The sequence below is a fragment of the Silene latifolia genome, chromosome 1, assembly GCF_048544455.1.
Source record: "Silene latifolia isolate original U9 population chromosome 1, ASM4854445v1, whole genome shotgun sequence".
Taxonomy (NCBI): Eukaryota; Viridiplantae; Streptophyta; class Magnoliopsida; order Caryophyllales; family Caryophyllaceae; genus Silene; species Silene latifolia.
Window position 1 is genome coordinate 196367650 of NC_133526.1, and position 143819 is coordinate 196511468.

A 143819-nucleotide genomic window follows, 5' to 3' on the forward strand; every position below is an offset into this window, starting at 1 on the left:
TCTTGTTGATTTTGTGCTTGAACTTTGGTGATTCCTTTGCTTAATTCGTTGCTTTTGTTTGCTAATCAATCAAGGTATGAATATCTATCCTATTTTGATGTTTTTAATTACTTAGAAGCATGTAGGATGTTGAAAGTTGTTGGAAAAACCGATTTATGTGGGCTAAATCTTGCTTATAATTGTTGTAATATGATCTAATTGCTTCAATTTATTGGTTATTGTTGTTAATAATGCAAAAATTGAATCAAATTAGGGGTTTATATGACTCGAATTTTCTAGGGTTTGAGATTTTGAATTGAGTTTTGGTTATCTTTTGTATGTAAAAGGATGAAAGTTGGGTAATATATGTTATACATATCATGTTTAGAGTTGACTTTGATGATTTTCCCTCAAAAATTTTACCTTAAAATTTCGTCTTAAAAGTGCCCCAAACTGAAATTCGTCTTACATTATGGTGAAATTTGTTTATTGGTAAAGCTATTTTGAAGGCTGATTTTTTTCAAAATGAGTAGTTGTGATGTAAATGAATGCCATAATTGTTAAAATTTTAACAGTTGTAGAGACCGTCTAATGATTAGAATTGAGAGTTATACTTGTAATTTTGGATTTTTGGTGGAAGTGTGTGCTTAGTTGCTCTTTTCTATGATTGTACATGAGTGACTTACATGTTTTTGAGTATATGTGGATGTAGGTTTAAGTCATATGTTGACATAGATGCCGAGACCAACCGTGGGAACCCGACAGAGCAAGAGGGGGAGGGCTTCTGAGCCCAAGGTAGGAGAGAGGAGTGGACCTACGGTCCCAGCGGTACCGGAGTACCCGTTTGTAGTCTTTGTGGATTTCACCCAAAGGGATAGATTTGTGGCCTTGCAGAACCGTAAGATGAGACCTACCCACTGTATAGACACGACTCTTTTGACTGAGTTGGGAGTTGAGACCGACGTTAGGCACATCTTTGAGACCCTGGGGATGACTGGGTTATATCACCTCTGTAATCACTCTTATGCTTTCTTGACCCTTGAGTTTATGAGTTCGTTTAAATACGATGCGGTGGAACAAACTGTGGAGTTCCGCTTTATGAACACAAGCTTTATTCTGACCATGGATTTGTTCGCTACTCACCTTGGCCTTGCTAAACCCGCCAAGGGAGCTCTTCGGGATATACCAGCTAAGTGTGGGGTTAGTAGTCTCATGCCTTGTCTTACCGGTAAATCAGCTCCTACTTCGAGTAACATGTTGATTAACGATGTCCAACATGTCACTTTGAAGATTTTCCTTCGTGCCTTGTCTTGTCTGCTCTATGAGAGAAAGGATGTGAGTAAGTTAAACTCACATGAGTTGATGCTGCTGATGGCGTACCTTAACCCCGCCCGGTCTCAGAGAGTGACCTTTAGTGCCCTTGTTATAGTGTGTGCTAGTTTAGCGCTCATGGCTTCTTCCGACACCCGTTTTCTTAGTTGTGGGGCTATTGCCACTCGGTTGGCAGAGAGGCTGACTACCTTTGAGGCCTCCTCGGCCTACACTCCTTTGACCACTAGGGTACCCACCTTGGACCGCGACTATTTCCTCGACTAGAAATGGTTGAGAACTTTGGAGGGTGGTGGGTTAGCGTGGAGAGTGTGGGGTACGAGTTGGATGCGGATACCAGCTCCTGAGCACCTTCCCGCTACAGAGCCTTTACCAGCGGCAGTGGTGTCTGCCAATTCTGACAAGGAGGAGGAGGAGGAGCGTTCGGCGGGGCAGACATACCTCATTGACCCGGAGATCCTACGGGTGATGCCCGAGCCGAGGAAGGAGGAGAATGTGAGACCTGAGGATGCCCAGCCTAGAGTGGGGAGGGGACCACGCCGAGTGAAGGAGAGGATGGTCGAGACTCAGCCAGTGCAGCCGGAGCAGCCAGTGCCGCCGCAGTACCAGTTTCCTGGTTACCCTTCTTTCTATAGCCCAGAGATGCGTGAGAGCTACCTTACAGAGAGAGTGTCTTCCACCTTGACACTCCAGAACCCGCACAAGATGGCTTATGTACAGGGTATTGGGACCACGGGACCTCGGCCGGTTTGGTGGAGAGGTGTCGGGGACGACAGTGGGGTCTTCCACTCTTATGGTGTGGATAGGTCTACTTGGAGAGAGCCTCAGTCGTACCCCTATGGTTGTTTGGCCCCTTGGCGCATGGGAGCAGATGCTGGAGTTGGTGGTAAGGCGGGTCATGACGCCGCGGGAGCAGGCACTTCTGGTGGTGGCGGTGATGATGATGCGGTGATGGACGAGCAACGGGAGGAGTGATGATACTCCATTTTCTTCTTTTTATGTTTCATAGTCTATGGTGGATATTATTCCGTTTTCGGTTGATACTTTTGGATTTTGGTTTGTATGGTTGGCCATAAGGCCGTACTTTGAATATTGTTAGACTCGTTATGCAGGATTTTAGGGTCGGGAGAGCATCCCGACTCGTGATTATATGATTGCTTAGCTTACATTTGGCATTGGAGGATATTGGACATGTTGGCTACTCGATCGAGTGCCCCCCCCTCCCACCACTCGATCGAGTAACTACAGGTATGGCAGTAGTGGAGTATTATGATCTCAGTCTACTCGATCGAGTAGCTGATGTGCTCAATCGAGTAGAGCCAGCTCGATCGAGTGCCTGACCAACTCGATCGAGTGTCACTGTTACAGGAACATTTCGAGTTTACAATTGTTTGAATCATCATATTTTTTTATGCTTATATATTAATCTTTGTTGTTGGTGTTTAGTAACATTGTTTAGCTTCACCGTCGATTTTGTAATTGTGTGTGGTCGTCTTATGAGTATAGTTTTCAATTTTATGCGGTATATGTGAGTTGGAATGATAAAACAAATTGTTGAGGGACCATATTGTGCGGTGGTATTGTTCAAGTTGATAATCGTATATATACCTTAACTATGTCATGTGAGTCATGTTTAGTTAATGTCAAGGAAGTATTGCTGTTATCATGAGTCGGATATGGATCTGGGTCAACTCACACAGTCTCGGTGGTATTTGTATTACCTTGTAGTCTATATGCAGTCGAGTTGGATAAACCGAATACTATGTTTGTAATGATGTCGCTTGTTCGGTTAGGTCGTATAACAAATAATTGATGGATTTGCTGCCAGTTTGTAATAATATATCCTGCGATCACTACAAAAAAAAGTTGTTATAGCTACAGCCAAAATCTGTTGCAAATACAATAGATTCCGTCGCTAAATGGGTCTTTGCGACGGAAAATGCGACTACTTCATGTAGTTGCACAATTTTGTAGCAAATCCTGTTACTTTGCGATGGAAATTTCGTAGCAAACACTTAGTCTCAATTGTTTTATGTTTGTAGGAGTTGTAATCATGTAATGTCAAAGAGTAGGTTGTATTAGTGTGAATCAATGTTGTTTTGTGGTTTATGAGTAATGTCAAGATATATCATCTGTATCGGTTTGAGGGCCAGGGAAGTTGCTTGACGGTGAACTTCGGGGATGAAGTTTCCGTTTAAGAGGGGAAGAGTAATGTCGCAAGAGAAAAATGATGTAACTATAACAATTTTACAGTATTTTTTGTGGTATTTTAAAATACGTGAATGATTGTCTGAATGGTTTTATATGATTCTTTGGATAGCTTCATAGTGGTTATGGTACAATTGGGTAAGAATTTACAATTGTGGAATGAAATAGCATGTTGTATACTTCATTTCGGTAGTTATTCGTTATGATGACTTGAGAATTCAATGTTGTTAGCAAGATTGTGTTGTGCGGTTAAAGTAATCGAGTAAAATGAAACATGTGTGGTATAAATCAGGAACATGTGTTGCTGAGTGTGATAGACCGTGGTGTTGTATGTTTTGTAAGTGGTAATTGTTGGCCGGTGATGAATGAAAGTATTGTCTTATGGTTGTGTTGATGCATGTTTGAATAATATGATGTGGTAGTATAAGTGATAGTTGAGTTGGTAGTCGTTATGGTTGGTATGCGTTCAGTAACTCAAAAAGGAAGTTAGTGATTCGTTGAGGATTGTGTGTGTGTCGTGTGTTAAGGTGGATGATGATGATGATGTTTGATGGACATACGTAATGGGATAATATTTCTAAACAGTTTTGTTGACATGTGTCGGGTAAACGGTGGTGTCAACCTTGGTTCTTTGTCGTGACGTTCGGGAGAGGATGAGTCGAACTTCGGGGACGAAGTTCTTTTTAAGGAGGGAAGACTATAATACCCGTCCTTTTAGGGACCCGTTGGCTGACGTTGACCGACCTTAGTGACATGTCTTGGCCTTTGGAAAACCTTACGAGCGATGCCTTGTGACACGGTAGGCTTTTGGAGTGTGGTACTCGATCTAGTCGAGGTCACTCGATCGAGTAGCTTGGAGGCTCGATCGATTAGGGGCCACTCGATCGAGTAAGTTAGTTACTCGATCGAGTAGTGTCTTTACAGCGATGAGTTATATATCGTGTTTCGTATAACCGCAAATCATTTTCGCCTCTTTCCTCTAAACCTAGATGTCGCCTCTCCTTCTTTCCTTCATCATAGTTCCTTCCTTGGAGGCCCTTGAGGATGCTTATGTTATGGGGATAGGTTGCTTGAGTCGGGTAGCGGTCTTGACGCCGGATAAGACCAACTCCTAATAAAATCTGAAATTTTATCTTTGAAAAATAAGAGACACGTGAAGAGATTTTGAAAGATAAAAAGGGCTTCAAGTTTTACGAATTGTGGCAACAATCCACGCAGCTGTTTACTAATGAAAGCAACAGTCGTCTTGACTGTTTCTATTACTCTAAGATACTCTACTTTCTCACTTGTACATTAGATGACGCTAAGACTTAATACAATGGGATGAATAACAACTTCAACACTTCTTAATCCATGCTTGATTTAATCATTAATCCTGAAAAGGTAAACTAAGATAGCACAAATCAAATGGCCATGTCATCATCAATCATAAGGAACCCAACATTTTTGAATAATTATAAATCTTTGTTGAATTTTTTTTTAAAACTTGATGTAGTTTAATATTTATTAGAGTTTGGAAGACAACAAATAAGAATAAATTATAGTGACTAATCTTTATTTTTCTATTCACATGTTACATATCCATAGAAGGGTAGGTGAATGATTTTAAAACTTAAAATGGTATAATTAAGGGGGTGTTTGGTTCAATAGCATGGAATGAAATGGATTGAAATATGAATTCATAGGTATGAGATTCTAAATCCATTCCCTCATAAACTTGTTTGGTTCATCTTAAAATTGTAGAAGAGAGAAATGAAGTTTGATAGTTGATACCAAGGGGGGAAATTGGGTATGAGATTCTAGAGAGTTGGAATGAAGTTAGAATCCATTGGGTATCTAATTCCATTCCAAAAGACTTCAACCAAACATTGGAATGGAGCAAATCCATTCCAATCCATTCTAAGAGAGCCAACCAAACACTCCCTAAGAACTTTGATAATTACATGAATGTAAGTGTCATTAAAAAGAGACGATGAAAAGTCTAAAATTATTAAGAGACTATACATTATGAGATTTATTAAAGTTTAAAAATACAAAAAATAGGGGCAAATTATACCATGCACTCAGGACGCAGTATGGTGCATGGTACTTTCTCATTCTTAATTTTTTCTTATTTATTTATTATAAGATATGAAGTGTTTATTATTAAATTATTACATATATGTGATGTAATATGTTATTTTAAGTAAGCTTAAAAGATAGTATTGATTTAAGAGTAAATTAAAAATTACTCCCTCTCAAAATCCAGTTTTTTTAAATTACTTTCTTAGATAATTTTTTTCTAAAATTACTCCCTTAAAATGCACTTTTATCAAAAATTGCTTCAAAATACCAACTTAAGTTACTTATTCTGTCATTTTATGAACTTATTTCATTTGTGTCTTAACCAATTTATATTTTGAAACGTATAACAATGGAGAATAAGTTCAAAAACATACGTAATAAGTCACCTAATTGGAGTTTTGAAGCAATTTTTGATAAAAGTGCATATTAAGGGAGTAATTTTAGGAAAAATTATATAAGAGAGTAATCTTAGAAAACGGGATTTTAAAAGCAAGTAAATTTAACTTTTCAAAATATATACTTTTTCCTTCAAAAATATATATATGATACTATAAATTTTTTATTTTCCTCTTGAAGAATTTCTTTGTAAATATTTTTTTTTTAACAATGAAGAGGCCAAAAGCATCAATTGAATAACATAAGGGTCTATTTAATGTCTTCTAACTTTTTCCATGAGAATTAAACCTGTTTATGACCTATAGCACTAAAACTTGGGAGAGACGGTCTCTCACTAAGTTATTGAGAGACCAATCTTTCGTACCCTTTTATTTGTATTTCATACCCTTTTTATTGTTGATGGTGGCATAGTAATTTCCTACCTATTTACATAATAAATGTACCAATTTTATCATTAATCAGAATTTGTACCTATTTTATTACCTTTAGTACCACTTTTTCTTAAAATTGTACAATAGTCTCTCAATAAAGCTTATTAAGAGACCGTCTCTCAGGAGACCTACTGGACCTATAGTTATAGTTTGAAAATAATTTTACTCGAGACTTTCTTATTAATGATAAAAGTAAAAAAAATAAAGAAAATAGATAACGTCAATGATTCACCCAAAAAATAACTAAAAGTAATTAATCTTACATATTTTGCAAATTTAAGAAATTCGGTCTTCTTGTAATTGTGTTCATCTTATTATTAATATTAATATTATTATTATTATTATTATTATTATTATTATTACTATTATAAGAAGAAGAAGAATATTATTAATAAATTAAGCTAGATTTACAAAAAAAAAAAATATAATATTACATAATTATTTCGATTTGATTTAATACCTATATTATATATTTATATAAATATATACTCCCTCCATTCAACTCCACTTTACATGTATTCCTTTTTCGTCCATTCAACTCCACTTTACATGTTTCCTTTTTAGGCCAAGAAAATGACCATGTTATCCTTATTCACACTTCATATTTACAAAAAATGACATCTATACCCCACACTAATCCACCATAAAACCCCACATTTATATTTTTTTAACATTTTTAACCCCACCATTCTCTTTCCCTATGTACTTTTTATAGTTTTTTTAATCCGTCCCTTAATATTCGTGCAAAAAACATACTTGCGAAGTGGAGTTGAACGGAGGGAGTAAGATAAGTATCTTAAAATTGCATGGTAGTCTGGATTTATTACTTTTCGAGGTTTCCACGAGCAGTCCTCTTTCTCGTCCCAATTGTCAGGCTGTTCAGAGTTTAAATCCAACCCAATGCAACTTTTTAGTTCTTTCTTCTAATATACGGAGTATTAAGCATAACTGATAAGCATTTGATCAGATGGCAGAAAGTTGGAGAGCAAAAAAGTTAGCTGTTTTTCATTTGGGTCTGGAATTTCACGTGGAATCGAATCATAACCCTGTACACATGATTATGTTATTTCTTGAACAATATTACATTCTGCAATTTCAGAATAGTTGACAGTTACAATGAGTTATGAGCAAACTGAACACTCCATAGCTCAGATTCGATGTCATTTGAATCATCAATATATTCGTTTTCTTCCCAGTTAGCAGGCTAAAGTTCAAGAAAAAGCGCAATTAACTTCGAAAATTTAAACGCCATTATTCATAATAATTCATAATAACTGAAGTGGTGAACTGATCGAGCATGAACTGTGAGTGCTTATAACATAACTTGGTCACCTAGAAACGGCCTTACTACGACTTCAGTGTACTTTCGACCCTTTACCTCATCCTAAGCGAAAGACAGAGAGGCATTGTGGTAAAACTCCAGTTACCTACTAATACTCTAAGAGGGGGTCGGCTGACATGAATCATCCTTTAGAACTGTTTATGGGTGAAAGTACACCTCCAAATGCGAAATAATAGAAAATGAAAAGTGAAAAAACGAAAGGGTAATAAGCCCATAATCGTGTTACAATTTCTTCTCCTACATGCATCCTTACATAATCGTGTTACAATTTCTTCTCCTCGTTTAACAATTGACATGACTCCGTCTACTCCTAAAAACATCATAAATGATAATGATCAATTGAATTCCAACTTCATATTGTATTTGTATTCCTAATCCTATTCTAACAACAATTGGGCCTAAGCGAATGCATCATCGAGAGTGCAACATGTATTATTCCAACTTCATATTGAGTTCGTATTCCTATTCCTAGTCCAACCAATAATTTTGTATTGTGTCCTACTCCTAGTAGTAGTATAAAAAGCTTGTGTATTAATGTTTGAACGTAGTGTCTATATATAGTGCTCATTGTTTTGATTATTACATATATCATATCAACTCTTCACTCCAAAAAAGAAAAAAAACTCTTCAATATCAACTCTTCAATTCAATATCAACGTAACAACTCTTCACTCATTCAAAAAAAAAAAAAAAAAAAAACTCTTCAGATATCAACGCCATGTTTAATTTTCGTAATATTGTTCTCATCGTTCTTGGGTTTCTATCTAGTTTTCTTATTATTACGACTCAATCTAGGGAATATCATCATCTCCCACTAGGTCCGTACATGAGCGGACCCGAGTCTGTGGCCTTCGATTGTAAAGGTCACGGTCCTTATGTGGGTATATCGGATGGCCGTGTTATAAAGTGGGAAGGTCGCACAAAAGGGTGGACGGAATTCGCTGTAACTAGCCCACATAGGTATGTTTCTTCAATCCTATAATTTTATGTACCTGGCTTGTATGAATAACTTTGAATTTCACCTTTAATATGAATTAACGGATAAATGAAGGTTACTAATCATATAATTATTTGTTCTCGTTGGATATTTTTAGCATATAACCAACCATTTTTCGAGAGATTGAGCGTTTGCTAAATTTTTGTAGGCCAAGATTCTGCGATGGACATGATAATCCAGCAAATGAGCAATATTGTGGAAGGCCCTTGGGATTAAAGTTTGATATGAGAACCTGCGAGCTCTATATAGCCGATTCAAGCATGGGTTTGATGAAAGTGGGTAGTAGGGGCGGTGTCGCTACGTCAGTTTCTACGGGTGTTGACGGAGTTCCATTTCGATTTTTAAATGCATTGGATATCGACTCCGACTCCGGTGTTATTTACTTCACTGATACTAGTACCAAGTATCATCGATGGTAATTGCTCCATATCTCAACTTTTTTTTTTACTCAAATTAATTACCCTATAATAATTTGTCGCAGGTAAATTCATGACATAAATAACGTTGACTAAATGAAGATTTATGATGCCATGTTTATTTGATGTATTACAATATCGATATATGTATGTCAAATAGTTTAATTTAATCATAATCCTAACTAAATTACCATATTAGCATTAAAATTATTTATCATGGCGAATTTTCTTTGTAGTAAAAGAAACCCAACTTATATACGGTATATAATTGTGTTTTAGGGAATATGTACGAGCGATGAGGAGTTTCGATCACACAGGACGATTGCTGAAGTATGATCCAAGGACTAAAGGTGTCAGCGTGTTGATGGATGGTTTGGCGTTTGCAAATGGAGTTGCCTTAAGCGAAAAGAAAGACTTTGTCCTCATCGCCGAAACAACTGCATCTCAAATACGAAGACTTTGGCTCGCTGGGCCAAAAGCCGGAACTTCTGAGATTTTTGTAAAACTTAACGGCAGGCCTGATAATATTAATCGAAACAAGAAAGGTGAATTTTGGGTAGCCCAGAATCCCTCCAAGCCTGTTAAGTTGAACCAATTTGGAGAAATTATAGAAAGTCTAGCTACACCAATGATTGTCGATGCAAGCGACGTTCTCGAATTTCGTAATAGCATATGGATCGGATCTGTTATTCAACGTTATCTTCATTATAGTTTGTAGTATTTGGTATTTAAGGTCCATTTGATAAATATATTTTGTATACATTTGCATAAACGTTTTAATTTTGAATAAACCGTTATTAGTTTTCTTTGCTCTTTAACCGTTGTAGCAATGATAAACAATAGTCATATAATCATGGACAATCGGCATGCATAGTCGGACAGTGAGCTAGTGGCTCATATCGAATGCTTTTGGGGGGAGGCAGGTGTGACGGAGTTTAGTGTATTCCATTAACTTGATCGCAACTCGCACAATAACATACATATTCGGCCGCCGTCTCTTATAACATCTCTTTCTTCTAAACGGGTTGTAAATGCCTAGCTGCCTTTCTGTCCATGTTTTCGATTCCCATGCAGACAGAAGAGGCACATATGTTTATAAACTCAACGACTCCTTCAAATTTGTAGTAGAGATCATTTATTAAGACACTAAGCTAATGATATTGGTAATAGTGGAAGTTCCAGTATTCGAGCAGCCAACCTCCCAACCATAAGGAGGCATTTTTGTTACATATATATTCTATATGGCTTGTTTAATGATAGTTTAAACTTATAGTAACAAAGTTACTAAATGTTATACTCCCTTTATTTCATTAAAATTATATAAGGGACAGAGGCGAGCATATTCGAACCTGGAATTCATTGTCCACTATACATCATCCATCATAACCATTAAAATAAGATATTCTCGGTATATTTTTCAAATCATGTAAAGAGAATTTTAAAATACGTAAATACTTTGGGAAATGAGAGTGGCATATTCATACTTCATATCACACAGTTAAAAGCCGCCAAATTCCAACTTAGATTCAACATTTGGCCCATAGCCCAAAACATCGACATCAAAATCATATGCCTCAAACTCATCTATTTCTTTCTTGAGCTTAAAAACCAGAACAGTCGACTTAGAATCGACAAAAATTCCCAATAGCTATCATTCATATCCCTCGCTTGTGCCATAATACAAAATCCTCCTTTTCTTTCAATCATTTATTTACCTTTAACTAAAATATCCTTCACAAAAAGAAAAAAAAAAAGATCGGAATGGAGGGAGTATGTATCGGATATATACTTCGGGTACTAAGTTCAATCACCTTGATACAGCACAGCGCACACCCGGAAAAATGAACAATGAACAATACTCAGAAGAGATAACACGTCAAAAGTCCCAGAATGAGTCCCAGAGAGCTTTATAAGCGTAACAATCATCATCTGTAAAGGCATGTTCTCATGCAACATGCAATGTATCTGATCCAGCTGCAAACAATATACCAGATCGTAAAAAAAAGGCCATAACTACGACAGCCACAACCAACAGCAACAAAATGAAGGGCATTAAAGCAAGTAGTTTAGACAATGGATAAGGGAATAATAACAATAATTCTAGCTAATCAAACAGCAAGATGAACAAGTAGCAACGGCCATATCCTTTGTTTACGAGGATAGGCTTTTCCGAATATCATCCATAAGAGAAAGTATTTTCTAATTCACACGAAAGACGTCATCCTGAGCTCCATTTCCTTTGTGCAACACTAAGCTCTCCGAATACATTTCTAGCTCTACATATTTCGTCATAGATTTTCCACATTCCTGCACCTGGCCACTAGCAATGTGATAAGATTTCTTCCCAATAATCAAACAGCTGCCGTCATCATTCTGGTAATAGAATGCCTTGGGAGTACATGTGGTCCTTGAATAGCAAAAGTGGAGGGAAAGGGAGGGGAGGGAGAAGGAGAGAAGAGAAAGGGATGGAAGGGAAGGGGAGGGAGAATGGAGGAGGTCATTTTCCCTCCAAATCTTGCCTTTGTTGGAGAGGAAATAATTTGGCTTGGAGGGGGGAAGTGGAGGGATTCATTTTCCCTCCTCTCAAAATCCCTCCACCTCCATTTTGCTAACCAAACAAAGGATTTATCATCCCTTCCTTTCCCTCCCCTCACTTTCCCTCCAAATCCTCCTATCCAAACAGACCCTAAAGCACGAGCTCTTGATATTGAGGCCATTATTTCGAACAGTCCATCGTTGATCAATCACTGAGTGTATAAACCGCAAAAAAACATATCTATAGGCTGAGTACCCGGAGTTTCATCAAACGTGATAGCGAGGATTTTATATTCCTTAGTCGAAGGAGCGAATCCAAACACAAAAGCAGTCCTACCATGCAAATGGGAAGGAATTGGGGCAAGGAGGAATTAACAATGATTTTCTAATACTAGGGTTCCACAATATCATTTCTTGCTTTTATCAACAAATTCCACGTTAAAATTAACCCATTTATACTCAACCCATTACAAATCCCTCGAGAATTGTCATTTCCTGAACTCATTAGATTGTGACCGGTTTTCCTGAAAGTATCAGCTCTACAAAGTGTCATCAAACATCATGTAACTAAACAAAATCAGCGCCATCAATTATAGAGCACCAAGGTTTACAGACAGACCTGAATTGTAACAGGGTTTTACTCGGCATTCTTGCCAAAATCAGAGACCATCGAACAAAAGAAGACTAAAATAAACCCTAATTACTTCGCAAAAAAGTAATTAAACAAAGACATTGAACAAAATCAGTGAAGACTATGAATTACAATCATTACCTAAACCCTAAATTAACCTAAAAATTTATGAACACGTGTACAAAGAATAAATTACGAGGCAGGGTACACGAACTGTTTTATTTGTTTAGATATTTTTTTCATTTTATATTAGTTTTATTTGTTTTAAATACATGTGTTTAATAAATTTACCTATTTATAGGTCGGGTGACAGAGTGGGCGGGTCTTGACCTTAAATGTGCAGGTTCTTAGCGGTTGGGTCGTTTTCGGGTTCGGGTTGAAAAAGCGGGTCCTTTTTGAGTATTTTCGTGCGAGTTTCGGTTAGTTTTTCGAGTCGGGTCAGGTCATACACATGAACACATCTAGTCATTGGACATTCAATACTTGAATTATGTGACACCATTTCACATTATGATAATGCGAAGTAAAAGGAAAAGGATACAGTAATATGGAATTAAAAAATGACTACAAAGTATGTTACATGTCTTGCAATAAGCTTCTAGTGAATTCGTGATAATGAGTATGCATTATGTTACATTTACATGTCACTACAAGCTTATTATCGTGATACCAGCTTATTTACGAATTAGTTAATGGTTCATAAAATCGTGTTATTGTAGTAGCGGAATTAGTGGTGATACTTATTTTTGAGCAATTCTTACATCTTAGAACACATCAAAAGTCCCAGAATGACTTTAGTCATATATACCAAGAAGGAAAGAGCTTTATAATCAGTAACAGTCATCATTTATACAGGCATGTCATCAGAAATGAGGAATGAGCAGACAGAAACCAAGAACATTTACAACTCATATATCAACAGTTAACTTGTGATGCAACTGCAAACATGATGACCGTGACTCTTTGATCATCGTCAAAATGAGAGATCAATAATCATGACGAACCTATATGAAAACGGAGGAAAGAAAGAAAACGTACCTTTGCATACATGCACGGGCAGCTAAGCGGTTGTTTCTTTGTAGATCGATAATCATTGATTGTAAGTTGTTACTCCCAATGATACTCATGCGCGATTAGAAGTATCCAACAAAGTGTCCAACACGGATCATATGCGGGGTAATATGAAGAGGAAAAGCAACATAAGTTACTCCTATCAAACTGAAGTGATTCAAATCTACATGAATAATTTGAAGAGGTAGAGAAAAAAGCTCGAACCATTTTCGATAGAAGGATCTTATCAGAAACTTCTGAAATTCCGAGTTCATCATAACACAATGCAACAAGTGCCCATGTGGTACTTAAGATAACATCAGATTACAAGATGGCAGAAATAACAAGGGAGAAACCATATAGTGCATCATAAACAAATTATGCCAACAAAAGATGAAATTCCAATTAGAATAGCTTAGAAAGCAAAAAAGTTAATTCGACGGAGTACAAATGATAAGTCACTTCCAGAATGCAGAAACTATGCTCTAGCCAAGTTCGAGACTAAACAGTCCGATAGAAGAACCTGGGCCAATGAATCTTCCAAAAGGGCTAGTAGTTGCTGACTGCAATCATACACACGTCTATACATAAAATCAGCCATTATTTACGGTCATATACTTCTAGCATGAACCAGATAAAAAAAAAAAAGGCCATATCTAGCAGAGCCACGACCACAGCAGCAAAATGAAGGACAATAAAGCAAGTAGTTTAAACAATAGGCCGGTAAAGACTAAGGAACAATAGTATTAGAGAATATGATAATATATTTTCTAATTCCCAGGAAAGACGTCATCCTGAGCTCCATATCCTTTGTGCAACACTAAGCTCTCTGAGTACGTTTCTAGATGTACAAATTTCCTCATAGATTTTCCACGCTCCAGCACCTGGCCACTAGCAATGTGATAAGACCCCTTCCCAACCATCAAACAGCCGCCATGATCACTCTCGTAATAGAATGGCTTGGAGTACGTGATGGCCATGAATAAATCAAATCCATCACGAGTTGAAGTTCTAGAATGCCATAGAGTCCACACCCTCTTTCCAGCGTCGTGTTCAAGCACCCATATATTGGTATATACTTTAGATATACAAAAAAATGCAACCGATTCCCCAAGAATAAACAGAAACCTCTTTGTATCAAGTTTGCCGCCGGAGAAATATGGAAGCTTCAAAAAGGTGAACTTTTCCGAATCAAAGTCAAGGGAAATAAGATAGTTTTTATAATCCCCGTAAAATTTATTTCCTGTACAGTGTACCACCCCTTGAAAGAAAACAGTATTTGACGGACAACAATATGCCCAAAATATATCCCGAAAGCACGAGCGCTCGATATTGAAGCCATTTTTTCTGACAGCCGTCCATCGTTGATCACTGAGTCTATAAACCGCAATAAACATATCCTTTGGATGGGTATGATCAAATGCGAGAGCGATAATTTTATGCTCCTTGGTCGAAGGGGCAAATCCAAACACAAATGCAGTCCTACAATTATGGTTGGAAGGGGAATAAAGTGGGCAAGAGGGAATTAGCAATGATTTTCTAATACTAGGGTTCCACAATCTCAATTCTTTATTTTCATCAACATTTGTACACATTAAAAGTAACCCATTACAACACCCTGAAGAACTGTAATTTTTAAAGCTCGGTAAATTGTGACTGGTTTTCCTGAAAGTATCGGCTCTACGAACTGTCACCAAACATCCTTTTTGACTACTCAATCCCAGACTCTCAAAGGCTAGGAATAATTTATTCCTAGTATTGTTATTCATGTTGCAGAGTTGAAGATGCAAGTGAACAAAATCAGCGTCATCGATTATAGAGCACCAAGGTTTACAGACGGACCTGAATCGTAACAGGGTTTTACTCGGCATTCTTGCCAAAATCAGATACCATATTTCTATGGGTAAGTACTTGATTGATGTCTTCGTCTTCTTTTTGCTCATCATCTTCAAATCTTTAAGCCAATCTCCTTTAAATGCAAAAAAAACAACTTTTAATGAGTTTAAATTCGACAATTTAGGGATTTCAATTGTACGAATTAGGATTCTTAATTTATCGTACAAAAGAAGACTACAAGAAACCCTAATTACTTATCAAAAACGTAATTAAACAAAGACATTGAACAAATCAGTGAATACTGAGTATGAATTATGAACATCACCTAAACCCTAAATTAACCAAAAAATTCATGAACATGTGCGATTATGAAAAATTAAACAAAAATGTGTTAAATAGTACAGAGATATTGACCTGTTTATAGTCGCAGCAAAGAATTTGAAGAGGAATGGCGCGAATTGAAGGCGAATGATGAAATTGTTGAAGATGAATAAGCTCAGTAAAAAATTGAGAGGTAAAGGTGAAAAATGAAGGATAGATAAAAGTCGTTGGTTGATTTGTTGAAGGGCCGGACCGACGGATTATGAGTTCGGTCTATTGGGTCGGATTAGGATGAGAAATTGGCAGATTAAACGCATGTTTATGTTTATTGTTTACACTTTATAGAGTTTGGGTTGGATGGTAAAAGTGGAGGGAAAGGGAGGGAAAGACACCTGGTAAATGGGTTAATTGGGTTAGATTTAGCTCGGGCCTGACATTTCGGGTTTCTTAACTTTTCGGGTTGGGTTGGGTCATTTCGGGTTATGGATCTGTTTCGGGTTTGTTGGTCGTATCTGTTTCGGGTCAAGTGGATCGAGTCATTTTTGGAGTTAGTGAATAAGAGAAAAAAGGCATTTTAAGTCTTTTTGAGTCAATTAAAGTTATGTTTTGTCGTGTCATTTTCGGGTTAGGTGGTTTCAGATCGGGTCACTTTGGGTCGGGTCTGTTACGGGTCCATGAAAAGCACGGTTCGGGTCGGGTCGGGTCAATTCAGGTGTCATTTGGGTGCGGCAGTTCGGGTCAATTTCAGGTCTCGAGTAAGTCTTTTCGGATGACTTTGTCAGGTCTAAAGGAAGGGGAGAGGGAATGAGATGTTAATGTTTGGATACAATTTCCATTCAAAGTTGTTGCAAATAATCGTAGCCTATTCTAAAAGATTGTGGATTTGTGGTTATTGGCAAATAACCGAAACCGAATACATGAAAGCAAATAAAAGATAACGGTTATCGTAAAGAACAGTAGCCTTTAATATGAAAAATTTCTGATTAAAAAAAGGTAAACCACTTAAGAGTAAGTGCAAACGAATGTCATATTGTCATGTCATTATTGGACAGTAGCCTTTAATATTGCACGGGTGTAAAACTAGTTTGATATACTAACTAGTATAAATCCCGCGCACACGCGGTTTTTTAGATAGGGACATTAGAGAATTTAACAATTATCTAATTATATTTAACTTATTCTAACTCCATTTGAAATTTAAGTATAGAATAAAACTTAATATTAGTAATGTTTTATATTAAGAGATAGAAAAAAGAAGGTTCAACACCGTTACCGTATATACAATTGCTGAAACTATTTTGTGTGTATCTGTGTTGTAATAAATATACTTATGTATATATTAAATCAAAAAAATTAAAAAAATAACCAAAAATTTAAATGTTCACGTTGTATACAGTAGAAATAGATAGTATTAAATTAAAGTGTAAAAACAATTATTCGCAATTTTTTCGTTTTAGAAGTAAAACAACATATGAATGCTCTTATATTGTAGTAGGTTAGTTATTGTATGTAATTAATCAGTACTAGTTTTTGAACCCGTGCCCGCACGGGCGATCCTCAAAATTGCATTATAAATAATGCTTATATTATAATTGTAATTTTCAAAGTATATATATAAAATAACTCATTTACGTGCCATTAATCGAGTCTAATCAAAGAACTATTTGTATATCTAACATCATATGAAAAAATATTACTTATATAATAATTGAACTGAATCGGCCTGAATTGAAATGAAATTAACTTAACTTCTAAAAAAAGAAATTAATTCCAAAAGAACAGGGCCTAACGGATCATTACACCCCTTCTAATTCCTTAAACCTACATACTTTAACAGTCGACTCCTCAGGGACCCAAATCCGATTCTGTTCTCTTCCAACTTTCTCAACATACCCTATAATTCCCTAACAATGACCGACCAATGTTCAACACCAACGCGACTGTGACCCACCATTGACCATCCAATAATAACCCATCCACCACCTACCAGTCACCTATCACGACTCTCGACCCACCTCACTACTCATCACGTATAACTTCCATAAGTCCACAACTTGACACTCTAAAGTTGACCTAATCCGAGAGATAACTCAACATTAACTTAAAATATCACGACATATACAAAGAGTCAAGTCGATAAAGACCAAAATAAACCAACCTAATGAATAACACTTATAAAATAAAATTAACTAACCCAATAACTTCCATGAATAATGACCGTAAGTTCATAACTCATCTCAAACTGGTAAAATATTCGGAAAAAATCAATTGGATAATGATTTGATGAGTCACACCAAGCAAACCCATCCCAAACCCGATAAATTATCATAATGATGCGGCCAAGAAATGAATTTGATAATAACCCGCGATAATGAAATGTCTCAACTAAAATCCAACCCGGCAAATATATAAATGACTCGACCTAACCCAAACTCGATCTACGAATTAACCCGACTAACCCAACCCTAGACATGGTCAGGATCGTTATGATTCGAAACGACGCCATCTGACCAGACCCGACCACCTCTATGTAACACATAAAAAAATGTGATGTCATAACATGGTAAACTGTTACTCGTACAACATAGTTACTTACTCCGTACTTGCTTAGATGAATTGCACACGTTAATCTGTGATGGTGTCTTTAATAATGGCACACAAATCTATCAAATTTATCATTTGTTTTACTCATATCTTCCAACTGACTTCCTTCTCATTTCCCATCGGTTCTCACAGTTATGGCCAAAAGGACATCAATTAAGAATCCGAACTAATAATAATTTAACTGAAATCTGTCTGTTCTTGGTATATAGGTTAGTAAAGGAATGCAATTCTTTCACACTAATTGAATGAATAATAGATTATCACGTTAGAATAAAATGACACCCCTCTATTTTGGTCATTTGTTTACCTATTTTATTTTGGCGTGTCCATTGTCCAAGATAATTGATTACCTTTTTTATTTTATGAATGTCTTTGATTTGTAATTTGATATTCTACACTCAATTTGATTCACTTGTCACTCAATAACTGCTCCATTCCTTTCTCCTTGGTCTTTGTGCCAAAATCAAAGGTAAACAAACGACCGAAACGGAGGGTGTATTTTGCTATGTTTTACCATGTCCATTTTCTCGCAATATTAAATTATGTAACAACAATTTGAATAATGGAGAGAAGACATACAAAACGGAGGAAGAGCACATAACTCCAACTAATTGTCGAATCACTTCTTATGCATATATATATATATATATATATATATATATCAAATTATTATTTGGGACTTTGCCCCCTTCTTTTGTTAGTAGGTTATGTACTATGGACTTTGTTTCGGCCATTGAGCCGCTTCACCCCGACCCGCCCCCTTGATGTATTTCTCTTGAACTTGACTTTTATTTAATCTAAGTTCTTTCGTTCCAAAAAAAAAAAAAAAATTATTATTAAATCATTTTCTTACAAATATAATATTGAAGTAGATTATAACATTAGTTAATTCGAGTGTTACAAATGACAATCAAATAGGATAAGACGACTAATGTACTTGTATACGTACTGACTGAAGATGGTAGATCTGCAGAAATCGAAGAAAACAAATGTAAATATTCTGTGATAAATAGAAAACTACATTGTCACTTACGGAGTATAACACAGTATGAACACAAATTTATGTATACGTCAGTTTTACGCATGAATTGATCATAAATCAGATCTTTTATTAACCACTTTTACTTATTAATACGGTTGTGTTTAAACCTGTTTTACAACTATATCATGTTAAATCAGCTTGCATGATTACATATGACTAACTCCATAAATAAATATCTAAAATGTTATGATGATGTTATATTTGTATATTGAACATATCTAAAAACTCACAAAAGAATATCATAGTTGTGTCTCAAATCTCAATCTATCTTACTATATTGGGAAGTTTTTTATGGATAAATTGTGTCGTTTGACGGGGACGTATGAAGTATTTAGTTTAAGTATTTAGAAAAACCGTAAGTACTAACTTAGATCAAAGTTTGTTTTGAGTGGATTTTCTGTCCCATTATATTTTCTTTTGTAACACATCATTAGTTTAATAGAAAATGTAATACAAAAATGGAACAAATGATCTTAACTCTAATATGGTTGTGTTTAATCAATCAATTGATTAAAATAATAAATGATTATGATTAAATATTAGTCCCTCCGTTCCAATCAATACGTTACACTTGCTTGATTTCTCCCTCACAAATTAAGGCAAGTGTATACTATTTGCTTGATTTCTCCCTCATAAGTTAAGGCAAGTGTAAAATATTCACTGGATTATAAGGAATATATTATTAAAATAATCCTTCAATATTTATGTGATATTCAATTATCGTATTCCCAAGTACACAATTAATAATTGTAAGCTTATTCACATCATCATTTTTAGGTGTCCTGCTTTCGAAAAGAAGGATAACTTCTCTCATTTCACTGTGATTTATCACACTGCCATTGTTTTTGTTCGCAAAGTTATCTAAAATAAGCCGATGTTTGTGAAATCTTCCAAAAATAACTCATTTTTATTGTGTGTTATCATAAAAATAACCTAACTATTATAACCATCTCAAGCAAATATCCGCGGTCGGAGTCGTCGAAGTCATAATAAAAAAATATCTATGAAACGAAGTTTTGCAACTGAACTAATCTCTTACAACGTCTAGATGAACGAAACAAAGTATAAATAAGAATTACAAAGAATCAATGGTCCAACTTTGATGAATGAATATGGGTTATAAATTTTACCCATATCTCAAATTTTCAGTGTGGGGGCGTTTAGATAATTAGGAATTTCACATCATTAATGAAACCATTTACAAAAATATACATTCAATTTGGTATAAGAAATAAATTAACTTGTATCCAAATTAACAATGGAAATGAAATTTGGCTCTATTTGGCCGCTAAATCAATACATATCTGCAATCTTCAAAGTTGATAATGTGTGAATAATTTAGCTCCAAAGCTTCTTTGTGATGACCAATGCTAGGGTTTGAATCCGCCTTACAACAACATTAGTGTAAAACCGTCTTACACAAGACTAACTCTTTGAAAAATATTATTTATTTTTAGTACTATTATTCAAAATAAATAAAATACATGTCATTTCGATTGGGTATAAATAAAAACTGTCATGATAATAATATTATTCAAAATGAATAAAATGCAAGTCAAATAATTTACCAATTTTCATTGTCCCACCATTTCGACTGAGTATATTGAATTCCTCCCTGCTCTACATGGTCATAATTAATCACTGTTATTATTAGAGATTAAAGGATCGTGATCCACATCAATTACGAATCAACTACATATAAAATTACAATATAATAGAAAGAAATGAAAAAGTAAGCAAAGTAAAGACTAAAAAAAACAATGAAGTTCTCCTCATTGTCGGCATACTCTGTGTCGAAAAATCACACACTATATAATTTACCAGGACTCTCTTTTCAACAGAGAGGGGAGATCACGATGCAGCAATGTGATGGCCGAAGGTAGCTGTTGGAGGTAACTATATGAATGAGGTGGGCAATTTCGGATACATATCAAATGTTTTTCATCGTAATAAAGATATAAAAACTTTAAAAGGAAAACCTAATTGATGTGTTGCTGTGATATCAAATTTAAGAGAAAACGAAATCAATATAAACGATAATGGTAGAACCGTAGAAGATAACATAAAATATTTGTTTCCAAAATGATCCCCACATTGGCTTCATACGTTCCTTTTCTGATGCAATCTCCACAAATTGCATTTTCATGAAAGGAAAATTTAAATTGCGTAAATCTCGGCATATATTTTGTGGTTGTTCAATCATGCATTTTTCCTAATATTTTATTTTAATTATGGATTTTTTGTAACTGATAAGATCATTAAATATGAAGCATTTTCCTATATTTACACGTGGCATTTTTTAAGAAAATGACACGTGGCAACATATGAAGCAGATGGTTTCTGCTTTAATATAATATATGATTGGACTATTGGCCCAATTGTAGATAAGATATAATGAAGCCCAAATATAGAATATTCATTTAGGCGAAAAAATATTAAAGCTTTCTTATTCTTTTAGTTTAGTGGGGATGAACAATTTTATATATAAAACCGTTTTATATAATAATTTCCGATTATTATTGGACTGATTTTATCACACTAAGAGACGGACTTCCAAAGTCCAAAGTCCAAACCATTTGGATTTTGGACTATCCACGTATCCACGATTCTCGTTAATACGCACTCGTCTCGTCACGACTGCAAGCACGACTGTCAAATGAAATTCAAATACTTTTAAAAACCTAAGACAGTTGTCCTCTGCACTTCATTTTCAGTCTTCTCATTTCAAAACCTCTCCCTTTCCATCCACAATTCGCCAAAACACAAGGTAAAATCATCATCTAATTCTACAATTCAGTATTCCCTGCATTTCATTCATTTGTTTACGTGTTTTAATCCAAGGCAAACAAATGATTGAGACGTATGGAGGAAGTAATTATTAACGTGTTTGTTTTATATTTTTTACTTATTTTACGCCCTAATTGTAGTAGCATAGGCGCATATCAATGTGATTATCGTGTTTATTTAAATTAGATGTTGTGATAATTGCGGGATGAGAGGGAGTCGGATGTACATAGCTTTACACTCGTGTTAGTAAATCACAAAGAGGCTATTTCCGAAAGATGATTATTTAACATTGTGTATTGTTGCAATATTACAAATGTGTGTCCAAAAATGGCGCGCCTCTTTTGCACGAAGCGCGGACTTTGTCTCGGTGATGTATTGGGAAATAGAATATTAGATGGAGTCATATGGTATGATATCGTGATAGGATTGTAAATATTACGATAATACTCAATTTGTCCCGATCATTTGTTTGTTTGATTATCCGTTACATTCATTGTGAGGAGTCATTTAATCAAAGGTAGACAAATGATTGAAATGTAGGTAGTACTCCCTCTGTCCCGGTCATTTGTTGTCCTTTTCCATTTTTGGGTGTCTCAGTCAGTTGTTGTCCTTTCTATTTTAAAAATAAATTTGATGAGTAATTTGATAATTTACACTCAATTGATTCCACTTGTCATTTAGTAATTGGCCCCCCGCCCCTTTTCTTGGTCTTTGTGCCAAAACAAATGGACAACAATTGACCGGGACGGATGAAGTATATTAATCCGTATTATGAATAAGATAAGAAGGTAGGAGATATATGAATATTATGTGCCTCCTTTCTCTGTAGTTGCTGGTATGAGTAGAGTTTACTGTCGCGTATGTGAGCGTGCAGACTTTAAATTTTGTCATTTATACAGTTTATACAGGTCTGAAATTTTTATTTAGGAATGACGAACACAGAAGTGAAGAAAGTGGAGAGTGGGCTCAGGAGAAGTGAGCGTACGCGAATTAGCCAAGTATCTTACAATGAAAAAGTAATGCAGTCGACGCCTGCAAAGAGGCCAAAGATCAAACAGAAACACTCAACAGGGTTGCCTGTAGTTTCCAAGGAGATGGCTAAGAGCCTTCTTGGAGAGTCCGTAGAGATGGCTAAGAGCCATCTTGGGGAGTCATCCACAGTTTCCAAGGAGATGGATAGGAGTCTTCTTGAGAAGTCCACAGTTTCCGTGGATATGGTTAAGAGCCTTTCCCAGGAGTCTACGGAGGAAGGAGCTGGTTCAATGGGGATAGGGAATCAGCCACCTGAAGTTGATGTCGGGGTTTCTTCGGAGAAGAGTGATCATTTGAAGGTGAAGGAGACTCTTAGAGCATTTAACAATTACTATTTGCATTGCATCCAGGTATGGTATTATAACTGATCTTGATGTTGATATATTTACCGAGTTAAAATCCAATATTGCTTGACAAACTTTGTTACTTCTTGGTGATGGTGGCGGTTGTAGGAGGAAGAGAAGAGATGCAAAAAAACGGCAGAAGAGAAAAAGGTGTTGTTCTTGCTTGAAGAATATGCGAGTTATTTTTTCTAACATTTAGTTTTAATATGGTTTATGCATTCCACAGAAGTCCGGAGAACCTATTAAATCGTCTTTTAGCCGTCCGGACTTAAAGGCTGCGACAAAGGTAATGTGAATTTAATTTAACAACAATATGATCAGCTATTTAATTACTTTATTTGTTATTTTTTACATACAAACAAGGGAAGAATTAACTTTTTAGTATTGCAGATGCGTGATGCCAACAAAATTCTGTATCGTGAAAAACAGATCGGTTCCATTCCTGGTACGATTGTGTTCTGTAGTACAATCAGTGTCTCGTGAAATAGATGGGTGCTAATGCAATAACCTTAATTCTTGCAGGTGTTGATGTCGGGCACCAATTTTTCTCTAGAGCTGAAATGGTGGCCGTAGGTTTTCATAGCCATTGGCTGAGTGGTATTGACACCATAGGCGAGGGGCGTATCAAAGAGGTAAATAATCATCTTTCTTGGCTACTGTTCTCTTGGATTGTGATGACTTTAGTTTTGATGTGATCATTAGCTCTCGATCTTGTGAATTCAGGACAATTTTGATCCAACTATTTGCAGATGTACATAAATTTATTTTGCTCAAATTCGTGGCAGTCGTGTCACCAGAGCTTTATTTGATGATCTTAATAGTTATATAAGACGATCCATGAGAATTTGTTTACTAACTCGTTTTGTGCAGGACTACAGAAAATATAAACTACTTCCACTCGCTGTGTCCATAGTAATGTCTGGGCAATATGAAGATGACCTTGATAACTCGGAAGATGTTATCTATACGGGTCAAGGGGGGAACGACTTAAACGGTAACAAGAAGCAGGTTGCTGATCAGAAAATGACAGGGGGTAATTTAGCCCTTAAGGTCGGTCTGTCTTTGGATTTGATATGATAGCAATTCTGTGAATAATTAGAAATTATCATTACATCATTTACATGTAACATTTTGGCATAGTTATATGATTCCAATTTCCATGTACAAATATCTTTTATGCAGAATAGTATGTTGCAAGGTCTGCCTGTTCGATTAATCAGAGGTCATCCCTCAAAAAGCTCTTATGTGGGAAAAGTCTACACATATGATGGCCTCTATAAGGTACACCTTGTTTAAAACTCTCTGCAATTTACATTTATATGATGGCCTCTATAAGGTACACGTTGTTATTGTTAGATTCTTGTTTTAAATTATGGCGTTGGTTGGTTTGTGCGAAGTTGAAGCTGTTCTGAATGTTTGTATGATTATGATTTGCTTTTCTTTTGATAAGGTAACGCCTTCTTTAGTTGCAAGTCCATTGTTCACACTGCTATTTCCATATGACGAGGCAGTTTTTTATTATCCTGGGTTCGTGTTATTTGTTGGCCATCAATTACTATTAATGTGTGCTCACAGAGTTTTAACTTTTAAATTCATTATTATATGTTTTGAACAGGTAGACAAGTACTGGGCAGATAAAGGTCTCGCGGGATTCACTGTTTACAAGTTCAGTTTGAAACGGCTTGGGGGACAGCCAGAGTTGACAACTACACAGGTTTGTTTGTTCTCTTCATTCTTCGTATGCATTTATTGTAGCAGCTGTAGGGCTTCCGGAGTCCTGGCTATTGTCAGTGAAGTGGTCAGATGGTAGTTGGTACTGCCTAACCCGTGTGTAGAAACAGATCAAGAGTATTTTTGTTCTCTTCATGATAAAAAAAATTGTGCCGAAAATTGCATGAAATGACTGTTTATTCACAATATAAAATGTGCAATGCTATTGCTTCCGTCCACATTCCAAAAGGCTCTAGCCGCAGATTATTGTTACAGAAAGTTAATTTGGATAACGCGGGTTTGTTCCTTAACCTGTTCTTAATGGATTTGACAGGTTCAATTCATCAGAGGCCGGGTTCCAGATACTATTGCTAATCTGCGAGGGTAAGCGTTACTTAGATTAATACAGTTTGTGTCAGCTTATTTTATGAAACAATTAATATGTTTATTTTTATTTGTTTGTGGCTTAAAGACTAGTCTGTAAGGATATCTCTGGGGGCCTGGAGAAGATTCCCATTCCAGCAACAAATGAATTCGATGATTCACCTGTACCAACCACAGGTATATTGCACTATCTAGTTGTGTTTATATTATGCTATTTTTTACGCAATAGCTGAATTGACTGTTTTTACTTTTTTTTTTTTTTTACTTTCTTTTGCCATCATATCATTAGGCTTCGAGTACTGCAAATCATTAGGCTTCGAGTACTGCAAATCTATTAAAGTTTCTGGCAATCTGAAGATCCCTGCTCCAAAAGCTGGCTGTCATTGTGTGGGAGGTTGCGTGGATCCGAAAGTTTGTGCTTGTGCTAAGCTGAATGGTTCTGACTTTCCATATGTTAAGCGAGATGGTGGCAGGTGGGTGCATGAACCGGTTAGTGACCTTTAATATTACTTGATTTAGCTATTAGCTCTCAACTATTGTCTGCTTGCTTTTCAGACTCGTAGAAGCAAAGGATGTAGTTTTCGAGTGTGGCCCAAACTGTGGTTGTGGACCTGCTTGTGTTAATCGTACTTCCCAACAGGGATTAAGATTCCGCTTTGAGGTTATGTATTTGACCAATCAATATTGACTTCATTAGCTATATATGATTTGTTGCTGATGAACATATTGTTAAAATTTTACTTAGGTTTTCCGTACACTGCACAAGGGTTGGGGTGTGAGATCTTGGGATTACATCCCAGCCGGTTCACCAATATGCGAATACATTGGAGTTTTGAAAAGATCAGATGAGGCAAACAGTGTATTGGATAATATGTTCATCTTCGACATTGATTGCCTGCAGACTATAAAGGGTCTCGAGGGCAGAGAGGTATTGGTTAATCAATGTTCATAAGCACTCTATAGATTTCTTTCAAATCCTTGCAAGCTTAGCGAAGCTGATGTATTTGTGTTAACAGAGAAGGTTAAGAGATGTGTCTATTCCTTCTGAAGTTTTATCGGACAAGGTTGAAGATGGTACAGCGGAATTTTGCATCGATGCTGTATCGACTGGAAATTTTGCTAGGTTCATAAACCACAGTTGTGAGCCAAACCTGTTCATCCAATGTATTCTGAGCTCTCATCATGACCTTAATTTAGCGAGGGTGATGCTTTTCGCTGCAGATAATATTCCCCCACTACAGGTGAGTTCAAGAATATCATTATTGCCTGTCTTTGGATTTTTTTTGGTCTTAGCCTGTATTTTTTAAGGCGTCATAATAATCTGATGGATTTTGAAACTGTCTAATGTAGTCGGAGCCAATTGTAGAAACGGACTTTCATTATGAGTTAGATCGAAACAACCATTTTATGTTGTAGTAGAATGTAAACCAGTATTTTTGCACTAAATGAGTAGGTGGTTGTACTGTACTTGCAGGAGCTATCCTATGACTATGGATATGCACTTGACAGTGTTATCGGACCCGATGGCAAGATTAAGCAAATGGCTTGTTATTGTGGTGCTGCTGGCTGCAGGAAGAGGCTCTTTTAACTTCTTTTTTGTAGGATCCATTCAATACAGTTACTTGTAGTATAGAGTTAGAGCCAATTGAAATGTGAATAGTCGAGTGAATGAGTACAATAGTTGTTACGAGCGCAGCTGAGATGAGAGCTAGCCAATTTGGTGATCAATGATCTTAAATATGTGATAGTTATATAACAATGTTTACGCAGCCAATGTAGTGTATGATGTCAAATTTTTCGCAAATGGCAGCCTCTGTGCATTTTGCTTAGGAACTGTTGTTTGGCGACTCCACATGAAATTTTTTGTTTCGATGCTGAATCTGTTATGCTATTTCCGTGTTCTCTTTCTGTTTGGATTGTAACCCTTTGTGATTGGGGTTGCTTATACTTTCAAAGGATTCAGAACCACACTTATTTCTCGTCTGTGAGAGCAATGGGATGCAAAGGTGAATGCAGAAATCTTGTTCCGAGTTTCTGATGTCTTGATTCCGAATACAATACTTGTGCTGTCCAGTAACACAGCCAATACTACTACAGGCCTGCAGCATCAAAGCTGGTGAAACTGAACTGCTACATGGTTTTCAATTCTGTAAACTAACAGTCACTTGTATATCCATCCAATTGAATGTGTATAGATCAATGAGCTTAGAAAATGCAATCTGGCATCTGACTCGACACATCCGGTTGTTAGATAAGTGTCTGAAAGATAGCACTGTGTAGCGCCGAAGATAAAAAAAAAAAAAAAAAGGATAAAGAAAGAACCGGGATGGAGGAGTATCGGATATATACACAGCGCAAAATCCGAAAAAATAAATCCATAAGAGTAAGTATATAAAATTTGATATTGTTTACGAAATCAGAATATTCGGTCATTTACCAGATTGGAAAAGGCCACATCTAGCAGAGACCGTTACAATCAACAACAGCAAAATTAAGGACCTTAAAGCAAGTAGAGTTAAGAGCCAAAGGCTTTTCCAAATATTATTCATATTTTCTAATTCACGGGAAAGACGTCAGTCATCCTGAGCTCCATATCCTTTGTGCAACAATAAGCTCTCTGAATACGTTTCTAGTTGTACATATTTCCTCATAGATTTTCCACGTTCCTGCACCTGGCCACTAGCAATGTTATAAGACTTCTTCCCAACTATCAAACAGCCGCCATGATCACTCTCGTAATAGAATGGCTTGGTGTACGTCGTTTTGGCCATGAATAAATCAAATCCATCGCAAGTTGAAGGTTTGGAAAGCCATTGAGTCCATACCCTCTTTCCAACGTCGTGTTCAAGCACCCATATTTTCGTATATTCTTCAGATATACAAAAAAATGCTACCGATTCCCTAAGAATAAACAGAAACTAATACGGTTAGGCCCGTAGTTATGTTCGTATATTGTTATGGGCTTGGCTATAAGCCAACCCTAGTTTCGTATGTTCTCGTAAGTTGTATAAATACACGTTTATGATTAATGAGAAGGCAAGAATTGTTTCCGTATCTAATTGATATCTTAGCATGGTATCAGGGAACCCTAAATTACAAAAATAAAGATCATAAAATCACAACATCCAGCCGCCATGGGCGACGGAAAAGGAGAAACGTCGGCAAAGATCGACCCTTCTTCTCCATATTACATTGGTAATCATGACAAACCCGGTGAGTTTATTACTACCTCTCGTCTCAAACTTAATAATTTTGATGAATGGGTCCATGATGTTCGTATTGCTCTAAAAGCACGCCGTAAGTACGTTTTTGTTGATGGTACCATCAATGAACCCGCCGCACCCTGTACGACCGCGGATTGGGAGACCATACACTCCATGCTAGTCTCGTGGCTTACGAATATCATCGATTCAGAGGTAAAGAACCTTCTTCCTAAATTTGAGAATGCTAAGTTATTATGGGATGCCATCCATGAACGATTTAATATTGTTGATGGACCACGTATTCAACACATTAAGAGTGCCTTGCGTGATTGTACGCAATCTGAGTCGATGTCGGTTGCGGTGTATTATGGCAAGCTAAGTCAGTTATGGGACGAATTGGATAAATATGAACCAATTATTACTTGTAAGTGTGATGGTGGTGCTGTAGGGAAAAAGCATATGGAACGCAGGGAATCAGACCGACTACATCAATTTTTACTCGGCCTGCTACCTGGTCCGTATGGCACTCTCCGCTCTGTTCTCCTCTCTCAGACTCCTCTTCCGACTGTCACTCGTGCTTTTCATCTTATCAGTCAGGAAGAGCATGTCAGGGGGACTGATAAGACAGAAAAAGAAAAAGTGGTGGCTCCTGAGGTCGCAACCTTTGCTGTTCGTCCTCCGTTGCGGCCTGGCATATCTTGTCGGCGTCCTTCCTCTGAATTATCACGCACTGAACGTCAACAATTAGTGTGTAATAATTGTAATCGGAAGGGACATGACCGTAGTATGTGCTTTGATCTTATGGAAGAATTACCCGACTGGTGGTATGAGCTTAAGGGCGTTAAACCACCTGGCCGTGGAGGGTCTACTCGTGGCGGGCACTCTAACCGAGGCAGAGGAGGTGGGAAAAGTGGAACGTCTGGTGGCATGAAGACTGAAACCAGCCACGCAGTTGCTACTTCATCAGGTGAAGGAGACTCGTCCAAACCTCCGGTTACCGTGTATGGCACACCCACTCACACCTTCTCTGGTAAGTGGCTAATCGATACGGGTTGCTCGCATCATGTGACAGGTTTATTAGAAAATTTGGTCGATGTTCGTACTATATCCAGCCGTGTGGTTGGTTTGCCGGATGGAACGCAGGTTCACGCTTCTCAAGTGGGTCGAATTCGGCTTACTCCAACCATCTCCCTTGACCCTGTTCTTTATGTACCTCAGTTGCGTTGTAATTTAATTTCCGCCTCACAATTAAGTGACGCACTTGATTGTGAATTTGTGACTAATTCCAATATATGTCTTATTCAGGACCGATGTACGAGAACGGTGATTGGCAAGGGTGACAGGCTGGATGGACTATACTACTTACGACATGAACCACGCATAATCACAAGTACTATAGGAGTTGTTTCAAGTATTTCTTTATGGCATAAGCGGTTGGGTCACCCTTCCGAGAAAATAGTAAAATTACTTCCGTTTGTTAATCATAGCAAGGACAATTTACCAAAACCGTGTGAGGTTTGTCATCGTGCAAAACATGTTCGTAATACATTTCCATTAAGTAATAATAAAAGTGGTTCCATGTTTGAGCTTGTGCATTGTGATCTTTGGGGTCCGTATGATCCCCCGTCTGCAAGTCATGCCCGTTATTTTCTTACTATTGTGGACGATTTTTCTAGAGGTGTATGGATATATCTCTTGACTAATAAAACTGAAGTTTATGACAAATTTTTGAATTTCCTCGCTATGATCCGTCGTCAATTCTCATCCGAAGTAAAAATTGTCCGGAGTGATAATGGCACCGAATTTCATTGTTTACAACCTTATTTTGCCAAAAATGGTATTATCTTCCATAGTTCTTGCGTGGGCACTCCCCAGCAGAACGGTCGCGTAGAGCGTAAACATCAACATCTCCTCAATGTGGCTCGAGCTCTTCGTTTTCAGGCCGGTTTACCTATTAAATTTTGGGGTGAATGTGCCCTTGCGGCAGCCTATCTTATTAACCGAACACCTTCTGTCCTTTTAGGAGGAAAGACCCCATACGAGGCTATCTTCGGCTCGCCCCCACCGTATGATCATCTGCGTATTTTTGGGTCCTTATGTTATGCCCATAATCAACGTGCGAAGGGGGACAAATTTGCTAGTCGAAGTCGAAAGTGTGTTTTTTTGGGATACCCAGCAGGAAAGAAAGGATGGTACTTATATGACATGGACCGTCTTGAATTTTTTGTGTCTCGTGATGTTATTTTCTACGAAGATAAGTTTCCATTTCTTGAGGACACACCCACCAGTGGCAGTGAGGTGCCTGACATAAATTTTGACAGTGATGATGGTGTCACTAGTCATCATGACATGCCACCTGCATCATCGCTGGACCCACCTATAGTCACACCTATAGTGGAGGCGATTGAGCAGCCTCCGGCAGACGGAAATGGACATGTTCAGGAGATTGAGCAGCCTAGTGACGATAACGGAAATGGTCAGGAGGCCGAAGTGAGTGGTGATTCCACTAGTACGGCTGAACAACGCCCCATGGGACGTGGTCATCGAGATAAAATACCGTCAACATCTCTGCGTGATTATGTCGTTGGTCAAACTATTCGTGGTAGTGGTCCATCCAAAGCATTTCATGTCACTTCGTCATCACCGGTCTCAGGTAAACCTTACCCTCTTGTAAATTATGTTAATTGTGAAAAATTTACATTAGAATATCGTACTTTTCTAGCTGCTCTCATGGCCCATAAAGAGCCCACCTCGTTTCACGAAGCGGTAAAAGATGTTGGATGGCGTAAGGCCATGGATGCAGAGATGAAAGCTCTTGACGATAATGGGACGTGGACTTTGGAGCCTCTTCCTCCTGGAAAACGAGCACTCGGAAGCAAATGGCTATATAAAATAAAGTACAAATCTGATTCATCGATTGAACGACTTAAGGCACGGCTCGTCGTTTTTGGTAATCATCAAACGGAAGGCATAGATTATGCAGAAACATTTGCTCCCGTTGCTAAAATGACCACTGTACGTACTTTTCTTTCCATAGCAGCCTCCAAAAATTGGCTTCTTCATCAGATGGATGTCCATAATGCCTTTCTGCATGGAGATCTGGATGAGGAAGTTTATATGAAGCTGCCCCCTGGTTTTCAGTCCAATGTCCCAGGTATGGTTTGTCGGTTGCGAAAGTCTTTGTATGGACTTAAACAGGCCCCTCGTTGTTGGTTTGCTAAGTTAGGTGATGCATTAAAAAAATATGGGTTTGTCCAAAGCCAGTCTGACTATTCCTTGTTCACGTACACTCGAGGTAACATCCAAGTTAATACCCTTGTCTATGTTGATGATTTAATTATCTCCTCCAATGATTCCGCTGCATTAAGTACCTTCAAAGACTATCTGCATTCCTGTTTTCATATGAAAGACTTGGGTCCACTTAAGTATTTCCTCGGGTTGGAAGTAGCGCGAAATGATACTGGTATTTTTCTGTGTCAACGGAAATATACCCTGGATATTGTGTCTGAAACTGGTCTGTTGGGATGTAAGCCGTGCGCTACTCCACTTGAACAAAATCACTAGGTCGTAATGATAGTAAGCCTCTTGAGAAGGCCGAGCCCTATAGGCGATTGGTTGGTCGCCTGGTGTACCTTGCTGTGACCCGACCTGATCTGACATATACCGTACATATTTTATCACAATATATGCATGCTCCGCGACAAATCCATTGGGAAGCAGCCCTCCGTACTGTTCGTTACTTGAAAGGAACCCCAGGACAGGGTATTCATCTTCGCTCTGATTCGGATTTATCTCTTACAGGATGGTGTGATTCCGATTGGGCAGCATGCCCAACTACGCGACGATCTCTCACTGGCTGGCTCGTTTTTCTTGGTTCTTCTCCTATATCCTGGAAAACCAAGAAACAACATACCGTATCACTCTCGTCTGCTGAGGCCGAATATCGTTCTCTTGCTGCGATTACTTGTGAGCTTAAATGGTTGAAAGGATTATTGCTTTGTTTAGGCGTGGCTCACCCGAAAGCAGTACCGTTATATTGTGATAGCCAATCTGCCTTGCACATTGCTCATAACCCCGTGTTTCATGAGCGTACCAAGCACATTGAAATTGATTTGCACTTTGTCCGAGATGCTATTAAAGATGGCCTTATTGCTCCCTCGCACGTCTCTACTGTTCAACAATTGGCTGATATTCTCACCAAGTCCCTTGGTGCCTCTCGTCTTCGATTCTTAAATGACAAGTTGGGCATTCTTAATCCGTATGCTCCAACTTGAGGGGGGGTAATACGGTTAGGCCCGTAGTTATGTTCGTATATTGTTATGGGCTTGGCTATAAGCCAACCCTAGTTTCGTATGTTCTCGTAAGTTGTATAAATACACGTTTATGATTAATGAGAAGGCAAGAATTGTTTCCGTATCTAATTGATATCTTAGCAGAAACCTCTTTGTATCAAATATGCCACCAGAGAAATATGGAAGCTCCAAAAAGGTGAACTTTTCCAAATCAAAGTCAAGCGAAATAAGATAGTCTTTATTATCCTTGTATAAATCACTTCCTATACAGTGTACCGTCCCTTGAAAGAAAACAGTATTTGACGGATAAAAATATGACCAAAATATACCCCCAAACAACGAGGGCTCGACATTGAAACCATTTTTTCTGACAGTCCATCGTTGATCACTGAGTGTATAAACCGCAAAAAACATATCTTTTGGGTGAGTACCCTTAGTTTTATCAAGTGTGAGAGCGAGAATTTTATGCTCCTTAGTCGAAGGGGCGAATCCAAACACAAATGCAGTCGTACTTTTATGGCACAAATGGGAAGGAATTGGGTAAGGGGGAATTAGCAATGATTTTCTAATACTAGGGTTCCACAATCTCAATTCTTTCTTTCCATCAACATATATCCACATTAAAAGTAACCCATTACAACTCACTGAAGAATCGTAATAGTCTGAACTCGTTAAATTGTGACCAGTTTTCCTGAAAGTATCAGCTCTACGAATTGTGATTGAACATTTTTTTCCACCACCTTCAAAGGCTACGAATAATTTTTTCTTAGTATTGTTATTCATGTTGGAGAGTTGAAGATGTAAGTGAACAAAATTAGGGTCATCGATTATAGAGCACCAAGGTTTACAGACGGACCTGAATCGTAACAGGGTTTTACTCGGCATCATTGCCAAAATCAGAGTCCATATTTCTATGGGTAAATACTTGAATGAAGTTTTCGTCTTCTTTTTGCTCATCGTCTTCGTATCTTTAGGCCACTCCCAATGCAAGTAATTGATTCCAAGAGACCTGGACTATAACCTAAACACGGACGTGTAAATAAAGATTAATACGGAGTAATTGAATCAATTAATGACTTGAATATTATTGATTTTTTTTTTTGGTGTTGACCAGGAGTATCCCCTACCGACAACTGGGGCAATCTCCTTCGGGATACTGAAGGCAATTTAATGGGTTGACCCCTCCCAAGTTTGATTTTTTCATACTTGAATATTATTGATGACAAAGGTTACTTATAGCAATTACACGAAGAGAATTATTGAAAAATAATCTACCTATAATTTAGGTCAGAGATACGACAGAATATAGAAATTAGGACTAATAATATCTAAATCTAAATCTTATTCTAATCGGTATTGCTTTTTCACATACGCCTTTTACTCTTTCACATACGTAATTTACAAGGTTACCCTTGTCATTTCTTCATCCTTTTCCCCAATCAATTATTTTTCTCCCTTCCCTAATCCCCCTTCACCATTAAATCACCCCCACCCATCTCCATTAACCACCACACACCTCCATTAACCACCATCTCGCCGGCCGCACTCCCCACTCCCCGCCACTCCGGCCGACACCAGTCCCTGCTCCGACCTCGGCCAGCCACCCCTGCACCGGTCTCCCCTCCCCTGCACTCCCTTTCCCGGCAGTCCCCCTCCCCTGCAACTCCGCCTCCCCCGCCCTCACTCTCCCCCGCAACACCCCACCCCTGCAACTCCGACCACCGCCCTACCATGACCGGCCATTCTGACCTGACAACCTCCTTCCCCAGCCCACCCCTCCCCCGCACTCCCCCTCCCCCGCACTGCCCTTCACTGCTCCGACCACCGCCTGCACCATACTCCTGCTCTGACCGCCGTCGTCCACCATACCCCTGCTCCGAACACCACAATCCATCAAACAGATCACTATGCCTTCCACCACCAACATAATTGATTATAAACCCAATTTTAGGTCAAAATAATTAATAAGAAATAAACAACTTTAAATAATTGCTAAACAAATTAGTATTACTTCATTAATCGAAGAATTTGAAGAATTGTAATCCATTGTTCAAGTTTTAGAAGAATTAGGTTTTAATTTTAGGGAGAATGGTATATAAAAAACCTAGTTTGTTTAGATTTAGGAAAAGGGTAGAGTATGGAAATTTTATGAAAAAAAGTATGTGAAAGAGTAAAAGGTGTATGTGAAAGAGCAACACCCATTCTAATAGTATCAAAATTTTACCATATTGTGAATCATAATAAGAGAGTAATCCCCCTACTACTTAGAGAATAAAAATTCTCTTAGTTTTCCTCCAAAAAGCATCTAGCTAAATAAGTTAATAAATAAAATTTTCTTTCATTACTTTATTATCTTTTAAATGAATATATTCTTATAAATAAACTCTAATTTCTTAAATAAATTAATAATTATGATTTTTTCATTAAAACAATATTAAATTGATATTAAATTATAAAGTATAAGTTGCTAAATTTTTCAGTGATGCAATAATTATTACCGTAGAGAATAACTTGACACATGCTTACTATTAGCTTCGTGACAAAAAACATTCACTAAAAAAAATTCACATTTTAAATAAATTTTTTTATTAGTTTTCCATTTCAATTTTTTTTTTGTTTCATATCAAAATACATTGGTGTGAACTGATAAATATTAATGGGTGCAAATTTTAAAAGTATAAATCCTCCTATATACTAAGAGAATACAACTTCTCTAAATTTTTCCCTCCAAAGTGCTCAAACTTATATATGGAAACAAATTAAATTTTCATTTATTAAACTAATTTTCCATTTAAAATAATCTATGCATAAAAATTGTATCTCCTATTATTAATTTCGTGATGAAAAAAGATTTTTTAAAATTTTTTGATGTAGTTAAAATATTTTCATAAAAAACACAATCCATGGAATTATTCAATTCTTTTGATTAATTTTAATATTAGTTATTTTTTTATAAAATTTCGCGAGATATAAATCTAAAATCTATAACTAATAATACACTAAAATTTAAAAGACCTATATATACCGCGCATTTGGGCGGGATCTACACTAGTATTATATTACTCTGTATTATACTACGATCAAGTATTGTAAAAATCGAGTCCAAGCACGTGGTTGAGCGCCCTTGAAACTAAAGCTCAAACTCGGCTCATATAATATTTTACGAGCCCAAACTTTGTTTGAATACATTTTTGTCAAGCTGTATTTCAATTATTTTAAGTAAACTCTAAGTTAAAAATTCGAAATCAAACTAGTATTTTAATTACATTTATCTTTAAAATAATATAATTTGTGAGTTAAATATAAATTAAAATATTATTGATATATAAATTAATTAAGTTACACTAATAAAAAAGAATGGGCTCAAACGAATCTCTGAGTCGAGTCGAGCCTTAGTGTGCTTAGTTCAGGTCAGTCTATTTTAGATTGGCTAGAGCCCGAGCATGCGCTCAATTTGACCGATTTCAAGCCTATCTTATTTTAATGTAGTGTATGAAGTCAATTTGTGCAAATGACACTCGAGGGAGAAGAAGGAACATACATCGGATGTACTATCTCAGATTTATTTATTTGTTTTTGAGCATATGTGTATTTTTCCGTGCTTATGACCTCAAACTTTACTTATTTTTGAGCATCTGTGTATTTAGGCTCTGTTTGACAAAACTACCTGAAAATGTAGCTGAAACCTGAAAAGGTAACTGATAAGGTAGCTGAAAATTAGGAGCTGAAAAGGTAACTGATTATATAAAAATGTGTTTGGCAAACTAGCTGAAAAGGTAGCTGATTTTGGTAAAATGACGTAAAAGGATATGAAAATTATTTAATATTATAGAATAAAGGGGTAAAAAATGGAAAATAAGTCATTTTAGGTACCTGATTTCTCAAATGCTACCTGAGGTAGCATTTCCTTTCAGGTACCTTATTTGACCACATAAGTTACTTGCCAAACACTTACAAAAAAATCAGGTAGCTGAAATTTTGGTCAAATAAGCTACTTTGGTCAAATAAGCTACTTGGAGTGTCGTGCCAAACGAAGCCTTATTCTGGGTTTATTATAACTTATAGGTTATATTTTAATTTTTTTTTTTCCGTTAAAACTCAAATTTAACTATAGACTTATAATATTTTTGAGTTTGAGTTTAATGTTTAAGTAAATGAACTAAGAAACATCCTAACGCACAATGCAATGTATCTGATTCAGCTGCAAACTTTCTAACATAACTTGTTCATCGTGAAAATCGGAGAAACGTGGACTAAAGGAGTTTATAAGAGATCAATAATCAGGACGAGCCTATATGAAAACAGAAGAAAGAAAAAAAAAGTGCACTCGCAGCCAATTAGTGGTCGTTTCTTTGTGGATCGAAGAATGAGTAATCTTGAGGTAGTAAAATTTTATGGACTATTGTGGTCAATTACCCATATGATACTCATACGCGGTTGAAGTATCGAACATTATTGTGTTTCCAACAAAGTGTCAAGTGTCCAACAGAGATACGCAGGGTAAAAGTAACATAGGTTACTCCTACCAGCAAACTCGAGTGATTCAAATCTCATACATAACGTCTGTAAATAAAATTTGACATTGTTTATCATCTCTCTGAATTGAAATGTTAAAGAGGCATAGGACCAGTGTTCCGTAGCACAAAAAATCGAGATAAAAATCATAATATACCTCAAACAGCCTAAGTTGGACATTATTAGACAATCCGATAAACTTTATTTGTGCAATAACACTAAGCTCTCCAAATACGTTTCTAGTCGTATATCACTCCTCATAGATTTTCCACGCTCCTTCACCTGGCCACTAGCAATGCAATAACAATTCTTCCCAATAATCAAACAACCACCATAATCACTACTGTCGTAATAGAATACCCTGGAATACGGGTTCGCCCTCATGAATAAATCATGTCCATCACGAGTTGAACCTCCTGAAAACCATAGACTCCACCACACCTTGTTTCCACCGTCGTCATGTTCAAGCACCCATATTCTGGTATATTTTTGAGAAATACTTAAAACTGCTAACGATTCCCCAAGAATAAATAGAAACATCCTTGTATAACTTTTGTCGTCGGAGGAATCTGGAAGCTCCAAAAAGGTGAACTTTTCCGAATCAAAGTCAAGAGAAACAAGATACTTTTTATTATCCCCGTATAAATTATATGCCATAGAGTGTACCGCCCCTTGACAGAAAATAGTATCTGACCGACGTGAAATTGACCAAAATATATGCTCAAAGCACGATCTCTCGACATTGAAGCCATTATTTCTAACTGACCATCGTTGATCACTGAGTGTATAAACCGCAAAAAACATATCTTTTGGCTGAGTATTCGGGTTTTCATCAAATGTGATAGCGAGGATTTTATGCTCCTTAGTCGACGGAGCGAATCCAAACACAAATTCAGTCTTATTATGCAAATGGGAAGGAATTGGGCAGGGAGGAATTAGCAATGTTTTTCTAATACTAGGGTTCCACAATCTCAATTTTTTCTTATTATCAATAATTTGCCACATTAAAATTAATCCATTACAACTCAACCCATTAACACTCTTTGGAAAATCGTCAGTTCCTGATGAACTCATTAAATTGTGACCGGTTTTCTTGAGATTATCAGCTCTACGAATTGTCATCAAATTTCCTTTTCGACAGGTCCATCTCGCAATATCAAAGGCTACAAATAATTTATTTTTAGTATTGTTATTCATGTTGGAGAGTGGGAGATGCAAGTAAACAAAATCGGGGTCATCAATAATAGAGCACCAAGGTTTACAGACGGACCTAAATCTTAACAGGGTTTTACCCGGCATTCTTGCCAAAATCAGAGTCCATATTTCTAAGGGTAAGTACTTGATTGAAGTTTTCGTCTTCTTTTTGCTCATCATCTCCATATCCTTAGGCCACTCCCGATACAAGTAACTTATTCCAAGAAGATACCTTGTTATTAATTAAAAGGATTTGTGTCTTCCCTTGTTCAAGTAGAAATACCTAAACACAAACACGTACGTGTATAAAATTTATAATTGAATGAATTAATGACTTGAATATTAATTGTGACAAAGTTTGCTTATATCGCAATTACAACAAGATAATTATTGGAAAATAATCTACCTAATATAGATGAGAGATACGACAGAATATAGAAACTATGGCTAATAATATAATATCTAAAGGTAATATCCAAATCTATATCTTATTCTAATATAAAATATTGCCATATTGTAAAACATAGAATAATATTATATAATATTATATTCCTTGTATTATACTACAATCAATCAATATTATTAAAATCGAGTCTAAGTCTATGGTTGAGCGCCCTTGAAACTTAAAGCTCAAACTCGGCTCATATAATATTTTACGAGCCCAAGCTTTGTTTGAATACATTTTTTTCGAGCGTTATTTCAATTATTATAACGTAAATTTTAAGTCAAAAATTCAAAATCAAACTAGTATTTTAATTAAATTTATCTTTAAAATAATATAATTTGTGAGTTAAATATTATTGATATATAACTTTATCAATTTACACTAATAAAAAAAAACGGGCTCATACGAATTAATTTATCAGTCGAGTCTTAGTGTGCGCGGCTCAGGTCGGTCTATTTCAGATTGGCTCGCGCCCGAGCATGCGCTTGATTTGACCGATTTCAAGCCTATCTTATTCTGATAACCTGTCGAGCGCTTAGCTTTACAGTCCTAATCGAAATTTAAAGTTTTTGACGATAATTTTGAAAAAAAAAAAACATTTGGACATTTGGTCATAATAATCTTATGACACATAACAATCTTACAGATTATCGTTCAATGCGTTATAAGTTGTTACTAATATAGACGAAATTAGATCACGACATTAATTTTTTCGCGCTATAATTAGTTTTGAGTGCAATTTGCTCATGTTTAATTTGATGACTGCATATGTGGAGTAATAATTATACGAAGTAAAATTTAGGATTCATTCAGTACAGTTTATTGTTATAGAGAACAAGAGCCAATTGTGAATGAAAATAAAGTTCGAAAATTTCAACTGAAAACAATACGACGATGAGATAACATGTAGCAACGGTCATATCCGAGAAAAAAGATTGTACGTACTACATCATACTTAATGACTTTTTGAATTTTTGTGTATTTTTTTCGAGTACTATAGAGTTTATAAATTACATTTTAGTTCTATGATGTCAAAAATCAAATTTTTTTGAGCTTATATATAATTTTGTTGAGTTATAATGTAACTTTTTGAGATTAAAGTTGAAGTAAATAAACTCAAAAACTTTATAATAAAACTCAAAAATTTACGAGCAAAGGCTTCCAAAAATCATCCATAAGAGATACAAGTAGTATTTCTAATTCACAAGCAAGACGGCATCATCATCCTAAGCGGTGTATCATTTGTGCAACACTAAGCTCTCACAATACGTTTCTAGTTCCTGCACCTGGCCACTAGCGATGTGATAAGACTTCTTCCCAACAATCACACAACCGCCATCATCACTCTCGAAATAGAATGCCTTGGAGTGGTTGCGGTCCTTGAACAAATCATATCCATCAAGACTTGAACGTCCTGAAAATCATAGAGTCCACACCGTCTTTCCACCGTCGAGTAATTCAAGCAACCATATCCTGGCATATTCTGTAGAAATGCTGAAAACTGCTAAGGATTCCCCAAGAATAAACAGAAACCTCTTTGTATTACAACTTTTCTCGTATGGAAGCTCCCAAAAGGTGAACTTTTCCAAATCAAAGTCCAGCGAAATAAGATATAGTCTTTCTTATCCTTGTATAAATCATTTCCTATAGAATGTATTTCCCCTTGAAAGAAAACTTTATTTGACGAATAACAATATGACCAAAATATACTCCCAAAGCACGTCAAGGGAGCGAATCCAAACACAAATGCAACACTATTGTAGAAACGAGAAGGAATTGGGCAACGAGGAATTAGCAATGATTTTCTAATACTAGGGTTCCACAATCTCAATTCTTGCTTTGTCTCAACATACGTCACCATTAAAAGTAACCCATTACAACTCCCTGAAAAACCCTAAATTTTAAAACTCGTTAAATTGTGACCGGTTTTCCTGAAAGTATCAGCTCTATGAATTTCCATTGAACGCCTTTTCCCACCGTTATAGGCTACGAATAATTTATTCTTAGTATTGTTATTCATGTTGCAGAGTTGAAGATGCGAGTGAACAAAATCAGGGTCATCGATTATAGAGCACCAAGGTTTACAGACAGGCCTGAATCGTAACAGGGTTTTACCCGGCATCCTTGACAAAATCAGAGTCCATATTTCTATGGGTAAGTACTTGAATGAAGTTTTCGTCTTCTTTTTGCTCATCATCTTCATATCTTTAAGCCGTGAGATTAGGGTTATTATCAACTACGCCCATTGATCAAGTATTGTAAGCTTCGATTCCAAGCCCAAGTTTTTTCGAGCATTATTTTAATATAATATTAATTTTTAAAATAAAGGCGAAATTAAAATTACTATTTTAATTTAATTTTTCTTTAAAATGATATAATATGAGCTCGAAATTAATGATAAATTTACATTAATTAAAAAGAATGAACTCAAACGAATTTTCAAGTCGAGCATACTATCCTACAACCAGTTGTATATTAGCATTGTACAACCAATATATATCTAACTGAGTTTTTGTATAATTTTTGTGAGCTTTGTTAAAGTTTATTTTTTTTTATGCATGAATAGATGAATTCAGAAACTTTATAATATAGCTCAGAGTCTTTAAAACAAAACTCGGAAACTTTAATACAAAGCTCAGATTTTACATCGTACAACTGGTGTACAACTGGTTGTATAATCTATTAACTGAGTTTGCTCGAGATTAGCTCGGTCTGTTTCAGATTGGCTCGAGTCCAAGATTGCACTTAATTTGACCGATTTCAATCCTACCTCATTGTGATAACCTATCCAGCGGCTCATTTCATTTACAGCTCTAATCAAAATTTAAATACTTGAATTATGTGAGACCATTTCACATTATAAAATGCGAGACATCATATATATATATGGAGAAATATTTTGACTACTCATCGCCCGGTCCACGGTCCATTCGATTTGGTCCAGGACTAAGAACCGTTACTATTCATCGTCATACAAGAATGAATAGTGCAAGCTTAGTAATAAAAAAAAGTTATTTCCGAAATGCAGAAACTATGTTCTGCCTAAGTTAGACTTTAGACAATTCGTCGATAAACATTATTTGTGCAATAACACTAAGCTCTCCAAATACGTTTCCAGTCGTACATCACTCCCCATAGATTTTGCACGCTCCTTAACCATGCCACTAGCAATGTGATAAAAACTCTTCCCAATAAGCAAACAGCCGCCATAATCATCACTCTCGTAATAGAATGCCCTCGAATGCTGGTTCCCATTGAATAACTCACGTCCATCACGAGTTGAAGATCTTGAAAACCGTAGAGTCCACACCCTCTTTCCACCTTCATGTTCAAGCACCCATATTTTGGTATATTTATGAGAAATACTGAAAACTGCTAACGATTCCCCAAGAATAAATAGAAACCGACTTGTATAACTTTTGTCGTCCGAGGAGGAATCTGGAAGCTCCAAAAAGGTAAACTTTTCCAAATCAAAGTCGAGAGAAATAAGATAGTTTTTATTATTTCTGTAATCATTTCCTATAGAGTGTACCGCCCCTTGAAAGAAAACATTATTTGACGAATTATAATATGACCAACATATAAGTTCCAAGCACGATCTCTCGACATTGATGAGGCCATTATTTCGGACAGTCCATTGTTGATCACTGAGTGTATAAACCGCAAAAAACATGTCTTTTGGCTGAGTATTCGGGTTTTCATCAAATGTGATAGCGAGGATTTTATGCTCCTTAGTCGACGGAGCGAATCCAAACACAAATTCAGTCCTATGATGCAAATTAGAAGGAATTGGGCAAGGAGGAATTAGCAATGATTTTCTAATACTAGGGTTCCACAATCTCAATTTTTTTGGTTTATTATCAATAAGTTGCCACATTAAAATTAATCCATTACAACTCAACCCAATATCATGACTCTGTGGAAAATCGTCAGTTCCTGATGAACTCATTAAATTGTGACCAGTTTTCCTGAGATTATCAGCTCTACGAATTGTCATCAAATCTCCTCCTTTTCGACGACGACCCCATCTCGCAATATCAAAGGCTACGAATAATTTATTTTTAGAATTGTTATTCATGTTGCTGAGTTGAAGATGCAAGTAAATAAAATCACCGTCATCGATGACAGAGCACCAAGGTTTACATACGCACCTGAATCGTAACAGGGTTTTACTCGGCATTCTTGCCAAAATCTGAGTCCATATTTCTAGAGGTAAGTACTTGATTGAAGTTGTCCTCTTCTTTTTGTTCACCATCTCTATAGTAAAACTGAATGGAGATAACAATTAATAAGAACAAGAATTTATTGTAACACTCCAAATTGTTTTGTTTGTTAAAAACTGTTACAAGCTCCTCCCTATTTATAATAACGAAGTAGACTGATCTAAAGACTCCTACAAAAATAATAAACTACTTAGGAAATAACAGCTGCTATTTAAAATTAGGAAACAAAGTTATCCTAAATAAATTAGGAAATATTACACCAACCCGACTTAGGTAAATAGGATAATCCTATTTGTATATATATATATATATATATATATATATATATATATTATTATTATTATTATTATGACACATAATTTGAGGCAAAATTACGGAACTTTTTTCCAAAATAGGCATTTTCCACAAATTAATTATCAAAATGGGTCGACTTTCAAATTTATTACCGCAAATTGGTCCAAGTAGGATCGGATTTATCGAACCTAGGCTTAGGAGGCAAATCGTCAGCCCGCTTGGCGACTTGTTTTGTTGTATAATCCAGAAATCACCTTCCACTTCCCAACTTAAAAAAAGAAAAAAAAAAAACTTCTAGAAATCGCCAGCTCACATGGCAATTTTATAGTTGGATCAAATTTTGCAAAGCTTTGGGTACAGTCGCTGACCGACTTGGCGACTTGGATCCGAGCCTAGCTTCGGTGATAACGTGAACCCATTTTGGGTAATAAATTTGAAAGTCGACCCATTTTGATAATTAATTTGTGAAAAATGCCCATTTTGAAAAAAAGTCCAAAATTACGTGAGATTTCAATTAGTATATAATTTACAAATTGTTTTTCGCACTTACATGCGTTATAAGTTGTTTACTAATATAGACGAAATTAGATCACAACATTTAAAAAAAAAATCTATTGAAATAGTTTTGAGTGCAATTCATTCCCGCCATTATTAGTTTTGAGTGCAATTTGTTCATTGTCGTGGAGAATTAGAGCCAATTGAATGCGAATAGTTGAGTGACTGAGTACATTTTCGGTTTAATTAGTGGTCGTAGAGCGAGAGTTAGTTGTTACGAGCATGTGTGTGTCGACGTTAATGATCCCTCACTAGTGTTTGACACTCTTGCTTGCATTCTTGTCCGACTCAAAGTAGTACCGGACCGTGAGACTATGTAGCTTATTTATAGTGATGGAAACTTATTCTAACAAGATCATGTCATGTGCTTACACTGATTTAAACAGCAAGACTGGTTTATGAATGTACAAGTCTCCTTACCTTGATACTCATAATTAAATGTTAATACGGAGAATGAGGCACGATTTATGAAGACTCATTGGTTAAACATCTGTCCGCCTTCCAATCTGACCACTGCCCTATACTCGTATCCCCGAATGGTTTCGCACCTGTTCATGCCATTAGGAAACCGTTTAAATTTCAGGCCTGTTGGATGGCTCACGAAAACTTCACTGATTTTGTCGAAAGTAACTGGCCGGTTCATGGACTCTTTCCAACCCGTCTTAATATCCTCTCTACAAAACTACAAGGTTGGAATGAAGAAGTTTTTGGTAATATTTTCAAGATGAAAAAGAAGTTAATGGCACGTATTAGTGGCTGTCAACGGGAGCTCGCTTTGGGACGGAAACGCAATTTAATTATACTTGAGGCCAAATTACGTAAAGAATTGGATGATGTGTTAGAAAGGGAAGAAATCCTTTGGTACCAAAATCCAGAGTGGAATTTATTAAAGATGAGATCGAAATACATCTTTTTTCCATGTTAGCACCTTAATAAGAAGATGGCATAATAAGATTACTTCCCTAAAAGATGACAACGGGTCTTGGGTTGAAGATAGTGAAGATGTTAAAGACTTAGTTGTAAATTATTTCAAAAATCTATACACTGATGACACACCGCCTGATGATATGGATTGTATTCCGTACGATCTCTTTCAAGAATTTAACTCAGTGGATTGGGAATGGCTTTCAAAACCATTCACTATAGCGGAAATCGAACGAGTTATAAATAACATGGGTCCTTTGAAAGCTCCCGGCCCAGATGGATTCCAAGCATTATTTTACCAGAAACACTGGGCTCTTGTGGCGGACTCTTTATGCTCGATGGTCCTCAAGGCACTCGAGGGTAAGGGCTTTCCCGAAGGATTAAATGACACGAACATTGTTCTAATCCCGAAGGTAGACTCTCCGGAAACCGTGTCCCAATTTAGACCTATAAGTCTCTGTAATGTGGCATACAAAATCATCAGTAAGACCATCGCTAACCGGGTAAAAAAGGTGCTCCCTTTCCGTATCTCCGAGACCCAAAGTGGGTTTGTCCCAGGGCGGCAGATCACTGACAACATTGTAGTCTTTCAAGAGGCAATACATTCCATGCGTACGAAAAAAGGACGTAAGGGCTTCATGGCGATTAAAATAGATCTCGAAAAAGCTTATGATCGTCTCAAGTGGGATTTCATACAAGCCACTTTGAACGACATGTGCTTCCCCGGGCTGCTCATCGATGTCATTATGGAGTGCGTTCGTACCCCGAGAATGCAAGTCCTATGGAACGGTGAACCAACTGCTCAATTTAGACCATCTCGAGGAGTCCGTCAAGGTGATCCACTTTCATCTTATTTATTCGTTATGTGCCTTGAAAAATTACAACAATTAATTGATCAAGAAGTCCGTAACAACAACTGGAACCCTTTCTCGGTTTGCCGTAATGGTCCGGGTATTACGAACCTGTTCTTTGCAGACGATATGGTCTTATTTGGTGAAGCATCTGTTGCTCAAGCCCTAGTTATCAAACATATTCTTGATGCCTTTTGTTTAGCTTCTGGCGAAAAAGTAAGTCACTCCAAATCTCGTGTCTTCTTTTCGCAAAATACAGACATTGCAATCCGAGTGGATATATGTCGAGCTCTGCATATGGAAGAAACAAATGACCTTGGGACCTATCTTGGTATGCCCACCATTAATGGTAGAGTAACTAGACACACTTTCGCCCATCTTGAGGAGAAGATCAATAAACGTCTTACTGGTTGGGCGACAAAACGGCTATCTCTTGCGGGAAGGGCCACTTTAGTTCAATCCACTTTGAGTACGATCGCTAATTATAGTATGCAGTCCGCAAAAATCCCGAGAACTGTATGTGACTCTATTGATAAAAAATCTAGGAGATTTTTATGGGGCGGTAACGAAGATAAAAGAACGATTCATTTAATTGCATGGGAGACTATCCAACGCCCAAAATCTCACGGAGGCCTAGGCATCACTTCGGCCCGTCAAGCTAACGCCGCATTCCTAACCAAACTTGGTTGGAGAGTCCTTTCTGAACCCGACAGCTTGTGGTCACGGGTCATTCGCTCAAAGTATTGCCATGGTCGCTGTGATCTAGATATTTTCCAACCTAAGCGAAACATGTCTAATGTATGGGCCGGTATTACCTCACAATCGTAAAACATTGTGATGGGATCAGCCACGGCGGTGGGTAACGGAAGACGAACTCTTTTCTGGGACCATCCCTGGGTCGATGGACTTGTCTATCGGATGTGGCTATCTCTACAATTCCTGACGATATACTCGGAGCAACGGTAGCCGAGATGTGAAGTGAACAATCTGGTTGGAAGTGGGATCTTTTTTCAGATATTGTACCTCAAATTTATCTATAAAAAAAATAGCCTCCATTTCCCTCATTTCAGACCCGGAACTTGAGGATACATTTTATTGGAATGGTACAAGTTCAGGGAAATTTTCGATCAAGTCGGCTCTAGGATTCCTCCGTGGACACGACCTCTCTAACAATTCCGAAGCTCCCATTTGGAGGATTATCTGGCGCTTACCTATCCAACAAAGGGTTAAAATGTTCTTATGGCTTGCAGCCCATGGAAGGTTGATGGTTAATGTGAATCGAGTTCGTCGGAATCTTAGTGACGATTCTATTTGTCCTCGCTGTGAGACCAATGAAGAAACAGAGGAGCATCTTCTTAGGTCTTGTCCGGTTTCTAAACACATATGGAGCCTTCTAGGTATCTGTTCCTCTCATACCCCTTTTTATAATGTCCCTTTTTCGGATTGGCTAGTCAAGAATGCCGGGAATGATGCTGCAATTTCCGTCACCGATTGGCCGATTCATTTTACTATTACCTGTTAGTGGATATGGCGATGGAGAAACAACATTGTGTTTGGCCGAGCAAATGAAAACCCAACCAATCCTAGGGATTTTCTTATCAGACAGTTCGAAGTAACGAAGCTAGCGTTTGATAAGTTCGACATCTTCGTTCCCACAGTAGGTCTAGCTAGTAAGGAGATCTTTGTTCGTTGGCTACCACCACCGCATGGGTGGCTCCAATTAAACACGGATGACGCCTCAAAGGGAAATCCAGGGATGGCAGGAGGTGGTGGCATCTTTCGAGACGAAACGGGTAATTTCCAACACGCATTTTATTTCTCATGTGGTTTTTGCACCTCCATGAAAGCAGAGCTCTTAGCTCTACTGAAGGGTTTGGAATGGGCGCGAGAGTTGAGAATCACCAAGCTTATTGTTCACATGGACAATAAGCCTTGTATTAAGCTTGTATTGGAGGATCAATTGGTGAGCAATGGCCTTAAATTTATAGTGATGCGATGCAAAGAACTTATAGCCGCTACTTCTTGGACAGTCAGACTTGAGCATTGCTATCGAGAGGCGAATAGAGCCAGTGATTGGCTCGCAAATCAAGGCATCAACTCCAGCACTTCGGGCACATACCTAGACTCTCCATCTAATGCTCTACGTTCTATCCTACGGGAGGACATTTTTGGGGTCGCTTTTCCCCGTGTAATAGTTTCTAGTTAGTTTCGGGGTTCGCCCCTCTTTAGCACCAAAAAAAATGTTAATACGGAGTGGAGTATCAACACATTTGGTCCCAATAAACTAACACGGAGTCGTACATGGAAAGAGAAAAGGATAGCACAAAGAACGACCTTTCGTCTTGGTGTTTGAATACGTGTTGTTGATCTCCGTCTTTGTAGTGTCTTTGTTGTGTCTGTGTATTTCTGTGTGGGACTCTACTCGCTGTAGGTCTCTGGGTTTATCCTATTTATTAATAAAAAAAAAAAGGGTTTTTCTACATGGTGACCCTGAACTTTTACAAATCACACATGGTAACCCTGTAAAATAGAAAAAGTTTTTGGTAACCCTGAACTCCCTTAATTGTAATTACCGTGACCATTAACTTTAATTCCGTCAAAATTAGGCGTTAAGTGGCCAACGTGGACAATGACATGGCAAGTTTGGGCTGAGGTGGATCTTATTTGGCTGACTTTTTGTTGACTTACCATTTCCCTCCAATTTCCTCACATTTTCCCTCCTAATCCCCCTTTATTTAATAGCTTTCTCCCTTATTTCTTCACTTACCCTTGATTTCTTCTTCTTCCTGCTTCTTCCTTTTTCCTGCTTCTTCTCTTTTTCTTATACCTCCCTTTTTTCTTCTTTCTTTTAATAAAACCAACCTAATTTATGTCTTCCTCAAATTGGAAAAACGAGCCAATAGAAGGGATGGACTTTGTTAACCAACGTTGCTATCAATGTCGGAAAAATGCGGTCATCAAAATCTCTGGGACTGCGAAAAACCCTAGAAAAGCATATTTTACCTGTGAACATTGCAATATATTTGTTAGTTGGTTAACTAACAATCATGTGATTTTTAACAAAGGGGGATATTTGAAGAACAATTTCGAGGATGATGATGTTTCAAGTGGTATTGTTCAAGGGAGAAATGAAGATATTCAACACTTGAAGAACGATTTAGTCAAATTAGCAAATGTAATGATGTTTTATGTTAAGTTGATTGCTTTTATGTTTATGGTTCTTGTAATAGCTTTCATCATTAAATTGTAATTGGTTTTCTGGGCTACACTTCTAAACTTGTAATTTTCTGGGTTGCAAATGTAAGGAATGCAAATTTGGGAATGAAAGAAAGATTTGTTGCACTTCTAATTTTCTGATTCATGACAAAAAAGGATTACAACTTATAGTTCAAGTGCAAATTGACATAGTCTTGGGAGTTTAGTCTAAACCTAGCACCAAAAGGGAGAGTAATTGTATTACAAGGTCATAAATGACCATACATAACAGCAAAACAAGTCATTTTGATCATTAAATCACAACTTCTTCAAAAAATTAGCCTCCCTTTTTTTCTGCAAATCGTATCCATCATCATTTTGATGTTGATGGCAACTTCCTTTTCCTCCCTCTTCTCGTGGTCCTTGAGTAGTTGAAGCCTGGCTACCCATTATTAATGCCTCCAAATGGTTCAAAGAAGTGGCATTGATCCTTGATGATGATGTCTGACCTTGATTGTTAGGTGTAGGATTGACAGAAGTAGAAGCTTGGGTACCCATTATTAATGCCTCCAACTGATTCAATGAAGTGGCATTGGGATTGTTTGATGCCTGACCTTGCCTTGAAGTTTTTGATGATGATGATTGACCTTGCCTTGAAGTCTTTGTGACTTTGTGACTGACCTTGCCTTGAAGTTGGCTTTTTTCCTTTGCAGTGTAGCCCCCTTTACAAGTTTTGGAGTTGTGTCCCATGCATCCACATTTTCTACAAGTGATGACTATGGATCTTTTCCCTTTTCTCTGCTCACCTGGCTCCCTTCTCCTGTTTCTTGATGGTCTACCAATGGCCCTTTTAAGTGGTGGGGGTTCTAATGTAGGCACATCAAAGGTTGGCCATTGAGCTGAGTCTGCAATTGGGTGGATATTCATGGCATATGCTTCTCTGTACTTCCTCACACTGAACCAGTCACTAACATAATCAGCAGGCTCCTTACCAGCTTGTAGTATAGCCTTAATAGCATGCTTACAAGGGATTCCACTGATTTGCCAGGCTCCACAAACACAGGTACGAAGGTTCAGATTGACTGGCAGATAGGAACCACCATCACGCACTTCAAACTCACCATTTCCAGATGAAAATGCAGTACAAAATCTTGAATTCTTCATCAGTACTTTAAGCCTGTTGATAATGTTGGGACATATCCCATCATCTGGCCAAGTATCAGCTGCTGCTGCTCTAGATGCATTCCTAACCATTGACATTCTTCTAATACCTATCAGAATATGTAATACCTATCAGAATATATAATAACATTCTTCTAATACCTGTCAGAATATATAATAACCATCTCAAATGTTTAAGTTATACATATCTTACCTTCAAGAAGACTCAGAGCTGGATTGCATCTGTGGACTCCAAGAGTTGCATTAAAACTCTCTACAAAGTTGCTTGTGTTATCTTCACAAGAGAGCCTAGGGTCAAACATATATTTAGCCCATGCTTCTTTATCACCTAGATCCAAGAACCACCTTGCAGCACCCAAACCACCATGTTGAACTACACTTTCAAGAGCCTTCTTGAACATAATTTCACTGGTAGCATTTACCACTTTCCAAAACAGGCCATGCATCAGTAACCCAGGGTGGTCTTGTTTAAAGTTCTTGCACAAGTGCCTGCAGCAAAACCTCCTGTATGCCTCAGGCCATACAGATTCTAAGGCGGGTTCAACACCCTGTCATCACAAGAACAGCCATGAGTAAGCAGACAAGAATGAATATGAATTTAAGAATTCAAAAATAAAGTGAAATTAATACACAAGTACTGACATACCTTTTGCCTATCTGAAATTATGGTCCGGTTATCCCTTCCAGAATCTTTCAGTATATGCTTGAGTTGCAAAAAGAAGTTGGACCAACTTTCTTTATTCTCAGAGTCAACAATGGCAACAGCAACAGGAAAAATCTCATTGTTTCCATCAATGCCAACTGCTGACAACAACACCCCTCCATAATTCCCTTTCAAGTGAGCACCATCTACTCCAATTAGACTCCTACAACCTCTGATTAACCCAGTAACTTGAGCATGAAATGCAATGAAGCATGACTTGAATTGAAGAACACCCTCCTCATTAACAGCTCCAGATGCCAATGCAACACTACCAGGATTGGTAAGCTTGATCATTTCACAATATTGACAAAGTAGTCTATATGAGTCATCATGCCCACCATTAATCTCTTTCAATGCAATATCTTTCATCTTGTATAAGGATGAGTTAGGCATTTGCAGTCCATACCTCTTCATCAACAAGTCATTGCATGAATGGGCAGTGATTGCAGGGTTAGCTCTTATGTCTTCCATCAATTTCTTTGCCACCCATTTACAATTTGCCATTGGATTGCTGTTTCTGACACCATCACAGCCATGCTCAGGATCTTTTATTGTCCTGATTGCCCATGTTTGCCCATCATTCAGAACACTTGCATGTATTCTCCATCCACAGTTTGCAGTAGCACAATTTGCTTTATACCTATTACATTCAGCTTTCACCACAACCAAATTAAACCCTTCTTGGACACAGTAGTCTCTTAAAACATCCTTGAAATGGTCCTTGTCCATGAATATTTGCCAAGGTTTCAATCTAATTGCCCCAAACACTTTGTTTTCATATAACTCACCATTTTTAAACAGTTTTGCATTGTATCCTCCACCCTCCTCATCTAGCCATCCTTCTTCCTCATATGGGTTATAGTCATCATCAATAAACTCCAAGGTGGATATTACAACATTGTCCTCTTTCTAAAGGTCAGACAAACCCTGTTCATCATCAATCTCATCATCAACCTCATTCTCAGCAGATGGATTATAGGACCCATCACTATCTTCTGCATCAGAATCACAAATCACTACATTCCTCAAACCCCTTGACCTAGAACCCCTTGTCACTCTTGAATTACTCTCTTGAGTCTCAACAGGAGATGCCTTAGCATTAGGGATATATACCCCTTTCCTCACAGCTGTTGTTCTAGGGATTTTAAACTTTGAAATCTTAGATGAAGTAGCTTCAACAGTTGGAGGTGGTTTAAACCTGGGAGATGTCCTCCTATTAGTAGTGGCTAGGGATGTCACAATAGCTGAAGCATGCTCATTTCGTTGAACAGATCCCACAATAGGTGAAATAGGTGAAGTGGGTTGGTGACTTGCCTTGTATTCAACCTAACACTTCTTCTTGGTGAAGTAATGTGCAGTAGCATTGGACAATGGAATACACAGCTCAACCTCTTCTATTGTTTGAATAGGTTCAACAAACACAAACATTTTTTAATTTATCGAGTTCGATAATGAAGTTCGGGGACAGGTTTAGGAATAGGCTTCAACACACTTCTCTTACAAGGTATTTTTTCCCTTGATGTCCCCTGTTTTTTCTTCTCTAAAGTTACCTCAACCTCATCAACATTGTCCTTTTTCCTATAAGACCTAACTTGTCTAGCCATAAGAAGAACATGACAAGGTTTTTCCTCACACCCAATCCATATATCAATTATTTTCTTCCCCTCTAACCTCGAACATTTGCATAAGATCGGTGTCATCCCTTAACCACACCGATCTCATTTTATAGGAATATGCCAATGAAGGGTTTGTAGGCCATTCAAACTTTTCTGCTTCCACCTCATCGAACATGTCGTTATAAACATCAATAAGCAAGACCGTATCAGTATCTTCAACTAACACCTCAACAAAATTAGCCCTAAAATGCATTTTCAAGACTATATTCTCCATACTGCATTCAAAATTCAACATTTACAAAGTTTAAGTTCAAAAAACATCATCAAAAACATAATCTGACCAAAAATAGCAAATAATCTAAGATATGAATTTAAAAGATTGGAACTTTGCTAAATTAAAGCATAATTAAACACAAAAAAAACATCAAAACCCAAAATTTAAACCAAAAAAATAGGACAAACAACTTACCTTTAATCGCAGATGATGAAAGATGGAATCTTGGATTGAATGCTTCTTGATAATGACGGATGAATTACAATTTTTTTTATCGCAGAAACCCTAATTTTTTTTTGTCTGATGAATTGGGAATTCAAAATAAACAGAGTGAAAGTGTGGGGGAGGGGGAACTGAAGGGTTTGATCAGTTAAAAGGAGTTTTTTTTTTTTTTAAATAATATATTTCTTAGGTGTAATAGTCAAATAGCCAAATAAGATCCACCTCAGCCCAAACTTGCCATGTCATTGTCCACGTTGGCCACTTAACGCCTAATTTTGACGGAATTAAAGTTAATGGTCACGGTAATTACAATTAAGGGAGTTCAGGGTTACCAAAAACTTTTTCTATTTTACAGGGTTACCATGTGTGATTTGTAAAAGTTCAGGGTCACCATGTAGAAAAACCCAAAAAAAAATGAGCGCGCTTAGATCAACTAGTAAGTGTTCTACTCTGTAATATTCAACTTTAGCCAAAAATCAGGTGGTACTTTTATGTATGGAGTATTCATTCAAGTTAATGATTATTTTCGCACAAGTTAAAAACTGTCAAATTCCAGCTTAGCAAGGCTTTATCATCTCTCTGCAATGTTAACAAAACATCGAGATAAAAATCATATCCCTCATGACCCTCAAACTTTCCTGAGCTTAAAAACCATAACATTCGACTTAGATTCGACAAACGTAACCAATAACACATTTTACCTTTGCAAATTGTGAAACATAATACGGGCAGTATTTTCTACTCCCTCTGTCCCGGTCATTTGTTGTCTTTTTCCATTTTGGGGTGTCTCAGTCATTTGTTGTCCTTTCTATTTTAAGAATGAATTTGATGAGTAATTTGATCATTCACACCCAATTTATTCCACTTGTCATTTAATAATTGGCCCTCTCCCCCTTTCCTTGGTCTTTGTGCCAAAATCAAAGGACAACAAATGACCGGGACGGAGGGAGTAATTCACAAGAGATACGGGTAGTCTTTCTTATCCTTGTATAAATCATTTTTTATAGAATGTATCGCCCATTGAAAGAAAACTTTATTTGACCAATAATAACAATATGACCAAAATATAGCCCCAAAGCACAAGCGCTCCACATTTAAGTTATTTTTTCTGATACTCCATTGTTGATCACTGAATGTATAAACCGCAGAAAACATATGTTTTGGTGGAGTATCTAGAGTTTGATCAGATGCGACCGCGAGAATTTTATAGGCCTTAGTCGAAGGAGCGAATCCAAACACAAATGCTACCCTATTGTAGAAATGGGAAGGAGTTGGGCAACGAGGAATTAGCAATGATTTTACGAGCGCCCTTGAAACTTAAAGCTCAAACTCGGCTTATATAATATTTTACGAGCCCAAGCTTTATTTGAAAACATTTTTTTTCGAGCGTCTTTGGTATTCAATATTTTGCTTAAATAGTATTTGTTGTTTGGTTACATTTGGAGCAAGAACTAAAATTTCTAAGCTTTGAATAAGTAACTCATACTCCAAACGGTAAAGGTGCCCATAAATCACTATAATTAGTATTTCTTATTAGTAGTGGCAGAGCCAGAATTATAACTTCGGCGCAAGCGCCACTCCTTCTTGCTTACCCCTAACGTGAGCACAACATCAAAAGTGTTAACTATGAAAGCCATAATTCTTTATGTATAAGTGTGTCGGTGCAAAGCGTCTTGTTTGTGACCGACTAATTCCGTCACAAGCTGAAGACCTCTCACAAAAAGAGAGGGGATAAGGTGGGACACCCCTATGTGCTTCTCCACTCACCTCTCATGGATATTTTGTGAGAGAAAATGGTATCCGTCACAAGTTTATGACAAACATCGTCGTCTTCCATAAGATTTTGTGGTGTCGGTGTGTTTTTCTCCAGTATTTCAATGTACGTAAGCGGTAAATGGCAAAGAGGTTAAAAACTTATCCACGTACACCAATGTGTATGACACTATGACCTACCTGTATGTCGAACAAGTTGATACATTATTTTACTTTAATTATTACCGTCTTTATCGAGCTTTACGTACTTTATTTCTCATGAATGTATTGGTTTTTTCTTCTCTTTTGCTAGTTGGCATCATTGCATTTTGCATGGATATTCGATTTTCGTTTGTCATCTTTCATTCCTTTTTTTCTTAATAATGGTGGCACCGCTGCACTCCGTATGGCTATCTTAGAGTACTAAGCAAAGTCTCCTTTAAAACGGTAGTATCTGTTTTAAGTTTAAAACAGATGAATTGGAGATGAATTGGTCTCTGATGGATTGAAGAATAATGTGATTTTAGCTAGAGGCGGTCAAATACGAATAAGATTGGAGATGGATTGGACTCATTTCAGATATCAATTAGTTTTATTGTAGACGGAAATATCCGTCTAATGATGTAGACGGGTCAAATATGTCACTATTTTCATAATAAGACAACTCCCATTATCCCAACTTTTGTTTATCTTATTATAAAAAGTGGTGGCATATATATTTGACTCGTCTACAACTTTAGACGGTACTGTATGTCTAAAGGGAGATTTTGTGTTCAGATATAGTGGATTAACATGACCACATTCCCAATTGAATGTCGCATTCCCGTGCGCAATAGCGAAAAATTCTCATTTCAGACGAACTATTTCATGTGACCATTTAAACTTGTTCACATTTTTATGATAAAATATTACCATTTAAATAGATTACATTAGTAGTAAATGGGCATATATGACTCGTTTAAAACCTTCAAAAACGGAAATGACCGTCTAAACTTTGAAGGAAGACCAGTTGTTTTTACAGTTAGTTTTGTTGAAAACGGGTCGGAGCAAGTGACGGGTAATGTCACTCACAAAACGGATAGGGGGACAAGGTGGGGGCACCCCCATGTGCTTCAATCTCTCCTCTATTTGGGTCATTTGTGAAAGAGAATGGTATCCGTCGCTCCAAAGTGACGAATGAGATTTTGTGTGTTGTTTTTAAGGCATCAACGACATTTTCTTTGGGTGCAGTGTGTCTCTTTAGTCGCGTCTAGCAGCATGATTCACATTTCGAAGACCACTGTTCACTCTGAACTATGGAAATTAAACAGATGCTCCTATTATTTAACTTGCCACTTGATTTATTTCTTGGAACTTCGGACGTCTAAGACACATTGGAATTTTATATGATTGCATTATTCTCTCCTCTCTTTCATTTGGGTGCACAGATTATTGTTGAAAACGGATATGTTTTTCTTAAATAATAAACGAGTTAAAAAAATAGATGAAACAAAAAATAAAATATCTAGAATTAATAAACACTTACCCAATCTATCTTTGAGATACTCCCTCTGTTTTTCTATATATGACTTTCTCATATTTCAAGACACACACTTCTCTCTTCAATATCCCTCAAATTATATGGTTAAATATAGTGATATGTATACTCATATGAAAGAGTTTTTCATAAGTAATTTAATGGTTTAATTTTTATAATTTTTTATCAAATATTTTTGTGTAAATATTAAAGTCAAAGACTCACCTCAAAAAAGCAAAATGTCATATATTAAAAAGTGGAGGGAGTAGTATCTAATTCATTTTAGATATATAATGGATATAACCATCTCAAGGAAACGCTATTATTAAGCTCACCTTCTATACAAGTGCCTAATCTTATTTCCTAAAACACGTTTGCAAGTTACTCGTATAAGTAACTTGTAGCCTTCATTTTGTCGTGTCGTTCTTTCTTAGATTCCATTTTGATTAACCACACACTTTTACGTGTATTTCAAAGAGCTTATACACATTTCCTGCCATCTTTCAACGTTATCTCTATTTACTGATCACATGACACCAAAACTATAAAGCTTACTCTAATAAAGTCTGCAACATATTCAAGTGTACCAGCCACACGAAACCCTACCAAGGGGTAATTCCGTCTTTTTCATACATTTATTTGATTTAAGGCAGTGGCGGGGTCAGGATTCTCAATTAACAGCCCTTAAATGTTTTAACGGGAGCGAACAAGTAATGTCATAAGGAATTTCGAAAATATTAACCAAAATGTTCGTATTTTTCATTTTCCAATCGGGAAGAGCGGCATTAGCATCCTTGTTAGCCTCTTCTAAATTCACTACTGCAATTACCAAACCACCCTTTCGTACCATAGAAAAAGTAACCATATGTTAAAAATGCTAATTTATTTAATAATAAAATAATGTCACTATCTCATGATTTATATAAAATGGTTACTCTATCATAAAATGATCACTTATTCTATCGTCACACCAAATAGCTATCGTGCATAGTATAATTTATGTATTTGCAACAGATAATCTCCCTTATGACAAGTCACAAATTAGACCATTTTACATCAAAAGTAACAATTCACAAACTCTTATTTTAAATGGTCACATTTTATTATAAAAATATCACATTCCTCCAATTTGTGAATTTACCATCTTTTTTTACCCCTTGAAATTTACTACTCTTCCTATAAATACCATCCTACCACCACTCTCCCAAACACACCCACACACAAAATGGCAAACATGTCTCTTCTAACACTCCTTTACATACTACCCTTCCTCACTTTAACTCAAGCTCAAAGTGAGCTAATCCTAACCATAGTAAACAACTGCCCCTTCACAATCTGGCCAGCAATCCAACCCAACTCCGGTTCCATAGTCCTCGAAAAAGGCGGTTTTGCTCTCTCAACCCTAACCCACCGCTCATTCCGAGCCCCCAACACCCACTGGTCCGGTCGTATCTGGGCCCGAACCGACTGCACTTACTCGACCGGCCAATTCAAATGCGCTACCGGCGATTGCGGGGGTCGCCTCGAGTGTCATGGACTCGGAGGCGCTACCCCCGCAACTTTAGCCCAGTTCTCGCTCCACCACGGTCAAAAGGACCAATCTTCTTACGAAGTTAGTCTCGTTGACGGGTTTAACCTCCCTATGACCGTTACCCCACACGAGGGTAAAGGTCTTTGCCCGGTTGTCGGGTGTAAGCCTAATTTACTACAGAACTGCCCCGAACCGTTGAAGTTTCGGGGCAATGGCGGTCATGGACCGGTTTTAGGATGTAAAAGCGGGTGCGAGGCTTTTAACACTGATGCGTTATGTTGTAGGGGTCATTATAATAGTCGAGAAACTTGTTCCGAGTCGGAATTTAGTAGGTATTTTAAGCATGCATGTCCTGCTACTTTTACGTATGCTCATGATAGTCCTTCTCTTATGCATGACTGTTCTTCACCACGTGAGCTTAAGGTTATTTTCTGTCACTAGAGGGGTCCGGTCACGTGAGGAGGTTGTATTTGTTGGAATATGTACGTTTTTATGTTTGGTGTTGTGTGTCCTTATGTTGGGAGTAGTTTTTTTAGAACCGGTGTTTGTGTACGGTGTTGTATTGGAATCGATGTTGTAGTGCAACTAGCCAACTAGTAATTGAAATATGTTTGGACTTTGGATCTATATTCTTCTGCTTGTGCTTTTTTTTCAAGGTCTCTTGTTTTCTTAGGACACATTCGTTCACAAGGCATAACTTTAGTTGAAATTCAAAATTCGAAATTGTTACTTCATTTTAATTACTGTATTTGGTTATTATTATTGATTAAAAATATCTGCTACAAAGAATAAAAAGGATAAATAAATGACTATGACAAGAGGTGGAAAAACTTTTTCATCAATCCAAAGATGAATTTATCACCAGAAAAAATCAATCCCAAGTTGAATCATGTTGATTCCTATTATATAGGACATTATTGAAGGATAATGATAGACGCACCGCTAGGGAATTTTCGAGGTTTGTTGTCCTCTCACATGTAGGGGTGGGCAAAATCCAGTTGGAATCGAAAAAATGGACCGGTCTAGAATGTAATCGGAACATTTTTTAAGATTTCGGTTTTCAATCCAAGACAAGAAAGATCGGAGTTATTGTTTTTTCATTTTTCCTTCAAATTATATTATGATTCGGTCCAATGAGTCTAATCCGGTCCAATGACCCGGAATTTGAAAAAGTGGGCATATTATATGACACATTACAGTCCAACTGGTTTGGTCCTGTTTTTGATCGGAATTTTTTCGGTCCGGTATTTTTCTTGATTCTGGTTTCTGTCTAGTCTAGTTTCGGACCGGTGCACAGCCCTTCACTGCACATCCATCGAGTTTTGAAATCCTCTCACATGCAAGTGTGCACAATATAAATATGGAGTAATTAAGCATTTCTTCAAGAATAAAACGGTAAATAAATCATAAATGATTGGAATAGTGAGTCGACAATGTCCCTCTCAAGGAATTGAAAAGGTAGATAAATAATTGGAATGGAGGGAGGTTGGGAGGACGAAGGAAGTAGTAGGAAAATAGTCATTTGAGAAATCAAACCATAACTCCAATAATAAGGGTGTGTTTGGATAGCAAAAGTGAAGGGAAAGAAAGGAAAAGCGATGTAGGGGCGAGGGAGTTTATTTGAATGATGGTGAAAGGGATGATGAGGAGTACGTGTTTGGATACAATTTCTCTCCAAATTTTACCTATTGTGGAGAGATTTTGATTAGGTTTAGAGGTGGGAAAATGGATCCCTCCAAATCCCCCCCTATATTTCCCTTCACTCTCATTTGTTATCTAAATAAGGGATTTTAATCCCCTAGTCTTCCTCCCTTTTTTTTATTTCCTTTCAAATCTCTCAATCCAAATACAACATAAATCTTACATTTTGTTTCTACAATATGCTTGGAGGCATTATTATTATTTAGACGATCATAAAGAAGATAAACAAATGGGAAGATCAATGTCGGATAGCAAGCGGTATCATTAACTTCGCTGTACTTGATCGAAGATGAGCAAACATTTTCATACTTCCTCATCATTATGAATTTATGGCATGAAGATCCTCTCTATTTTCTTTCTCTTCATTTCCCCTCTAAAGATTCATATAATAATACTCCCTCCAATTTCATTTATTGTTCCCCTTTCTTTTTGACATAAGAAATAAGGGGAATCAATTTGGACCACACAATACACATGACCCCACATCAAATTGATTTTGGACCACACAATGTTGTCCAAAAAAGGAAAGAGGGAACAATAAGAAAAGTGAATGGAAAGGGAAAGAGGAACAATAAATGAAATTGGAGGGAGTAGGTTTTATTTTACACCCATTTTCTCTTTACTTTCATACATAAAACTAGTTTTGTGACCCGTGAAATTCACGGGATCTTTTGTTTTTTACTATTATATTTTTAGTGAATCAAATCATAACATTCTACAATATGATTTCATGTTTTAAGACTTCTATAAAATCAAGACAGATTAGTTTTTTTGTACAATAGTTTTATGTAAAATCAGAAACTAAAGTGTTATATAGTAAATACTTTTATCAAAACCATGTCATTATTTGACGTTCTTTTATGAGGGTTTTAAATGGAAAGTGGTGTTACTCAAATCCTTTTACGTGCTTTGTGATATGTCAAATATGCGCAAATGGAAGCGGATTAAAATCAATTAATAATACAGGTATTCGCATAATCGAAAACTGAAGTAACTCAATGGAAGCTGATTAAAATCAATTAATAATACAGGTATTCGCATAATCACATTACATGAAACAATAATATTATCAAACAAAGATCGCCAAACATGCAACACCCTCACTAATTAGATATTAAAATTTTATCAATCCAAATTAATATAAAACACACGATTAGAATTGTTGTGACAAAAACTAACATTTCACAGCACCCATAATATTGTAGCTAGTACTATAATAAATTGCGGAACTAAGAACTTGAAAGGAGCAACTCGTAATAATTGGATCATTAAGTCCCTATACTTCATCCATTAAACAATATTAAGCAAAAATGTGCTTTGACATTTCTCCAAATTTTCCACCTTGGGGATTCAACCGTATACTTCAAAATGGATAAACTAAGCATTCCACTCAATCATGTTTTCTATCAAAAGCCATTTTGAATAGGCATGTGTCTCATGTGTATAATTAAAGAAAATGAAAATTAAATTTAAGGTGTACAAAAGAATAATGTAGATGTAAATAAACTTTTTAGATTTCTCTCATCTTTATAGTTATTAATAATTGATAATTAATTCACCTTACTAATTTAACATCTAACTTCTTTCTTAAATGATAATTTTTGGGCTTTTCACTCCATTATTTATGCTACCTATTATCCATGTCAATAAGATTGAGATCCTCGCAAATTCAATTTCATTCTATGAGTGTTATTTTTCTAAGGAAAAATGATGATTAAAAAACAACACATATCAAAATAAAGCATACATTTGAAAGTTTTTGAAATACTAATTTTTTTTATGAACCTAAAAACAATTAGTCATTTACATTCATGTTGTCAATCTTATAGTTAGTTTATAATATAGTATTGAGTCGAATGAATAGATTATTTGTTTAAGTAATTCTAATATTTCTCTTCTTAGTCTTCTTTCTTCAATAAACCATCCCTACATAAAAAAAAAATCACTTAGTCATTAATTTTTGTTATTAATTTAAGTTTCTCTTAAATAATGGAAGAAAGATGACATTGAGTCTAAAGATGTAAGTATATTTACCTTTGAATAGCACAACACCACAAATGTAACACCCCCGCACACCAGAACGCCTTACCAAGGACCATTCCAGTGTATGACGGTGTCACCATCTCGGTTTCCCGAGGAAGTAGATCAAATTAGACAATACAAGAACAATATTATAATATTAGAATATCTATCACAATGTCTTTCTATTCAAAGTCTCTAAAATAAGGTTCAATTACAACACTTGTGATTCTACATCTTTAGACCAGTGGCGTGATGACTCGATCCCTCCAATCCCAGCAGCAGTAATCAACAATACCTGCTAAACCAATCGCTCACCATCCCCGAATGGATCACCGCAGATACCACAAAAAACACGGGGTCGGTCAAGATCGACTAATCAAATATAAGACAAGACAATAAAGTAAAAAGTGATCATCCACTATCTCAACCTTACCACATCGTACCATAACCGACTACACCGCGAAGGGTGTAGCCCTGCCAGATTACCCATCGCAACAGGTAACCCTCGCCGCCGATGGGTGACCGATCCATTCCACCTACCTAGTCGGCTCATCATCGAGCGACTAACATTCCCCGTCCCTTAATGTGCACATCCCCTCCCGTGACGGGTTCCACGGAGGGCGAACTAGGGTGTGAAGCCACTCCCGCAAGTGACTCCACCACAATCACACCCACAGCATCACAGCTGCCACACCACAACGACATCATCACCCAAACAACCTTACTCCGATGATCAGCAGATAATCACAAATTACAATACAATCATAATCTCAAATCAATTAACGATGAGATCGAGTAGGGAAACCCTACCTCATCGCAAAGCATGAAGGATTTCCATTTACAGCCACGCACGACTCCAATAAGCATCCTAACAATGATAACCGTATCCTATTACACGACTATACTCAGAAAATCATTCAAAAGGACACAGGGCAGAAACTTACCTAACCTTACACGTTGGTGACGACATAGACAACCACCACCCACATCGTCCTTGCTCCGCGAATCCCGACATTCCCATGGTAGAGGTTTAGGCTAATTTCATTAAGGTATGAAGCTATGGAGTGATAGAGGAGGGAGATGGTCTAGGGTTAGAGAAAGAGAAACTGTCGAGGAAATGAGAAAATAGAAATGAATCTCGCGAATTCGCATTTATAATAACGTGTCGACAGCGGCCATACTCGGTCGAGTATAGGAATACTCGGCCGAGTAGACTCCACTCGGTCGAGTACTGGTGATACTCGGCCGAGTGGTCTCAGCTAGGTCGAGTAACTAACCTATACGTCTCCTATTACAAGTCTGATCCCTCACACATTCATCCCTAAGGTCTGTTTGGTCAACAAGATCGGTCAACAACGTTCCTAAAAATCCTGGGTGTTACAATCTTCCCCCCTTAAAAGAACTTCGTCCCCGAAGTTCAGCCCGCACGACACTCCCCGCAAGATTACGTACCATGACCTTAACCACCTTCACAAAGGTACACAAATTCACACTATCCATACATTACCATCAGCCATCTTACTCAACAACAATCACTTATCACAGTTACCTTTCCAAACAATGCTACTCACTAACTTACACATATACATACGGAGATTAGCGAAATTCCTATGCCTTATTTTGCCAAACATGGCACCACCACTATTGACCCTAAAACACGTATGCAAACCCATTCTCAAAACAGTATTCAACCATATACTTACACAAGTATGCAATTGCAACACTTTACACAATGTAAGAAAACCATACACAAATGTAAACTACCACGTTCCGTACGCTTATATTAAATATACAAATGCAAAGCGATACACCATTGTAAAGTACATAAGTACACAATCACCACATTCCGAACACGTATACCAATTGTCATCAATTGAATCGAATCTTCATATTACTTGACACCCGTGCGCCATATAATTTTCATATTAATTGAATACAACCTAGATGCGGCTTAAAGAAAACATAATTGTAGTCCAGTAATTCCTAATGTGAACACACCTAACATACATATGATTCCCAATATTTCATAAAATTAAATACTTACACATAAATAAAATACATATTTCATAAAATCAAATACTTGGTTTCGCGACATTACTCTTCCCCTCTTAAAAGGAACTTCGTCCCCGAAGTTCACCACTAATCACTTCCCAAAACCCAACGCTAAAACGTACTACATGACGGCGACATTACTCATAAACTCTTGTAGCCCAACTTGTCCTACGACATTACGCTCTTGTGACTTATAAAGACCAAATACCTCAGCAACCAACATATATATTCTTATAGCGACAATTAACATATAGAATAATTGAAAAAGAACAGGTCTATACGTAACTTCATTGAAACAATTATCATTGTAACCAAACATAGACATACGTATAAAACTTCTTACAGTGACCACGTGATATGAGTAAAGTGTTACCTTCATATAATTTAATGTCTAGGGTATTCCACCCCTAAATAACTAACCTGTGTTACACAACAAAACATTCATAGATTTATAGCCGATACCAACAATCACAAATCCATGATACCATAATGATCCATCTGTGGGACGTCATCTAGTATAAAATAGTAAAACAAGGAGCTAACATGCTTTGTCATACAATTATCACGTAACTATGAATTATACCTCTGAACCCGCAACAATCGGCCGAGTATGATAGGCTACTCGGTCGAGTAAGTTATACTCGGTCGAGTATGGGAATACTCGGCCGAGTAAGCTCTACTCGGTCGAGTAGTAACCTATACTCGGTCGAGTTATATCCGCCAGAGAGCGTTTTGCCGATATCACCTAGCTGTCACTAACAACCTGCATCAATTCTTCACAATAGTTTAAAATATAACTAATTCCTACATTAAGGAACATTCAACACTTCTCCATACGATAACCAAGTAACGGCCTTATGGCCAAATACAGTCATCCAACAAAAGATACCAAATACCGGTAATAACATCCAAAGAAGAAATAATACTCCAACCAACAAAGTAAATCCATCACAACCAAATAAATCCGACATTAAAGAACTCAAGGTAAGTAATCTAACGACATACGATCACTAACGAGGACCCTCCTCCATGCCATCATCTCCACCTGCGCCCGAGGTACCTGCACCTGAACTCCCTGCTCCTGGGAAGCCTGCTGCTGCTGAGTAGTCCCCTCCTAGCTGACTGCCGGAGTTGGCTCCCCACGGTCCCGCGAGGTAGCCAAACTCAGTCTCCTCTGGAGGTCTCCAGAAACTCGGGTCCACCCCATAGCTGTGGAACACTCCCGTATCCACTCCCGGTCCTCTCCACCAAACAGGCTGTGCCAACTGAGTCCCGATGCCCTGATTAAGGGTCATCTCATGTAGGTTGCGGAGCACCAAAGTAGAAGAGATCCGCTCGGCCCAGCTCATGAGGTCGCATCCTAGGGTCATGCACCGTAGGGTACGGCGAGTACCGATAAGGATGGTAAGGGTAGGAGTCGGGGGCGAGTAAGAGGGCTCGGACACAACCGGGTCTACCCTAGGCGCCTAACTCCACGACGCTCCCTAGGTGGGGGAGGTGCTCGCTTCTTTGTCCCTCATGTACGGTGACAGGCTCAGGTAAGTCCAGGAGAATCCGTGGGTCAATCAGGTAAGACTGGGGCTCAGGTCTAGGAATGCCACAAGGCTCCCACTCGGCCAAATGATCAACAATAGGGAGATGAGCTGGGTCCGGAAGCACCATCCACATAGTTCCTCTCACTCTCCAAGCATACGACCCATCATCCATCTTCCTCAACCATCGGTTCTGACGCCAGTACGTGGCGTCCATGGTGGGTACAACCTCAACATACTCATTCCCCTCAGGAGGTGGGGCCTCAAAGTCGGTCAGTCGCTGAGCTAGGCGGGTCACTATGGCCCCGCAAGCAATGAATCGGGTCTCAGACCGTGCCATGCGCTCCGGACTAGAGCACACTATACCAGGAGCACTGTAGTAAAACGGTTTCCGGCGGTGGAGGTTAAGGTAAGACATAAGGAGCATGACTTCGTGAGAATTGAGCTTGCTCACGTCCTCTCTCGAGTACAGCAAGCAGGTCATCATCCTTAGAAACATACGAAGGGACACGTGCTGGATGTCATTAATCAACATGGCACTGACGCTAGGGGCGGGTCTGCCAGTCAAATACGGAAGGTATTGAGGTGCGCCACTGTTCTTGGCCACGTCACTAAGGTAGTCATCCTCCTCGGCCTCTAAACCCAAATGGTCAGCCAACTCGTCAAGGGTAAGCTCATGATCCTCATTCATGAGATGAAAATAGACGGTCTTGCCCTTCTTATCATAAACAAAAGAGCTCAAAAACTCTAAGGTCAAGTGGGGGTAGGATTTCTTTCTCAAGTGATACAACCCCTCCATGCCCAAAATCTTGAAAATGTGAACTATGTCCTCCTTAATCCCCAAAGTCTCAAGGATACTAGGGTTGACACAACGGGTGGGGCAAAAAGGACGGCGCATAAGAGCCACGAAAGCGTTACGATGATCGAAGTTAGCAAAAATTACCGATGGATGTGCCTCCACCGGCGGTACAACCGGTCCACTGCTACATTGCCCAGCCTCGAGTTGGATATTCGCGCGAGGTCTCTTGTTGGGTAAACCTCTAGTTTTCACCATACTGCAAGAAAATCATTTTTAACAAAGGATTGACACTTGAAAGTTCTTAGCACAAATGACGGACTGTTTTACTTGTATCTCGATTTTAGAATGAGGTTTTTAAGATAACTATCAGAAAATCACCAACTACCTTACAATTCATATGGTTCCAAGTTTTCAAATTACTTCAAATCAAAGGATACTCATCAACAATAAGGGGAATTTCGTTTTTGCTAACCCTAGAATTCAGAAATTGGATTTTACCTCATAAAATAATCAACCAAAATGTACACAAGGTCTATATGTAGTCGAATTCGAAAATCAATAAGTTTAAGACTGAATTTCAATTGTTTTTAACAAGAAATCGAAATATAGCATGCTAATACACAATGTCTTTGAAAACAATTAAGGAATTTGAGTTTAAATCTTACCTTAAACTGATTTAGGGCAAATAACAACAAGTGTGACACCAAGATTTTACCCAAGAGCTTGAGAAAGGAAGAGTATGGAGTTTTAGAGAGAAGGAAAGATGAAGATGGGAGGCGGAAATAAGAAAGAAAGGTACAAAATTAGGGTTTTTGTATAACCCGCAAATGGCCTGCTACAGCAATACTCGGTCGAGTGTTGGGAATACTCGGCCGAGTGTTCACTACTCGGTCGAGTGTTTAGGATACTCGGCCGAGTGGACATTGCTCGGTCGAGTACCTTTCTTACTCGATCGAGTTTTGAAGAACAGAAGCGATTATTACTTCCACATTACGGACACTCGGTGTTGGAACTTGGTACTCGGCCGAGTATGATCTACTCGGTCGAGTTTTCTGAAAACGAATAGGGAGTAGTAACTTTTCATTATTCCTGCAAGATTAAACAATATCGTTCGGAGTTCCGGACATCCGGCTCGTCACTATTAACGCTGATTTCTACCACATAAACACATATCACCTAACACCCATCATCGGAACAACCATCATTCCTACCTTTATTCCTCCCTTTACCACAAATTATCTGATTCTATCCTTATAGCATACTCGCAACTAACTACAGTACTTGCAAGGTTAAATTCTTATGTCACATCATCTTTAATTCCGCTCAACACCAGAAACACACCAAAATCACATTTGCAACGTAGCAATTCAGTACACAACACATTCATCGTAAAGCCATATGATTAATTTGTCACTGATCACACATTGCAATAGTTCCATATTCACTTCCACTTTTCCACACATATATCCAACACATACCACTCTAATAATAGATACACACATAATAGATGCACACAACATACATCACCAAGCAATCAACGACCTACACTAGCTACCCTTTTTCCCAAAAATCGGCTTAAGTCCGATGGGGCCATGATTTTGAAATGAGGGCGCCTACTCACCCAAAATCTAGCATCAGCTGGGGCTCCCAACGTACATACACCAGGTTCATTTTAATTGACACTCTATGTTCATTAATTTTGTTAGTTCAGGTTCCAAAATCGTCGGCTCTGATACCACTTTGTAACACCCCGCACACCGTAACGCCTTACCAAGGACCATTCCAGTGTATGACGGTGTCACCATCTCGGTTTCCCGAGGAAGTAGATCAAATTAGACAATACAAGAACAATATTATAATATTAGAATATCTATCACAATGTCTTTCTATTCAAAGTCTCTAAAATAAGGTTCAATTACAACACTTGTGATTCTACATCTTTAGACCAGTGGCGTGATGACTCGATCCCTCCAATCCCAGCAGCAGTAATCAACAATACCTGCTAAACCAACTGCTCACCATCCCCGAATGGATCACCGCAGATACCACAAAACAACACGGGGTCAGTACTGACTAATCAAATATAAGACAAGACAATAAAGTAAACAGCTGATCATCCACTATCTCAACCTTACCACATCGTACCATAACCGACTACACCGCGAAGGGTGTAGCCCTGCCAGATTACCCATCGCAACAGGTAACCCTCGCCGCCGATGGGTGACCGCATCCATTCCCACCTAGTCCAGCTCATCATCGAGCGACTAACATTCCCTGTCCCTTAATGTGCACATCCCCTCCCGTGACGGGTTCCACGGAGGGCGAACTAGAGTGTGAAGCCACTCCCGCAAGTGACTCCACCACAATCACACCCACAGCATCACAACTGTCACACCACAACGACATCATCACCCAAACAACCTTACTCCGATGATCAACAGATAATCACAAATTACAATACAATCATAATCTCAAATCAATTAACAGTAGACTGAGTAGGGAAACCCTACCTCATCGCAAAGCATGAAGGATTTCCATTTACAGCCACGCACGACTCCAATAAGCATCCTAACAATGATAACCGTATCCTATTACACGACTATACTCAGAAAATCATTCAAAAGGACACAGGGCAGAAACTTACCTAACCTTACACGTTGGTGACGACATAGACAACCACCACCCACATCGTCCTTGCTCCGCGAATCCCGACATTCCCATGGTAGAGGTTTAGGCTAATTTCATTAAGGTATGAAGCTATGGAGTGATAGAGGAGGGAGATGGTCTAGGGTTAGAGAAAGAGAAACTGTCGAGGAAATGAGAAAATAGAAATGAATCTCGCGAATTCGCATTTATAATAACGTGTCGACAGCGGCCATACTCGGTCGAGTATAGGAATACTCGGCCGAGTAGACTCCACTCGGTCGAGTACTGGTGATACTCGGCCGAGTGGTCTCAGCTAGGTCGAGTAACTAACCTATACGTCTCCTATTACAAGTCTGATCCCTCACCCATTCATCCCTAAGGTCTGTTTGGTCAACAAGATCGGTCAACAACGTTCCTAAAAATCCTGGGTGTTACAACAAATCTCAATATCCCTAAATAAGAAATAAACAACAAATATGCGAGGTTAAAAATGTGATGTACTTCATAACCAATGGAAAATAAAATAAATAAATGTGTTCCGGGTGTAATTCCAGAGCAAGTATAGTTACCACCCGTGGCTTGTTGAATGATGTCTTGAGTTGGATTCTCCTTTGGTCTTAATCGTTCCTCTCAGTCTCTCCTGCAACAATGAACGAACTGAGGGCTTGGCTTTGTGCCAAGCGTACTCACTCCGACGCTCAAGTCAGTAAACTTAAAGGATAAGTTGTTGCTTGACTGAATGTATAATGTAGAGAGATAAGGAAGATATTACCAGATGAATAGTATATTTAGGTTTAGTTGTGTATATGTTGGGATCCTTTCCTCAATGAAGGTTGAGGAGTATTTATAGGCTTTCACCTTTTGTCACGTAGTGGCCAAGTGGCCAAGTGGCTAGCAGGTGGAAAGACTGATCTACCCCTCGGCCGAGGGGCCTATGGCAGGCCGGCGGGCCTTGTTGATCCACCGCCGAGGGGTCTTGGATGTGAGTACGCGGGTATGTGTCCCGGCTGGCAGGTTGTCATGCCGAGACCCAGGCTGACCGGCCGATGGGCTGCATCGGCTAGGCTATCTAAGTCGTTGACTTGCTGTGGATATCTTTGACCTTGCTCAATATGTTGACTCGGTCAGCGGTGCAGAATATGCCCCATCAATTTGCCCCCAGCGTAGTCTATGCCGTGGTATGGGCTCCGATGTACGTCTGAGCGTATATTCTGCGTAAGTAATCTGTGAAAAATTTTCAGCATCGGCTTCTTCTGCGGCGGCTTCTTTTGCCTCGGCCTGGTCTTTCTTAGGCCGTCCCATATCCCCCCTCCACATGGATGCGTAAAGAGCATCCGATGTGGAAAAGAAAGTGACGCTGGCCGAGACCAGGGTTGAGAGTGCCGGTTGTTTTTGATTGCCCCCGGCCGGCGCTACTTAGCTTGGTTGATCATGTGGCCGACGGAGAACAGATGCTTGGGAATTTGTTGAGGAAGGTGAATAGGCAAGGAGATATGAATAGGCGTGTTGAAGACGCTTGGTCACTGTTGCATTGATTGACGTCTAACTGTTGCAACGATTGACATCCCGTGGTTGCATGTCCGACACGTGTCTGCACGCTGATTGGTTGACGCTTCATGGGTGTTTACATTCTCGATTGGTCCTTCTTCATGGGCTTTTCCCTATAAATAGGGCAGTTATCCCGTGAAATTGGCCACCAATTTCATTCTCTAAAATTTTCCTCTTAACTTTCAAGGGTTTTCTTTGTCTTCTAATTCTCAGAGTTGTTACTCCGGCGAGTGTTTTCTTTAAGGTAAACAATCAAACTTTCCCATTTCTTAATTTTGTAAGTCTTTATGGTAAACATGTCTTCTCGCGATGCCGGTCCTAGTAGGCCGGCGCCGGGGGTTCCCGTCGCGTCTCGATGAGGGGGAGAAGTTGGACGCCCTCCCGATAAGGCACGGGGGCCCTGGTCTCCTTCTCTGAAGTCGATCCTCGAATTTTGGAGGAATGGGAGGATGACTCTGATGTCGATGATGACGCAGACGATTTTGGCGATGATGCTGAAGAGGCTCGTCCCAAAGAGGTGAGGCGGTACGTTATGGACCACGGCGAGGTCTGCAAGTTACGCGTTGACCGAGCTTGGACACATAAGTTTGCCAGTTGTTCTGGTGAGAAATTTTTCGAGGGTCACTTCTTCTTTGGCAGGGGATACAAGATTGTTATTCCTGAGGAGGTCCAGGCCGTCTGTTGCCCTCCGCCGGGCCATACCGGCGTATACATGCGACATTTGGAGTACGGGCTCCGGTTTCCGCTGAATGAGTACGTCGTTGCCATCATTAAAGCTATGAATGTCGCTGTGGCCCAACTGCATCCGTTGGCCATGAGGACGATAGTCGGCTTTGTGTGGCTTTGTCTCTTCAAGGGGGAGGCCCCGACGGTAAATTTATTCCGCCGGCTTCATTATCTCCAGCCGTCAATCTCTGGCCGCGTCGGTTGGTACAGTGTGCACACAGAGAAAGGTTTTGTCTCTGTTGACAAACTTACTTCTTGCAAAGACTGGAGAGATCGGTGGGTGTATGTTAAGGTGCCGGATGACTATCCGCTGCCCCTCTCCTTTCAGCACCAAGTGAATTTGCGGTGTAAGACTAAGGCGGAGCATGACAGATGGGTCAGCCGGAAGAAGCTCAAGATGGATGCCGCAAGGTCCTTCTTTCGGAGGATGAGAAGGCGGCGATGAGGCTTTTGAGGCGGACAAGGGTGGGGTGTCGAAAAAATGGATTCCCCCAACGCAGATCATTCTTCAGGATGAGCCGCTTTGCCATGTCGGCCTCATACCGGCCCTAGCACAGGGTGAGTGGGGTCGGTGTGAGGCCCATCACCGCTCTTAATGTTCCTGTTTCTCGAACTTCGATTTATTTCTTCTACTTAATTCTTGCTTTTATTTTTTTCGCAGACCACTTTGGACGGGACTTGTCTGAGGATATCCTCCGGAGAATGGGGCTGCACAAAGACAAAACCGTTGCTAACCTGCACCCCAAGGCGCTGGCCCATGACCGTAGGACGTCGCCGAATGATCTTATGGACCAGCGGCTGAAAAGCTTGAATGCGATGGGGGCTCAGGCGAAGGTTGTTAGTAACATGCCGCGCCATACTCGAAAAACAAAGCCTTCGGCGGTGATGGCGTCGACATCGGCTCCACCTTCCATCCCCCCCGTTCAGAAGGAGACGGTGGAGATCGTTTACATCTCTAATGGGGATGATTCTGACGAGGAGGAGGGGTCTCCCCTTGTCCGTAAGAGAAAGCAGACAACCTTTACCGCTGCCGTTGCTTCTGCTGCTGACGAGGAGATGCGCCCTTCGGCCAAGAAGGCCAAGCACGGTACTGATCTATCCGGTGGCTCAGATTTAGCCGGTTCATCAGACGCTGCCGATGACGGGCTCTTCGGCATGTCGATGTATGTTGGTACTGATGCTTTCTTTAAATTTTGTAGATCAGCCGCTGTCAGTCGCCGCTCCTATTGAGCAGCAAGTGGAAGAGAAACCCGCGCAGGCTGATGATCATGACGTCGCCATTGGGTCTTCATCCCAGAAGGTTTCCCTTTCCCGACCGCAGACTAGTGATCGAAATGTCACTGTTGACCCTTCATCCCAGAAGGTTTCCCCCTCCCGGCTCGTGGCGGGAGGTGCGAGGTTGGTCGAGGAGCTGGCGAGGTGGAACGAGGCTGGCGGTGCTCGCATTATAGAGCAAGAGAAGGCCGTGGCTCAGTCCGCTCTTGAGCTTGATGTCACTAAGAAGGTGGCCGCGAAGGCGAGGCTGGATCTCCTCAATGAGCAAAGGCTTAGGGGAGATGTCGAGAAAGCGCTCTTGGCCGAGAGAAAGCTCGGGAGGACGCTGAAAAGGAGGTCCTTCTTTGAGAGAGCCAAGGCCGAGGCCGCTGCGGCCGAAGTTGCAAAGTTCTTTGGAGAAGTGTGACCTTGCTCGAGGCATGCCGACCTTTATCTCCAGCAGAGGAATGAATTTAGGGGCAAATTTCAGATCCAGGGGAAGGTGATCCGGAGCAAGGAGGCCATCATCAGGCAAAAGGAGGACGACATTGAGATGCTCCAAACCAAAATGCTCCCCGACCGTGTTCCGATTCGGGGATCCGCCGAAGCATTTGCCGGGGAAGTAATTGAGGAGCTTTTTCCTCTTGAAGGTTCCTTTCCGTGGGATGATATGACGAGTGTTTGACGATAAGCTCGAAGCTAAGGAGAAAGCCGTGGAGGAGAGGGTCAAGGAGGCGGCGAGAGTGAAGGTAGAGCAAAAAGCGGCCGAGGAGGCGGCGCCTATCGCCGAGAAGGCTAAAGCGGCCAAGGCGGAAGCCGATTGGGCAAGGGCGATTGAGGCCGCCGAGGCTAAGGGGGGCGCTTGAAGCCGAGGCCGCTAAGGGAGCTACCGGGTTGCCCCTTGAAGAAGGTCTTCGCTACCGCTGGCGATGGCGCAGCAACGGCAGCAGACATAGGGAGATGATATCCGTAGCCTTTTGTCTTTTGGTTTGTCCTTGTAATTTCTTGTAATTCGTTGAACATTTTTTTAATAAGAGCTCGTTTCTTCGCTCTCCGGCCTGGCCGAGGTTTTTACCTTACCTCTTTTTTCTTGCGCTAGTATTTGAGCTTCAATGTACTTTTAGCGTCTCTGTCTTCGTCCGGGTTGTCTCCTTACGTTATTAATTGAGTGTCTCTTTTTGTTTCCGCCTCGGCTTGGCCGAGGCGGTCTAGAGCGCGTATCTCAATCGTGTTAACGCTTCTAAGGCATTTTGATTGCTTTGCGAGTATCAATCGCGACGGTCGTGATTGCCGCTCTTGTCGGTGTGACAAAGTGTGAGCCAAAGATCGCTTCTTCATGAGTCCGCCGTGGCGTCTACCACTTGGAGTGACTGCGACGGCGTCAAACCTCTTGGGGTGATTGCCGTGGCGTCTACTACTTGGGGTGACTGCGACGGCGCCTATTTCTTCATGAGACTGCCGTGGCGTCTACCACTTGGAGTGACTGCGACGGCGTCCAACCTCTTGGGGTGACTGCCGTGGCGTCTACTACTTGGGGTGACTGCGACGGCGCCTATTTCTTCATGAGACTGCCGTGGCGTCTACCACTTGGAGTGACTGCGACGGCGTCCAACCTCTTGGGGTGATTGCCGTGGCGTCTACTACTTGGGGTGACTGCGACGGCGCCGCTTCTTCAAGGAGATCGCCGTGGCGTCTACCACTTGGAGTGACTGCGACGGCGTCCAACCTCTTGGGGTGATTGCCGTGGCGTCTACTACTTGGGGTGACTGCGACGGCGCCTATTTCTTCATGAGATCGCCGCTTTTGTCGGTATGACAAAGTGTGAGCCGACATCGCTATCGGGTAAAGACTGCCGCTCTTGTCGGTATGACAGTGTGAGTCGGCGTCTCGCTTCCTAGTGACTATGGGAAGAGCGAACATTTTGATGGAAGACTTGGATGATTTTTCATTTAGGTAAAAACATGCGTCGGGGTGCCCACAACTGTTTTGGACACCTCCGCCGCTACATAGATTATTCCCGAGATTACCGGCGTCCCTAATGGCTGTCAAAGGCACAACATCCTAGTCACCGCTAGTTACATCCATGAGGTCGCCCCCGTTGTAAGGATAGACCTTTCCCTTTCTCTCGATTTCTTTGCCACTTTGAGGGATTGCATGTTGCATCCTCCGGCGGCTATCCGGACGTTGACCACCTCGTCATTCTCGTCTTTGGAGACGAGCTTATGCGCTTCCCCCGGTCCGAGACATACATCAGTGTTAGGGCCCGGATGGACATCACTGCGTCGGCCTCGCTCGGGGTGACTCGGCCTATGAGAACGTTGTAGGCGGACGAGCCGTCAATGACCACGAACTCGGCTAGGACATTTTTAGCCGCATTCTTTTCGCCGAACGTCACCGGAGTCGATTGATCCCGGTGGTACCAGGCCGGCCCCAGAAGTTTGTATAGTGGGTTGGTGCGGGGGCTCAAGTCCTTGACTTTCGGCCGAGGCCGAGGAAACACTCCCGAACATGATGTTCGTGTACGCGCCCGTGTCAATCGGGCACCTCTTGACCAGGTGGTTGGATATGTCCAAATTGACTACAAGTGGGTCGTTGTGAGGAGCGATGACTCCTTCGTAGTCCTTCCTTCCGATGGTTATATCGGGGATGTTGGAAGCGGGGATCGTTGTGTTGGGCACAAAGTTGATGGCCTGATATAGCTCGTTCGGTGCCGTTTGTACCCGTGAGCGGACCCTCCGTTCTCGTTGCCCCCGATGACAACGTGGATCACTCCTATCCGTTCAAAGACGGATTTCTTACCCGAACCGTCGGCGTCGGTCTTTTGGCCTTTGGCAACGTACTTGCCGAGGCTCCCCTTCCGGATCAGCTCTTCAATGGCATTCCTTAGGTGCCGGCGATCGTTGGTTAAGTGGCGGTGTGGCCGTGGTACTCACGATCTTGGCTCGTGTCACCGTCACTTTTTGGCTTGGGGGTCTCTCCCACTTCGGCCTTCGCTTTTGCTCGGGGCAAAGACCTCGGCGCCGATACGACGAGAGGGGTTTTATCACTATACCGCCTCTGGTGGTACGTTCCCGAACTCCACCCGGCGCCCGCCGAGTCCTGTCTCTGGGGGTTTGTCCGACCGTGACCTATTATTCTCACGGCGTCTTTCATCGGACCGTGACCCGTTGTTGTCACGGCGTCTTTCATCCGGGTTGTCCTCCCGCGACTCTTCTTTCCGAGTGCTCGGCCTCGCGGGGCCTACCCAGGTCTTGTGATAGTCTTCTACCTTGATGGCCTGGTCGGCCATCTTTCTAGCGGCGTCCAAGTTCAGTCCTCCGCACTTGATGAGCTCATTTTTCAAGTCTCCCCTCGGGAGGCCCTTCATCGCGCAAGGCGCCAATTCGGGATTAATTTCTCGAATCTGCTGGACCTTTCCTTCGAACCTCTTCACATAGCTTCGCGCAGACTCGCCCCCTCCCGCTTGATGGTTAGGAGGTCCGATGTCTCCACGGCCCTTCTCTTGTTGCAAGAGTCTTTGGGCTAGAAAGGCGTCTCTTAGGTCGGCGTAGTAGTATACCGAGCCGCCGGGAAGCCCTTTGTACCAACTTTGAGCCATCCCATGCAAAGTTGTTGGGAAGACTCGGCACACTGACCTCATCGGGCTGCTCCCATACCGACATGTAAGACTCGAAAGCCTCGGCGTGGTCGGCTAGATCACTATCTCCTTTGTATGATAGGGGTGGCAACTTGAGCTTAGTTGGCACCTGGACTTCTAGGACGTAGGCGTTGAGGGGGCTGTCGACCATGTGTCGAACGACACGCGGCGATCGGCTCCTCGCATTCCTACTCCGGCTCCTCTCCTCGTAGCGGGAAGGACTCCTTCTTCGACTCGGACTTCTTCTCCAACTCTGCTGAGTCGGACTCCTCTCAGTTCCTCCGGGGTAAGCCTCGTTCGTGTTGCGGGGACGCTGTCCCTCCCGAGTGCGGGAAGGACTTAGGTCTACCACGCCCACTTTGGGCTCCCACGGCGACTTGGCTGGGTCGGCTTCTCCCAGTGCTCCGTTCAAATTTCTCGGAGTCACGTTTTGGGCCCCGGTCTCTGGATGGTTTCCGCCGCTCTTGTCGGCGTGACGGTGTGAGCAGGCGTATTACTGATTAGGTCCAGGACCATTTTCGGTTTTATTTATGTCAACCACATGTCCCATGATGGTGACCTGGTTGGCGGGCGGCGGCGTGTCCGGCATTATTGGCATGCCGAACTCCGGTTGGATTACCCCGCCGGTGGAGGGCCGCACGACTCTTAATTGTTGAAGGTGTCATCCTGGTAGAATGCGGTTTCGTCGGTCACGATGCGTCTTCTTTGTTTTGACATCTTAGCTTTTTGGGTGGGTTTTTGTTGTTTTTTTTTTTTGTTTGGGAATGAATGTGACTAGCTTCTAGTGTCTCTCCCCACAGACGGCGCCAATTGTTCCGGGTGTAATTCCAGAGCAAGTATAGTTACCACCCGTGGCTTGTTGAATGATGTCTTGAGTTGGATTCTCCTTTGGTCTTAATCGTTCCTCTCAGTCTCTCCTGCAACAATGAACGAACTGAGGGCTTGGCTTTGTGCCAAGCGTACTCACTCCGACGCTCAAGTCAGTAAACTTAAAGGATAAGTTGTTGCTTGACTGAATGTATAATGTAGAGAGATAAGGAAGATATTACCAGATGAATAGTATATTTAGGTTTAGTTGTGTATATGTTGGGATCCTTTCCTCAATGAAGGTTGAGGAGTATTTATAGGCTTTCACCTTTTGTCACGTAGTGGCCAAGTGGCCAAGTGGCTAGCAGGTGGAAAGACTGATCTACCCCTCGGCCGAGGGGCCTATGGCAGGCCGGCGGGCCTTGTTGATCCACCGCCGAGGGGTCTTGGATGTGAGTACGCGGGTATGTGTCCCGGCTGGCAGGTTGTCATGCCGAGACCCAGGCTGACCGGCCGATGGGCTGCATCGGCTAGGCTATCTAAGTCGTTGACTTGCTGTGGATATCTTTGACCTTGCTCAATATGTTGACTCGGTCAGCGGTGCAGAATATGCCCCATCAAAATGAATTCTTAATTTAAAACCTTAATACATTCACCTTGATGCTGATACAATGATAAAAAAAAAAGTTAGTGACATATACAATTCTTTTCGCGATAGCGGTACAAAAATATTTACTTAAATGTTGTTTCACAAATGTTGTCTTCCGTCAAAAACTTATAGTCAATCTTGTAGTTAGTTTATAATATAGTATTGAGTGGAATGAAGGGAGTAGTTGTTTAAGCAATTCTAATATTTTCTTTCTCCATATAGTATTTTTTCTCCAATGAACCATCTATAGGGAAAAAAAGGACAAAATCCATCGAGTAATTAATAAGAAATAAAATGGTGAAATTTGATTTACGTGATATTAATCTTATCGTTATTAATTTAAGTTTTTATTTAAATAATAATAGAAAAAGGGCATTGAGCCATAAAGATGTAAGTATATTTATTTACCTTCGAATAGCACAACACCACAAATCTTGATAGTTCCTACATAAGAAAGTTTTAAAAAGTGATGAGCAACCAATTGAACTTAAAAACAAATAAATGAATTATTATTTTAAAACCTTAATACATTTACCAAACCTTAATACATTTACCTACCACAAATCTTGATAGTTCCTACATAAGAAAGTTTTAAAACGTGATGAGTATTTCATAACCAATGGAACTTAAAAATAAATTATTAAATTATTAATTTAAAACCTTAATACATTTACCTTACCTTAATACACTTACCTTGATGTTGATATACTGATAAGATTTAAAAAAGACTATTTACATATACAACTACGATTTTATTGGCGATGAGGGCAAAAAAATATTGGCATGAAATTTGGCTCACAAATTTTGTCTTACATCGAACATTTATATCCAATTGAGGATGCATGTTATGACTTTTGGGTGTCTTTTTATTATTATCATCAAATTTAATATATATAATAATTATGTAGTAAGGTTTAGGACTTTTGAGCATTCTTTTTCATAATTAGCAAATTTAATATAAACATAAATATGGAGCAAGGAGAAATGAAATGTTAAAGGTTTGCTTTAATTTTTATTTTTATTTTTATTTTTTTGTTGACAAAAGCCACCTTGTTTAATGTTAAATATGTTATTATTTACTCTTAATATCAACAAAATATTTATTTTTTTAATAAACGGAGTAAATTAGAATTATGTGATATTTATTTGTTGCTTAAAATATTCTAACAATAAACGTCGAAATTTAAAATTTAATATGAATTTTGATTTTAATTGTTGTTTAATTTATCTACAAGCTTAAAAGTCCAAAGTATAATATTTGTAATGCTATTTGCATTTAATATTTCTTTCTTTTTTTTCTTTTTTACTTTTAAAATTAGAAATAATGATGTAAACTTTGGTGTAAATTTTAATTATAAATTATGAAATTTTGATGTAAATTTGAAAGGGATATATAAATTTTGGAAAAAAAAATATATTTAAATTAATGTTATATAATAATAAGTTGATGATTTATACCACATTAACTCGCCATGTCATATTAAAATTTGACATGTCATGTGTAGTAAGTGACGTGGCTTTTTGGTAGTGTAAGGTGGCATTTATGACGTGGCATTTTAAGTTCCCCTTTTAATAGTATTATATAGATTTAAATTAATGTCATATAATAATAAGTTGATGATTTATACCACATTAACTCGCCATGTCATATTAAAATTTGACATGTCATGTGTAGTAAGTGACGTGGCTTTTTGGTAGTGTAAGGTGGCATTTATGACGTGGCATTTTAAGTTCCCCTTTTAATAGTATTATATAGATATAGATATAGATAGATTGGAGCCTTTGGATGAAGCTAAAATATGATTCGATCCGTTAAAAAAAATGGACCACATTTTTTTTTTAGAAAATGAAAAGAATCTTAACTCGAATTTATGATGCGAAGAGAGTCTAATGTACTTGGACAAACTATTAGATGAAATGAAATGATAAATACTCCCTCCATTCAACTCCACTTTGCAACTTTCTATTTTGCGCACTATTTATAAGCGAACGTTCAACTTTAATTTTCTCTCGATACATGAGTGAAAATATATTCATGTGGGATCTTATTTGATTCGTCTTTAAGAATACATTAAAATATCTAACTTTTATAATTTTTGCAAATACGCAGCTAATGATATTTATCGTGTAAAAGTTGTGTTGACAAACGTGATAAAAGAAATTTGTAAAATGGAGTTGAATGGAAGGGGTAGGTTTTAGATTAAGAAATCAAAGGCGGCGTACATTTTGGACTATGGTCTTGTTACTTGTACCAAGTGTCGAGGTTTTGTTTCTATAGTCGACGTAAAATAGGACTGTAACTTATGAATTGGTGCAAAAAAAATTCACTATGTACAATTGACTAATGTGCTATATACATACTCGGTACGAAGTACTTATTTATAGGAGGGTTCCTAAAATCGTTAAATACTTATAAATAGTTGAAGATGGAATGCCGATAAGGCGATAATCCAATGAAATTGTTAATAAAAAAATTATGGTAATTATTTAACAATAATATAAAAATATGATTCATTCATATGAATTAAATCACTTATTCTCGAGGTTACTTTCATCTTAATTCTTTCGATTACATTAACCCAATTCATGATCAACACAAACACGATAATTATTAGAAATAATTTCACTATCTAAATATTAATACAATTTTATTTCCAAAAAGAATAAGATGATCAATTATTATTCCTAAATACATTAAGCTAAGAAAAGTATTCTCTTTTTTTTTTTATTTAAAAAATTATTATGTGGTTCAATGTACATACTCAATATTCTACCAAATCTCCCTTTTTGGTCGAATTTTACAAATATCTCAATTGATTTTAATTTAATGTTATAATTTATTAGCATAAATAAGGTGAAATAAATCAATCAATCGATAGAAAGAAAGAGAAAAATAAAGCAAAGGATTCTCAAGCGACTAATTTCTTAAATCTTTTTGAGAAAAATAAAAATCCCTCAACAATCTTCTCCCATGGCTTCCACCTCACAAGCTTCACTTCTGCTTCAAAAGCAGCTCAAAGGTACATACAATATATATTACTCCATCTGTCCCGACTCCCGATCATTTGTTTACCTTTGATTAAAACATCGCTTACAATGAATATAAAAGTTAAAACAAAAAGAGTATCAATTAAACAAGTTTAAATTCAATTGATCTAATTATGCAATTGGGTATTCAATTGAATTGTGGTATGATTAAATTTAAATCCATGTTTTGCAGATCTTTGTAAGAACCCTGTTGATGGGTTTTCAGCTGGATTGGTTAATGAAAACAATTTATTTGAATGGAGTGTCACAATTATTGGTCCTCCTGATACCCTTTAGTATGTAATCTCTAATTTTTGTATAAAGTTTGCATTTTTATGTGATTTTTAGATTTTTAATTGATCAGTAATTGGATTGGTAGTTGTTGTTTGATGATCTTAGGTTGTATGATGAATTGGGATTTGTTCTTGGTTTAATTTGTGTTTTGTACTTGTAATTAAGTGTGTAATTGAGTTTGATTGAGCTAAGATTCTCCCTTTGACTAATTATACAAAGAAAGATCATAGCTTTACTATGCTAGGATGGTAATTGAGCTAGTTTAGGTGATCTGGTGTGGTTTCGTGGTGATTTTGACATTATTTTGAGGGTGATTAAGTAGTTGTTATTGGGTTGGGTGTGAATGTGTGATGCTGCTGTCGATCGGGTTGATCTGGCTTGCTATTTATTTGCTGTATTTCAAAAAGTCCAATAGCTGGTTAGTTGCAATGGTAAAGTTATGAGATCCAAGTCACAGGACCGGATACCATCCCGTGTAATTTCTTTTTGCAAAGTTCGCCACTCTTGGGGTATGGGAAACTAGGAATTTGATAGTTGTCACTGTTCGGTGTTCACTTTAGATAGAGTGATCCATTGCTGTGTTCATGGTCCTTGAACTGCTTTTCAATTTATAGAATCATTGCATTGTGCAGCGAAGGGGGATTTTTCAATGCAATTATGACGTTTCCACAAAACTATCCGAATAGTCCGCCATCCGTGAGGTTTACATCCGATATATGGCACCCTAATGGTAAGCTGATCTACTATCTCGTCTGATGTATATGAGCTTCGATTTTATTTCTATGATATTTTAATTTTGCTCAAAATATGGGACGGCTAATTTTGCAGTTTATCAAGATGGTCGGGTTTGCATATCAATCCTTCATCCACCCGGCGATGACCCAAATGGGTATGAGCTAGCAAGTGAGCGATGGAGTCCAGTCCATACAGTAAGTGCACTCAGAGATTTGTGTGTGTGTGTGTGCATCCTTTCATGGCTTACTTTTGTCTAGTGTAAATGCTGCTACATTCATTTGGTGTAAATGCCCAATATTGTGATACTGTCCAAGGGCACTTTAACGGATTTGGTATTCTTTGGAAGTGTGTGTGTATGAGGACCGCTTGTCCTCCATTGCTTCTTCATCGCTTTAATAACATTTTATTTTCGTATAAAGAGAAAAAGATTGGCCACAGATCTCATTAGGAGTTAGGCTTAAGTTTTTGACGTTCCTCCTGAAAGCTGATGTTAAGTCCATGATGTAAAATTTGTTGTTCCCCTTAGACACGGAGAAATAAATATACTAAACCTCTTGACTGTTTCTTTACCTCTTTAGTTCTGAATTGTATGTGGAACTGTGAAGTAAAACGAGTACAAAACTATTTCTGATGATAAATATTTGTTTATGTATCAGGTGGAGAGTATAATGCTTAGTATTATATCAATGCTCTCCGGTCCTAACGATGAATCACCAGCGAATGTTGAAGCCGCGGTATGTTCTATTCTTCTATTTGTTTTCTACCTTTTGGTGTTACTTGTGTCTCATTTCAATTTTACGTTGCTTTATCTTTTACCCTTTTATCTGCATAGAGGGAGTTAGAGGGAAACGCAGAAAGACAGTTTCATTTGTTTGGTTAGAAGAATGTAGTTGGAGGGATTTAGAGGGAGGGACAATGGATCCTGCCATTTCGCTCCTCCAAGCCTAATCAAATTTTCTCCAACATAGGAAAATTTGTGGTATGACTGGTTAAATCACCTATCGAGATATAACTGGTTTAGCAAGTTATGTCTGTTAGACTTACGTAAATTCTTTAAAGAAAAAAAAGGATCTATGCACAAATTTACGTCTTCGCTCCTCTAGGGAAATAGATAGCAAAGTAGTGTCCAGCTTGATTTATTTAAGCTTTCTACTTCGCGTTGAAGTTATGCAGGACTATTGGTGTATCTAATCTCCGAAAGGAAATAGATTGTTCAGTTTAAACAACTTTTAAACTCCTAACTTTCTCTTTTATATTGTTTGTCCTCGCACGTTTGTGAAATTTGGTGTGTGTGTATATTGTTTTCCACGATTTAACTTGTTTACGCAACGATTTCTGCATGAATATGTTTAGTGTTGTGCTAGTACTCTATCCGATTCATTTTTTTTGTCAGTTATATGTGTGGAATATTATTTTAGCCCCCTTGATTTGGAATCAAATTACACCATTTCACATTTTCACCCACCAAACTAGCCTCCCCATCCTTCTTTGTCCGATAACTCCCTAAGTTTCATTAAGCCTGTCCAAATCAGGGCCATTGGCTCAGAGCCTCTGAGGTTGAAAACAGACCCCCGAAATACACCTTTATTACAATCCGACCCCTCTCCTAAATAACACTTTACCCCTCCCGTAATTTTTTAAATGTAGGTGCAGAAAGTAAATGTAACAATTCAAAAAAAAATGATAACTAAATGAACACAAATTCTCATTTGTGAAAGATATATCCGTCGCAAGCTTGCGACGGGTCAAGTATTACCCATTTGGGTAGATAAGACAAAAACAGAATGCCTAGGGAGTAGCAATATGTTTTGTCGTATACCCACATGGGTTATACTTGACCGCCGCAAGCTTGTGACGGATATGCCCGTCACAAGGGAAACTTGTTGCTAAATGATATGGGCATTTCATAGGGTTGGTCCGAAGGAAGTCTTTGTTGTGTACTTTAACCTGCTGTATTTTCTCCTAAATTTGAAGTGAGATGGCTTAAGTAACACGTCCCTTGTCTAATATTGCAGAAAGAATGGAGAGAGGATAAGGACGGGTTCCGGAAAAAGGTTAGCCGGTGTGTAAGGAAGTCACAAGAAATGCTGTGATACGTCCGTATGCCTCAAAGGTTCTCGGGCTCGTCTATGTAGCTTTATTTAGGCGATGTTATGTGAACTTACCCTATAAGAAAATCGGAGAAATTTACCGAGCAACTATTTCCACCGTAATCTGGAGGGATTGAATGGGGATCAAACTTATTTATCCAATTTATGTCAAATGCCTCCTGGCAGCTAGGCCTTGTCGAACTATATTGACTATTATGGCTGATGCATTTTGGGCCTTCGTGTATACTATTTTTTTTTTGTGGTTTTCCGTTGGCGTGCTTCCTGCTCTTTGGTGGGATATTTTGTTGTTGATCGATTTTTTAAACTTCGTACTCCGTTGACTTTACCAGTTAAACTAGTTCCACGATTTGCTTTTCACAAATTCCTAGATTTATAATAATCCATCTAAAGGATTACAGTCTGAAACATGCTATCAGAATGTCACAGCAAAGTTAAATTTAAAGAACAGGAGGCCAACCTTTATTTTAAACTCGTAAGCACAAAGCGACATCCACATTGTGAAGCATTTGGCGGAAAAAAAATCGTTTTAAAATCTAATCAAAGTAATTTTACAATGATATAATGATTCACTCCGTGTTACTTCGTATTAATCATTCTGTATTAATCATTCCATATAAGACGGTGACATTGAACTAATCATTCTTCTGAAAAAAGAGGAAGTAAAATAAGAAGGAAAACCAAAAGTGAACATTGTAAATGTGAAGAAACTGGTTAATGGATAGTGACACCGGTTATTCGTACTAAGTAATGAGATCAAGTCTCGCTATAAGCTTATCATAAAACCGTCTCAACTATAAGCTTATCATAAAACCTTCTCAGCTAGATGCCTAGATCACGAACATTGTTATGCTGAATGGATTCAGCTACTAATAAGTACTAAGACGAAGTCTCTTACGATAAGCTTATCATAAAACTGTCTCAACTAAATCTTTAACAATATTTTCCTTCCGTGTCGGCTGTTATTGAGTCTACAGAGAATGTTCTTGACCGTATTATAACGACCAACTGTACAAACTAAAATCCAGAATTTGTCAGGATTATGAGATCATGATTAGTGAAACAGCTGAAAATTGAAACAGCTGATTGAACTCGTGATTATGAGATCACGATTGCTCACTTAAAAGTTCGCATATTTAGGAACATACTTTCTCCCATCCAAACCAAATGTTACATTTGACTTTTTGGCACTATTCATGATTGTAGAGAATCTTTGATATTATTAGTAATGTATAAGAGAAAACATAGTCATGTGAGATCTTGTTTGATTATCGTCATGAATGCTATAAGAATATCAAGTTTTTATAATTTTTAATAATGTGTAACTAAAGATATTCAAGTTGTAAAACACGCTTCGACAAACGTAATAAAGTCAAACGTAATACAGAGAATGTTCTTGACCATTTATATAACGACCAACTGTACAAACTAAAATCCAGAATTTGTCGTATCATTCACTCACTTTCGCAATTCTTCGATCGCACAGGTTTTTCTTCCTCAAATTCAATTTCTTTGTTCTTAATTCGTTTACGGAGTATTTTTGTATACTGTACCTAATTAATTTCATCGTCTTTAATTCGAAATTTGATCTTCGTCGGAACTATTGATTATCGATTTTACTTCGCAATCATTAGTTTGATTCATGATCATGAATTCCTGATCGCATACTGTTGAATTCAGATACTTTTGGAATAATTTAGCATGTTAAATCAAGGTCTTGTGTGATAATGTTTGGCGAACTTTATCGGAAGCTTGAAATTTCAATGAAATTTAACTGTTACTTCGTTCTCGTTGTGTTTTAGGATACCGTAAAATCGGCATCTTATAGTGATTTTCTAGTGTCTTAACGTAGAAAATCGATTGTACTTCGCAATCATTGGTCGGAGTTATGTTGTAGAATTGTACTCCCTCCGTCCCGGTCAACTTTTGTCCTTTGGTTTTGGCGCAAAGACCAAGGAAAGAGAAAATGACCAATTACTAAATGACAAGTGGAACAAATTGAGTATGAATGATCAAATTGCTCATCAAGTTTATTCTTAAAATAGAAAGGACAACAATTGACTGAGAGACCCTAATATGGAAAATGACAACAAATGACCGGGACAGAGGGAGTAGCTGATTGCACTCGTGATTATGAGATCATGATTGCTCACTTAAAAGTTCGCATATTTAGGAACATCTTAGTGAAACAGCTGAAAATTGAAAACAGGAAGACCATAGTGAAATGAAGCGAATATTTATTAACTAATGTTAAGCAAAATTTGTCGTAAGCTAGGGATTCGATGAAAATCAGCTGTCCTGAGGCTCATTGTGTTCTATGATGTCATTAATCGACGATCTTGTTGTTTTATTAGTGCCTTGCTAACATTTGAATGAGAATTGCGAGATTTCGATGAAAAGCAGTTGTGCTTTCAGGCTCATCGTGTTTTTCTATTCCATATGTCACAAATTGGAATTCTTGTTTTATTTGTTAGAGTACTTGCTAATGTCTAAATGTCGATTTGTTGTGGCTTGAACTTTTTAAGTGATAAGGTTATTGCAGTTGGAGCTAGAAATTTTGCAGTTTCTTTTATCTTGTACTCCGTGAATTATATAGTCAAATGGCTTCTTGCTAAGGAAGTTTAGCATAAAGACAAATGGTGATGCAGTTCATGTATTTTGTAGGATTAAATTTGTAGTCCTCTAAAGACGGAGCTAAATTACAAGACTCGGTGAACACTGTCTTTGCCTCCTGCAATTAGTTCTTGTCTAGTTTATAAGAGGTTTCAAGCATTAATTCTATGTCATGCATTATTTCCCATGGGTTAAGGTTTTTTTAAACTAAGCTCTTCGTTCTTTACTGTTGAAAGTACTTGATCCAGAATATAAACTTTGAGTAGGAAGTTTAGAATGTAAACTTGATCCAGAATATATCAGCATTTGCTGATATATCCGACAAGATGAGTGCTGCTAGTGATCATACTGCTTCTGGGGACAATGTGGATAACGATTCATCTTCTCTTCAGCCATGTGTTGATGGCGATACAAGGCAAACAAAAATCATCCTTGTTTTTTACTTGATTTTTGATTGGCTGCATTCTGGTTAAAGCCGAATAATTTAGATGCTTTATTGTTTTGTAAGTATAATCGTTTGAATTGCTAGTATATGCACCTGCCTTATAATCTGTTGCTCTGGCTATTTCCACAGGAATGAAAATGAGCCTTCTATCTAGTTGTCTGCCATTGGAGAATTGGATGCTTAAACTGTACAAAGAACTGGAAGAGCAAGGGTTCAGCTTACCTGAAAGGTGATCAATAAACTCATAAAGGAATACAATCAATCTGCTTCACGACATTTTAGTAGACTGTCCAACTTATCATCCCAACTAAAACTTTATCGTCTTTATCTGAGCTGACGGTCATGCCACACATTGAGGAAGTGAGATATGTAAATCTCATTGCGCTGATAAGCACGCGTCAAAAACTAAAGGCTGTTTATCATTTATATTTATCTTTCAGGTTTTGAAACCTTTAACTCGACAGAAGTTGGAATTTCTGGGGGAAAGATATAGGGAGGTTCTTTCTGAGTATTTCCAGGATGTGCAACATGTTCCAGTTGTACTCCCAACACTACGAGAAACTTTCCTTTTATAGAAGGCTTGAATGACTCCCACTTGATTGCAAATGGATATAGTTGCGAAGGTCTTCGTTCGGAATATTCGGGATCTGAAGCTGATGTGAATCAAAGTTTTGATCACCTGTTGAGAACAGCCATGATTGGAATTCTTATGTTGTGTGTCTTTGGTGCAATCCTGGCTGGAATATATGAATCTGAAATTTGGACAAATTTATTCCCTCATTTTCGCACCTTGTAATTTTGTCGTAATTATGGTACTTGATGTCTATGACATCTTATTAATATGGGGCGTTTCAGCTAATTACAAGTAGGTGAGTGCCGGAGGTAAAAAAAACTCATGATGCGATTAATATGAAACTAACATCATCTACAGGTCGGCGAAAGATATTCAGATAACATAGAAAAAAAGGCAGCGCGGTTGGACGTGAAAGTGGTTTATTAAGACCCATAAATTTAACTAATGGAGTCACCAAACCCATAAAATGTGAAATTTAACGCAATTTTAATTTCCCAACAAAATCTTACCAAAAAAAAAAAAAAAAAAATCAACAGTATATAATATTTCGTTCCTTTTATTACTTCGTAATCACTACGGAGTAACTTACAAGTTGGTCCATCATTGGATCAGCTATATTTTCGCTACAAAACTGAACCATTGCTAAAATAAGTGTCCGGAGACAAATAATATTAAAATCGAGTATAATTGAAATGCGAGTCTAAGCTATCAAAAAGAACAGCACAACTTCAGACACTTTGATCAGAGATGTAAGCTTGAGGTAGGCATCTTTCGCGAAGACATGTACTTGACAGTTCTTTCGTGAAGACGCACGCATCTTTCACAGCATTACACATTGCCACCACTGTTAGTGTTTGCCCAACTCACTGGTACAGACGTACAGTCACCCAATCTCATCAATTTAAACACTAGTCTCGAAAACCAGGTCTAAGGTTGAGACATTATGTTTGATAAGGAGTGTTGTTGGGGCCGAGAATTAGAATGGCTATGCCTAAGAACCTCATTTATCATCATAACTATATCTTCTCCACATTGCATCGTATCTGCTACTCTGAAATTGTGAACAATATCTATGAGATCGACAAGATTACAACCAGGCAATCTCCCAGTGAGTGTTTTCTTCATCAAGTTTTTGACATCGGCAGCATTTTCCCATAGACCAGCTGCTGCATAAATGTTGTAGAGTAGAACGTAGCACATTGCATTGTTTGGTTCTAATTCAATCAGTGCTTTGGCTACTTTTTCACCTACAGATGTTTCACATTGGAATCGGCATGAACTTAGCAAAGTTGCCCACACTAAAGATTCAGACCGCATTTCAATGCCACAGTCGCTGACTTTCCTAACAGTCTCTAATGCTTCTTCCAACAGCCCATTGCTTGCAAAAAGATTAGCCATGCACCAATAATGTGCAAAATTGGGTTTTAAACCGTATACATCAACCATCTGTTGGAAATATACTCGTCCTTCTTCCATCAGCTCTGCACGTGTACACGCACAAATAACACCAATAAAGGTTATTTCATCTGGAAGCACTCGTTCTCGTACCATATCTCCAAATAAACGAAGCCCATCCCTAGGATCGCCATGGAGGCAATGACCCAAGATCATTGAATTCCAACAAACTAAATTTTTCCTTGGTAAACTATCAAAAATAGCACGCGCCACGTCTACTTTACGACATTTATTATACATATTGATTAGGGCCGTGTTTACGATCAAATTCAAATTGCACAATCTTCTAACTAGAAACCCATGTACAGAAGCTCCCTCTTTGAGTCTAGCAGACCTTCCACAAGCCGTAACAACATTAACCACAGTCGCATCGTTTGCTAATACCTCTTTCGTCACCATCTCCCTAAAAAGCTTCAAAACCAGACCCGGATTCTTACCCTGCAGATAACCACTCATCAAAACATTCCAAGACACCACATTTCTCTCAGGCATTACATCAAACAGCTTATGTGCACTCTTCAAATCACCCATTTTCGCAAAGGCATCAATCATCGAATTCCACGACACGGAATCTCTCTCAAGCATTCCATCAAACACTTTCAATGCAATCTCAATCACACCACAAGAAGCATACATATGAATCAATGAATTCTCAATTTGTAAAACACCATTAAATCCATACTTAATCACTTGCCCATGACACATTTCACCCAAATTAACATCACTCAACTTAGAACAACAACTAATTAATGGAGGAAAAGTATAAGAATTAGGAAAAATCCCACCATTTTTTAACACTTCAAAGTAAAAATGCACACCTTTTAATGGCGAACAACTTAAAGAACACGCCTTAATCACAGTATTAACACAAACAATATTTGGGTTTTTAATTAAATCAAAAACCCACAAAATGTAACGCAAATCTTCAACAAAAGATGATAATTTTAGCAATTTACTGCATAAAAAAGGGTTTTGTATTCTACCAGAAGTTACTAATTGTGCATGAATTTGATAAATTTGGGATCTTTTTAGGGTTTTATGATCTAAATAGTTTGAAATCTGATGAACAATTGAAATATTATTATTATTATTATTATCATGAATAAAATAATGAGGGAAATATTGTGAAAAAGAAGAGTATCTTCGGCATGAGATGGTTCGAATTAATACTCTTGCCATTCATCTGAAATTGGGTTTAATTTATTTTTGAATTTGATTTCCGCCATTAACGTATACATTCATGATTCTTTGCTTTCTCTCTCTAGCTTTTTGGTTAAATGGGGTGCAAAGGTCAAAGGAGGAAAGTCAGCGTAGTAGTATCAAGTATGAGGTTGATACGACGTCGTTTGTGTTAAAAAAGTGTTAAAACGACGAGGGTAGTTTGGGAAGTATAAATAGAAATAAGATTCCAAATTAATTTAATTATTGAAAAAAATGGTGAGAGGAAGTAGAATTGTGCTAAAAAGTTTAGGAGAAGGAATTAGTAAGACTCTTAGTGAAATTCTGGTTTGCCCATTAACCAAACAACCCCTAAGGTTCGATTATATTCGCTTTATTTTAAATTAAAGGTGATTCGGAAACAGTCTCTTTGTATTGTAACATAAAGGTAAAGCTGCGTAAATCAAAATTGATTGTGTTGCTATTTAGGGTTTTGAATTTGTGTTTTTGATCAGGTATTGTGAGAAGACAGGTTCATTAATCAGCGATCAAATTGGTGTTTCGTTTCCGGTTAGTTTCGCATTTCATTCACATTTTAATTTTGTTGATGTTATATGTATGTGTCAATTGTATGTTTGGTGGTAAGAGATTTTGCAGTTTGATGTAGATATAGAAGCTCAATTGTAGCTTTGTTTGTACTCCCTCCGTCCCAGTCATTTGTTGTCTTATTTCATTTTTGTGTGTCTCAGTCAATTGTTGTCCTTTCTATTTTAGGAATGCATATGATGAACAATTTGGTCATTCACCCTCAATTTGGTCCAAATGTCATTTAATAATTGGCCATCTCCTCTTTCCTTGGTTTTTGTGCCAAAACCAAATGACAACAATTGACTGAGATGGAGGGAGTAATCCCTTTTCCTGGGATAATGGGAAGAACACAGCCTAATTTAGTCGCGGTTGCTAGAATTAAGGTATTAACATCGAGACTTCTCTGTGTGATTCCTGAATTTTGTCTTTGAAAGAAGATATTATTGGTTGGGTGATTTGCCGCTGGTGACATAGGTCCTTAACATGTGATCCTATGAAGCTTCAGTTAATCGGAGTGATTTCATACCATTATCCGAGTAAACCATCTCTGGTGTGAATATAACCTTAATTTAGGCAATGACCACCTTAAGCTTCAAGTTTAGAAGAGTTCGGACTGTCAACAACTCATAGACAGACACCTTAAAATTACTTTGTGACCCACATGGATGCCGTTTTGGTCGTTTAGCATTTTGCATCCACAGTGTCAATACCATGGGAACGAGTATAATGATTTGTTTCACTACTTTTATATGATCAGTATCAGTTTTTATGTCCATCTTCAATGTGCACCTCTTCTATGTTTTTCCACAATTTATAGCGGACTCTAAACTACTAAAGTCTAACATTAAGTCCTATAATGGCGTCTCAGACGTGTGTATTAAGTGTACTATATAACCTTGCAAATCCGGATTTCTGGGCCTACCTGAACAACTGTTAGAATGAGGTATGACTGTACGAGCAATAACTCTTGAGCACCATAGGATCTCTAAGTCCTTGTACAAAGAGCTATTTCCAAAATTCCAACTATAAGATGTTCTTTAAATTTTCAACCCAAAACTCTGCTTTAAATATCCACAGCGGTTGCATGAATTGCTGGTTTTAATGTTATCCTGGATAGATTACGGATTTTGTTGATATAGGACATTGGCAATTTTCGTGTAAAGTTTAGTGCAGCTCAAAAACTTTCATCGGGAAGTTATCCAGTGCGTGGTTGATTCGTCTAGCGCTGTTTTGGTCTGCATTTTTCTCGCTATGGGAAAAGTTGAATTTTGCTTGATCCACCACTTCATTTTTTAATATTGGATCAATTGTTAGCCACATCCTCTTTGTGCCTCTAGGGTGTTTCTCGAGAACTTTCAGTCGATTTGATGTTGGTATTAGGATCCATAGTGCCCTTACGATGGGGAATGGTCGAATTAGACTTGACACATCCTTTTATAACATTAGATCAATTTGAATCACAACATTAATCTGCAATTGTGCACCTCTAGCATGTTTCTCGGCATTTTTCAGTCGCTTCCAACACTGGGATTCATGAAGCTGTATCGAATGTGTACTAACCTTCATTTTCTGTCTTTATGGACCAACACGATCGTCTGCGTCAAAAATGTTGTAAAGTTGTTAACAACTCACAGGCACCCTAGTACCTACCATTGATGCCCTCATATTGTGACCCATTTCCGCTGATAAGATGTTAATTTGACCTGATGTTCCCACCTTTTAGGATTTTTATTTTTTTATTTTGTTTTTGTTTGGGTTAAAAATTAAGGTCTTTTATAGTTGCATGAATTGCTGATCTCTAATTTTTATTTGAGGTTTCTTCTTTTAGAAGGAAACTGTTATTTTGGGTTAATTTGACTGGTAGCTTGTGCCTTAAAGCATCGAATATTCGAATATCAACAGTGACAGAACCAGGATTTATAGTTGGTGGTCGGGGGCTAACTGGTAATGCAATAAGATAAACTTTGGATACGGGCCAGTCACATAATACTCAGAGTCACATAATACTCAGAGTCACATAGAGGCCGAATAATGGAAGATTTGCTGATTATCAAAGAGAGTATATGTAACCTGGTCACGCAACTCATCTGTAATCTAGCATGAAGCTGTAAAGCTTGCGCCTGAAACTAACATTCTTCCGTGCTAACTGTAGATTGTTGATGGGATACCTCACTTAGTTCCAAAGGATGGCAAAATACTTGAAGCTGATGAATCATCCGCTACTGGCAAATCTTCTGCCACAAAGAACGAGATCAACTAGTTAGTCCGTATATCTTCTATACGAATCATATAATGGTTGAACTGTTCTTAAATCCTGATTAGCATCAGAGGACCTGTATGCTGCTGCAAACATTCTGTACAATCCCTCCGTCTTTCTGTTAATTCTGAACCAACTGTCCTGACAACTGATGCTACATCATTTTACAATATTTGCAGGATACTCCTGCTGTATCAAAAATCGTTCTTTTTCCTGGACGTTGGAAATTCGGAATATATAAGCAAAGTCTTCTTGAGGCGGTCTTATTATGAGAATACGTATTGACAATAGAAGATTCAATAACAGTTTAATACTTATTTCATCACGTACAACCGCTAAATAATACGAGTACGTATCGATCCTTTGACTCATCCAGTCATCACACACCACAAAATGTTGCAATTTCACGAACTAGGTCTTGTGGTAGATTAATAAGTATATACTCCCTCCATTCAATATTTATCACCCCATTTTCCCATTATATGTGACTTGTGAGGGGTATTATATTGAAATAAGGTGATAAATGTTAAATGGAGGGAGTATTAAGCACAAAGCAACTTCCACATTTTGCTACATCAAAGTCAATCGTCCTTAACCAACTAGCTCTACGCCCCTCCGTAACACAGTGAGATGTACACAGAAACACTGTTATCTCAAGTTCGAAATTATATATTTGTTAGGATATATACAGGGGCGGAGCCAGGATTGAAAATTTGGGGTAGCGAAAGTAGCGTGACGCCATGAGCACAATAACAACATATAATTTTTTTATAAACAATTTGTTTTTTTTTGTTAATAAGAACTACACTTTCAATTTGTAAATACGAAAAAAATGTTTTCGCGATAATTGACGTGGTTGTTGACGGAAATGACGGTGCCTCAAATCCTAGGTAGTTAAGACCTTTCATTAAGCATTTTTTGGTTCAAGCTCGGGCTCGGCTCGAGGCTCGTCGAGCCTAAAAAATTGAAGCTCGAAATCGGCCCGGGAAAAGCTTGAGCTCGGCTCGAACTCGAATCAAGCTCGTTTTGTCATTATATATTTTCACTTTCTCACCTCTTAAATCTAACTAAATATAAATATTTTTGAAAAACAAATAAAATATTAAAATATTAAAAATTATTATATTATAACATACTTATATAAATATCTAAATAAAATATAATTTGAAATAATAATAATATTACAATATAAAGATTATAAAAAAAAAAACTATAAACGAGCCCAAACGAGCTTTCGAGGGAAATGGAGTTCGAAATTAGAGAATAGGATATTAGGAGAGATAAATTGCTTATTGTAGGAGTCGAACCCAACTCTCCTGAGAGATGTACTTATACTTTACTACTAGACCACGTACAATCTGATGCTACCTTAGAAATGTATTATTTATTTATCCTTTGACACATATCAGCGATATATGGGGTAGCAAAATTTCATCTTCTTAGTCAAATTTTCGGGATTTGGGGTAGCGGCTGCTACCCCATGCTACTAGGTAGCTACGCCTCTGGATATATATCATGTGAAATCCCCAAATATTTTGGGATTAAGGCTCTAATGTTGTTGCTGTTGTTGTTGTATATATTATGTGAAATGTTTTTCGAGTAGAAACACAAAATTTTGAATATTGTAAATGTCGAAGAAATCGGTTAATAAATAGGGACACCGGTTATGTACAAGTGTCATTTTCTCAAGTTAGTCTACAACAGTCAATATGGAGGACGGGAGGAGCATAATGTTCTTAAGATAGTCACCATGCCAACTTTACGATGTCTCAATGAAAAATGTTAACAATATTTTCCTTCCGTGTCAGCTGTTTAGTCTAGAGAGTGTTCTTGACCATTATTATTATAACGACCAACTATACAAACTAAAATCCAGAATTTGTGGGATCATTCATTCGCTTTCGCAACTCTCCGATCGCACAGGTTTTTCTTCCTCAATTTCAATTTCTCTGTTCTTAATTCGATTATTTTTCATATACTTTACCTAATTAATTTCGTCGTCGTAATTCAAAATTTGATCTTTGTTGAACTATTAATCATCTATTGTACTTAGCACTAGTTAGCAATCATTAGTTTGATTCATGATCATGAATTCTCAATCTCACACTTTGGAATTCGCATATTTTTGGAATAATGATCGGCGAACTTTTTCGGAGGCTTGAAATTTCAATGAAATTTAGCCGTTTATTCTCCTTGTGTTTTACGATGTCGTAAATTGACAATCTTGTTGTTTTATTAGTGATTTATACTGTTTTAATGTTGAATATCGATTGTACTTCGCGATAATTGGTTTGATTGATGCTCAAGTGGTGGGAGAAGGGGGGAAATGGAAAAATCCGAAGTTTTTGGTTAAATTTTCGATTTTTTTTTTCAAATTTACCTTATGAAACTCCTCGTTCGCCCCCCCTGAAATTTTTAGCCCCACCTAGCGGGGAATCTTGGCTCCGCCACTATGTAGAATTGTAGCCGATTGCACTAGGGATCATGATCACTCACTTTGAAGTTCGCATAATTAGGAAAAAAAATAGCATTTCAAAATCACTATATATTAACTAATGTTAAGCAAAATTTGTTCGTAAGCTAGAGATTCGATAAAAAAAAATCAGCTCTCCTTGACTCCTTCAGGCTTATTATGTTTTATGATGTCATTAAATCGGCAATCTTATTGTTTTGATAGTGACTTGCTTTCAGGCTCGTCTTATTTCTCTATTCCGTATGTTGCAAATTGGAATTCTTGTTTTATTTGTTACTTGCTAATGTCTAAATGTTGATTTGTTGAGATTTGAACTTTTGAAGTGATTTGTTGGAGCTAGAAATTGTGCAGTTTCTTTTATCTTGTTTTCCATAAACTACATAGTCAAATGGCTTCTTACTAAGGAAGTTTAGCATACCAACAAATGGTGATGCAATTCACGTATTTTGTAGGATTAAATTCGTAGTCCTGTAAAGACGGAGCTACATTGCAAGACACGGTGAAGACTGTGCTTGCCTCCTGCAATTATAAGAACTTTCAAGTATTAATTATATGTCATGCAGTATTTCTCATGGGTTAAGAGCTTTTTTAACTAAGCACTTCGTTCTTTTCTTTTTCCATTATTCAACGGTGAAGTACTTGATCCCAGAATCTAAACTTTGAATTGGAAGTTTAGAAATTTTCCCAACTTTTCCAAACATGGAAGATTGGCAGAGTAGCTCAGGTCAAAAGGTGTATTCCGAATCATCTCTAGTAGCCTCTGAGAAAAATAAAGGCAAAGGTTCTTCTAGTCCCGAGAATTCCTTACTGAAGCCTCTTTGTCGTATCATCTCTAAAGATGGTGTTGGTGGGGGAGTTTCTGGTGATGTAGCATTTTTTGTCCTAAAACTTGTTGCTCTAGAAACTATGAGAAGAGTCTCAGAATCAAAGTGTCCATTTGCTTGGCGTAGCCTCCAAGCATGTCAAATGCTATGCTATCCACCGTTCAAGTGGGTTCAGAGATGGGCCCCTTTCAAAGGCTTAGTGCAAGGCATGCGAGTAAGTACTTTTGTGGCACTGCACTTATCAAGGCAGTCCTCTTATGTACTGTTGGTAAAAAGCTGAAGATCTTAAAACTTCCATTTTGGCAGATTTTGTCACGACCATTGATGATCATCTCTATAGCAACAGCATTTTCTGATATATCCGACAAGATGAGTGCTGCTAATGATCATACTGCTTCTGTGGACAATGTAGATAACGATTCATCTTCTCTTCAGCCATGTGTTGATGGTGATACAAGGCAACCAAGAATCATCCTTTTTTTACTTGATTTTTTAATGGCTGCATCATTTAGCTGGTTTACTATCTTGCAAGTATAATGTTTGAATTTTAGTAACTACTTAGTATATGCACGTGCCTTATAGTCTGTAGCCCCGGCTACTTCTACAGGAATGAAAATGAGCCTTCTACTTGTCTGCCATTGGAGAATTGGATGCTCAAACTGTACAAAGAACTGAAACAGCAAGGATTCAGCTTACCTGAAAGGTGATCAATAAAGAAATACAATCAATCCGCTTCACAGCATTTTAGTAGCCTGTCCAATTTATTGCCCCAACCAAAAATTTATCGTCTTTATCTGAGTTGACGGTCATGCCACATATTGAGAAAGTGAGCTATGTAAAATCTAATTGCGCAGTTGATAAGGACACGTCAAAAACTATATACACCTTCTCTTTCTCGGCAAGGTAGAGGAGAGAGTTCTGTGTGTGAGTGGGTAGGGATGGCGTGAGGTTGTTCAAGGGGTAACCTCCAGTCCTCCACCATTTAGGCAATTTTGTGGTGTATAATCTGCAGATTGGATGAATCGGAACTCCAAAGATTTTATACTGCTGCAAATGGTGATTTTTCATCCCTACTTTCGTCTGTCAAGAAAACAATTCGATGGAGAGAGACTTTTAATATACTTTCACAAGAGGAACTGAAGATGTGGTCAAGTGTAGTCTTTTGGCACGGTCATGATGTGAGGCAGAGACCTTGCCTGATTGTACGCCTTGGTGTAGCTTGCACTAGTCTTCAAAATCATGATAGACCAAGATTCGCTCAGGCCATTGGTAAGCCTTCATTATATTCACTGATTTGCTGGAACTCTCTGTTGCTGTTCAGTGTAGTCCTTAACGTCAGCGTACTAAAAACCGTGTCCCCCAATTCTGAATAACGGGGTTTCGATAATTATTTTTTCCAAGGGCATAAGGCGCTTCGGGAACAAGAGTGGCCTTTGATTGAATGTAATGATCATAGAACATAATGATGCATTGGAAATTTAGATGTGTTATTTAGCACCATTTATGTGAGTGATTATTTATTAATCTAAAGAGATGTGAGCCTTAATGTCTCACTTCGCTGTGCACAGGCACAATCTGTTATCTCTGTAAACCTATTTTTCTAAAACGTTGATCAATCTCCAAGATGTTAGGAATTGACTCAGTCTGACTTTGATAGCCAAATTTAGTTATAGTCGGGAATGGGAAGGCGGGTTAATGATGCATTTTACTCACATGATATGTTGATATGATATATTAATTGCACGTGGAATAGCATCAGGCACAATCTGTTATCTCTGTAAACCTTTTTAATTTAAAACATTGATCAATCCCCATGATGTTTGGAATTGACTCAGTCTGACGTTGATCACCAAATTTAATTATTGTCGGGAAAGGAAGGCTGGTTAATGATGTACTGAGATGATGTATTAATTGCTGTGGAATAGCAACTGGCATATGACGTACCATTTTGTTCGAGTTGTAGTATAATTGGAGTTGGACAGTTCAATAGCTCAATATCAATGTGAAGAACGGGCAGGGTCGTCCGTTTCTGTTAATCTGTTATTGCAACCAAAAATTTTGAGGGTTCATTAGTGTTTTTATTTAAAACCACTGCGACTCTTTCCTGACAATTTTACATGAAAGGCTATTGGAGTATGACGGTTGATATTGATTTCTGATGCAGTTTCACAATTGGAGCATGGTATCATGCATCTGGCTGATCATGGATCCCCTCAAGTTATGGTTTTGGTGGATTGTGAAAGTTTATCTCCATTTAGACTTCCATTCCAAATGATAAGATCGTGCTCAATGCTTTTTCAAGATCACTATCCAAATTGTCTTGGTGGTTTGTTTGTCATACGGCTTCCTCCTGTACTTCGGATGATGGTGCAGACTTTTATGAAAGTGAGTTTCTTTCAAACTATTTTTTGCTTGGTAATCCTTTCCTCATCTCCCAGGGTAAACTGTTTATCATTTATATTTATCTTTCAGGTTTTGAAACCTTTAACTAGACAGAAGTTGGAATTTCTGGGGGAAAGATATAGGGAGGTTCTTTCTGAGTATTTCCAGGAGCTTCCAGCATGTCTTGGTGGTACATGCATATGTGCAACATGTTCAAGTGGTACTTCCAACACTACCAGAACCTTTCCTTTTATAGAAGTTTTGACCGACGCCCACTTAAGTGCAAATGGATATAGTTGCGAAGGTCTTCGTTCGGAATACTTGAGATCTGAGGCTGATGTGAATCAAAATTTTGATCACCTGTTGAGAACAGCCATGATTGGAATTCTTATGTTGTGTGTCTTTGGTGCAATCCTGGCTGGAATATATGAATCTGAAATTTGGACAAATTCAATCCCATGAGTAAGGTAACTTTATATTTTGGATCTGCTGATCAATTTCATGGTGAGAACTGAGAAGGATCTCGTTTTACATTTTTACTCTTATAGATTAGAGCGCGGAATTGAGTTTGTTGAACATGTAGTAAGAAGTTTGTGCTAATTCTATTTTGCTTCTCGCTTGCGAGAAAGCATATGATATAACCTTTTCGTGTTGGATGTATTATCAATTTGAGATTATGTTAGGGATACCCTTAAAAGTGGCTACCCCTCGTCCCCAACTAAATACCGCCCATAAAATGTTTTGTCCAACTGTCAGTGTTAAACACCAGCATTACACTCTGACTTAGATATCATGATCTTTGATTTAAGTGACTCCTAGAAAAGTAACTGAGTTGGATGACGACAAGAGTACCATAGGTTGAGGACATGTGACTTATATTGTATTCCAGTTATCTTAGACAGTAATCCATCTTTGCCTCTTGCTGTGTGCGAATTAGTTTGATGCAAATTAGTAGCGCAATTCAGTGTGCGTAAATGATTGATATTGACGGCCTGACAATTATAGAGGGTTCCTTCAAAGCTGTTCCAAGAACAAGTTATACATTGAAAACAGACTGCCACTACTTAGTTGTGACACTGCTGACTCTTGCAGAAACTGTACGTGGTGCATAGAAAATTAATTCTTTCATTGACCAAATTGCATCACTTGAAAAACATAGGCCCACTGGAAAAAATATTGATTTACTATATGCATCCATTGTTCTGCTTTTTTTTTTTTTTTTTTTCTGTACATGTTTATATATCTGTCTCCTTGCAGAAATCTTGGTGGATATGGTATGTGACTCAGTATTTCTTTTTGAGGTTCTCGTATCTTTCAAACTGATCATTCTATAAAGGGATGGAAAATAAAAAAGAAAAGAGAAAAAGATGAATATTTAAATTCATTACTCTCTTTTGAAGGTGCATTTCAAATGTGTCATTGACAAATATATTATTTCTATAGTTGGATGGCATTTGCTATGAACTACCTTTATTGGTTCCTTAATTAAACAAATCTCTTTGTCATGTTTGGTTGTCTCTGTTGTCATGGGTCCATTTTATATACAAAGAATAGGATTTTATCGGAGGTTAAGTCCTTGGCAATGTGTTTAACCAGTTTTTAAAGCATTGAACGGTAATTCAACTGAGAGGTTAAATCACATACAAATTGTATGTTAATGTCCAAGCTGAAATGAGTCCTTCAATATAGATTGAATTGACCAATTACAGATCATTTTTCCTGTGTAGTTTATGTAGCTAAATTTCATTTACATACGGAACTAGGCATTTACTACCTAGGTCGTTTCTTAAGTTTCTAGTGTAGATAAGAAAGAGGCGCATTGTTAGTATTTGAAGGTTTAAATCTAAATAACTATGTGAACCTGTGCCGTCGAATATGTGTGAGACATTGATGTCTGTTCCTAGAGTTTCCTAACAGATGCATTTGGTCTTTGCTATGGGGTAATAAATGCACGTACTTGATCTACGGAGTTGTTCTTCACTTCTTCCCATTACCATTCTCTGAACCTTATCACATGCTTGTTCAATATCACCAGCTTATTGAGTTGTTGAAAAAGGACCCTTTCTTGAAATGTGGGTTGGTAAACTGAGGCAACTCAGATTAATATTGCTAAATGTGTTCTTGAACATTCCAGCCTATCAAAATTGAAAACAAAAGGCATTAGAATGTTTTTAATATTTTCTAACAAGCTATGCCTTGTATAAAAATGTTCTTGTTGACAAAGTGTGATCCTCAACCTATTTAGAATTCTTAATGATAATTAGTTCTGGCTTGCGTATCCTTAACTTTTGAATGTTCCATTTAACAAAGATTTGCACTATTAGTGGAATGCTTCATTAGATTTTCTTTGCTTGATACTGCTAACAAAGAAGGATTCGCTTTTCTGAAATTTTGTTCTTCCTTGAACTCACTTTTTTGCAGGGCGGCTATGTCTTGCTGTTTGATGACCCTTCAGAATCTAAACAGTCGAACGGAGTTCATCTTAATATTAGGAACTTTCCTCAGCCCTTTCGGCAGTATGTGATCAAAACTTCCACTTTCTTTTCACTTTTATGTGCAGGATGTTTGTTTACTAGTTACGATGTGTGCACTAGTGATTTGAAAATGTTTACAGTTCATTGTTTTACTCTTGTTTATTTGCATTGGACTGATTGTTTGTAGCAAATCGAACTTGTCTAGGAAACAATTCTGGTAACCTTATATTCCGAGCATCACTTTTGAAAATATTTTAACTGAACAGAATGTAATTGGAAGGTAACCATAGGAATATAAAATTGGGTGTTTGGCTGACCAGAAGTCTGAATAAACTATAGAAGATATTGTTTTCATATTATCTTATTCTACATTAAGATTAAGCTAAGAGTTCACATGCTACAATGGCAGCTACAGCTTTTACTATAGTCGGTTGACGATTAGATATTGTAGATTAGTAGATCCTGAATTTTTTATTATACCAAAGTCATATTAACCTAATAGTTAAATGCGCTTAGTGTCAGCTAGGTTTTAAGATTTTATCTTGGGAATCTCCGTTCAGTCGTTCACGTCTCCTTTTTTTCTTAAAATGTGTCAGTAGGGTGGACTTTGGTGTCTGCTACTCTGGTGGTGCCTCAATGGGTTACTTTTGGTGCTTTGCTCAAAGACTGAGGCTAATGTAACCCATTGACAGAGTTTCGTACAGCTTGGCTTACAGGCTTTCTTAGACCTTAGCTATGTTGAAAGTCGCAACAAATACGGAGTACTATATTTGAGGAAATTTATGGATTTTATCAACATCCTGGATTCCTGGGTACGTAATTGAGGAGCTTTTGGTTTCACAAGACTTTCTGCATTTGATGACTGAACTAGGAGATCTGAAGAGTGATTTAGCCCGAGTTCTTAGTTTGCGACTCATTACCTTGCCTAATTGTCTTGTTGGATCTCAAGTGACAAGTACCGTGCCTATGGGGTTTCCCCTTTACTTGACTTCATCCAGTTTCTGTACAAAAGATATTTTAATTTTAGTAAAAAAATTGCTGTGGACACTGTAATGATTGTATTGTAAATAGGTTATATATAAATTAGCAAAACTGTCGGATCCGCACCCCAAGTAGAATGATTCTAATATGAGCCAAAATCCTAATTGAGTCGATCCGGTCTAAATTTTACTACCCCTGGATAGAGTTACGCCCTGAAAAGACTTGAAAATAACACAACCAGAACTATGCAATCATACTCGAATGACTCGACCTTAAAATACCCTTCCAGTAGCGAACCCAAATTGGCTTGTTTACCCAGTTATTATAATAAGCCTTTATAGAGCTATAGGAGGAGTATTCTGCAGTGTTAATTGTGAAGATGATTCAAGCTTCTAAAGAAAAGACATCCCTACATCAGATACCGACATCTAAAAAACAGTTTACTCTTACAGTCTTGCTCGTATTTTCTGTGCCTCTTTATTTGCTGTCCGTTTTATGACGAAGTTTAAGGAAGTCATATACTAATAACAAATATGTCACGCAACACTCGTCACTAGATATAGAAAATTTAACTCTAGATTTTCAAGACTTCACAGGATCTTTCTTTGTTTAGTTGATCAATTTTGGTGGATATCCAACTATTTTACTCCCTTCTTGCTATATTTGCCTCGGAGAGGTGGTTGTTGGAGTGTTACTTTGAGGATTACTAAGGTAATGAATATATCAAGCCGGCGTTTGCTAGGAAACCTGGTCACCCCTCGCCTTCTTCTCATTAGTAAGAAGTCATATAATTGTTTCCAATTGCCTTCCCCTTTTTAGCACTCTTCTTTGTAAGATCACACATCCAGAAATAGTGGTGGAGCCAGGGGAGGATTAGCAGGGGCGCTCAGCCGCTCATCCCCGCAGGAGGATGAAAATTTCAAAGTTCTTAGTTAATATTTCCAAAGGTTCTTCGAGTTTCCCTTATTATTACCCGTTCGTCCCCACTAAGTTCAAATTCTGGCTCCGCCAATGCGAAAGATGTCCCATTACTGAAGTGGTAGACGCATCACGCATGGACGGATCGTCATAGATCTGGAGCCCGAAACATCCGAAAAAAAATATTAATACTCCTAATGTCTTGGTCATGAAAAGAATTAATATTAGCATGGTTTGCTGGTTGGTGAAACAAAGCGATATTAGGTTGAGAAGTATGATAACCTTTCTGTTTAGTCTTCTTTTGTGGATCAAGTTGTTTGTTCGTAGTAGTCACTTTCTACTTTCCAGAATAGCTGATTGCGAAATTTGATCCTATGAAATGGGTTAGTTTCAATCGAGTCGCGACACCGAAAATTGACAGAAAGTATTCATAGTTTCATACTGTGCTGTGACCTTTCAGGTTTAAGATGTTGTATAGTTCTTTCTTTCTTTCTGGTCTTATTAATTAATTATAATATCCCGCTAAATTAGGGAACTTGCCAATTAGCTGATCCTTTTATGATCTCTCTTCTGATTCGTGTTTTACACCATACCTACCTACGGAGTACAAAGTATGCAATTTGCTGTATTGGGTAGTCGGTTAAGGGAGTCGCAAGAACAATTTGGTTACTGAATGAATAAACTATGTACAACTTACATGCTTTTCTGTTACCTGTTCTATTCCTCAATTTAAACATGTGTCCTAATAAAATTGAAAATTGTTAATTCATAGATGAATACGAAGTAAGTATTTATTCAACATCTTCAGAAGTTTTCTTTCTCCTTTTTTTTAGGACTTTTATATGTTGCTATGTTATTGCTCAAGTGTATGATAAAAATGGATTCCTACAATATGTGTAAGAGGCGATATAAAAGTTACCCACGAGGCCACGAGTTTAAACTTTAAAGTTAAACCCGGACACGTCGATTTTAAAACAGACTCCTCTTAAATCTCTTAGGTGACATAATCAAAAGTTGCAATTATGTGATGTAGATTTTATGCAACTAAAGATAGCACTGTTTAGAGTACATGGTACAGTGGTACTCGATCTTTTTCTGAACAAGTAGAGGTTGTTTTATTAGATTGATCGGTAAGTCTTGTTTAAGACGGGCACTATCCGTCTTAAGTTTGAGACCGCTCAAATACTATCACATGGGGTAATAAAGACAAAAAAATTGGCATTTCCTAGGCAACAAGTGGGGTGATTTGGTAAGTATTTAACCCGTCTCAAGCTTAAGACGGATAGTGCCGATCTTAAATGTGAATTTGTGTAGATTGTTGGCATGACAATGCTCCTAGTTGTTATTAGTGGCTGGGGCTCACCAATTACTACACACATTATAATGTGTCTCTTTTATGAGAGTTAGGTCTTAGCTAAGTATCTGCATGGTGGCATATGCATTCTTTAATTTGCGTATCTATTGTACATCCGGAAATGTCATATTATTAAGCATTAACCAAATGACATTTCTGAAATATTACATTTTTTTATACAATGGTCAATGGCTTCTTTAGTATATACGGAGTAGCAGACCCGTCAAATGAATTGGAGAGGCTCTGTTCTAAAAGTTAGATTGAGGTCCCAAATAATAGAGAAACTAAGTTTTAAAGTAAATGGTACTCGAACTTGGGCGGGCACTTAGGAAGTAGGAGTAAATGAATTTGGGAGGCCTGTATTCTCAGAACCTTTTGAACATGTTATTGGACAGCCATACTGAGTAGAATCTTTATTTCTCATTATTTACGCATATCTTTTATTCGTTTGATTGTAGATTATCGGTTTAAGATGAGCCTTTTGGTTTTCATCTCACAAGTTACAACATATGCATGTAACATTAGAAGCACTCTATAAAAGTCCATGGAGAAAAAAAGTTACTATGTATGAAATTGAAATTAACTCGACTCGCGGCAACCTTCGATTGTCATTCTGAGCCCTTAAAAATTTAACAAAATTCTGGAGTTTTTAAATTTAGTGCATGAAACATGGATTTAAATTGAATATTGTCTTGAACTACTAAGACCAATAAAAGACTGATAGTTGCTATTTAGTGACAAAATTAGTGTCGTGAAATTGGATCAGAGTATTCAACTAACAAATACTCCGTACAAGGTACTATTAACAAATTGATCCAAGTAAAGAATCGCGCAAATTCTCATTTGTGACGGAGAAATATGACTATTCTAAGATAAAATGTAAACTATTATCTGTGAAGAAGAGTTTGTGGAGGGTTACTTTTTATCATAAAATGGTCACATTTTCTCCGTCATAAGAGATGCTGAAAGAAAGAATTATATGCTGAGATAGCTAAATAAAACATTAATACCATTATACTCTATTAATTTAGTAAAGATGAAGTCCCACGCTCAATGTTATGATATGTATTTTTAATTTCCAGCAAAACTCAGCCACTACTTCTTCTATATTGGATCCCACCAAATAACCTGAGACACCAACTACTGATACTAAATCTTGTCTATTTTATCATGATTAAATAATACTCGGTATAGCAGTTATTCTTATTTGTGATGAAAAGTGACTTGTGAGTGTTATGACATCTCACAACCACCTCTCCCTTTAATATTATTTTATCTAATTGCAAAACGTTACAAGTTTATAATGCGACACAAATGAGAATTTGTAATATAATGGTAGTGATTTTTTTTTTTTTTGGATGGCGATTTTTCTGTGCAAATTTCAGTAAGGCTCATCTATAGATGTTTCTTTGTGAAAAAAAAATTCGGGTATGAATGCATTATATTTAACTGCCTCAACTCTTATGTTACTCAGATTCATTTAGAGGTATCTCGGGTGCATGTTCAAATATTGGACCCAACTATTTTTATGAAAATCCTTTATATATATTTTTTTGGCTTGCATGAGATGCATAAGCATCGTACCCACGTCCAAGTGTAGAGTGTTTGACATAGGTATACGAGGGGATCAGGGGATGAGAAGAGTCGGAGTAAAATAGCTCAACTTGCTATAAACACAAACCCTTTAAACGATAAATTAATGTTTAAACTGTTTAAGTTGTGGTTTTATGCCTATTGTCATGTCCAAGTCCAATGGAGCGAGCTAGTGGCTCAATCTCAAATAACCCGAGTGAGACTTGAACTTTTGATCAGTAATTTTATCAGTAATTTTAATTTTGTGATAAAAATGTGGCTAATTTGGTATACGTGGTTTGATAGCTACTTCCCATCATATGAATCTGAGTCCTATCTAGCGTACACTTAAGGTAGCGGTTGCAGGTACCGCCATTATTCGTACAACTACCAGCAGGAAGGGGCTGCTGCTGTTTTGGAAGAATCCTGTTAATGTATTTTGTCATTTTATTTGATGTCAGCGCACCAAAAAGTGGGAAACTGCGTGTTTTCTGTTCATGCTTTTAGTGGGGAAAGGAGTTTATTATTACATAAGCGTATACCTTGTCCACAAAGGATGTCTTTTGCTAAATTTTTGATGACATAAACAAACACCCTGATGAATAACAGTAGGAAGACTCTGCATATTATTAAGAAAAGACCCACATTTCTGCTTTAACCAACTTTTGATTAGTAAAATAATCGACAAATTTATGGACCGTCGCCTCATCGCATCATCTTTTTGACCCTTGCTCCCTCTCAAAGGATCAAATTTCTAAGTACAAAAAGGACAGGTGAGATGTTAGTGGATGATGAGATGAATCCACTCTTGTTTTATTTCTCTGTGAATTCACCATTTTTTTCTCTTACTGCAAGTGCGCTTCGAATAAGATAGATTAGTGTACTGGTTTTGCTGATTTTACATGAATGATATATAATGTTAATTGATTAAGTTTTAGATTTGTATGAATATACCTTGGAATTGACATCTTAACTATATGGACTACGTAGACGAAAACGGTTCACTATTATATGTTCTGATGCTCATAGCAGAAGTTAATTTATTTGGATGACTTGCTTGGTATTAGGATTACACCATAAAAGGTCGGTAAGCCGGAATCCATCCTAAGAAAACAGGGAAACTCTGAGACTTGAGAAAATCAATAACCGAAAAGAATAAATACATTTGTTATCGTAAAAACATAATTTTTTTGGTAAATATACTGTATTTTTGGCCTAAAAATGAATTCATGTGTTGAAACTTTGGAAGGATTAAAGTTTTAGATACGCGACCTGTAATCGAAGTTCAACGTGAAGTTATATGTGATCATATTAAGAGAGGCTTGCAACTAATCTCCATTGCTTTTCCCTTGTACTTGTTAATTGTGTGTTGTTTCATCTCTCTAGCTCTGTACTTATTAATATGTGAATATAAAATGCAGGTTTTTATCTTAATTGCAGTATTAAGAACATAATCTTCTACTATTGAACTTTATTCTAAACTTGGTGTTTGAATGACTACTGCAGATATCAATAATTCAGCGCATGCATTCATAGTGCAGCAGTTTCAAGCATAACACAGAACAGCAGTGGAATTATCAACTCTGAAACAAAATGAACACTACTAGGATTTGGCAAAAACTCGGAAAATGATCTTAATATAGAACATGGCGAAGATTCAACGTTTCAAGGTGTGTTTCTCAGCTGTCATGTTAAAAAACCGCCCGAAATGCTTACTACGACCTACCATAAGACGGTTATACACATGCAGAATATGGCAAAAACTCAGAAAATGATGTTAGTATTAGACATGGCGAAATTTCAAGGTTTCAAGGTGTGTTTCTCAGTTGTCATGTTAAAATATCACCTCAAATGATCACTACGACCTACCATAAGACGATTTTACACAACCATTCTTGTTGCGAATCTTGCGATGCTTGCATCAAATTTTGCAAACTTTTCTGGGAATAAAAGTGGCCGAAATGGTACAAGTATCAATTGGCTGGCTCTTGGCAATTACCACAAATTAGATTTGGCACAAAAGATGCATGCATGTTGTAGAAGGTCTCAAAAGGCTGGATTCTAATGCACTTAGAATATTGCCTATTATATAACTATACAGACAATTTTGAAGCTTTAAAAAAATATCCTCTACAGTATACAGAAGAAGGATATGGTTATTATTGAATGATGAATAACTTAGATTATTTTGCACTTATTGCATTATTTAAAAGAATGGGATCAAGTTCTCAACCATCAATTCCACATGATATGATTATTAAGATCGTGCAAGTATATTATAGGTGCTTCAACTTATCTATACTTGATTTGTTGCCAACACTTTCCCTTGGCAAATAGAAACTTTTGCAAATTCTGGTGTAAAACCGTCTTATATTAACTTCCCGTTGAAAACACTTGCCTAATTGATAAAGTAAGTTTCTTTTGGCATATAGAAACTTTTGCAAATTATCTAAGGAGTATGTTACTTCGCCCATTCTGGTGTAAAACCGTCCTATACTAACTTACTGTAAAAATCTTGCCTAGTAAATAAAGTAAGTCTTAAATGTTGTATAACCATTTTACGATTGCACAGTGACCATCTTAGATAGTAACCCTTTTTTTACTATTGTTGGTAAGAATGGTGACCTCATTTTCGGTCATTTGGAAACAGCGTCTTTTATTTGTGTTGCCAACACAAGGTAAGGTCACGTAACCCCACACACACACACTATACGGGAGCCATTGAGGCATTGGGTAATAATGTTGGTAGTAGTGGTAAGAATGGTGACCATGTTACAATTCACGGAATCCTTTTTAGTTTGTGACTTGTTAGTTTTATACGATTACTAAATCCTTTTGACAAATGTAAGTGTCCGTTTTACCTATAACCGATATGTGATTTTACAAAATGTTACCGTTAGTGTGTTTAAAGGAAGGCATATCCATGTTAGCTAGACGGGGTTATATCAGGCTTGAGTCCTCGGCTACTTAATTAATATGGTCGAAAATTCATGTTTTTGTCTTAAAAGTATATTTCATATTTCATACCCATATTCAAGTGTCGAGTGTCGGACATAGGCATTGATATTAATATAAAGGCTGAGTAAGGGCGGGAGGAATTAAAGTTGAAACTGAATTTTGTTAACAAATAGAAAGTGGGTCCCACTAGGAAATGTCACTAAGAATGTTACCACTAACCATCCTATATATTCCTTACTACAAATACCCATCTTCATTCCCTTAAGAGTTGTCTCACCATTGTCTTGCTTCTCTACTCAAACTAACTTCCTTCTCATCAAGATCAAGACAATGATGACTAAAAGCGAGCAATTCGATAGAACACTAGTCATTTGGAAATCGAGTCTATACTCGGCCTTAAGAACAGCTATAGCGTGCATTATAGTAGGGTGCATAACACTTTACGGCCCTGAACCCATAAGAAACCAAGTGGCATTCCCGGCATTCTCATATGTCGTGGTGATACTTATTATCACGAATGCAACTTTAGGGGATGCAATGCGCGGTTGTTGGCAGGCTTTATATGCCACTGTCCAAACTGTTTGTCCTGCCCTTGTTTGTTTGTCCATTGTTGGGCCTACTAGGTTAACTGCCACTTCAACCTCTTTGGTGTTAGCCATTGCAGCCTTTTTCATCGCGCTGCCTGAGTGGACCCATATCGTGGCCAAGAGGATTGCTTTAGGCCAGCTTGTTATTATATATGTCCTTGGATATATTGATGCTGAGCAAATTGATGCTTTCATGCATCCTGTTCATGTTGCAGCAAGCACTGCTCTAGGAGCCCTGGCTTGTGTTTTCGCCTTGTTGCTGCCTTTGCCTCACCTTGCATCCTCCGAGGTAAATAATTATATAATACTTAATTTAAATGCTTCTTTTTGTACTGTAAAGGAGCCACGAGGTAGTTTTAATGCTGACGGGATTCAAACCCTAGACACGAATACCAGTGCTCTATGACTTTACCAGACTGACTTTTACGACGAGCTTCAAGTGTTTGGGAGTGTTTTTACTAGAAATCTTAAAAACTCGCCTCAAAAGCTTAAATCATCATCCTGACAATCTGACATACAATATGGCCATCTTATTCATGTTTACGCTAAATTATGGAACAAGGCAAACTTGTAAGGTGATGTTAAGGAAAGTGTTTGTCTAATGTCTGCAGGTAAAAAGAAACAGCAAGTCGTTTGCAGAGAACGCATCAGAAAGACTGAAAATCTGTGTGAAAGCGTGTTGTGCAGACGACAGTGTATCTTCACAAGCACTGATTTCTCAAGCCAAGTGGTTAGCAACTAAAGCAAAGAAGTTTCTTCATTGCATCAAAGCCAGACAAGTAAGCAGAACTTAATACCTTATGTTCAACTAATCCCGAAAATTCAGAAATTCATGTGAACTGTACTAACTAACAATTTATTCAATGTTATGTGCAGGAAAGTATGAACTGTGAGAGATTTCTTATGAACTTCCTAAGGCCTTATTGCAAGAACCCAGGGGATCGGATTCAAGGGCTAGAGACACCATTAAAAGGGATGGAGATTGCGTTAAGCAATTCGCCACCTTTTTCACTAATGGATGAAGGATTGAGGGATGGGATTAGTAACTTAGAGAGACAAATTAATCAAAACTTGGAGCAACTTAAGAGTCATATTCCCTGTGAGTCCTCAACTGTACCCGAATCTAATTCAGGAAATACCATGAGGTTCCTCCAAACACTTCAAACTCCCCCATCAAGTGAAACCGATTTACCATCCTATTTCTTTTTGTTTTGTATGAAGCTCCTACATACTCAATCAAGAACAATGACGAATCCTACATCCACTCCCAAAACTGATAAAAACAAAAACACCCCCGAAAACCAGGACCAAACAAATGGGTTCTCTCTTAAACAGGTTTGGACCAATTTCCCTTTCACTGCCAACAGGAATAGGCTAGTCCCGGCCTTGAAATGTTCGCTTTCCTTAGGCTTAGCCGTTTTTTTTGGGCTTAATTACAGCAAGCCAAACGGGTTTTGGGCTGGTCTGCCTGTGGGCATCAGTCTAGCAGTAGCTAGGGAAGCTACATTCAAGGTTACTAATGTCAAATTCCAAGGGACGGTTATTGGTAATGTTTACGGAGTTCTAGGTTGTTTCATTTTCGAGAGGTTTGTCCAAGTACGGTTCTTAGCTCTACTACCTTGGTTCATATTCACAAGTTTTCTTCAACAAAGCAAAATGTATGGCCAAGCAGGTGCGGTATCTGCTGCTATTGGTGCTGTCCTCATTTTAGGCCGAAAAAACTTTGGGCCACCAAGCGACTTTGCTGTGGCCCGAATAATTGAAACATTCATCGGGTTGACCTGTGCTATTACGGTAGAACTCTTCTTAAAGCCCACTAGAGCTGCTACCCTTGCTAAAACTGAACTTTGTACAACTCTCAGTACACTGCAAGATTCACTGTCCTCGATCGATCTCATGGCTATGTCCAAAGAAGAGCTTCAAGAGAGGAATAAAGAGCTTAAAAGTAATTTGATTGCACTCGAGAAATATGTCAGTGAAGCTGACGCGGAACCTAGCTTTTGGTTCATACCGTTTCACTCTACTGCTTATAAGAAGATGCTGGATTCTCTAACAAGAATTGCTGATCTTTTACATTTCATGGCTCATGGGATTGGTGCTCTGGAAGAGTATATTAAAAGACTTGAAGGTGCGCGGTCAAAGAATGTATTCGATAAGATTAATGGTGATGTCAAGCTTGTCGGAAAACTAACAGGCTCGTTTACAAAATCCTTCCAAGAAATCATTTCAATAAAGTCTCTCATAATACTTGAGAATGACCTTGCCAAAAATGGCAAAACATATGATGTTGAACTAGGGAAAGCGGGCAATAATCCTTTCAATTTGGATGAAAAAGATATCGGAAAGATCACTGTCTCGTTTATCGATCATCTAAAGGAAGTGTTTGAGAAGATTGAGTTCTCTGAGGACGAGGAAGAGATGAAGAGTCGAATGATGTTGAGCTTCAGTGCCATCGGATATTGCATGAATTACCTGATGAAGGAAACCGCAGAGGTCGAGAAAGGAGTAAAAGAACTAGTTCAATGGGAAAATCCTAAAAGTCAGATTAATCTGCGTGAAATTTCATGTAAAATCCATGCATTATATGATTAAGTTATCTGGTTTCCTACTTTCCTGTGTTGCAGTAGTAAAATGATACAGTAACAGGAACATTGTTGCATTATGGATTACTTGTGTGATTGTGAATATGTTAACAGTTTCTTTCGGTTACTGTATAGAAATATATTATGCTGACTAATTATTTCTGCGCGATTTCTGGTTGTGGAGTTTAATGTAAACTAAGTTTTATACCTACAATTTAAAAAAAAAAAAAAAAAAAAAAAAACAGAGAATTAGCAAAGTGTCGAAGAACTCAAGAACAAAGAAGAGTTTGAAGTATGCGTGAAAAAATAGAGGCACTCTTTTAAAAGATGTGGCTGCTGGGATTCGAGCCCAGGTCTCCACGGCCACAACGTGGAATTCTAACCACTAAACTACAGCCACTTTGGTGATTCATAAGGCAAACTTTGTTTAGTTATAAATTCAAAATGTCAAATATAATACTTAGCCTTGTCCAGTTAGTAATAATTTTACTTTTCAATACCATTTGATGGTTTTGAATTTTTGATTTACTTGCTTACCAAAATAATTATTAAAAAAAAAAAGCAAATTTTCATTTACAACGACACTATCCGTTTTAACTTAAGAAGTGTCGGGTGTCATGTATTATAACACTTGTGTATACAAGATAAATATATTATTTTTCCTTATCTAGTCTTATCCGATTATCAAGAGGGTTGAGTTATAATGCTACCCACCTATTGTAGATGGGTTTATCTAGTCTTATATACACACACGTAATATGTATTTGATTCTTAAAAAAAATAATATCGTCTTAAGGAAAGTTTACTACTGTATTAAAAAAAATGCTTAGTATCAAGTCATCATTCTGTCAAATTGAGTAGTCTTTTTCAATTTATTTTCTCAAGTTTTCATATGTTGCACTATATAGTATATACTCCAATCTTTGATCTCTATACAGCTACGCAAATTATACTATAAACTCTCGTAACATAAAAAGTAACCATTTTATTGTAAAAATTAACTATTTATGTTTTAAAGATGGTCACTATAGTCATAAAATGCTCTCTTTTTTTCCGTCATGATATACCACCGTCACACACAATATCTATTGCTCTTTTCTCGTTGATAATTTAAACACCTCATCTTTGAGCTTATCTTGCTAATACCAATCACTTTATTTAATTGTTTCATGATTTAGGGTGGTTTTACTTTTATGGGACTGCATTAACTGTATTGAGTGAATTTGAATGAATTTTGTAATGAGTTGAGATATTCATTTTGATGATATAGTACAGTTGGTGGGTCGTTAGGGTACTATGCAAAAATGTAGACCATTAAGGGAAGAAACTCAAGAAAGTGTATAAGAACTCAAGAACTGAGAAGAGTAAAAGTATGTGTGAAAAAATAGAGGCACTTTTTTGAAAAATGTGGCTGCTGGGATTCGAGCCCAGGTCTCCACGGCCACAACGTGGAATTCTAACCACTAAACTACAGCCACTTTGGTGATTCATAAGGCAAACTTTGTTTACTTTTCAAACTGTCTAATGTACTGTAATAGTGTAATGCTTAACTACTACTTTACCGTGTCCAGTTAGTAATAATTTTACTTTACAATACCATTTGCTGGTTTTTTTTTTTTTTAGAGAAAAGAACAATTTATTAATAGAACGTCATACGACACTTACAAAGAATATTTATAATCGAAAACAAATCTAATGGAAACCAAAGAAAAATAATTTTCTTATAAACTAGGGATCTCAAAACAGCATCTGACAATTCGGCTCGTCCTATTATTGCTATCTTCATGTAGTTTTTGAGGGGATCCTTCGTTTGATTTATGAGATAAATTTACCTCTTACTGGTTCCAAAGGTTGTTGACAAATCACTTTTACCCTTTAAAATAACACGCTGCAAACCATCAACGAACTACTCTTGACCATATTACTGATGAAATAACCCCATGAATAAATGGAAAAACCCCGAAATAAGGGACGGAAAAACGATTCTCACCAAAAGGGGAAAATTTTATTGAATAAAAGATAGATATGCATACTATTGATTGAAATTTGAAATAATTTTGGGGCTTACCATCGATCGATTGATGATCGATGGGAGCCCCCTGTATAATATGATGGAGGCTAGAATTTTTTTAGAGAGAGTTTTTTTTAGAGAAAGAAGGGGGGATACGGCATAATTATTTTCTCTAACATACCATTTACTGGTTTTGATTTACTTGCTTACCAAAAATATTAAAAAATAAACGTAAATTTTCATTTAAGACGGCACTATCCGTTTTAAGATTAAACGTGTGAGCTGTCAACTATTATACCACTTGTGTATACAAGATAAATATACTCTCTCCCAGTCACTATAATGTTCCCTCTTTCCCGAAACGGATTATTCAACTAATGTTCCCTTTTCTATTTTTAGTAACTTTTACTATTTATTTTATTCATTCATCTCTCCTATTACCAAACCCCGACACAACTCTTTTAGTCCTATTTTATTAGTTTTCTTTATGTTTTGGCCCCACAATTCTTTATTTAACTACTAATAATTCATCTCTCTCCTATCACCAACCTCACACAACTCTTTTACTCATATTTTAATATTTTTCCTTAAGTATTGTGCCCATATCAAATGGGAACAATATAGTAACTGGGAGGGAGTATTATTTTTTCCTAGTCTTATTCTTATATACACAAACACAAAACACATGTATTTGACCTTAAGAAAAATAATGCCGTCTTAACTTTAAGGGAAGTTACTACTGTATTTACAAAAAAATGCTTAGTATCATGTCATCATTCTGTCAAATTGAGTAGTTTTTTTCAATTTATTTTCTCAAGTTTTCATATGTTGCATTATATACTTCAATCTTTGATCTCCATCTAATACAGCTACGCAAATTATACTATAAGACTTTTGTAATATAAAAAATAACCATTTTATGGTAGAAATTAATTATTTTATGTTTTATAAACGGTCACTTTTTAACAACAACAAAAAAAAATCACTAATATCATAAATTGCTCTTTTTCTTTTTAGTACGATGATCACACCCAATAACTATTGTTCTTTGTCTCGTTGATAATTTAAACACCACATTTTTGAGCTTATCCGGCTAATAGTCTAATACCAATCACTTTATTTAATTATTTTAGCAGCTAAATAGTTAGGAATTTCAGAGTTAATTGTGGAGGGTGATAACTTATGTGTTATTAACTCGATTCGAGGTACTTGGCAAATTCCGTGGGAAATTTCTAGTATTATCAAGGATGTGAAATTATACCTTTATTTTTTCGATGAAGTGATAATTAAACATTGCTTTCATGAAGCCAACAAGGTTGCTAACTTCATGGCTTCTGTTGGACTTTCATGTCCAACTCTTTCGAGGTGGTTTGATAGCCGGTGGCTTCAACTTACCTCCCTCATTCGAAAGGATGAGATAGATTGGTCCTACACTAGAGGATCAACCTAGTTTTCTTACCAGGTAAAAAAAATTACTTTATTTAATTGTTTCATCATTTAGGCCTTTAGGGTGGTTTTACTTTTATGGGATTGCATTAACTCAATTCAAACTAAAATTATACTCCCTCTATTTTCCTATTTTCACCCAATTTGCTTTATTGCGGTCTCCAAGACGCTACTTTGACTTTTCGATGTCTATATATTATTATTTTTTCTTTAATTTTTTTTTCGTGAAAGATGTCTTGATATTAATTATAAATATTTTAGTTTTAGGGTTTTTTTGTCAAAAACTACCTTATATTTAGGGGTATTTGTAAAAATATTATCTTATATTATTTTTCTTATTTTAGACTACCTTTGTTTTCTCATTTTTTGGTCAATAACTACCTACGCTAAGAGTCTAGACATATTTGGTCTGTTTTGCGGCTTTAACCTGTCTCACATGACTTTTTTATGTTTTAATCTTACTTAAGCCTGATTTTGGGAAGTGATGATGTACTTACGCTTAACTTTACTAGATGTTTGTAGTTATTCCTGAAATGTGAAATTCATAAATTTTTCTGATCTAAAGTCAAATTGTCGATTGAATGCGATTGATCATTGTTGTTTGATGTTAACAAAGACATATGAGATAGGTTAATGTCGCTAAATCGACCAAATCTTGCTATATTTTCGGCATAGGTAGTTATTGACCAAAAAATGAGAAAACGAAGGTAGTCTAAAACAAGAAAAATAATACTCCCTCCTAGTCTGATTGTTGGTTCCTCTTTCCTTTTTTATGCTAGTCGGGTGTTGGTTCCCCTTTCTTTTTTGTTAAGTTTTGTGTGGTTCAAATTCAATTTTATGTGAGGTAGGGTGTTTTGTGTGGTCTAAATTCATTTCCTTAATTTTGGTGTCCAAAAGAAAGGGAACCAACAATTAGACTAGGAAGGAATATAAGGTAGTATTTTTACAAATACCCCTAAATATAAGGTAGTTTTTGACAAAAAAACCCTTAGTTTTATAAATAAATAGTTTTTATTCTCCAACTTATTGACGGTCAAAGTTCGGAAACTTTGACCTCCAATTTTTAATCATGACACCTTAATATTATACTTCCTCCATTCAACTACACTCTACCATATTTCCTTTTTCATCCATTCAACTCCATTCTACCACTTTTCATAAAAAGCAAGTAAAATGACCATTTTATCCTCATGGCAAACAATTATTTACACAAAATGCCACTAGTTGGCTCACATAATTACCCACTTTATGGACAAATTAATCATCCATCCCATTTCCCATTCTACTTTTATTACTACTTCATTATTTTCTTAACATTTGTGCAAATTGTATTATGATAGAGTGGAGTTGAATGGAGGAAGTATGTGATTGTATTAGTCTATTTATGTTAAGAATAAAAAAAGGGTAAACAAATGAATGGTACCAAGCACGAAGGGTATGGAACTTCTTCTGTTCCATTTAGTTGTACACAGTTTAAAATCTCGCTAACCTCACATATCTTGAAAAATGTTTCAAGTCAATTGAAACGGAGGAAGTATTTAGAGAACATAACAATGTTTGGAATTGCTTGAAAGTTTTGAACTTGAAAGGAAGAATGTGGATTTGGTAATGAGTTGATATTCATTTTGATAATATAGTACAGTTGGTGGGTAGTTAGGGTACTATGCAAAAATGTAGACCATTAAGGGAAGAAACTCTAGTTGACTAGTTGTGCTATGTTGAGTATGAGTCCATTAAGAATTTAAGAGTGTTTATATGTTTGATGGAGATGATGTGTACAAGTATTTCGTCGTTCGTTCTCCGTGAATTCAGGTAGTGGGAATTAGGTTGAACAACAACTTTCAAAGAAGTAGCCATTTTGTTAGTTTAATTGCCTCTCTAACGGATTCCATTGTCGATAGTGGTGTAACTTGTTCAATGCATGCGCAAATGTTGCGTAACAGTGGCCTTGACATGTTCGCATTTTCAGTAAGTCGTTGAATTTCTTTGTCCGTTGCTGACAGTCAAACCTGTAAATTTTGATCATGGGAGAAGCAGGATTCATATTTGCCTCAAAATGGATTATTGATGCTGCATATGTCAAACAAAAATTGAGCTGTCTTGCTTTGGGGATGTATTTTTTTCGCTTCTTTAATTTGGCGGTAGTTTTTCCTTGGGCTGACTTTGCTATATGTTTCACTTGAGCTTGTTTTTGTACGAATTTATATGAGACACAGTAACATCGGTCTGTGCGTCCCTCAGTTTTGTTCAGATGCCTTTCCAGTTCATACTGGTTAATTATTGCTGCAGAATGCGGTGTGCATGTCACAGAAAGCTTGATGCAACTCACTGCTCATCTTAAACTATCACTGGTATTTTTGGAGTAGGAATTTTTATATGGTTTTTGTTGTCTGCAGATGTCACAGAGCCGTAGTTGGTTAAGATCGATCCAATTTATCACTTTGCTTATCCTGCAGTCTGCATCCCCTGCTTTCTGCAAGCACAACGCCGTTAAGGCTAGTACTAAACCGATCTTATTTGCTTACAGCACTAACATGACACATGGATCTTTTGATATGTCGTCCGTAGTCATTTTCCTTTTGAAGGGTACTCTGAACATGCTGGGTACTCTGAACGTGCTGGAACTTGCTGAACTTGTCGGAACTAGGTATGAAAGTTTATATCTGTATGACTGTATTTGCATAAAACTCTCGTATCATGTGAGAATTGCCAACATATTTCTGCGTTAATTTCCTTACAGGATTTTGCTTACGTTTACCTTTGAGGTGTATGGTGATCCGCTTGTTCATCCTCAGCCAGAAACATACAGGGGAAATGTTGACCCAATTGGTACGAACTGTAATTAAAATTACGTATACATCATTGCAAATCAGTAGGTAAATGAATCATGTTAAACCGGAGTTAGAAGTTGTTATGATGAAGTAAAGAGTGTTGCTGAAACGTTGATGTTTGATTATCACAGACAGCATGGCATTGGTATGTGCATTGCTGGTCTTCTCTGAGAAGACCCCTATATTGAGAGGGTTTTCCTTGTTTTCTTTGAAAAGAAATTTGTGTAGCCCGGATTTTCAATACTTATGGACCTCGCACGTATATTGATGATGGCCCTGATGTTAGCAATTTCATTGCCCAAAAAATATCAATATATCTCTCTGTTATGTGCAATGCTGCCTTCTGATATTAGAATTTCACCTGCATAATCAACAGTGTAAATTGGTAAATTCTGATTATGTTTCTCATCTTTCGCAGAGATGAGCCATTCACACAGTTCAGGCTCCTGGAACCCAGTCCCAGACTCGTAGCTTCTGTTGCGTTGCTGATATGTCACAGTCTCATCAGACTCGTGGATGGAGAACATACTGGTGCAATCAACGTTGGAAACCCTGGTAAATATAATGACCTTTGCTAATTGTTTTGGGCACATGTAGGTGAATTTCCAATGCTTGAACTCGCGGAGACTGTAAAACAGGCAAGTTCCTGACTATGTTACTGATGTTCCTCTCACTCTGCTCAATCGTATTGATAATTTCTGCTTCCCTTCAAAATTGATGTAGAAAGATACTAACTGTAACTTATAAGGTGATGCATATGACTACGAGACTGTCGTTCACAAATACTCCATATAAAGACAGTTTACTGATAGTATCAGAATGGAGTTGTATCCGTGTGTTCAGGAACGTGATTCACCCAAGAACGGGCATTCTAATATGTTGTACTGCGCGAACAGACACTGTTTCACCTTAAAATCCTAAAACTGATTTCCAGAAATGATGATTATAACAGTGCAAAATACACCAGATGACCCAAGGCAAAGGAAGCCTGATATACCAATGCAAACGAGGTGCTTGGTTTGCAGCCAAAAGTCTGGTTGCCTGAAGGCCTTCCTCTCATGGAAGACGACTTCCCTCCGTCTTAGACTCAACATCCTCAGGGAGTGACGAAGATCTACTACGTCTGTGTGAATGGGATGCCAACAGAGAGAGCGAGGAGACTTGCGAAAACGATTTTCAAAGCAGCAATATCATTTCAGGAGTCCGAAAACACATCACCAGAAATCATTAATCTTTCATTTTACTCATCCTTTTATACACACAGAAAACAAAGGAATGCGATTAAAACTTCAAAATCAATTAACTAATTATACGAATAACTCATTATATGTCGCATTCATCTTCATGTGCTTTAATGCTTAATCTTGTGTCCTACATTTTAATTTCTGCATTTTCAAGCTCAAAAACAGTTCACAACTCCAATTCCTTAATAATCGAATTTGAAGTACACAGAATATCATTGCAGATTACAAGTAACATTAATGAACAAACAATTCAGAGTTCATTTAGATTCAAGAACTCTGAATTGTTTGATCATTAGATTGTTCTGCAGATGAATTTGAACTAGCTCAAACCAGAAATAACATGCTTACATTGAAATTAATCGTCAATTGAATCAACACAAATATAACTGCTGAACATTGAAGAAACAATTAAATATGTGCAGAAGAAAGCAAGAATTAACAAGAACAAGATTTTCATTAATCGAAACTTTAGGTAATAACACTTGCTTCAATTACATTAACCACATCATCAACATCAACTACTACGATTACTAATTTACTAAAACCGAAACCAGAACGAACAACAATTGAAACTAATTCCAGATCCACAACGTAACCCTAGAAAACATAACAAACACCTAATTGATTAATCAATTAACCTCCGAAACCGTAGAGAGTTCTTCCTTGCCTCTTGAGAGCATACACAACATCCATGGCGGTAACAGTCTTACGGCGAGCATGCTCAGTGTAGGTAACAGCATCACGGATGACATTCTCTAGAAAGATCTTAAGAACGCCACGTGTCTCCTCATAGATCAAACCACTGATACGCTTGACACCACCACGGCGAGCTAGACGGCGGATGGCTGGTTTGGTGATACCCTGGATGTTATCGCGGAGGACTTTACGGTGCCGTTTCGCTCCTCCCTTTCCTAATCCCTTTCCTCCCTTTCCTCTTCCTGACATTTTTGTGGTTGAAAATTAAGTTTGTTGATTTGTGATTTGAGAAAGAGTTGAATTGTTTACACTTTGCAGGTGAGGAAATGGGAAAGGTGTGGGGTGTGTTTATATAGGTGTGCGATTTTATGAAGGTGAGAGGAGCGATCCGTGTGAGCTTGTGAAGAGAGTTGTGAGGCGTTGATTGAATTTGATGGAGGGTTGAGATTGGAGCAGAAATGTTGTGAGGATTGTGGATTTGTGTTTTTAGGATTTAGTGTGGCGGGAGATTTTGTGGAAGAAACACGCGGTCGATATTTTGATAATTCGGACATTTTGGGAAAGACTTTAATGTAGAATAAATTATCAATTACAGTCAAGTTTAATTCGCTTTTTTACACTTACTCCCTCGTTAAATTTTTTTTGAAAATTACACCCAAATTAATACCTCCGTTTATAACTGTCCCCAATATCGGATTCAGACCACTTTTCCGTCAAATTTGAAATTTTTTGGGTTAATACATTGATTTTATAACGATTTTGCCCTTCCTTCCTTCTTCTTTTATCAAGCATACTTCTCATGAGCTTGTTATTTTTATCCTCATTCTCCTTATCTTCAACCACCACAAGCCCGATTCTCATTCATTCTCTTCATTTTTCTACTAGTTTTAAACCCTTGCATAATTGCACGGAATTGGATACCCAATAATTTGACGAGATGTATAAATTGGGCATAATTATAATTTAAAATAAGAATCGGTATATCTAAGATATCAATTAAAAAATGGACATATTAAATGAATATAGTTATACAACAATAATTCTCCAATTTTGAAACCAATTAGGGAGTATAACTAATAATAATCATCCATATTTCAAATAATATATAATTTCAAAAACATAGATAACAAATATAACAATCAAAGTTATTACTCCTATGAACTTATATGTTTCTTGGAAGTTATCGAAAAAAAATTACTTAAGAAATCAATATTCTAGGTTACAAATACAACAACATAATCGTTTGCTTTGAATATAGAAGGGAATGAAAATAGGCAGATTATATTTTCTAACACTTAAAAATAAGGCGCATACATTAAGAATAGGTCAAGAAATATAACTACCAATCTTCATAAACTCGTCTTAGTATATGACCCAATAACAGGTGATGGATCCAAAATCTATATAAAACCATACTAAAACTAAACTCTATACTCTCTCCGTTTACACCCCACTCCGAAGTCCCGAACCCGCCTCCGTAAACCTAAATGATCTACCTCCTACTCTCTAAAATTGTACAAATTAAAAACATAACTCAGTGGTCTCATTCTTTTAAACCCTACTAATTTCTAAGGATTCCCTCTACTTTTTCTTCATTTTAAACTTTTCTCTTATATCAGTCTCTCCCTCTCCTTATACACTATAAATTATTCAATTAATCAACTCCACAAAACTAAATTCGAAAACACGCTCTTGTTCTCTATTTTGAAAAAATGGAAGGTGGCTACATTTGGTGATTTTTCTAAGAATGTATTGATTTTTTTCTATGGAATCTATACCGTCTCTTATTTCATTTAATTTTCAAAGAAAAATTCAGAGTGATGATTATTTTTGTTGATTTTTCAAACGACTGTATCGTTTAATTTCACCAAATTAAAATATTTTTGATAATTTAATTATTTTAGTTTTCGATTTTTTAAAATTTATATGGCTACTATTTTAAGTTCACTAATTTCCTTTAATTTACTGTGCAATTTGGTTATATATGATTTTTTTTTTCTTTTAATTTTGTGCCGAAATTATTATGTCTAAACAATTTGTTTTTTTTGGTGATCTTCATATTATAAGATAAGACTTTAATTAGTTAATCGAGGAATTAAATTAAATCAAAGATTATGGAATCATTCATGTAAGCATAGTAGAATGTAATATATTTAATTTAATTAATAAAAGTAGGAGACATATTAATCACTTAATAAAAGAAGGGTGTTGATTTTCGCAGTACGCATTTTACTCATCGTAGTACACTTTTGACCATTTTACCCTTCTCATTTCCCCTCACATCCTTCTCTCACAACCTTTTTCTCTCAATATAACCTAACCAACAACCTTTCTCTCGTATCACCTCTGCCATACGCCGCCTACCCATCCTCCCACCGACGACCGCCACCAACATTGTTTAACTACATTTGTTTGATCACAATGTCAACAACTTTGGTGTTTCGGGGTTGCAAGCTTTTACATTTCCGATACAACTGCAAAATAAACCATCATCCAAGAACGACGTACACTTGCAACTTCTAAGATCGAATATTATCCGTTAAAATTCATAGCTGACTATTACCCAACTTGGGCAATCAGAATAGCAAAATCGTATGTGTATAAACTGCACCCATCAATCAACTTGGACAATCAAATACGTACATGAAGAAATCATATTGGGTGATAGTTTCACAAAATTAATTAAAACCTCGGAGAACATGGAAGCTAATATGATATGATATTGTCCGCCGGAGAATCGATAAGTTTGCAATTACCGAATGAAAGAACATTAATCTGATTGATAAGTTTGCAATTACTGAATTAAATACATGTTATACATTCATAATATCATCAATAATCGAATAAATTTGTGTATTTTCTGACTGGGAATTTAGCAATAAAGGTAATTAGGTTTAAAAGTCTGAACAAAGAAAAGCAATCCATGAAAACATAACATAATACAAAATTTAGTCAATATTTTGTTGTTAACTAATCAAATACATGTTTTTGTTTCAAACTAACATCTATGATTAAGAAATTTGAATAATTGAAGTTGTTGTATAGTTAGGGTTTGAGAGAATCAGTTTTTGAGATGTTTTAATCAAAGGGTATGCAAATGGAAATATTTGGCTAAAATGTACTGTAATGAGTAAAATACGTACTGCGAAAATAAATTACGTAAAAGAATAAGAGAGTGTAATTAATTACTTATCAAGTAAGTGGGGAAGTGGGGGACCCCACCTAAATTAAAGTTTTTTTAATTTCTAAAAATTTAAGGACCAATAAGAAAGCTTGAAATGTTTCAGCTTTTATAGATAGGGGATATCTTTCTCATTCTCTTCATTCTCATTCGGTTAATGCTAAGCAATTATGATTTTCAATTCGGTTCTTCTCAAGCATGCTTTTATTAATGTTGTGTTGTTTGGGGGCGGTTTTGGCGATTTGTTGACCGCAATTTTCGTAACTCGTGGAGAGCTTGTTTTCCATGTCATGGCGACAGGGGCGGCCGACATATTTTAATGGCCTTGTTCAAAATGTAAGACGGAGGCCCCAAGATATAAAATGATTGTTTTTTTGGCAAAACATTAAATATAAACGGACAATAAAATTAATCTCGCTTGAATATAGTCGGACTCATTGCGTTTTGAGAAGCAAACACATTAACTATATCTTTATCTTCCAATTGTTCCAATTTTCTAAAATATCATTCTCGATCACAATCAACGCCAAACCATTTAGCCTTTCTTGTGACATTGTAGTTCGCAAATAAGATTTCAACAATTTGAGTTTCGAAAAGCTTCTTTCCACACTTGCAACAGTTAATGAAATAGTGAGCATGATTCTAAACAATCATATTAGAAAAGCAACTAAAATTCTTCAAGATTTTTAACACCTCATCCGCTCCTAATTTCTCCTTAGGCAAGACCCCTCTAAAAACTTTAACTTCGTGTATAAATCAGTTCCATTAAGGTCAGCTTGTTCATCTTTCTTAAGGACATCTTCAAGACCAATGTAACATAATTTTAAGCTTGTGTCTTCCATGGACTCATGGAGATAAGTGTTTCAGAAGTAAATAAGAAGCCAAAGACATTCTCAAAGTCTTGATATTTTTCCAACCTCCATTTTAATGAAGTAATGGCTTGATCAACAATGAATAAAAAATAAATAACTCAGAAGGATTCCTCAGCACATTGATTATTAACCACTGATGGGTCATTTTGATTTTCATCAAATTGCCTCTGTCTTCGAATTACTCGTCTTTGAGGAAATACGGGGTTGATATTTATTTCAAGAGCAATCTTTTTAGTTCTTCAATAGCGTTCTCAAGACCAGTTTCTCGAAATTCCTCAAATAAAGTAACTAAACCCTTCATCTCTTTAATTGCAACGTCTATAAACATATCCTTCGATTGCAAACTCTTGCTCACCAAATTAACATGATACAACATTTCATACCAAATAATTATTGCCACTAAAAACTCAAAATCACCAAGTTCATTCAATGCAAGAGATTTTGCTTCGCTCCTTATTTTGAAATCATTCTCTTTTTCGGCTACATCAAGCAAAGCTTCTCGTAGGTTGATGCGTGTATTTTATATAAGGTTTTTACCTCATTTTTACACGCATTTCTGTACTATTTTACGTGGCATCTAGCTACAAGTACCCCCGAATAGTCTACTTTGGTTCGTCTTGTGTAAATTGCAGGTACAGACCGAAAGAAGATAAATTGAGCCTAAACTCATCCCATTTGCATACATTTGTGGAGTACAAGGAATCGGAGCTCGGAATCTATCACTTTGAAGACGCGTGAGCTAATTTCGGAAGGTGTTAAAGTGCCTTACGTGCTAATATAGCTCGATCGACCTCTTTTCAGTCGATCGAATGTTTTATCTCTTGGAGTATCACTCGATCGAGTAGTTTTCATACTCGATCGAGAAGGCCATTATAAGGAGTTACTCGATCGAACGGTTTTTCTATTAGATCGAGAGGATTTTCTGCATAGTTACTCGATCGAGTGGTTTAATTCCACTGGATCGAGAGATTTTACCCGTCAGCCGTGTTTTCGCCTTATTTCATATGGGCTTTTGTAATTAGGTTTAGAAGTAAGATTCTGGTGTGCTATTTTTATAGTGGAGACTGCGTAACTCTTCCTGCTCTTCTTCACTTCTTCTCTTCCCTTTACTCTCTTCTACTTTACTAAAAACTACTCGGATTCGGAACTTGTAATCGGTACATTACTCCTTTTTATTTCTTAATCGTAATTGCTATTTTAATTATTTCCTTCTCTTATTGCTTTTCATTATTGCTTTATTCAATCTCTATTTGCATTACTATCATGTTTAATTCATATTGTCTATGCATTATTGTTGTTGATTCGATGATGATACGTAGCTAATTCCCTTTTGCTAAGACTAGGGAATCCATGATTATGAAGGAATAGTAATTGATTTATTAGGTTTAATGTTTGTGTGGTCTTTGTTGTTAATTGCTACAATTAATTGTTTCTGCCTAATTCAGTCGACGCAATTAGCCATTTAATCGCAGTAAACCTTGACCTGAACCGGAAGGTTGGAAAGGGCGAGACTCGTAGCGAACATTAGGGCACCGTAGTGAGGGCGGAAGCTAAGCTATCTGTGCTTTAGGGCGAATTGAGACCGGAAGGAGATATTCACTGCCCCATAGACCACGCTTTCATTGACCTGAGACCTAGATTGCTTGACTGAATGATCATGGTGAACCGACTGTCTTAGCTGCTTTCTCCTTATTTGCTTGATCTCTATTCTCTTGCCTTTTTCCTCTTCCTTAACCTATTTAGTTTAGAACAAACAATTTCAAACCCCCAATTTGGTTACCGTGACGGACTTAGTAAAGCTGACATTTTCCCATCTTCCTGTGGAGATCGACCCGACTTCCCTAGCTATATTAGTTAGAGCAGTTGGTTATTTTTGATAGGTATACGACTAGCCTGTCATAGGTCCCCAATTTGGAATCTTATAACCTTTATACTTTCAATACAACTCTCCAACGAGTGACTAATAATGGTTTAAGAGTTAACTTTTTTACATTATTGTGTAAAATCTTTCACCTTTTATTTGAATTCGCAGATATCGTGTATATGCGTTGAATAATTCCAAAATAAATCTCTAGCTTTACCACAGGTTTCAGCCATATCACAATATCAAATTAAGACTACGTCAACCACAAGGCATAGAATAAGCTTGGGGATTTATATCTATCAATTTCTTTTGAACTCCTTCGTGCTTTCCTTTCATATTTGAGCCATTATCATAACCTTGTCCCCTTACATCGTCTTTGTCAGGACCCATATTTTTTAGTTCAACTTCGAGAACATCAAAAGGCCATAACCTGTTGTATCATCAACATTCAAAAATCCCATAAACGATTCCTCGATGGTAATACATTTTGAAGAAACGTCAACATATTTTAATATCATAGTCATTTGTTATTGATGGCTCCTATCAAGAGTACAATAAAGTATCACGGAGAAATACTTTGTTTGTTTTACTTTTCTTACGATTTCAGATTTAATTTGAGAGACAGGCAAAAGGATTAATTCATTTTGGATTCTGTGACAAAGATAGTGAACATGAGTATCATGATTTGTGATTGTTCGAACATGCTCTTGAACAATATGATCAAACTTAGATAACATTTCTATCAAACCCAAAATGTTTCCATTATTACCCTCGTACAAACGCTCCTTGTGACCTTGAAATCCTAAATTATGCTTAGCAAGAAACTTCACAATTGAAATTATTCTCAATAAAACTTGATTCCATTGCTCCTTTTCCTTTTTAATTTGAGATTGATTTATACTATCAATTATTTGATTATTCCGAAGTCTCAGACACAAATCATACCATGTGGTCATATTTTGAATATGCTCTAAGCTTGATTCATGTTATTTAAGCCTACCACTAAGATGTACCCAACTATCGAAACATTTCATCACTAATCTGCCTCCTCTTGCACAATCTTTACTAAAAACCTTACAACAAAAACAAAAGACTCTATCAAGTTCATTTGAATAAACAAGTCAATCTCTGTCACATTTTCCTCCATTCGGTAAAATTCTAGTATAAGAAGTGGATGAGAAAAATCTATTTAAATTATCCTTCGGACCTTTGATCAATAGTCATATCCCTTTTAAGGCCCTCCTCGACTATAACATCAACCATCTTAGAATCTAGAGCATCCCAATTTTTATGGTCAAATATATCAAATCCAAATTTTTCCATATAACATGTAATACCTCGTAGTTTCTAAGGCGTTCACTCGACCGAGTAGACCAAGTGGACCGAGTATAACCTATATTAGACTTAGTGAAGTTGTGATAATGCCCGTCTGTAGAAGGGTTGTCTTAAAACTATCATAACTTGAGATCTAGACACGATAATGATGTGATTCCAATTGGAGGTGATAGCTTGTTCTCTTAGGATTCCAGCGATAGGTCATACGCCCAAAATGACCAATACACGAGTGAGATATGACTGTTTTACGAAAACTGCTCATTGTTGAAAACTGTGTCGCACTCGACCGAGTGGACCGGCACTCGAACTAGTGAGTGACACTCGACCGAGTGGACTCGCCACTCGACCGAGTGGTGCTGAATCAAAACACGGGATAAGGAAATCTTATCCCCTTATCCTCATTCATTCTATATTTCTATCTTCTTTCTTATCTCTCAAAACTCCATCCTTTCTCTCTAAAACCCTCACAAACACCACATTAGGAGATTCAAGCTTGGACTAGAGAATTGCTCACCTTCTCCTTCATCCTTTCACCTTGTAAGTTGAGATCCACCCCCTTTTTATAGTCTTATGAACCCTAATTTTTGGGGGGTTTTAATTGGGTTGATTAATTAGTAATTATTGTTAATATATGAGTAATTAGTGGATAATAATAAGCGGTTTTGTGTTTTATTATAGTATAGGGTGATTTGTGATAGTTAATATGTGATTTATGTAGGATGAGATGGTTTTATGAGATGGATACTTGGTGATTTCGACTAGCTTATGGATTATGCTAAGAGGTAGGTTAATCCTACTCGGTTCAATATTGTGGTTGTTACATGTTTTGTGGTTAATGATGTAATTAATCTCACCTAATTAGTGTCACCCTAAGCCGGAAAATTAAAAATTGTTAGGTTATATGATCTTTAATACTCGTTTGTTGATTAATTAGTTATGTAAAACCCCATCCTATTTTTTTAATAGTAACAAAAATAGTGAACTAGTGACACTACAAAATTTGTCTTGTTTTTAACTTCGTCTATTCTTCCTCGTTCTTAATTTCTTATGTATTCATTTTTTTTTATGTCGAATGCATATAATACTACTCCGATGAAATATCTTGAAATTAGTAACTTATAATTGATGCATTTTTTTATTGTAGTTTTTTTAAAGTTAATTAAGTTTAAAGCTAATGGAAGATGGATACACTGTTGAAGTAATAAGTGAATTAAATTTAACTAAAAAAAAAGTGAATTAAATTAATTTAAAATAATAATAAATTGATAATCCATGTCATATAGTTTGTCAAGTCACATTTAAAATTTGTCATGTCACATTTAAAATTTCCATGTCGCATTTAAAATTAATGTTTTTAGGTAACCTTTTAATTAGATTTTATAGATTAAAAAATGAGAATCAATAGTTGTGTATGGCTATAAAACCTGTAATAGTTTCAAATCACTAATCATCTATTTAATATCTATTGCTCTTGAATTTTCAAATTACATACTATATTACATGGTTATGTCATATTTGATTATGATAAGTATGGATGTATGGGGTATGATATGTAAAAGTAAAATTAACATATGTATATTAAATTGTTACTATTGTTGTTTTGTAGTCTGATAAAGTATATTTTAATTGTTATGTTGTTCATTTTTATGAATTGTTTGTTTTATATTTGAATTCGTACATTTCACTTGGTTTAATTTAAATGATTTACATGTGAGAAAGTTTCGATTTTATTGTTAAATGTTTGTCATGTTGATATTTCCCTTTTTGGTCAATATAAGTTGTATATCAACTTTACATCATCATCAAATGAACGTTAATGTAGATAAGGTACAAGTTTGAGGTAAAATTAAAGGTAAGACTTAAAGTAGAAGCTACTAAGTCATTGATGCATCGTTTATTAGTAGATAAAGACAAAAAAAAAAAAAATTGTGCCAAATGTCAATGGGTTGTAAAGTTTATACTTCATATATATGGATAACTATTTTGTTTATATTAGGATAATTTCTTCATTTTTTCTTAGTTATTTTCATAATTCAAATTATCTATTTTTCAAACACAATACGCAATAGTCTTGTACTATTACACATCATGATTTATGCAAGAATTTTTTGTACATTTAATTTCAATTAAATATTAGTATTCACTTTTTAGTATTAAGATAAACGTCTAAATTTCAATGAGAAAACATATACCGTGTATTTATTTACGGGAAAAAAAAGAGAGAAAATGTTGAAAAGATTTGTATAATTAAGTATAATCATAAAATTTTGGTTTTTCATTCTAAAAGTAAACTAGTTTTAGTCTCGTGCAAAAATGCACGGGTTTTGACGTAATATTATCTTCAAGTTATAATAAAACAATATGGTATATAACGATGATACGATGTTACAAATTCTACGCATGCGGATATAATTTCACAGGATTGAATATTCAAAAATATAACTAAATTCATTTAGCAACTCTCCTATATGACCGTCCTATAGCATATGACTGGTCTAATAGGAGGAAAGTTGAAGCAAAAACATTGAGTTATTAAGTTTTTGATTTTATTTTGATTTTATACTTTATAATGAAAATAACATATTTAAATATGTAAGTTATTAATTGAAAATATTACGTTATTAAAATAAAAGTATTATTTAATACTTTTATTAAGTAATTTTGTTGGGCCTTATGCTCTTGGGTTAGTTTTACATAAGTACAATTCCATAGTGAAAATAAATTTCGAAATGCTTCAATCCAATATAAATCATGATACAAATTAATAATTTAGATGCTCATAAGTCCAAAATCTTAAACTAAGCCCAAAACAAAATCAATGCCTTTGTCCCATTTCGTGTTCCATCTTGTGTCCCATCACTTATGATGATGACACATAAACACTATGTTATTTATTATTGCCATTTTTATCCTTTGATGTGTGATGTGTCAAGATTTTAAGGTAATGAGACACAAGATGGGACATAAAAATGGGACAGATGATCTTAACTCAAACAAAATGAACATTGAACTAAACATAAAAAAAATTCCATAATTAAAAACTCAAACCTACATTCATTAACTTAACACAAAATTTTTACCCAAACTTTAACCTTCAATTTCATTCACCCTACCATTTACGGCTTTTCCTACCCTGTCATTCATCTATTTCAATCTTTCACCTTTTCAATCATATATTCAAGTTAATGTTCAATTATGTTATTTTTTTTTTACCATTCATGTATCTTTCCTCATTTAGATACCTTAATCATCTTATCTCTTATTATTGTTCTTTTTTTAAAAAAAAAAAAAAAAAATTACATCAAAGACCTTCAATAATTGGTAAAGATTCATGTAAGTATACTACAACTAATATATGTGTAATTTGGAAATTAATGACTTTAAATTATTTTGTAAATTGATTTTTCTAATCATAATTTATTTGAATGTTTATATTTAAATAATTCAAAATTAAAGTAATATTCTATTTTGTTGAACATTTTTTGGAAATAAAAGATAAAACCCTTTTCATTATTTATGTACTTTAAGCATTTTTTCATTTACTTCTTGTGTTTTCTTTTATGTTCCTTTTCCATTAATATATGTACTCTATTTTATGTCACATAATTTTTGTCATTTTTTAACTGATTCACATTAATGTTTTAAATGAATTCATATTTTATAATTTATTTCTATAATAGTATCATTTATTTACTATTAATGCATTGATTTGTATAGTTATGAATCTATAAAATATAATTAAAAGGCTACCCTAAAATGATAAATAAACGCCACCAAGACAAAGCCACGTAGGATCCAAAAAGCCACATAGATTAATATTTAATGTGAGGTGGCGTATTTAAATGTGATGTTGCATATTTTTAATGTGACATGGCGAATTAATGCGACATGGATTATCAATTTATTATTACATGACATTAATTTAAATCATTTATCTATAAAATTAATTTAATTCACTTATATCTATATTATTAAAGGATATTATCATTATTCTTAAATTAATTTTGTATATTAAATATATTGTCTTCCAAAATTTATATAACCCTTACAAATTTACATCAAATTTCATAATTTATAATTAATATTGACATTTTAATTGAAATTTTTGTAATAAAACATGTTAATAAATTTCATAATTTATAATTAAAATTGAAATTTTTGTAATAAAACATGTTAAAGAATTAATTAAACCTCTTCATATTACTAAACACTCACCATTATTAACATTCTCTTATTTAATTCATTGTTTTTAAATTTTTTGTAATAAAACCTATTAATAAATTAATTAAACCTCTTCATATTACTGAACACCCACCATTATTAACATTTTCCTATTTAATTTTTTTCAATTAAACATGGTGATAAATTGATTAAAACTCTTCATAATACTTAACACACACCAAATTAATTAAAAGTTTTTCCTATTTAATTAATTTTTATAATATAATATGTTAATAATTTTATTAAAACTCCTTATATTACTCAACACCCATAATTTTCACTAACATTTTGTCCTATTTAATTCATCTTTTGAGATCTTCGGCAAACAATTATCTAATTTAATAATACCACAAACTAAATTAAAAATTAAATTAAAATATTGGAATTTATGGTTGTGTAATGACTATAATACCTATAATAGTTTATATTCACTTTATTTATTTAAAATATGCCCATTTGTCATGAGTTTCTAAGTTGTGGATTTTATTTTATGGTTTAATATATATTTTTGATTATATTGAGTATATTGAGTATTATTGTTGTTGTTGTTGTTGTGTCCAATAAAATATTTTTTAATTTGTTATGTTGTTGGTTTTATGAATCGTTTGCTTTATATTTGAATTCATGTTTTCCAGTTGATTTAATTTAAGTGACTTACATGTGACAATGTTTTGATTTGTTTGTCAAGTTTTTGCCAGGTTGATGTTTTATCTTTTGGTCAATGTATTTTTTATATAACTTTAAAGCACCATGAAACGTATGTGAATGCAGATAAGGCAAACCATCACTTGAGTAATCTAAAGAGGGAAGAAATACAAAAGGCACGAAACTGAGGAAAAATTAAAGGTAAAAAAACGTAAGGTAGAAACTGATAAGTAATGGATGATTGTTGATCTCAAAATAGAAGTCTTTTAATATTTCTTTTAATTTGTTATTAAACGTATATTGTGGTGTAATTTTATTATTATACTTTCCCGATTAACCTATTTGAATTTATATTTTTGTATTCACGAGTATAATCATCTATAACATAAATTTTCTTTTTCATTTCATATGAACTATTATCAATGCATGTAATAAAAGGAAGCGAAAGTGAATCTTCGGGTAAATATTAAATACTCCCTCCTATTCTAAATAACTCTCCTTATTTCCTTTTTCGTCTATTCACAATACTCTCCCTATTTCCTTATTTGACAAACTTTTATACTTATTTTAATCACCCCACCCGACAACAATACCCCCACAATACTCATACTTTATCTTATTTTAATCACCTTACCCCACAACAATACTTATTTTAATCACACAATACCTTCCCTCTCTACAATCTCCTACCCCACTACAATACTTTACCATATAATACTCCCCTCCCTTAATTCTCGTGCCCTCCATAAAAGGGGAAGGTTATTAAAAATAGGAGAGAGTAGTATGATTTCTAAATTCTAATTCGTATGTTTTTAAGTTTATTTGTTTTTTTTTTGTCAAAAAAGAAATAATACAAAAAACTTACTCTCATGATTCCCTAAGAAAAAAAAAGACTTACTCTCATAATTAATGATAAGTAAATAAGTACAAATAATTGAATGAAAAATCTTAAAAATTTCACAGTTTACTTTTTAAACCATCATGACAATAATTAATCATTTTAATTATATCATTTCCTTTTCCAATTTAAGTTTTCTCCAACTCCCACCTTTTGATTGTTTTTCTATAAAATTTACTTTACTTTTTTAAGTGGTTTATACTTTTTTTAACCATTATAAGTTGATCGTTGATCTCAAAATGGAGATCTTATAATATTTCTTTAAATTTGTTATTAAGCGTATATTGTTGTGTAATTTTACTATTATGCTTTCTCGATTAACCTATTTGAATTTGTATTTTTGTATTAATGTGTATAATCATCTCTAAGATATATTTTTCTTTCTCATTTCATATGAACTATATTATCAAGGCATGTACTAAAAGGAAGCGTACTAAAAAGAAGCGAAAGTGAACCTTCAGATAAATATTAAATAGTATGGTTTCTAAATTCTAATCCGTATGTTTTTAAGTTTATGTGTTTTATCTTCAAAACCGGAATAGATTATATTTATACTTTAATATTATTTTTATTTTTATATAGGATCGTGGACATAAGTATAACAAGAGATGGATCAAATTCTTGAAATAGTAATAAGGAACTTAAAAAATTTTATGAACCTTTTGGAATTCGGATTTAGGGAATATAGTTTTTTAGATTATTGAGCAATTGAAATGAAAATTTAATTCGTAATACATACATGGAGTAGATACCGACCATACCGTTGAATCGTATCTAATATTTTTCTATCGATATAATAAATGTTTTTCGTATGTAAATAAAATTTGAAGCACGTGGTGATAAGATTTCAAATATATTTCTATGGGAGGGTTGATGGAGAGGTCTGGAAATAATTTGGAGATGACTATACTGAGGTATTGAGTTTACAACCTTATGAGGCGTCGTTGAAGATTTTTCCATACGGAATTTATTATATACGGATGGTTTCAACTTTTAATATTTAAAAAAATCACTTTATTATATTGCGGAGTAAAACACAAGTATATATAATGAGTCGTCTTTGTCATTGCTCTGTTGTCAAGTTTCTCAAAATTAGTAGCTACCACATTGTCATTTGCTGGATTTGATTTAAAAAAATAAATTAAAGTTGTTAAAGAAATAAGGTATTAACTAACTAATTTTTATGTATTTTAGGACTGTATATTTTTAAATGGAGAACAACTAATTGTTCGAACAAATATTAACAATACGATAAAAATATCAAACTAAAATAGATAAACCCGTGAATTTCACGGGTCACAAACCTAGTTTGTATTGTGATATAGATTCAGTAGAACTATTGTAGAGTTAGAGAAAGAAATAAAAGCTCCCTAAAAATAAGGAAGACAGATTGGAAAAAGAAACAAATGCATTTTTTTTCCATAAACTCAAAGAACGGATAAGAGAGCTTTAAGAAACCCATATTTTATACTATGTAGATTAAACATCAAAACAAATACCAAATAAATTTGAAGATGTAGTGAAATAGTGATGTGCCGGGAAAAGAGCCACTTACAATGATCGGAGTGAAGATAGAGAACAGTAATTCAAGGAAGAGAGTCGCCGAAAAACTGGAGACGCAGTGACGCCGACGACGGTCTAAGCGGTTTACCGGTGGGGTCTTGCTTAATGGTGTGGGAAGAGAGAGAGTAAGTACAACGTAGTGTTGGAGCAAGAGTCGAGTAAGGGAGTATTATGAGGGTAAGTGCTAAGAAGCTCAAAATCACTCTATTGTCTTAATTTTGATTACGGAATATATTTGTTTTAAAAATAAACTAGATTGAATAAGAACATGTTTTTTTGAATTGAATGAAGTTAGGTGAGTTGAAATTTGTTGAGATGAATATAACTAATATAACTTTAGCTCAACTAAAGTGACAAACCTTTTACTAATTTCAATCCATTTTTTTTCCCCATTTTTTTGTGGGTTAAAATTCTAGTTGTTATTTAGTTACGGAGTACAAATTACCTATCTTCTTAAAATCGTGTTTCCGTGTCAATATCCGTAATTTTGTCTATTATCAAATGGTTATTTGAGCAGAATCTTCTAAAGGAAGACGATATAGCTCAATGATCATAAATATTAGTCCGTAAACATTTCTCAAATTATGTTTTGTTCAAGTTATTTTTTTTTAATAAGGTAAAAAAACTAGATCGATCCTCTGTAATAGGAATTTAGGACCAACATATCTCATCGTTTCGATTGAGTGAAATAAATTGAAGATACTGGTTTTCAAATTATCTCAAAAGTGTTCGACATTAATGTCCAATAGAAGCCAAAAAGTCATCAACCTTGTTGGATTCACGAAAATAATGTTTAATTATCACTTCATCGAAAAAATGAAGGTCCAACTTCACATTTTTTATAATGCTAAAAATTTCCCAAGGAATTTGTCAAATACTACAACGTGAGTCAATAACACATAAGTTATCACCTTCCACAATTAACTTTGAAATTCCTAAATATTTAGCTCCTAAAATGCTTTCTTTTAAAGCGAGAGCTTCCGCAACAAGAGTATTATTAGATCCGCACTTTTATACTCCCAACAAAACAACTTTATATCTCTTATAAAGTATCCTAAAGCAGCTTTATTGCCATCTATTTTCCATCCGTCAAAATTTAGCTTTAGAAAACCGTTTCTAGGTTTATCCCACAAGATTTCTTCTTTACTAGTAGTGTTTCTAGCTGACTCGTCTTTCTCGAGATTGTTGAGATCTTTATTTATAGCCCCATTCCAAACTTTAATGGTATTTCCGCATAAGAGAATAAGTTTGTTGATATCTAAATGAACATTATTAACGATAATATCATTTCTACAGAATCATGCATTCCACCAAATAAAAATAATCTTAATGAAATAAACTTTTGAAATTAAGTCTTTGACATAATTTAGTTTCATTATAAAACTTTGACTTGCAATATTATCATATATTGCCAAAAAGTTAATAAAACTAACAATGTTCATGTCATGTATAACTAAAATAATTAACGGACATTTGAAAAAGAAATGATTTTTGTCTTCAAAAGGATGATTGCAGAAAACACAATGACTTGACACATTAATATGACTATTAAGAAGTCTACATTTTGTAGGAAGACTATCAACGTAAGTTACCAGAGGAAAAATTTTCACTTTGGAGGAATATATTCAGTTTCCAGATCCAAAAAAATTTACATTTGTCGAAACTTTTGGCAGATAAACTTTTATCCACGGACAACCCCTAAATGAGGGTATTCGGAATATCATTCAGTGAGATTGGAATATGAGTTATCTGATTAACAATATCGTGATGCACAAAATTAGATAATTTATTAAAATCTCAGCGTTTGTATTTCTCACCATAATCTTTCAACACAATGTTAACAATCAATATATCTTGAATTATAGTTCACAAATTAAAAAATAAAAAAAATTATTTTGAAAAAGTTCATTTAAGTTGAATTAATTACATAGCTAAAAAATATCACAATAATAATGATAACAATAATCGTGATAAAACACTAATAAACATAACAATATTCGTGGCAAATTACTAATAATCCATGACAAACATTTATAATTTGACGATATATTATGGCAATATAGGTATTGACTGATGAAAATATTTTTCCTACGAGTCCTTTTTGTCATCAGTGCTCAGTGCGACAACAAATCGGGTTTTGTATAGCACCATCAACATCATAACATTGCTAACCCATGATTTTAACGGGTCATAGAACTAGTTGTGTATAATTAGTGTAGATTGTACCTAATTAGTTGGGTTAATTAAAGTAGATCATACGTTAACTTAATTAGTTAACTACACCACCACCCATATTTTATTTAATTAATTAGCTTAGTTGACCACATTACCACCCATATTTTATTTATTTATTTATTTAGATCTATACCCTGTGTATTTTGTACGAGAGACGAAAGAGGAAGATGAAAAGAAAACGAATCCATACCGAAAGTTCAAGTACGTTTTATATTTAGTTTTCTACACTAAGTGGATCATACATCCGAAATTACTACGGAGTATTGAGTTTTCTACACTAAGTGGATCATACATCCGATGTATTACCACCAATTTATTAATTTCTAAGCATGATAATAAATGTTTTAAATTTTGTTTTAAAAATTACGAGTTTTACGTAAAATTTTTGAGTTTATTTACTTAGACAATAAGCTAAAAAAATTAAAATAAAACTCAAGAACATTATATGTAACTTAGTTAAATTTGAGTTTTGACGGAAAAAAAAATTAAAATCTAACTTATAAACTTTAATAAGCTAAAAAAAAAATACACAAATGCTTAAAAAAAATTCGATCCAAACCCACCATTAAAAAATCCATCCCCAATCCACTATTTGGAGGAAGTAAAATGAATCAGGTAAGGATTTTAAATTTTTGGATATGAATTGAGTATGCATATGGATACGTAAAGTGGATCGGCTTTGGATGTTGCAAAATCGGATCAATCGGACCCAATCCAAACACACCCTTAATCAAGTGTAGTAGTGTTATCATTTCCCTTTCTCTCTCCAATCTATCTCAACCTAAAAAAAATTCCTAAAAAATCACAGCATGTGGGAGCGTGGAAAAAGCAGCTGTAGCAAAAGGTAATCTTTACTCTTTCCTTGTTTACTAATCTTAAACCCGTGCAAATTACGCGGGTATGCTGTTTTAGACATTATTATAATTGTAGATTTTATGATTAAGTTTCACGCTAGTTTTTTTTTTCCTTTTTTTTCCAGTTTCTAATTTTGGAGTATAAATTAAATAGTCCTAAATCCGTGCAATTTTGTACACACATGTGATTTTAAACATTATCATCAAAAAAATTGTAATATAATTAAATTTTATGCATGTTAGGTAATTTTTTAGATTTTTGTTATGGAGTATAAGACTATAAGTTACATTTTAAAAAAAAAAAAAACTTTCTTGCCAATGTATTTTTTACTTTGCTTTATCGTTCATCTTTACGCTTCTCTCGTCACCTTGGATTAATTCACTTCAACAAAATCGGTAAAACAAAATAAAATAAAAAATAATAATATTCTTTGTTTTTTCTTTCAATATTATATGTTTAGTTATTATTCATAATTTAACGTTAGTGTATAATTATGAATAATAACTAATTAACAACTTTCGTCTCGTTATGTTCCAGCCCTATTAGTACATTCATTTGTGTTTAGGGTATTTATCTTTGATTAGGTGTCCGACAAAGCCTATCAAATTTTGGCGCCGTCGCCGGGGAGCACGATATTGTTTGCTAATTAGTTGTTGAATTTTATCTTGTTTTATTTTGTCTCGGGGAACACTTGTTCCTTGGATCTTCTCATGGTTTCTTTGTAGTTTTAGTGCCTATTTTGTAGGTAATAAAGCTTGGCTTTTCGTACATAATGATGGATTCGTCCCACAACTCAAAGACGAGCCTTTTCATGACTATCTTGCCCGGTTCTAATATTTTTGGGATGGTCGTATCTCCCTTGGACATGTCCTTGATGGGGATTACATTGTCCATCTCGTGCTTAATGGCAAGGATTTTGAGACTCGGGAAATGGCTCTAACTTGAGTAATGGGAGTGTTTACTACATGATCGGGACGGAACTTTGGAATTTCTTTGAGTTCATGGCTAGAGTCAATTGCGGGAGGTAGCTCGCCAAAAAACTTTGTCGCCGAGTTTTGAAGAGGAATGTTACGCGCTCATGGCTCGTAACCAACAAATGCTCGAAGAAATGTGTAAAGAAAATGAGCGATTCATCAATGTTTATGCTCTTTCACGCTCCGAGTGTGAGTCTTTTCAATCTAATGATTTTGAACTATTGGTTGACGATGATGATAGCCTGACTTTTTCTTTTAAAAGTCCCCCTAATGTCATTCCAATTGAAAATTTAGAGACTCATGTCAACGAAAATGACCTTGTAGTAAATGACACACTCACCATAGATAATGTTGGGCCCATTTGTAAAGGATGAGGTTTTACCCGAGACCTTAGACACCTTTGAAAATCCTTTCAAAAGCTATTTAGTTGACCCAATCGAGGTAGATGAAGGACTTAGTGATTTTCATTTAAATGATAAGTGGGATGAAACATCCATTTTTTATGAGTCATACCGCTTGGAGTTTTCATATCACTAAATTGAGACCGTTCATGATTATAATATTTGCACTAACGGTTTATTTTATTGTCTAAATCATGATGCTCCTTCTCTTGTTGACGAGTGGAGAAGGTGGTTCTATATGAAATCTCTCATGGGCATTTTGATAAGATTAATCCTTTCTTATCTTTGATCTTTCCTGCTTATATCTTATCAATTGCTTACATATGCTTGTATGTAAGCAATTGTCATCTCGCAAAACCCAATCCAACCCGATCCATTGCCATCTCTAATTAGGAGGGACTGGACGGGTGGAAGCCGTGGAAGGTAGTGTTGCGACTCACAAAATCTCAATAAAAGGCAGTTTACAGATAATATCAGAACGGATTTGTGTCCGTGTGTTCAGGAACGTGATTCACCCAAGAACGGCCATTCTAATACATTGTACTGCAGAATCCCCTATCTATAAAAGCTGAAGCATTTAAATGCTTCCCATTGGCTCCTTAAAATTAGGGATTGTTGAAGCAATTTTATTTTTTTTGTTGAGAAAAAAGTAACCCACGTTTCTTACCCAATTAATTACTCTCTTTCATTCTTTTAATTCTCTCTCCTGTTTATTATTATGCATATGCTGAAAATATCCCTCTATATGATATGATGATTAAATTAATATGATATGATATTCAACATCTGAAATCTAAAATAACCAAATTAAAACAAAGAAATTAATACAAATTACAAATAATAATTACATACCCAAAAAAATATAAATAAATTACACTACAAAAGTTACAATTATTACATTACAAATTTGTTTACAAATACATTACAATTACAAAATTAAACTAAAAAAATATAATAATGGTTGACATAATCTCTGAGATCAGTGTAACTACCATTCATCATCGAGATCTGATGAAAAATCGGTAACGTGAGCTAAATGCCTCCTAACCACCGTCGGTGGGACGACACAATAGTTAAGCTGCCAATAGTCAACATCAAAAAAATCACCTTTATATCTGAAAAAACTCTGAATAGTGACACAAACCATTCATCATCAAAACTCGGAAACATGAACTTTCACCACTCCCTACCTGCACCAATAACACGATTTTTCGTTATCCGCACTTTAAGTTAAAACTTAATTTAATTTTATCAAACTATACAATAATAACGCAATTTATATTTTATAAGGCAATTTAATTTAATCAAAGCAAGCATGGTATAATAAAGGAAATAAACTTAAAGAACAAATATATCGTACAATGTATATTGGTAGACAGTATATTGGCTAATCCACATTTTAAACTTTAAATATAAACTTATCATGTTCGCATCTACGATTATTTTTTCAGATTTTTATCCAAAATACTTAAAAAAAAGGCAATTTAATCAATGCAAGCGTGGTATAATAAAGCAAATAAGCGTAAAGAACCAATATATCGTACAGAGTATATTGGTTAATCCACATTTTAAACTTTAAATATATCGTGTTCGCATATCCGATTAATTTTTCAGATTTGGGTAATCCACATTTTAAACTTTAAAAGTATTGTGTTCGCATATGCGATTATTTTTCCAAATTTGTATCCAAAATTACTTTAAAAAAAATAATAAGGCAATTTAATTTAATCAAAGCAAGCTTAGTATAATAAAGCAAATTAGCGTAAAGAACAAAATATCATATGGAGTATATTGGTTAATCCACATTTTAAATTTAAATTTCAAATATAACGTGTTCGGATATACGATTACTTTTCCAGATTTGTATCCAAAGTACTTAAAAAAAAATAAGGCAATTTAATTTAGTCAAACAAAACTTTTATGACATAATATAATACTCGCATTACTTGGTAATAATAATAGCTTTAAACGCAAGTATACAAATAATATACGCAAAGTTTATTACACACCACTTTTATGACATGCATACATAAATATTAGCTCACAAACAGCCATCGTTTTTTTAAACATGATAATTACAAACCACTAATTAAAATTTTATTTTAATAAATTTTAATAATAATAATTCAATAATAGCTTTATCACATGAGTAATTAAAAAAAAGGAACCCGAGGATGGCGAAGAAGAAGAAGAAGAGGCAGCAAGTGTCTAAAGTTCGGGGTTTTGCCTCTATCTCGATTAAAAAAATAACACACCCTAGGTTTTTTTAACACATCATGTTTTGGACAAAAAAATTAAATAGAAGACTCATAGAAATCTAACTTAATTTTAATTTTAATAACATCTAAACAATTTCTTCACAGCCAACGTTTTTTTAAAACTTGGTAATTACAAAAAAGTAGTTTCATAATAATTATTCAAAGACACCCGACTTTTTTTTAGCACACTACACAACACCATGACTCTAAAATTAAGACACTACTAAGTAACTGCCAAAGTTTGTTAACTGCCATTGCAAAAGATAAATAAGCCTATCAGATTACATACTAAGACTTTAAAAAAAAATCAAAATCAAAGCTCAGTTTAAAAAAAAAAAAGATATGAGTCATGAAAAGAGGAAGTTGTTCTAACATGGGTGAAAAGAGAAGAAGCAGTTCACGTGAATGCAAAACAAGTAAGTGGTTAATGTTTGTTGTTCACTAATCCATAGTTCCCTTATTATTATGACTAATGTTAAGATTAAAAAGTCCAGAAACTTTACAATTAATGATAGAATATACTTAATAAATATATGTAATTAGTAGAACATTAATCCATTAGAATTTTATATTAAATTAAATTTTCGAAATAATTGATTGAATTGGGTCAAGTATTTGTAACAATTCAGGTAAGGGTGGGATTCGAGTTAGGGTTAGATTAGGATAAACATCGGATAAGATTCATGTTTAAAATCGGGTTAGGGTTCAGGTTTAGATTCGGGTTAGGGTTCATGATTAAATTCGGATTAGGGTTAACAACGGGTTTGAGTTCGGATTTAAAAACGGGAGCGGGTGCGGGTTTGGTTCGGGGGTGGGTTTGGTTCCAATTTCGGCTGGGTTGGGTTAGGGTTTGAGATTGAAGATTACTGGGTTTGGGTTGAAGATTTCCGGGTTTGAAGTTGCAGGTTTTGTGTTTGAATGATGATTAACTCAGACACTCATCTAAACCCAGAAACTCATCTTCAAACCCATAAATTGACCCCAAATTCAGACCTTCATCCCAAAATACAGAACTTTTCACCATAAAAATGAAAAAAATGTACAACACAGAACATGCAATCAACTTAATTCATGCAATTAATACATCATTTATATATATATTTTTTTTGTATAATTTAATTAAAAAAACAATACATTCATAAAAATAATGACTTTTAATCGGTACTAATTATATGAATCGTTTAAAATTCATTAATTACCACGATTACATTATTAGATCTATGAAAACTTGATTCTTAAAGATGAAGAAACTCATAGAGGAAGCATGAATCAAGTCACATGAAAACGAAAAAGGAAAAAAAATATACAAACAACAAGATCAGAAACATACCAAAGTAAATCGATCGAAAATATAGACGATAAAATTTAAGAGCGGCGGAATGTAAACCCAGAAATTGAAATACACCCGAGGGATCGACAAGTAGAGATGAATACGGCGGAAATATAGCAGAGAACCAATTAGAGTTTGATAGAGTCTAAGTGACGGCGGAAATATGGTGGATTCAGTGTTATGCGGAGGTAAAATAAAGACTCATTTGAGTGTTTGGCTAATAGAGATTGACGGAGTTGAATTGAGCTCATAGAGAGATAAGAAGAGTGTGACGGCTGTGTTTTAGAGAGTGATAGATAGAGTAAAATAGGGTTTATGTAATAGTGTGTGACTCTTTTTGAGTTATGATATTTGTAACGGCCCATATTAGTACACATACTACTACACTACATATACAATAGTTTTTAGAAGATCCATATCTATTACTACAATCCGCATAAATTAGATGGACCGGCCCAATATAGTTATATAATACACACATTATATTTTTTTTGGAAACTTCAAATTTAAATATAATAGTCTTTTTTAATAACATTTTTTATCATAATTTCAATTAATTACGGATATCACAAATTCTCATTGAAGACATGACATATCCGTCACAAGCTGAAGACGGATACCATTTTACCTCACAATGTACCCACTTTTTCTCTCTCTGCAACACTATTTATGTGGTCCCCTTTCTCCACTAACCCATTTTGTTACCATTTTATCTCACAAAATATCCGTCACAAATGGTAACCCGTCACAAGGGAGACCAATTGATTTTATATTAGGTTGAACAAGACGAGGAGCAACACAAGTACCATCACCTACCTATGTTCATATTGACCCTGCTAGGTCACTTACTTCCACTACAACCGGTTCATAAAAAGCTACATTTATAAATAAATTATTTATCATATACAAACTAAACCCTAAACTGTGTTTATAACATATGAGTACATAAGTCATTGAAATTTAATCACACTCATTTATTTGCTTCCGTAGTTCCATATCTAATAATAGAAATTGGTATTACGACCCGTGCATTTTTTGCACGGGATTAAAACTAGTGGATATTAAAATTGTTGCATCTTGAATCCTACAGCTGATAAATCCACAACTAAAGATTATATCAGAAGAGAATACTCTAGATGACCCAAGACAGAGGAAGCCTCATATAACCAAGGCATAAGAACTGCTTGATTGGGAGCCAATGGAGATTAATCTCTCATTCTATTCATCCTTTCATTCGATTAAGTAATAATACACAGGAAACGAAGGAATGCGAATAAAACTTCAATCGATTAATTAATTAAA

General features: G+C 36.6%; 13 protein-coding genes, 2 long non-coding RNA genes, 2 other non-coding genes and 1 pseudogene across 23 annotated transcripts; 9 read left to right on the forward strand and 9 right to left on the reverse strand.

Moving 5' to 3' along the window:
• The first annotated feature begins 8512 nt into the window (after positions 1-8512).
• LOC141590496 (protein STRICTOSIDINE SYNTHASE-LIKE 10-like) lies at positions 8513-9880 on the forward strand. Its single transcript, XM_074411087.1, has 3 exons — positions 8513-8709; positions 8895-9161; positions 9442-9880. Exons 1-3 carry the CDS (start codon positions 8576-8578, stop codon positions 9878-9880), a joined length of 840 nt encoding a protein of 279 aa, XP_074267188.1. The 5' UTR covers positions 8513-8575.
• Positions 9881-10723: 843 nt separating this feature from the next.
• Positions 10724-15848, reverse strand: LOC141615928 (F-box protein At2g23160-like). 2 transcript variants are annotated; one of them, XR_012530319.1, is made up of 3 exons: positions 15629-15848; positions 13367-15347; positions 10724-11136 (listed from the first exon to the last, which is right to left on the reverse strand). XR_012530319.1 is itself a non-coding variant. In XM_074433830.1 (2 exons), the coding sequence occupies exon 2, from the start codon at positions 15322-15324 to the stop codon at positions 14149-14151; it is 1176 nt and encodes a 391-aa protein (XP_074289931.1). In that variant the 5' UTR covers positions 15325-15347; positions 15629-15848; the 3' UTR covers positions 11166-14148. The 2 variants fall into 2 exon arrangements, 1 of the variants encoding a protein (XP_074289931.1); XM_074433830.1 differs by lacking the exon at positions 10724-11136 and having other exon boundaries at positions 11166-15347.
• A 4500-nt stretch (positions 15849-20348) lies between these two features.
• Positions 20349-21287, reverse strand: LOC141620314 (uncharacterized). The gene is made up of 2 exons (XR_012531937.1): positions 20750-21287; positions 20349-20568 (listed from the first exon to the last, which is right to left on the reverse strand). It is a non-coding gene; the product is annotated as an uncharacterized LOC141620314 (long non-coding RNA).
• A 571-nt stretch (positions 21288-21858) lies between these two features.
• On the forward strand, positions 21859-27317 carry LOC141615949 (histone-lysine N-methyltransferase, H3 lysine-9 specific SUVH4-like). 2 transcript variants are annotated; one of them, XM_074433831.1, is made up of 16 exons: positions 21859-21948; positions 22868-23350; positions 23453-23494; positions 23571-23630; positions 23735-23789; positions 23867-23976; positions 24215-24394; positions 24527-24625; positions 24960-25058; positions 25389-25438; positions 25527-25615; positions 25728-25911; positions 25994-26099; positions 26184-26366; positions 26455-26679; positions 26913-27317. In XM_074433831.1, the coding sequence occupies exons 2-16, from the start codon at positions 22898-22900 to the stop codon at positions 27024-27026; spliced, it is 2049 nt and encodes a 682-aa protein (XP_074289932.1). In that variant the 5' UTR covers positions 21859-21948; positions 22868-22897; the 3' UTR covers positions 27027-27317. The 2 variants fall into 2 exon arrangements, with proteins under 2 accessions (XP_074289932.1, XP_074289933.1); XM_074433832.1 differs by having other exon boundaries at positions 21869-21948; positions 22896-23350.
• Positions 27318-32942: 5625 nt separating this feature from the next.
• Positions 32943-33890, reverse strand: LOC141590504 (putative F-box only protein 11). The gene has a single exon (XM_074411094.1). It carries the CDS (start codon positions 33888-33890, stop codon positions 32943-32945), a length of 948 nt encoding a protein of 315 aa, XP_074267195.1.
• Positions 33891-37649: 3759 nt separating this feature from the next.
• Positions 37650-38828, reverse strand: LOC141590509 (putative F-box/kelch-repeat protein At3g17540). The gene has a single exon (XM_074411100.1). It carries the CDS (start codon positions 38826-38828, stop codon positions 37650-37652), a length of 1179 nt encoding a protein of 392 aa, XP_074267201.1.
• A 3335-nt stretch (positions 38829-42163) lies between these two features.
• On the reverse strand, positions 42164-43342 carry LOC141590515 (F-box/kelch-repeat protein At3g06240-like). Its single transcript, XM_074411104.1, has one exon. It carries the CDS (start codon positions 43340-43342, stop codon positions 42164-42166), a length of 1179 nt encoding a protein of 392 aa, XP_074267205.1.
• Positions 43343-57588: 14246 nt separating this feature from the next.
• On the forward strand, positions 57589-58552 carry LOC141616103 (osmotin-like protein). Its single transcript, XM_074433840.1, has one exon. The coding sequence runs from the start codon at positions 57620-57622 to the stop codon at positions 58364-58366; it is 747 nt and encodes a 248-aa protein (XP_074289941.1). The 5' UTR covers positions 57589-57619; the 3' UTR covers positions 58367-58552.
• A 21369-nt stretch (positions 58553-79921) lies between these two features.
• On the forward strand, positions 79922-83799 carry LOC141615975 (ubiquitin-conjugating enzyme E2 7). Its single transcript, XM_074433833.1, has 6 exons — positions 79922-80318; positions 80519-80621; positions 81252-81349; positions 81448-81548; positions 82011-82088; positions 83370-83799. The coding sequence occupies exons 1-6, from the start codon at positions 80270-80272 to the stop codon at positions 83445-83447; spliced, it is 507 nt and encodes a 168-aa protein (XP_074289934.1). The 5' UTR covers positions 79922-80269; the 3' UTR covers positions 83448-83799.
• Positions 83800-84850: 1051 nt separating this feature from the next.
• Positions 84851-87380, forward strand: LOC141616076 (uncharacterized). Its single transcript, XR_012530456.1, has 3 exons — positions 84851-84948; positions 86127-86749; positions 86961-87380. It is a non-coding gene; the product is annotated as an uncharacterized LOC141616076 (long non-coding RNA).
• A 252-nt stretch (positions 87381-87632) lies between these two features.
• Positions 87633-89876, reverse strand: LOC141616007 (pentatricopeptide repeat-containing protein At3g51320-like). Its single transcript, XM_074433835.1, has one exon. The coding sequence runs from the start codon at positions 89726-89728 to the stop codon at positions 88022-88024; it is 1707 nt and encodes a 568-aa protein (XP_074289936.1). The 5' UTR covers positions 89729-89876; the 3' UTR covers positions 87633-88021.
• An 81-nt stretch (positions 89877-89957) lies between these two features.
• Positions 89958-92816, forward strand: LOC141616060 (uncharacterized). Its single transcript, XM_074433837.1, has 3 exons — positions 89958-90084; positions 90223-90277; positions 92448-92816. Exons 1-3 carry the CDS (start codon positions 89984-89986, stop codon positions 92553-92555), a joined length of 264 nt encoding a protein of 87 aa, XP_074289938.1. The 5' UTR covers positions 89958-89983; the 3' UTR covers positions 92556-92816.
• Positions 92817-94259: 1443 nt separating this feature from the next.
• On the forward strand, positions 94260-101844 carry LOC141616023 (uncharacterized). 5 transcript variants are annotated; one of them, XR_012530406.1, is made up of 9 exons: positions 94260-94475; positions 95478-96063; positions 96156-96307; positions 96457-96552; positions 96862-97118; positions 98014-98234; positions 98322-98698; positions 100653-100747; positions 101302-101844. XR_012530406.1 is itself a non-coding variant. In XM_074433836.1 (8 exons), the coding sequence occupies exons 2-7, from the start codon at positions 95725-95727 to the stop codon at positions 98691-98693; spliced, it is 1437 nt and encodes a 478-aa protein (XP_074289937.1). In that variant the 5' UTR covers positions 94260-94475; positions 95478-95724; the 3' UTR covers positions 98694-98698; positions 100653-100931. The 5 variants fall into 5 exon arrangements, 1 of the variants encoding a protein (XP_074289937.1); XR_012530412.1 differs by having other exon boundaries at positions 101305-101844; XR_012530427.1 differs by having other exon boundaries at positions 101410-101844.
• A 5368-nt stretch (positions 101845-107212) lies between these two features.
• Positions 107213-111826, forward strand: LOC141615991 (uncharacterized). Its single transcript, XM_074433834.1, has 3 exons — positions 107213-109364; positions 109687-109854; positions 109952-111826. The coding sequence occupies exons 1-3, from the start codon at positions 108819-108821 to the stop codon at positions 111665-111667; spliced, it is 2430 nt and encodes an 809-aa protein (XP_074289935.1). The 5' UTR covers positions 107213-108818; the 3' UTR covers positions 111668-111826.
• Positions 111827-111985: 159 nt separating this feature from the next.
• On the reverse strand, positions 111986-112057 carry TRNAH-GUG (transfer RNA histidin (anticodon GUG)). The gene has a single exon. It is a non-coding gene; the product is annotated as a tRNA-His (tRNA).
• Positions 112058-113063: 1006 nt separating this feature from the next.
• TRNAH-GUG (transfer RNA histidin (anticodon GUG)) lies at positions 113064-113135 on the reverse strand. Its single transcript has one exon. It is a non-coding gene; the product is annotated as a tRNA-His (tRNA).
• A 4003-nt stretch (positions 113136-117138) lies between these two features.
• Positions 117139-119065, forward strand: LOC141590525 (UDP-glucuronic acid decarboxylase 5-like; annotated as a pseudogene).
• A 559-nt stretch (positions 119066-119624) lies between these two features.
• On the reverse strand, positions 119625-120221 carry LOC141616087 (histone H4). Its single transcript, XM_074433839.1, has one exon. It carries the CDS (start codon positions 120132-120134, stop codon positions 119823-119825), a length of 312 nt encoding a protein of 103 aa, XP_074289940.1. The 5' UTR covers positions 120135-120221; the 3' UTR covers positions 119625-119822.
• Positions 120222-143819: the final 23598 nt, after the last annotated feature.

Excerpts from the sequence above, each read along its gene's own strand:
- LOC141590496 (XM_074411087.1), top strand. The coding sequence starts at position 8,576 with ATGAGCGGACCCGAGTCTGTGGCCTTCGATTGTAAAGGTCACGGTCCT. Across the intron at positions 8,710-8,894 it reads GCTGTAACTAGCCCACATAG|GCCAAGATTCTGCGATGGAC; the intron begins GTATGTTTCTTC and ends AAATTTTTGTAG. Across the intron at positions 9,162-9,441 it reads AGTACCAAGTATCATCGATG|GGAATATGTACGAGCGATGA; the intron begins GTAATTGCTCCA and ends ATTGTGTTTTAG.
- LOC141615928 (XM_074433830.1), bottom strand. The coding sequence starts at position 15,324 with ATGATGAGCAAAAAGAAGACGAAGACATCAATCAAGTACTTACCCATA.
- LOC141615949 (XM_074433831.1), top strand. The coding sequence starts at position 22,898 with ATGACGAACACAGAAGTGAAGAAAGTGGAGAGTGGGCTCAGGAGAAGT. Across the intron at positions 23,495-23,570 it reads AAACGGCAGAAGAGAAAAAG|AAGTCCGGAGAACCTATTAA; the intron begins GTGTTGTTCTTG and ends TGCATTCCACAG. Across the intron at positions 25,616-25,727 it reads TTCACCTGTACCAACCACAG|GCTTCGAGTACTGCAAATCA; the intron begins GTATATTGCACT and ends TCATATCATTAG.
- LOC141590504 (XM_074411094.1), bottom strand. The coding sequence starts at position 33,890 with ATGAGCAAAAAGAAGACGAAAACTTCATTCAAGTATTTACCCATAGAA.
- LOC141590509 (XM_074411100.1), bottom strand. The coding sequence starts at position 38,828 with ATGGAGATGATGAGCAAAAAGAAGACGAAAACTTCAATCAAGTACTTA.
- LOC141590515 (XM_074411104.1), bottom strand. The coding sequence starts at position 43,342 with ATGGTGAACAAAAAGAAGAGGACAACTTCAATCAAGTACTTACCTCTA.
- LOC141616103 (XM_074433840.1), top strand. The coding sequence starts at position 57,620 with ATGGCAAACATGTCTCTTCTAACACTCCTTTACATACTACCCTTCCTC.
- LOC141615975 (XM_074433833.1), top strand. The coding sequence starts at position 80,270 with ATGGCTTCCACCTCACAAGCTTCACTTCTGCTTCAAAAGCAGCTCAAA. Across the intron at positions 80,622-81,251 it reads GGTCCTCCTGATACCCTTTA|CGAAGGGGGATTTTTCAATG; the intron begins GTATGTAATCTC and ends TGCATTGTGCAG. Across the intron at positions 82,089-83,369 it reads CAGCGAATGTTGAAGCCGCG|AAAGAATGGAGAGAGGATAA; the intron begins GTATGTTCTATT and ends CTAATATTGCAG.
- LOC141616007 (XM_074433835.1), bottom strand. The coding sequence starts at position 89,728 with ATGGCAAGAGTATTAATTCGAACCATCTCATGCCGAAGATACTCTTCT.
- LOC141616060 (XM_074433837.1), top strand. The coding sequence starts at position 89,984 with ATGGTGAGAGGAAGTAGAATTGTGCTAAAAAGTTTAGGAGAAGGAATT. Across the intron at positions 90,085-90,222 it reads TTAACCAAACAACCCCTAAG|GTATTGTGAGAAGACAGGTT; the intron begins GTTCGATTATAT and ends GTTTTTGATCAG. Across the intron at positions 90,278-92,447 it reads AAATTGGTGTTTCGTTTCCG|ATTGTTGATGGGATACCTCA; the intron begins GTTAGTTTCGCA and ends TGCTAACTGTAG.
- LOC141616023 (XM_074433836.1), top strand. The coding sequence starts at position 95,725 with ATGGAAGATTGGCAGAGTAGCTCAGGTCAAAAGGTGTATTCCGAATCA. Across the intron at positions 96,308-96,456 it reads TGTGTTGATGGTGATACAAG|GAATGAAAATGAGCCTTCTA; the intron begins GCAACCAAGAAT and ends CTACTTCTACAG. Across the intron at positions 98,235-98,321 it reads TGGTGCAGACTTTTATGAAA|GTTTTGAAACCTTTAACTAG; the intron begins GTGAGTTTCTTT and ends TTTATCTTTCAG.
- LOC141615991 (XM_074433834.1), top strand. The coding sequence starts at position 108,819 with ATGATGACTAAAAGCGAGCAATTCGATAGAACACTAGTCATTTGGAAA. Across the intron at positions 109,365-109,686 it reads CTCACCTTGCATCCTCCGAG|GTAAAAAGAAACAGCAAGTC; the intron begins GTAAATAATTAT and ends TAATGTCTGCAG. Across the intron at positions 109,855-109,951 it reads ATTGCATCAAAGCCAGACAA|GAAAGTATGAACTGTGAGAG; the intron begins GTAAGCAGAACT and ends TGTTATGTGCAG.
- LOC141616087 (XM_074433839.1), bottom strand. The coding sequence starts at position 120,134 with ATGTCAGGAAGAGGAAAGGGAGGAAAGGGATTAGGAAAGGGAGGAGCG.